This window comes from Chiloscyllium plagiosum, unplaced genomic scaffold (genome assembly GCF_037043375.1).
Source record: "Chiloscyllium plagiosum isolate Xiang-an unplaced genomic scaffold, Cpla_swu_hap1 HiC_scaffold_29, whole genome shotgun sequence".
NCBI classification, from domain to species: domain Eukaryota; kingdom Metazoa; phylum Chordata; class Chondrichthyes; order Orectolobiformes; family Hemiscylliidae; genus Chiloscyllium; species Chiloscyllium plagiosum.
This window is the reverse complement of record NW_028270167.1, coordinates 35,934,745-36,078,923: the sequence shown is the minus strand read 5'-3', so window position 1 is coordinate 36,078,923 and position 144,179 is coordinate 35,934,745. Positions and strand designations below refer to the sequence as shown.

Genomic DNA, 144,179 nt, shown 5'->3' with positions numbered 1-144,179 from the left:
TCTGTACTGGACTAAACGTGACACTAAACTTGAAACCTAAAATCTAGAGTAACAAGCCTCCGCAACGGTTTCTAAGTCTCCTAGTGTGAGAGATACATATTGGGAGATCTCACAACTACAGGGCGCTGGGGGAGGAGGCAGAAGCTGCATCACCTTGGTGAAGAAGGAAAAAAAACAAATGAAGCTCTCACTCCCATCCTGAGGAAGTATCGACTTTGTCTGAAGGCCCGAGAAGGGGGATGACATCCCTTTGACCGACTAGCACAGCATCACTTACATATTGGTTTGCATGTGAAAAATGGCCAAGTGCCGAAACTATTTGTAGAATATTTCCCAGCAAAACGCAGGAATTCAGGAGGGAGGGAGAAGGGATACATAGAATTACTATAGTACTACGGAAACTGTTAACAATTTCTTTATAAACAAGCTCATGGATCTTTTTTTCCCTGAACAGGAAGCAGAAAACCCTTCATGACAGGAAAATGAACATCAAAAATGTGGATTCACCCACACAAAAGCAAACATATGCTGAGTGGGTTACCCGGATTTAGAAGCATGAATAGTGGGGATAGCTGTATTAAGCAGCCCTCACCCAGCATAACCCCTGCTTCTTCAGGACAAAGACTTCCATGTGTTTCTGCATGAGCAAACCAGAATACAATTTTGAATTAACAATCTTGGCTGGGTTTTGCGTCAGTTTACGAATGCCTGCACCTTTCTGTCCCCTCTGCTGACCCTATCCTTGCCAACTTCTATATAAAGAACACCATGATGGAGATCTGAAAGTCATGCCTAATTGCACAGACAAAACAAATTTACTTCTGTTTTTCTTAAAGCCACTCTTGGATTTTACTCTGCTCTCTCTAATTTATAGCAAGGAACATTTTAATGCCATAGCAACAACATTCATTTTGTTAAAAATGAACCTTTTGAAGATCTGTGTTCTGATGAATGGAGGTCAGACTGACTGTCTTGTCTGTTCACTGAAAGAGCTTTCTGTCTCTAATGTTGATGCTTCTAAAGCTGTGTAACTCAGCTCAACGTGTGTGTGTGAGTGTGTGTGAGTGTGTGTGTGAGTGTGTGTGTGTGTGTGAGTGTGTGTGAGTGTGAGTGTGTGTGAGTGTGAGTGAATGCAAGTGAAAGAGAAGGATAGATTCTAGGCTGATACTATTCAAAGGACAGTGTGTGAACAAGTAATTTCTCTGCTACATCCTTCCAGCCTCTTTGAACCGTTGTAGAAGTGGGTCATCAGCCTTCAAGGCAAAAGTTAAAGTTCGCTTCTGGTAGTACTCTGGGTCGGTTTGTAGGTTCTCTATGACACTGGAAAGTAGATGTGCACGTTCCACCATGGTTCCTGGAGCATCATAGCTAACAGCAGTGAAGTGAATGTGAAGGTGATAGTAGGAGGGCTGATAATGAAAGTAAATCCTCAGTTGGCTTCCGGGAATATTATAACGCTTGGAGATGGCAACCTGGAGGATCCAAAAAAATCAGAATTATAGAACTGATTCCTTAAAGATACTTTGGTATGTAAAGTTAGATTATCCAAATTTGTATTTTTTTTTATGGGATGCGTACATCACTGGCAAGGCCAGCATTGCTGCCCATCCTTAATTTCCAATAAACTAAATGACCATTTTAGAGAAAACCTAGAAGTTAACCACGATACTGGGAGCTGATTCAGTCTTACACATAGTTTGGATTGGGTGAGGGTGGCAGATTTCTCCCCTAAAGAAAGTCAAGATTGAGTTTTGAGATTTGTAGCTCAGATTGAGGTTTTAGATGTAAGTTTGATTGGTGAGTTGGAAGGTTCATTTTCAGACATTTGTCACCACATTCGTGGTGAAGCACTGGTGTTATGTCCTGCTTTCTATTTATGTGTTCAGGTTTCCTTGGGTTGGTGATGCCATTTCCTGGGTTGGTGATGACATTTCCTGTATTGGCAATGCCATCATCTGTTCTTTTCCTCAGAGGGTGGTAGAAGGCATCCAAATCAATGTGATTGTTGATAAGAGTTCCAGTTGGATTGCCATGCTTGGAATTCTCGTGCGTGTCTCTGCTTGGCTTGGCCTAAGATGGACATGTTGTCCCAGTCAAAGTGGTATCCTTCCTCATCTATATGTAAGGATACTAGTGAGAGTGGGTCATGCCTTTTTGTGGCCAGCTGATGTCCACATATCCTGGTGGCTAGTTTTCTGCCTGTTTGTCCAATGTAGTGTTTGATACAGTTCTTGAAAGATGTTTTGTAAATGACGTCTGTTTTGTTGTTATCTGTATGGGGTCTATTAAGTTCATTCGCTGCTGTTTTAGTGTAATGGTGGGTTTGTGGGCTACCATGATGCCAAGGGGTCCGAATAGTCTGGCAGTCATTTCCGAGATGTCTTTGATGTAGGGGAGAGTAGCTAGGGTTTCTTGCTGAGAAATCAGTGAACTGTGTTCATTTGGTACCCATTCTTTTTGAATATGTTGTATAGGTGATTTTACTCTGCATTGCACTATGTGGTAACTGGTTGAAATAATGTTCTGATGCAGCTTTGTTTGTGGGTGTTGGGTTGATTGCTTCTGTAGTTCAATATTTGGTCTGTATGTGTTGTTTTTTTTCTGTAGATGGTGGTTTAAAGTTCCCCATTGACTTGGGAATTGACCAGTCAATGAGGAACATCAAAACAGCGTCTACAGGAAAACAACACATACGGACCAAATACTGAACTACAGAAGCAATCATCCCAACACCCACAAACAAAGTTGCATTCGAACATTATTTCAATGAGCCACCACACACTGCAGCACAGAGGAACTACACAGAGCAGAGGAAAATCACCTATACAATGTATTCAAAAAAGAATGGGTATCCAATGAACACAGTCCACCGATTTCTCAGTAACAAACCTAAACATGCAAACAGAACACATCCAGAAACCCTAGCCACTCTCTCCTACATCAAAGACATCTCGGAAACGACTACCAGATTACTCTGACCCCTTGGCATCATTGCAGCCCACAAACACACCAAGGCACTAAAACAGCAGCTAATGAACTTAAAAGATCCTATATAGACAATAAACAAAATGAACGTCATTTACAAAATACTTTGCGAGAACTGTATCAAACATTACTTTGATCAAACAGGCAGAAAACTAGCCACCAGGATACATGGACATCAACTAGTCACAAAAAGAAGGAAGGAGACCACCTTGACTGACAACACATCCGTCCTAGGACAAGGCAAACAGAGACACACATAAGAATTCCTAAAAGCATAGCATTCCAACTGGAAGTCCATCAACAAACATATTGATTTGGATGCCATCTACTACCCTCAAAGAAAAAAAACAGGACATGACATCACTAACACAGGAAATGACATCACCACCCCAAGAAAATGTAAACATATAAATAGAAAGCGGGACACAAAACCAATGCTTCACTGGAGGCTCTCTGATGATGTTACCCAGTATGGTGACGAAACGTCCAAAAATGAACCTTCCAGCTCAGTGAGCAAACTTACATCCAGAATGTTAAAACCTTATAGCACAGAAGCAGGTGCGAGGCCCCCATGCTTGATTTGACATAGCTGTTCATTATTTAATTAATATTTTTAATATTAATTCCCAGAGCTGCCCTTTTCCTAATCAACGAGAAGTTGCTTCTTACCCTTCAATTTACAACTGCCTCGTTCTAATGGCCCAACATAATTTGAAGAACTTTGAAATGGTAAACCGTGGGGAGAAAACGATCTCAGCTATTCTATGCGTTAACACTCTCATTTCGCATCCTCATCCTGCGACTATGACAATTTCATTAGTGTTCATGCTTCGCAGGATGGAAAAACCTGCAATACTCTTCATTTTCATTTCAAATCCTCCACATTTCACCAAAAGGTGGAGCCACAGATGAATCCGAGTTGGCTCGAAGTGTACACAGCGTCAACATGTCTGGTTGGACTTGGTCGGGGTCAGCTTTTGGATACTGTACAGGAGGAAGGGTTGGGGGCGGTTTGATTGAGTAATGGGGGATGGGCTGTGGCATGGAGTCATGTTGGTTTTGTGGGACAGTGGAGGATCGGTGTGAGTGATTGCAGGTCAGGGTCTCAGTTTTCTAGAACCCAAGAATTACAGCAGGTTATTCCTCTAACCTTCCGTGGCTAACTATTCAGCTAAGGGATTCAGCACCCTCTGAAGTCTCCAAATCTAACTCATAATCAGGGGTTCTTTATTGACAATTCCAAATATCTGATAAATGCCCACCAGGCATCCTTCTTGGCAATTTCCGTATAGTTAGAAATTTAGGCATCTAAAATCCTAATGCCTCACTTTCAGGGCATGCCTGACTTCTTTTTCAGCCAGCAGCACTGCGGCCTAACGCTCTCGAATGTATTTAATCATTTTAAAAATCAAAACAAAAACCTTGCTTTTAGCTCAAAAATGATTGTAGCTAGTCTTCCTGGATCATTCAATCGGCTTTTCAATCATAGAAGCTCCAGTGTGGAAGTAGGCCTTTCGGCCCATCAAATCCATACCAATCCTCCAAAGAGCAGCACACCCAGGCCTACTTCTCTACTCTATCCCTATAGTCCTAAATTTCCCATTGCTAAGCCACCTAACCTACACATCCCTCGACATACTGGGCAATTTAGCATGGCCAATCAATCCATATAATCCATACATTTTTGGACTTTGGAAGGAAACTACAGCAACAGGAGGAAACCCTTGCAGACAGAGGGAGAATGGTCAAACTCCACACCACTCCGCCTGAGGTGGCTTCAAATCTAGCTCCCTGGCACTGTGAGGCAGCAGTGCTAAACAGTCAGCCACCATACTGCCCATAAGCTGCAGCAAGTATATTTTTCGGAGTTGGTGTAAAATATGGTCACACGTACAAGAGTGAATTCCTCAGGGACAGGGTTAACTTATCCCCTCAGTAACATTTACAGACATGACCCATTCACAAGATTAAGCCACAACGACCGTTAAAAAGAAAGGAACAGTGGATTTTGGCTGCTTTTCCAAAACTGGCTGAGCATGAGCCAGAGCAAAATTACCAGAAATTGAACACAATATAAAGGAACGTGTTGACAGCATGGACAGTGGGATCAGTTTTTGGACTGCTCTAACCCACAGCTGTCACAGACATAACATGCATAATGACTTTGTCTGAGCTGTAAACCTCAGTAGTTTAATTCTCTACATAGATCTCATGTAGCCAGCTGCAAGCTGAAAGCTGGCTGATAAATGCTAACAGTATCAGCCATACATTGATCAGACAACATGAATTACGCAGGATATATAACACAGAAATAGTCCATTCAGCCCACTCAATCCATGTTCTACTCCAGGTTCATCCTCTTTAATAAATCCACAACTGTAGCTCTCTGCTCCCTTGTCCTTCAACTGCTGTGTAGCTTTTCTTGAAATTAATCTACACTATTCACTTCAACAACTAACTGGGTGAACAGGTTTCTTTTTATATCCCTATATATATATTCTTATATTTAAGGCCAATAAGTAACACTCTTTTCCATCTTATTAAAATAATTGTATAACTTTAAACAGTCTTACTAGGTCACCCCTCAGCCTTCTTTATTTACCCAAGAAAGCAAAATTGAGCAGTCAATCCTCTCTCATTTACAGTACCTTCACCATAATAAAATGTTTCAGAAGTGTCAGGCAATGAAGACAAGTTCATCATGGAGAAAGGGGTGAAGGAAAAACTTAAAGGAGGAAAATAAGGAAGAGAGGCAAACAGAAATAAGGAGAAAATTTTACATTAAAGTATTTTTTAAAATTCATTCATGGGATGAGGGTATTACTGGCTAGGCCAACTGCATTGCTGTGGGTCTGAAGTCATATGTAGTCCAGACCAGGTGAGGATGGCACAGATTTCCTTCCCTAAAGGACATTAGTGAACCAGATGTTTTTTTTTCCCCCACAATTGATAATGGTTTCATAGTCATCGTTAGAATCGTAATTCCACATTTTATTGAATTCAAATTCCTCCCTCTGCTGTGGCAGGATTCAAACCTGGGTCCCCGGAACATTACCTGGTTCTCTGGATTAACAGTGGAATATTTCTCTGGAATAACATCACTAGGCCGTGGCCTCCAAATAAAGCTGAAGCCACAGCCACCAGTGATGTAGGGAGTAAAATTGTGAATGCTCAATTGGGCAGAAGGCTAGAGGTGCATACAGACGTAGGAAGAAGCAAGGTCAAGATTAGATAGCCATTGGAAAACAATGCTGAGAATTTTGAAATCAAGATGTTGCTTATCTAGGAACCAATGTAGATCAGCAAACACAGAGAGGGTTGGTGACAGGGTTGATGCAAGTTAAAATATAGGCAGTCGAGTTTTCAATTACACCATGTTTGTGGAGCATCACATGTGGGAAACCAGCCAGTGGCAAATTGGAATGATTATATCTTGAAGTATCAAAGGCATGGATGAGGGTTTCAGCAATATGTAAGCTGAGGCAGGGTTGGAGTTGGGTGATGTTACTGGGGTAGACACAGCTGGTGTCAGAGACTGTACGAATGATTGAAGAAGGTCCATCCTATGATCAAATATAACAACAATACAATGGATGGTCTGGTTCAGCCTCAGACACTTTCACACTCACCTGTCCTTCCTGCAATATATTCTGCAACATTGACAGGTGTTCTCCTGTTAGGTCCCGCAGGGACTTTAGCCCACGTCGTTGGCAAATAGCAATCAGGTACAGGTCATCCACCTACAGTACACAACAGAATTGGTGAATAGATTTCATAACATGTATGGCAGACAACTACTTTAGTTATTCATCACTAACAGGCTCTCCATAAAAACTGATCATTGTCACCCTGGAATGCAGCGGTAATCCTTGGCTTTGTTTCCTTATTACCATCTGCAAGCTGACATCTTCAAACTTCTGTCCCATCCCCTCACCTTCAACAGGAAGTACAGGGATCTCCTGAAGCTCTATCACTGACATTGAGAGCTCTCTTCTATCTGAGTGGGCCAAACTTTCTCTAATATTCACCCCACTGGCCCTGAACTTGCATTCTTCTCTAGCTTCTCTCCTAACGTGCTGACGTCCTGTACAAATTCATTTGTCCATGACACCAACTTCCTGTTTCTCAACCCTAGACTCACTGAGCTCATCAGTGACCCAGCTCAATCCAACTGACCACTTAATTTCCATTTCTGACCCTATAAACCACAATATTGTAAATAGTTCTCAAGTATTGTTGCTCTTTCCTTGAAACCTTTCATCATCATCCACTCCTCAAAAAACTCACTTTTAGTCATAGGAGATTATAGCACAGGCAAAAGCGCTTCAACCCATCTAAATAAAGAACATAACTATTCTAATCTCATTTGCCAGCACTTGGCCCATAGCCTTGTGCACATTCCAAGTGCACACCTAAATACTTAAATGTTAACAGGGTTTCTGCCCCTACCAATCTTCAAGTGACAGAATTCCAGATTTCCATTTTTCTCTGGGTGACATACTTTTTTCCCTATATCCATCTAAACTCCTGGTCTGTATACTAAATCCATGCCCCAATCATTGATCTCTCCATCAAGGAGAAAGCTCCTTTCCTGTCTATCCTATCCACATATAATTTTATACGTCTCAATCACGTTGCCCCCTCAGTCTTCTTTCTCCAATCTCTCTTCACAGATAAAACAGTTCAGCCCAAGCAACATTTTAGTAAATCTCCTCTTGACACCTCTGAAATCTAAACAATAGCCTATTTCCAAACTCTCTTTCTTCACTAAAGTCCTTGAATGTGCTTTTCCCAAGTCAGTCTACATCCACGCTATAACTAGACTGCTCTTATTAAAGACATAAATGACATTCTATATGACTCGGTAATGGCAAACTATCCATTCTTTTTCTTCAGTCAGTGGCCTTTGACATCACCATCTTCTTTCAATTCCAATCCCCAACATTAAGCTGGATGGAACTCAGCTCACCCAGAGGAAATTGGCAAAGGTTTTTTTCCTGCTTCTACAAGTGTGCCAGTGGAGTCCTCTGGTTGTAAAGCCTTTCTCCTTTCACAAATTACTAGTCTTCTGGACTACCCAGCAGGCTGATCCTATACCACTGTAGTTAGATTTGTACTTAACCTTTGCTTCTGAGCTGTTCATTTCCACAACAACATCCCCCAGATCACATAAGCATTTCTTGGAATCTAATAACATCATATCATGAAACCCTCTTTCAAAATACTCTGCAGTGCACTTTGCTTTTAAAGGGACTTTACATAAAAAACTGTTTTTATTCGCTGGATATGAGTGACACTCTTTAGGTTGGCATTTATTGCCTATTTTCTAATTGTTCAGAGGGCAGCTAAGAGTCAACCAGATTTCTGTGGGACTGGAGCTACATGGAGGCAGATTTCCTTCCCTAAAGGACATCAGTGAAACAGATGAGTTTTTATAACAACCAACAGTACATGTCTGGTCACCATTAGGTCAGGTTTTAATTCCAAGTGTTTACTAAATTCAATTTCCACCATCTGCCATGTAATACATGTTTCTAAAACATTAGCCTGGGCTTCTGGATCAACAGTGACACTACCAATACATCTCCAACAGAAGTTATTCCCAGCACACGGATCTACGCAGTGGTATTTTAGAAGGGAGCCAGCAACATCTGGGCCCAGGATAAGATACAAACGTTTTTCTGCACAAACATGAGTATTTGTAGTTTACATAAAAAAAACTTCAACAGAACTTTCAGCTTTGCTGACTGTTGTTGGGAACAACAAATGCAGTAAAGTTATAGTGATACCTTATCCATTTCTCCAACTCATATCATTCCCATGAGATTTTAAATTAAAGTTACTTCTTCGCTGCTGGTTCAGGACTGCTCCATGTAAAAGTGGATGGTCATCTCCACAAGAACAAAAGTGATTCAAGAAGATGACTCTCACCTGTTCATGGTAACTAGGGCTGGACAATGAATGTGGCCTTGCCAGTTCACACATCCTAGAAGGAACAAACGGACTCCTCATACACAATCCTACCTGCTTCTGATTCCATTTTAAGTCTGGAATCAAGAGAAAACCATCTTGTGGATCTGGATTTTCATAAATTATATGGTCAGCTTCTGCCTTCTTTTCCAGAATGTTATACACCCACTGAAAGAAAGCACATAAATCAATGTGGGAGAGCTCAGGAAACCTGAAAAAGATCAACAGAAACCATTATACATTACCATGCTAGGAAAACCCCTGAATGATTAAGAAAGAGTTGGATATTATGACATGGGAGGGGAAGGAGGGAACTGTAGCTTGTTTTTGACTAAAAAACATTTACTTAACCACATCTAACTCCAGAGAATAAACCAAGTAAGTGAAAGAGATCTTTGCTCTTCAAATTGTTTTTGAATCCAAACTGTCACAATCACCAAGTAATCTACTATCAAAATTAGGGTGCTGACCTTTTGTTTACTACAATGCAAAATGAACTGCACGTGCAATATCTCTTGCATATGCAGGAGGGAGCCATTTGGCGCATCTGCAATTGCTCTTCAATTCATGCACTTCACAAGCAAGCCATTTTGCACATATCAGCATTTTAAAAGCTGCCAGCACTTTTAAAACTTAAACGGAACATCAGTTCCTTTGGTTCATGGGTTTTTGGATCACCTGAGTATTCTTAATGGAGGGAAGTCGGAAACGGTGAAGCGTGCTCAACTAATGGATCTCAATTGCATTTAAAACCAGACAGACTGCCAGGTCACATGTGTGCCACTCTTCACCAGATCTTTCTCTATTTGATGCCCCTCGAAGACTAGAAACACAAAACTAGTAGAAACATTTTCTTAAAATTAAATGCAGATGCTGGAGGTTTGAAACAAACAAAATCAGAAATTGCTGGAGAAACTCAGATCTGTAGATAGAAAACTGTTAATGTTTTGAGTCCTATGACCCTTCTTCAGAACAGGGTCTTCTGAAGCCTCCTAACCATGTCCCTGTTCCAAAAATCAATTTAATATGATCCCCAATTAAGGGATGTGTCAGATATTACACTGATAAGAAAATACTGACTGGATCTTAGCCAAAAGGTGGAGAAGCATTAATAATGTCCATCTATGCTGTAAGTATGCTATGAGCCTGATTTTATAATGATTCTGATACTACTATGCAATCATTAATACTTCACTTTTTAAAATGATTGCACAATGCTAATGATCTTCATCCTCTCTCAAACATAATAATTTAGGTTTAAAATTAGCTTCTTCATTTCCAAAAATAGCAAATGTATTCATGCTATACAGACCAGGAAGGTCAGAGCTTCAATCTCTGAACTGCAAAGGCTGTCATTGAATATTCTGCAATGATTCTCACTCATATTGACAATCCAACAACACATCCTTTTCCCCAAAAAATAAGTGTGCGTAGACTTTAAGTAAATATTGAATCAAGATGAATAGCTATTTCCCTTTAATATAAGAGGATGATGCAAGAGAAGAGGTGTGAGCAGTTGCCCATGGCCTTAAGGCAGCATGACATTGAGAACATGGCCCTCAGGAGCTGGACCAAAACCAAGGTCAACAGGGGTTAAAAGGAAATTGGCTACATTAACACTTGACACAAAATGAAGTTAGCATGATCATTAGAGGTTACCTCATGCAACATAAGGACAATAGCTGTGATGAATCACCTTCAGCTGCATTAGATCTTATCCATCATCATAAGATTTGAGAGGGTTTGATCATTAACAACTTCACCATGTTCAGCTCCAATTTTAAACCCTCTGATAATGAGGTGTCCCACTGCAATCTAAAACAAGTGTTGGACAACATCCAGACTTAAGGTGATAAAAAACAAGCAACGTAAGTATCAGGCAATCATATCCAACAGGAAATGACTGATCCATCTCACCCTATCGGACAGCAACACCTTTATCACCAGGTTCCCACACAACTTCCTTGAACCTTAAGTGAACAAACCATATCAATGTTGTGATTGAAAGGCATGAAGTGTCTCCATCAGTTAGAAGTCAACACAGTTGTGAGGGAATGTCAGCTCCTTCCCTGGATGACTGCAGTAGCTGTAAACACACAGGTCCCTCAAAAGCACTGAACACTACTCAGGACAACCTTCCGGACCAGGATCCTTGTCAATGGAGCCCACATCCATTGGCTGCAATGTTTTTGTCGAAAATAGCTCCTGGTGTTGGGATGAACTTTATCATCTCTAAACTCCCCCTTAAGTCACGTACAAACCTGATGGACAAATATTCTACTGTTCTTTCACTGAGTTAAGCACCTAGAAGGCTTCCCTACATCATACACACCTTGAGAACAGACTCTTTTTTCCAATTTCGTCACCTGGCAGTACTCAGAGGCAAGGAAACTATAGGAAAGTGTCTGTGGAGAGAAAACTAAGTTAATATTTGGGTCCAGTGACCCTTCTTCAAAAGTGAAGAATAATCACTAGACCCAAAACATTAACTCTGCTTTCCCCCCACAGATACCGCTACATCTGCTGAGTTCTTCAAGCAATTTTAATTTTTGCTTCTGATTACCAGCATTTGCAATCCTTCGGTTTTTTTTGTTTATGAATGGGAAAGAATCGTTACTTATGAAAAGCCATGGAGCGATGCTGATGCAACTGCTATTGTGTCGGTCTACATTAAAACCTTCACCTGGTACCTGGAAAGAAAATTATGGGGGAGGCAGATGACAGAATATATAATTTTTTTATTAGGTGAAGCTGCCAAAACATTATCAGCATGTGATAGACCAGCACTGGAAATCATTTACAGTCAACGTTCTGAAGGCGATTCGGTTTTAGTCTCTGCCAGGTGCTAATCTGAACTACAGTAAGATTCAGTTCTAAAGCTTGGACATTTAATCAGTAACTTCAACAAAACATATCCAACATGTAAATGCAGCACACCTACAACATGCATTCAATCTATCATAGGAAGTAGTTATGTTTCTTGACCACTGTCTCAGTCGCCTGTACTAACATTTGGGGATTTGACTTCAATCCCCATCACAGCAGCTAGCAAACTTAAACACAGCTATTCCAAAAATTCTGGAACAAAAATGTATCTAAAATGAAGGACTCAGTAATGGTGAGTGAGAGACTGTTGGGTTGTTGTAAAACATGATCTTGCACTCTAACAATTTGCATTTATCTCACACTTAGTACAGAAAAAAAATCCCTAGGTGCTCCACAAAACCAAAATGAAAAATAACTGAACATGGAAGAATGAGTTGAGGAGGGCCAATTAAAATATTCCAATGACGTGGGCTATAAGAAAGGTTTTAGAAATTCAACTCTGTGTTAAATAAGTTTAACAGCTTTCAAATAATCTGTTTTGACTTGATATAATGACTGGGTGGATAACAGAATCAATGGTAAGGTTGTGGAGTTTGTAATTAAGGCTAAGACATTAGCCTTTAATGTTTCACTTAAGGAAATTGAGGTTTACCCTAACAGCTAATGTAAGAACAAAAGTCATGGGGTAATGCTGGCTGTTGTTTAAACCACTAATTAGGTTCAGGAAGAATACTGCATCTAGCTCTGATGAAGGGTGTGATAAAGGAAGGATGTGTCTGAATTAGACAGAGTGGACAAAGGTAATGGAGTGTAATGTAGGAAAATGTGAAGTTATTTATTTTGAAAGGGAGAACAAAAGAATAGAATATTAATTAAATGGAGAGAATTGGAGAAAGCTGCAACACAAAGGGACCTGGCAGTACTTGTGCATGAAACACAGACAGCTAACACACAATTAAGCTGGAGAGGATTCACAAGAGATTAGATTACTTACAGTGCGGAAACAGGGTCTTTGGCCCAACAAGTCCACACCGACCCTCTGAAGAGCAACCCAACCAGACCCATTCCCCTACATTTACCCCTTCACCTAACACTATGGGCAATTTAGCGTGGCCAATTCACCTAACTTGCACATTTTTGGACTGTGGGAGGAAACCCACGCAGACACGGGGAGAATGTGCAAACTCCACACAGACGGTTGCTCGAGGTGGGAATTGAACCTGGGTCTCTGACACTGTGAGGTAGAATGTTTACCAGAATGTTGCGGAGTATAGAAGATTTGAGTTATAAAAAAAGGCTGGACAGGCTGGGACTTTTTTCACTGCAATCTATGAGTTTGAGAGATGACCACATAGAAGTTTATAAAGTAATGAGGGGTTTAGATAGAGTTAATGGTTGCTGTTTTGTTTTCCCTAGGATGGGGGATTACAAAACTAGGGGGCACATTTTCAAAGGTGAGAGGAGAGAGATTTTAAAACGACAATAGCGGCAATTTTTCTTTACACAGATGGTGGTTCATGTGTGCAATGAACTTTCTGAGGAAGTGGTGGATGTGACTACAATCACAATGTTTAAAAGACATTTGGATAAGTACATGAATAGGAAAGGTTTGGAGGGATATGGGCCAGGAACAGGCAGGCGGGACTAGCTTAGTTTAGGATTATGTTCAGCATGGACTCGTTGGACCAAAGGGTCTACTTCCGTGCTACATGACACTACAACAAGTACAGCACATTATCAGGAAAGCTAATGGAATATTGACCCTTATTTCAAGGAAGATGGAGCATAAGACAAGGGATGTCTTTCCACAACTATACAAGATGCTGGTGAGACCAAATCTGGAATTCTGAGAGTAGTTTAGATCCTCTTTTTTTAGGGAAATATATCACCACATTGTAAACAGTTCAGAAAAGGTTTACTAGGGTAATCCCTGATATAGACGGATTGTCTTATGTGCAAAGGTTAAACAAATTGGGAGTCAAAAAAATACAACTAATGTATCCACTATCACTAAAGCTACTCCATTTAGGATCCTAGAATGCAAGCCATCAGGGGAATTATCTAACTTTAGCCTCATTGGCCTTTAATTCAGAAAACTTAGTTTTAACCTGCATCTTATGACCCAGCATTCTCGATAAACGGGCAAAAAAAATCATATACATTAAATACCGGAAGTTTATCGTATTATCACAATTTCCACAATGTCCGTGTAGTCGGCTGAGCGTATGAGTGAGAAGCTTTCTGCCACTACATTTATTTAAGTCAAAGTTGTATTATTATTTAAATGATTTCTGCTGTAAATACAGTACAACAGTGATGTGTACACCCCCTGCATTACATTTCTATTACTTAGTGTGTGTTTTTACATTGATTATGTAGACCTCTTGATCAACTGGAACACTCCTGGTCCCATAGGTGCCAGATAATAAAAGGTTTGCTGTACTACTGCTCTAGTGATGGTGATGGCACTTAATTCCTCCTCCATATTCTGTAATGTTTGAAGTGTCTACCACTGTAAAGACTGATACAAAGTTTCTGTTTAACTCCTCTGCCATTTACTTGTTCCCCAAAACTACTTTCCAGATTCATTTTCTAAAGGGCCTATTTCACTTTTTGTCCTCTCTAATCCTTTATTTATATTTAAAGAAGCTTTTATTGTCAGCTTTTATATTGCTCACTGATTTGCCTTCATTGTTTATTTTCTCTCTTCTTATTATCTTTTATACCTCCTTTGCTGGATTCTGAAATTATCCCAGTCTTCAGGACTATCACTGACTACTGCCTCTTTAAATGCTTTTCCTTTCAAGCGTATACTCTTCTTAACTTCCTTGGTTAACCATGATTGGTTTATCCCTCTCTTAGAATCTTTTGTCCTTACTGGAATATATTGAGGCCAGACCACATAACAGCAGATTTCCTTCTCACAAGGACATTACTGAATTGGATGGGTTTTGCAACCAATAATGGTTGTCATGGTTATCATTACTGAAACTAGCTTTACATTTCAGATATGTGGGTGCAGATGCATAGTTCCTTGAAAGTGGAGTTGCAGGTGGACTGGGTGGTGAAGGTGGCATTGATCAGAGTACTGAGTACAAGAGTTGAGATGTCATGTTGTGACTGTATAGTACATTGGTGAGGCTACTTTTGGAATACTACATATAATTCTGGTCACATTTCCACAGGAAGGATGATGTTAAATGTGAGCGGGTGCTGAAAAGATTTACAAGGATTTTGCTGGGACTAGAAGGTTTGAGTTACAGGGAGAGGATGAATAGCCTGGGGCTTTCCTCCCTGTAGCATCAGAGGCTGAGGGGTGATCTTATAGAATAAAATCATAGGGGCATGGATAGGGTGAATAGTCAAGGTCTTTTCCCCAGGATAGGGGAGTCCAAAACTGCTGGACATATGTTTAAAGTGAGAGTGGAAAGATTTAAAAGGGACCTGAGGGATAACCTTTTCACACATAGGGTGGTACGTGTACAGAATGAGCTGCCAGAGGAAAAGTAATGATGACAGGTACAATTATAACATTTAAAAGGCATCTGGATGGGTATATGAGAGAAAGGGTTTAGAGGGATATGGGCCAAATACTGGCAAATGGGGCTAGTTTAGTTTACGAAATCTGGTCAATGCAGATGAGTTGGGCTGAAGGGTCTGTTTCCGTGCTGTATAACTCTTATGATCCTATTTAGTACCTGAATTTGGAAAATGTGATAAGCTACTGTGGAAGGATTTAAGCTCATTTTCCTAGTACTAGCCAGGCCTCTGGATTATGCATCTGGCTGTGTCTACTATTCCTTAAGTCCATATTTGGCAGATCACCTTCTCCTAATCCATGTTTAGTGATAGGCTCAAATCTTAAATATGTATTTCAATCATACCCTAACTACAGACAGAATGTTGGGATCTTTAAGTAGGGACATAATTTATATGTTGAGAGATATAATTCTGAGGTTATATCTGGTCTCAGTGAGACATTTAGGAGTACTGTGTAATTTTTGTCTCTTCATTTAAAAACTATTCATTTATGGGACGAAACATACATGAAGTACAACTGGATTCACTTCAGAACGAAAGAAGCATAGAGTTCAGAACAAATGGTCTACCCTGGGACATACTCCTCTGAAGATAAGTTAAAGGATGATTTAATGAAAATACTTAAGATTTTGCAAAATATGGATTTAGAGACATTATGTTTTGTGTGAACATCAGGAGTAAAGGGCAATCATTCCATATAAAGGATGACATTAAAGGAGGTTTAGGCAAAATATTCTCAGTTAAACACAGAATGATGATATGTAATAGATTGACCTGAAAGAGTTCACAAAGGATTAGATAGGTTTGTGTCAGCAAATATGAATCACTATTATCAGATTTGGAAAATGCATTAATATAAAAGCGCAAAAGCCCTTTGACCCATCCATCTGCCCCCCCCACTGACAAAAAAAACTACAATAAATCTACAGTAGCCCCACTTTCCAGCAACTGAAATTTTATGACATTACAATATTTCAAGAGCTCATCCAAGCATTTTTTCAAGGTTGAGGTTTCCTGCCTCAGCTACTTGTCCAGGCAATTCATTCCAGACTCCCGCCACCCCTGAGGTGGCAAAATGATTCCACATATCACCTCTAAACCTTCTCCCTTTCACCTTAAAATTATGTCCCCTTATTATTGATCCTGTTACTAATCGTATAAGAATCTGTTTGATCAGGCAGATGGGAGTAAATAGCTGTTGGTGCCTGAAAAAAAAAATCAGCATTGAAAGTTTATGGTATAGAAAGAAGCCAATTACAATGTGCCTGTGTCAGCTGAAAAAAAATGTTACTAATCCCACTTTCCATCACTTAGTTCATAGCCCTTTAGATTCCACGCCTTAAATGAATATCCAGTTTTTTATTAAAAAAAATGAAGGTTTCTGCCTCTACCACCACTTCCAGTTTTGACACCCACACCTGGTAAAATACTTTGCTCTTCAAATTTCCTCCAATTATTTTACCAATTACTTTAAATCTAAATCTATGCCTCTCACTTTATTTTGAGTTTGATCTCATTTGTGTTGACACTTAGGAGAGGTGTTTCAAAGCAGGAAAATTAATAAAAGGGGAAGCAATCTCAATGTTGTTTTTATATATCTCCAAATATCCTAATAAGCCATGGTGTTGGGAGATACCTAGGACAGAACTCAAGCCTGTCTGCACATTCACTTGTGACAGTATCTTAAAAAAAAAGCAAAAGGCAGAGGTAGAAATTAACTGAAATGAAAAATACCTGAATACTAAAGGATTGGGACTCAATGTATGGACTGGTGATGGTTTTGTAGTCTTCTGCTGTTTCATTAATGAGGTACATCTCTTGCTTTAGATATTTCTTGATGTGCTTCTCTGTAGCTGGATATACCACTGTAGTCTTTATCTCTGCGAAAGAATGTAGACTTCATTTTAGAACGAGAAAAATGTACTTCTTTACATTCTTTAAATCAACTGTTAGTTGCTCTTCACTTACCATGGTATGTTTGTCAGACATGACATTAAACATTAGGCTCACTTCTTAGAGCGGTATTTACTGGAAGCAACAAAGGTCACACCTATTAAGAGCTGCTAAGACCTCGAGATTTCTCTAATCAGGCACTTAACTGGCCAGCAACAGACTGCACGCAGCCAATGGGAAAGCAGCAGCAAATGCCAGGAATGCAAACAATCAAGGCCTCGGATCACTGAGGACACGGGTGAGTAATGGCAGGTTGAGGGTTGCAGGGAAAAGGGAAATAGATTTTATTTTACTTTTGGGTTGTCAAGGTATGCATTTGTTGCCTATCTTCCATTGACTTAGAACTGATTGGCTCTCCATACATTTCAAAGGGTAATTAAGATTCAAGCAAATTGTTAGAGTCACATGTCGGCCAGAACACGCAAGGACTGGCAGGAGGCTGAAAGAACACAGCAAGCCAGTCCTGAAGAAGGGTTACACCCGAAACTTCGACTTCTGCACCTCCTGCTGTTGCCTAGGTGTGTTCTTCCAGCCCTCTGCTTGTCTACTTTGGATTCCAGCATCTGCAGATTTTTTGTCAATGAACATGTGACAAACAGCAGATTTCTTTCCCTAAATCACATTAGTAAATCTGTTTTTTTTTTAAATGACAATCAAGGTAGATAGATGACTACCATCAGACCAGTTTTTAAAAATATTAATTTCATATTTTTTTCTATTGAACTCAAATTTCACCATTTGCCATGAGTGATTCGAAACTATGTCCCCAAAACATTAACATGGATTACCATCCCAATAACATGATCACGATGCCTCCCGCTTCAGGAACGTTTGCAGCAGGGTCTCAGCAGCTACTCCAAACATGACGCTATGCCCACCGCTTAGCACTGAGATTTATGAATGCGGTGTGCTATGGAGTTGAAGGTGTGAATTATACTTTAAGAGACAGTGAAAGCTGTTTTGCACTGAAAGCTTGCAGGGGCACACCCTGTGACTGACTAGCAGTCTCAGAGTGTACTAGAAAATTGAAAATCTGTAACATTTGGCTGTGAAACAAATACCTGATTTTTGGTTGCTATGCTTTCACAACAGTTCGAATTTAGCCAATCGGTTTAAACTATGCTCCAGGATACTAAAACTAAACCAAATTTGAATTTTACTGTCTTGTCAACATCAGATGTTTGAGGTATAAAGAAGCGACAGAGCGACCAACTGCCATTATCAGAGTATCTGTTAGCAAAACACTCTCTATCAAAGGTATCATTTCATGTGAAACATCTTTGTAGCAAAAGACCAAAGACGACACAGGGAGATCTACAGTCAGAGGAAGACATTCACCAGAGATGACAGCTACTATAGGGTTTTGAACATTAAGTTGATGTAATTTTAGTAGGGGTGTGTATAGGAAGAGTATATTGTTATAGAGTTGGAGGCAGATAACAAGCAGTTAGGAGAAAGGAGACTTAGAGTTGTAAATAGTTGTTGTTTAATGTTCACTTTTAGAGTTAGAGAATAAATTGATTTTTTTTCTTCAAATAGTGGAATGGGAGTTCTCTGTCACTCACACTTTAACAGATTAGGAGATGAGGTGAGTCTGGGTGTTTGGTTGAATTAGCAGAGGGGTTTACCGCCTTGTGGTAACAGGGGAGATTGCAAGTGATACCATTAGGCTTCATGTCTATGAGCTCTGATGTTAATTGAGGCAGAGGCAAGAGGATAACATCCGTCACCCTTTCATCTGATTAAATGCCTACTCCACCAAACTTGGAACTAGGGGAGGGCTTAAAATGCTAGACTTAGCCTCCAAAAAGATTATTGTTTAACTGTTAGCTTCACCTTGTCTGCATTTTATATATTCATTTTCTAACTTCAGTCATGATTGGCAAGGTTATAACACGCCCCTGACTGCTCTTGTGAAAGTGATTGTGAGCCACTTTCTTGCATAACTGTCATGTAGTGTAGGTACACCGCAGTGCTGTTAGAGAATAATTTTCACAAGTCAGGATGGTTTGTGGCTTGGAAGGCTTATAAATGGTGCTGTTCCTATCCATCTACTGCCCTTGTTGTTTTAGGTGGTGGAGGTTATGAGTTTGCAACATGCAATCGAAAAGTCTTGATGAGTTGCTACAGTCAATCTTGTAATATGGCACACACTGCAGTCACTGTGGAATGATGGTGAAAGGAGTGAATGTTTAAGATGGTGGATGGGTGCCAGTCAATAAACTCTTTTGTGTTTGATGGCATTGAATTTCTTGAGTTTTTTAGAGCTGCATATATCCAGGCAAATTTAAGAATATTTTATCACTCTCCTGATTTGTGTGTTGGAGATGGGCAACAGTTTTGTTTGAAGCTGAAAGGGGAGTTACTCGCCACAGACCTCCCAACCTCTGATGTGTCTTGCAGTCAAAATGTTTAAGAGTAATGTAACTATAGATTCAGAAATGTAAACACATTGAAAAGTATCAACTCATTATGTTTCTTAAAAAGTTTCTGATTGTAATCTAACCAAATCAGCTCACAATGAAAATTGTGGTTGGACAGATCAAGCAGCTGAAGATAAACCTGCAAGTCTGAAATGAGTAGAGAAAATGCTAGAAGTAGACAGCTCTGAGAGCATCCACAAAGATATAAAGTGGATTATGACATTCTAGTAATGTATATTCTGAGGTTACCATGAAGGTCCTGCCTTCTTAAAATTCATCCCGCACCTGATGCATGGTGACCCTCAGGTTAAACTTACCACAAGTCATCTCCCTCCAATGAGAGAGTGCCTATATGGTCCTCTGGGATGATGCCAACTTTACCTTTTTCTTCATTATTATGGATCAAGCACTAGTCTTGGATAACATAGGCTAGTAGAAATCAGTTAGAGCCTGTTTAGGTGCATAACTATTGAAATAATCATTTATAACAGAGGCCAGTATCCCATCACCAAGTCACCCTTTATTTACGTGTGTATAGTACTTGACATTGAGCAAGCTTCCTCAGGGCCACCTCTGACACTACTGTTTATTATTATTTTCTGAATCTGTTATTTTTATTTTATTAACCAGTACAAATTACAAACAGTTAACAACAACGAAGAGCAGTTTACAAGAAACAGCAATTTACAGGGAAAAGGGGAGGTAAGGCCAGACCCCAAACCCTACTGTACACGACATTCCCATTTATACCTGTCAGCCAGGGCTCTGATTGGACCAGGTGAACAGTTCCAATCAGGGAACTCATATTCTATGAGATCCACCTGGCTGACCTCGTTACAGTCACAAGTGTGTTTAACAGGACAGATTCAGCGATGCAGTGCTCGGAATCAACAAGGTACTGCAGACCACCAGCAGCACGATTCTATACCAATACAATCTTTCACTGCAAAGTCTACTTATCCTGCCTTTCACAATCATGTTAGATTATCAACACTGGTCCAATAACGAATCTACAGAGTTGCCAACCCAGTGAATTTACAACACAGGGCCAGAATGGAAACAACATACGACATCACACTATGTTATTCCACATATGGATTAAATTTGAGCTCTGCAGTCCCTCCATATCCGGTTGTGAATACTGACACATCAGTTTAAAAAAAAAACCTAGATGTGGCGGTTCCACAAACATGTCACTTTCAATTTCAGTGGAACAAGAACAAGTCTGTCCAAGGTAAACTACAATCAAAGATTAGCAGGCAGAACTGTCATCAATCAATTGTTTGTCTTTAAAAGAGAAGATAGTTTGAGAGACAATGCACAAATGGGAAAAGAAGGGAAAACAAAACCAGAGCACACTGGATGACTTTGGATTTAGAGTAAGATGAAGCAGAAAAAGGAGTCAGATGCTCAGTGCACAATTTCAGTGAGAGCCAGGAAGGATTTAGAAAGTTCAGAGCAAAATCAGAAAAGGATGGAAGTGAGGCAAAGACAGAGTTTCAGTAGAGACTGGTATTGACTATAAAAAGAAATCCAAAAATTAACTATAGTCACATAAATATTAAAAGGGTCAGAAGAATGGAATAGTTTTGGGATCAAAAAGGCAGAAAGCATAGCTAAGAACTAAATGACTACTTCCACAACTGACTTCACCAAGAGAAATGCCAAAGTCACTGGTGAAAGGGAAGGCAGTTCAGATACGAAATGAACTATAAATTTATAAAGAGGAGCTGACTACTAAGGCTGAGCTTGAAGGTTGATAAGGATAGATGATAATGAAATAGACAGATACGTAGTAGATGAAATTTAATTCAGAGAAATGTAAAGTCATACATTTTGGTAGGAAAAACATGGGAAGGCAATGTAAAACAAATAATGCAGATCTAAAGGGGGTAGAGGATCAGACAGATCTGGGCGCATTAAGTTCTTAGATTGCTAAAGTAGGAGGACAGGCTTAGAAGGTGGTTAGAAAGGCGTAAAGATTCTTAGTCTTTATAAACAGAGATATTGCATACAACAGCAAGATTATGTATTTACTAACAACATTGGTTTAACCCTCCATCAACCTCTCTTCTACCTTTGAGCCAGTTCTGTATCCAAATGGCTAGTTCTCCCTGTATTCCATGAGATCTAACCTTGCTAATCAGTCTCCCATGGGGAACCTTGTCGAACGCCTTACTGAAGTCCAAATAGATCACATCCACCGTTCTGCCCTCATTAATCCTCTTTGTTACTTCTTCAAAAAAATTAATCAAGGTTGTGAGACATGATATTTAGATTAGATTACTTACAGTGTGGAAGCAGACCCTTCGGCCCAACAAGTCCACACCGATCCGCCGAAGCGCAACCTACCCAAACCCATTCCCCTATACCTAACACTATGGGCAATTTAGCACGGCCAATTCACCTAACCTGCACATTTTTGGACTGTGGGAGGAAACTGGAGCACCCGGAGGAAACCCACGCAGACAAGGGGAGAATGTGCAAACTCCACACAGTCGCCCGAGGCGGGAATTGAACCCGGGTCTCTGGCGTTGTGAGGCAGCAGTGCTAACCACTAAGTCACCATGCCGCCCCTATTTTTAGATTAGATTAGATTATTTACAATGTGGAAACAGGCCCTTCAGCCCAACAAGTCCACACCGACCCTCCGAAGAGCAACCCACCCAGACCCATTAAAATTCCTATGCATAAAGCCATGTTGTCTTTATTTCTTTTATTCCTTTTATTTCTTCTGTACTTCAATCAATGCATTTACATTAGTCAAACATAAAAAGTCATTTCAGGTCTGTGATGGCTCTCCTGAATTAACTCAAACCTCTCCAGGTGCTTGATAATCTTTTCCACTGATTAATGTTTTCAAATTGTTACTAACCACTGCTTAAACTAACCAAACTGTAGTCACTAGGACAGACTTTATCACCCTTTCTTGAACAAGGGTGTTAAATTTACCTCTTTTCTTTATCATCTTCCCTATATCTTGGGAAGATTTTGGCAGATTCTTCTGCTACCTCAAACTCCATTTTCCTTGGCAACATGGGATCCAGACCAGGAAGCCCTTAAACACAACCAAGCTTTTCGAGTTAATCATGGCTTTGCTTAATTCTCACCCCATCCATATACTCCCACTTTTCACCGATATTTTATAACCATCTAGCACCTGAGTAAACACTGGCACGAATTACAAGTTAAATATTCTAGGATTGTCCCTTGTGCGTCCATGCATGTATCACTTTCTCTGTTCTTAACAGGCTCTATTATCTCTTACTACGTTCAAGATTCACAGAAAATTTTGGTGTTTCTTTTTATATCTATTGCTGTTCTATCCGGATGCTCTCCATTTACCAGTGTTATTTTTCTACTTACTTTCCCTTCCAAAGTTCTTAGCACAGTTCTCACTTGAAGATTTTAATTGACAGGCATAGTCTGTCCTTTTGCAGTTTCATTAAATTCTAACAACCTCGACATACATGGAGCTCTGGCTTTGGTTCCCCTGACCTTCCCTCTTGTTGGATTGTATGTTCCATCTATCAGAAACAACTCTTCCTTAAGTATCATTGATTGTTTCACCACTTTGCACCTATTAAACTTTGGTTTTATTTTACTAGATCCTCTCTATCCTTAATGTTACAAGGCTCTGGATGTAGGTTTGCGCACTGGCGGTGTAGCCCGCTTTCTATTTAATGTTTGGGTTTCCTTGTGTCGGTGACGTAATTTCCTATGGTGATGTCATTTCCTGTTCTTTTTCTCAGGGGGTGGTAAATGAAATCCAAGTCAATGTGTTTGTTGATAGAGTTCCAGTTGGAATGCCATGCATCTAGGAATTCTCGTGTGTCTCTCTGTTTGGCTTGTCCTAGGATGGATGTGTTGTCCCAGTTGAAGTGGTGTCCTTCCTCATCTGTATGTAAGGATACTAGTGAGAGTGGGTCATGTCTTTTTGTGGCTAGTTTCCTGGTGGCTAGTTTTCTGCCTGTTTATCCAAAGTAGTGTTTGTTACAGTTCTTGCAAATTATTTTGTAAATGACTTTAGTTTTGCTTGTTGTCTGTATAAGGTCTTTCAAATTCATTAGCTGCTGTTTTATTGTGTTGGTGGGTTTGTGGGCTACCATGATGCCAAGGGATCTGAGTAGTCTGGCAGTCATTTCTGAGATGTCTTTGATGTAGGGGAGAATGGCTAGGGTTTCTGGTCATGTTTTGTCTGATTGTTTGGGTTTGTTGCTGAGAAATCAGTAGACTATGTTCATTGGGTACCCATTCTTTTTGAATGCACGGTGTAAGTGATTTTCCTTGCTCTGCGTAATCCCTCTGTGCCGCAGTGTGTAGTGGCTCGTTGAAATAATATCCTAATGCAGCTTCGTTTGTGGGTGTTGGGATGAGTGCTTCTGTAGTTCAATATATATATTGAACTACAGAAGCAATCATCCCAACACCCACAAACGAAGCTGCATATGTGTTGTTTTCACGTAGACGCTGGTCTGAAGTTCCCCATTGGCTGTTCCCTCTACTGCGACATCTAGGAATGGCAGTTTGTTGTTTTTCTTCCTCTTTAGTGAATTTTATGCCAGTAAGAGTGTTATAGATGGTCTTGAAGGTTTCCTCTAATTTGTTTCATTTAGTAATGACAAAGGTATCATCCATGTAGCGGACCCAAAGTTTGGGTGGATGATTAGCAGAGCTGTTTGTTCAAGACTCTGCATTACTGCCTCTGCTAAGAACCCTGATATTAGAGATCTCACAGGTGTTTTGGATTGTCTGTAGGTTATGTTGTTGAAGGTGAAGTGTGTGGTAAGGCATAGGTCCACGAGCTTGATGATACTGTCCTTGCTGATGAAGTTGATGGTGTTTGGTATATGTGTCTTTGGTTCTTCTAATAGTGTAGTCAGTGTTTCCTTGGCCAGCTTGATGTTGATAGATGTGAACAGGGTTGTTACGTCAAAGGAGACCATTATTTCGTCCTCTTCTATCTTCGTGTCTTTGATGGTCTTCAGGGATTCTTGGGTGGAGTGGATGGAGTGGCACAAGTGTTTTAGTCTTTGGTGTAGCTCCTTGGCCAGTCTGTAAGTTGGTGTTCCAGGTAGCGAGACTATGGGTCTGAGGGGAAGCTACTGATATGTGAATTTTGGATAATCCATAGAAGCGTGTTGTGTTGGATCCGTCTGGTTTTATTTTTTGGAAGTCAGACTTACTTATTTCTCCAGATTGCTGAAGTGTTTTGAGTAGGGCTGTGATTTGGTTCTGTAGTTGTGGGGTCGGGTCTATCGCCATCAGTTGGTAAGTGTTGGTATCTGCAAGTAGTGCATTTGCTTTCTGAATGTAATCTTTTTAATTTAAAATGACTGTCAAGCGTCCTTTGTCTACAGGTAGGATAACAATGTTTTTATCTTTTTTTTAGTCTTTTTAGTGCTTTCCTTTCTTGTGTATTGAGTGTGTTTCCTTCCTATTTCCTGCTTAAGATGGTGCGACTTCCTGTCTGATGGTTTGGTGGGTTTCTTCTGTGAGTTGGTTATCTTTCAGTGTTGTTTCTAATGCTGCCAAAATAAACATTCTTGCCCACATACTGGGAGTTGTAATTTCCCATTTACCAACCCCTGAGAAAAAAACGGAAAGTACATCACTATAGGAAATGACGTCACCATAGGAAATGACATCACGAACCCAAAGAAAACCAAACGTATAAATAGAAAGCAGGCTACACCACCAGTGCTTCATCCCGAGGCTCACTGAAGGTGTTATCTATTATGATGACGAAATGTCTGAAAAACGAACATGGATTGAATTGGAACATAGCTTGTAGCACTGACTGAAAACAACGGCTTTAACCTTCCCAATGTTTAGCAGCCGGAAGACCTTACTGTGATCAATATTGATGATGTAAAGGAGAATTTAATTGGTTAGTTGTAATGAAAAAAGGAAAGCACCCTGTAGAAGTAGCACCACAGAATTTCTTCAAACCATTTTGCCCCTCTCCAAAATCTGTGTGTATTTTAACCTTTTGTAAGTTCAAAGGTCTTTATTAGGTCACTGCTTATCCCTCTGTCTTCACAAGAAACAAGATTTGTAGTTAAGAGTTGCGAATAATTTTCTTGTGCTCTTTTTAATTGAAAGATCTCATGTTACTGGGCCACAACTGCTGCTCAAACCTCATTAATATTACATGGCTGTCATGGTATTGCAGCTGTGTTTTCATTTACTTATAATCAGCATCAGTTTCAAGTGTTGTAAGTGCCAAACCAGAAGAAAAATGGAAAACACTGAATTTACTGTAAATACTCTCAGCCATTATTCTCATGTAAGCATTATTAAACAGCTTTGTGTTCACTTTGAACATAGAAGCTCATCATGATTCTATGACATCCATGTATGTACAGCAGGGGCCAATGCATAGTCATCAGGGAGAGACATGCTGCTTGGTTCTTTCAGCTGAAGTATATTAAACTCAGCACAGTCCAGCTGCTGAACCTTGGACCACCTAGGTTTTGTGAAGCTGTTAATCACGCAATGAAATCGTGATCCATTGGGGGAGTTTGTAAATTATAACACATTTATTTTATTTTTAGCAATCTTTTAATCTCTGAAATTTACATTGTTTGCCCATCTTTCTTTCGTCCTCATATAAGCCATTTAAATAAAGGCAGAAAGTCTTAAAAACTCAGTTCCCAGTATCCTGCTGGGATAATTTAAACAGCAATTCCTAGCACTGTGAAACACAGAGGGGAGTACTACAGCAATAAAAAAGGAAAGCAGAGATGATTAAAGTCAGAGGTTGGATGCAAAATTAAAGAAAATGTGTTATTAAATCTGGCACAGAATTAGGAAGGATTAAAGGAAAGAAGCCAGAGAATTCATTAGCTTTAGATCGCAATACAAAACAGTAATTTAAAACATCTGGATCAGATTGAAGATTGTGGGCAAGGTACAAACTTGGAAAGTTTAGTTTTATCAAGTCAGCAGGTACATTACTGTGTAGATCAGACTCTACTGTTGTAGTGAACTTGCTGGTTGCTCATCAAAACAGTTGATTATAATTACTTCTCCTATTATCTTCCTTAAATCAGGTCCAGCAGCCAGAATAGAAAGTGGTGAAATATCTATAATTTCATGAAATTATATGTAATCTCACCTTCCTTCTTACCTGATGTGTCATTCTGGAGTCTGAAGGGTTGTAATGTAGTTAGCAATTTCCTTTACAGACGGCAACTGCCAGATGCTTACATCACAGGTGCAGCCAAAAAAGCACCCAACATTGTGTTCACAAGCAGCAATCTCATTGCCTAACCACTTCGACAAACTCCAATCCACATCGCAGTTTGTTCCAAAACCCCTCTGGGAATTTTGAGACACTGAAAATTTTTAATAATCTCTGAACATGTCATTTGCTTCAGCTTTTAGCATTTATACTCACTTGGTAACCACAGCAAGAGTTCCTGGGCTTTCACGTTCATGTGCTTCAAGCTGCTTTTTCTATTTACATGTTTGTATTTGTATTTCAGCTTCTCTCAGCGACCTTACACTCCAAAACAGGTTACACTTACATACTGACTGTCACAACTTGAGGGTATCTTAAAGTACATTCAATGCTGTAGAAGCATTGTCACTATTATAACAGAGGAAATGCAGCAGCAAAATTATGGAGTACAAGGTTCCAAACCTCGCAAATCGGCAATGTGAATACGACCACATCATCTACTTTATTGAAATAAAACAATGAACCAAAGATGCCTGGAGATCTAAAACAAATAAGAACAGAAATTGCAGGAGAAACTCAGCAGGTCTGCCAGCACCTGTGGAGAGAAGGCAGAGTTAAAGCTTTAAGTTCACAGACATTTCATCAGAACCATAAGTAACTGGGAAATGGCGGCATTTATGCTGAAGGGAAAGTTGTTGATTGGGGGATAAATATTGCCTCAGAAAATGGGGACCATGCCCTGCTCTTTTTTGGTAAAATAGAACTATGGGATATTTTACTCCCACTTCAGACATTAGATGTAAACCCTAGTTAAGTGTCTTATTTCAAAAAATATATTTCAATAGTGCAGTGCTCTCTCAGCGCTGGATTGAACATCAGCTTGGATTATTTGCCCCAATCTCTGAAGTGGGACCATAGCCCATAAGCTGCCTGTTTAAGGTTACAGTACTACCAACTGAGCCACGACTGCTTTACACTTCAGACATCATAATTCAGAGTGGCAGGAGTAATTTCATGGTTAACAGGTCAATTCTAGATTATTTGCTATTTGTGACATATCACGGACGAACTGAAAATTTACAAGTATTGAATAGCACTACAACTATAAACAGCTGCAAACAATAACACCAGTGTTTTTTCAAAATTGAGTACCGTCCAACATACTGCGATCAACACCCTGAAAAGAAGAGAAACACTGCAGCCAAATAAAATAAATGACGCAGATCATGATGCAATGGGTTTGCAATGGTCAAAAGAAGAAAACACATTCTGCCAAATACAACTACAGAAGTTTGTGTTTGCTGAGAGTCTCTCGTATTCACCAACCTGACCTCTCATACAATCAAGACCAATGAAAATCAGAAATACCCTGGGTAGGGTGAAGAGGAAGTTCCAGTACTAAGGAATATAACTAGACGCAAGTAAACAGGTAAACCAAAAGGAGATGAAAAATCAACCGTGATCTCTCTGAACAGGGGAAAACCTTCGACAGAAACAGAAGTAGGCCATTTAGCCTAAGCTTCAAATGTGAAAGGTTCTGTTGCAGCATTACTTGTCTGGCACTGGATGTCACCAGTCTGCTGCTATGGAACTGGCATCCAGTGGTCATCACATAGGTTCAATATTTCAACAGGTTTCAAACCCAGAACTGATCATTATTTAAGTAGAACTATCCTCTGTTTAGCAATCCAAATATGTTATCATTAAAAAAAGGAAAACCTTTTTCACCCAGCGAGGTGGTAAGGGTATGGGATACCCTGATTGGGAGGGAGCTGAGGCAGGTCATCTCATTACACTTAAAATGTACTTGGATGAGCACAAAATGTCATGACATTCAAGGCTGTGGGCCTAGTGCTGGAATGTGAGACTACTATAGATTGAGCATATGTTTGGCAGTACAGACCCAATGGGCTGAAGAGCCTCTTCTATAATGATTCTATAACTCGAAACAAAAATGTGTTAAATGAAAATCACTTGCCAATAAGAAAATGTAATAGGATGGATTATGTTCCTGACCTATAATCTTTACATTAAAACCTCTTAGGATTGAGAATAATACAGTCAAAAACCCTCTTACCAACTATTAATAACAAACTCTTTCGACTTACTTCCTGCTCATTGCTTCTCACTCCAGATTCTCCTGCTTGCCATGTCCCACTCCTGATCTGCACTTCTCAAATCATACCTTAAGCCAATGACCCAGAATCCTCCATCATTACTTCTGGATACACTCTGTCCCATTGACAGGGTAGATCCACCAGCACAGTGGTATACAGTCAGGAGGCTGAGATCCTGGTGATCCTCAAATGACTCCAGATTCCATGAAATACTATAATACCTGGACAAGCGTAGTCAACGAAACCTCCTCCTGACTTCCTCCATACTGAATATTACCTGGAAGTCCCACGATGGATGGCAAAGGCACAGACTGTATTTTGGGCGAGGGGTTTCAGTACACATCACCAAAAGTGGCTCGACCGCACCATGGTGACCAAGCTGACTGAGTCCAGAAAAACATACTGTGGGTGGCACGGTGGTACAGTGGTTAGCACTGCTGCCTCGCAGCGTCAGAGACCTGGGTTCAATTCCCGCCTCAGGCGACTGTGTGGAGTTTGCACGTTCTCCCCGTGTCTGCGTGGGTTTCCTCCGGGTGCTCCGGTTTCCTCCCACAGTCACAAAGATGTGCAGGTCAGGTGAATTGGCCATGCTAAATTGCCCGTAGTGTTAGGTAAGGGGTAAATGTAGGGGTATGGGTGGGTTGCGGGTCGGTGTGGACTTGTTGGGCCGAAGGGCCTGTTTCCACACTGTAAGTAATCTAATATGTGCCTGTGTTGACCAGTGGAAGTTGGTTAGGGAACCAAAAGGAGAGAAAAACCTATTTGACTGCTCACCAACTAACGTTTCGCATATGTATCTGTCCTTTACAGTATGGTACAAGTGACCATCATACAGTCCTTTTGCAGACAATCTTCACAGTGAGGATATCCTCCAGTGTGCTGCATGGCACCACCATTGTGCAAAATGGGATAGATTTTAAACAGATCCAGCAGCTCAAAATTGAGCATTCATAAGGTGCTGTGGGGCAATCAGCAACAGAATTGTCCACCACCATCCATGACAATCTGACAAGCATGGCCTGGCAAATCTATTCTACTGTCAAACCAGGGGATCAGCCTGGGTTTCAAGGAAGAATGCTAGAAAGCAGGACAGAAACAGAAACATCTTGTGCATGTGCTCTTAGCTAAATGATCTCACAACCAATGGATGAGACTGAAGCTCCGCAATCCAACCACGTCTAATTGTGAATGGTGGTAGACAACTAAACTACTAGCCCAAACAGGGGGCTGATAAATGAAGAGAAAACATGACAAGATGTGCCAGCAGTGCAAACATCATCTTCCAAACCCTCAACACCTACCACCTAGAAGAGTAAAAACAGCTTGGTGTTATACTGCCACATAGAAAGTTGCTGGACGTCAGTTCTTTCAGCTCCTGGACATCCGTGCAGAGTTCTTCACTTAGTGTCCAAGGCCCAACCATCTTCAACTGCTTCATCGATGACCTTCCCTCCATCATAAAGTCAGAAGTGAGGATCTTTGCCAATGATTGCAGAATGTTCTGCACAACACATGACTCCTCAGATACCACAGCACTCTATATTCATATAAAACAAGGCTTGGACAATATCTGGACTTGGGCTGACAAACATTCATGCCGAGGAGATGCCAGGCAATGACCATCTCCAATAAAAGTCAATCCAACTACCTCCATCACTGAATCCCCAACTATTGACATTTTGGGAGTTACCATTGAACAGAAAATCAACTGGATTCTTCACATAAATACAGCAGCTATAAGAGAAGGTCAGAGGCTAGGGATACTGAAGCGAGTAACTCACCTCCTGACTCCCCAAAGCCTGTCCACCATCTACAAGGCACAAGTTAGGAGTAGATGGTATATACTCTACTTGCCTGGATGGGTGCAGCTCCAGGACAAAGCTTGATTAGCACCACATCCACAAGCACATCAACTCCCTCCAACACCAAAGCTCAGAAGCAGCAGTATGTACAATCCACAAGGTGCACTGCAGGAATTCAGCAAAAACCCTTCAAACACCTTCCAAACCCACAACCACTTCCACCTAGAAGAAAATGGAGCAGATACATTGGAACATACACTTTCCTTTACTGGTCAGAGTATTGAGTATAGGAGTTGGAGGTCATGCTGCAGCTGTAAAGGACAGTGATTAGGCCACTTTTGGAATATTGTGTGCAATTCTGGTCTCCTTCCTATTGGAAGGATGTTGTGAAACTTGAAAAGGTTCAGAAAAGATTTATAAAGATGTTGCCAGGGTTGGCGGATTTGAATTATATGGAGAGGTTGAATAGGCTGGGACTGTTTTCCCCTAGGCTGAGCCCTAACCTTATAGAGATTTATAAAATCATGAAGGGCATGGATAGAATAAATAGACAAAGTCTCTTCCTTGGGGTGGTGGAGTCCAGAACTAGAGGGCATAGGATTAGGGTGAGAGGGGAAAGATATAAAAGGGACCTAAGGGGCAAAGTTTTCATGCAGAGGGTGATGTGTGTATGGAATGAGTTGCCAGAAGAAGTGGTGGAGGCTAGTACAATTGCAACATTTAAAAGGCATCAGGATGGGTATATGAATAGGAAGGGTTTGGAGGGATATGGGCCTGGTGTTGGCAGGTGGGACTAGATTGGGTTGGGATATCTGGTTGGCGTGGATGAGTTGGTCCGAAAGATCTGTGTCTGTGCTGTACATCTGCTGTACATCTGTGTGACTCTATGACATGGTCTGCAGCGGTTCAAGAAGGCAGCTTACAACCACTTTCTCAAGTGCAACTCAGGACAGGCAGTAAAATGCTGGGCAGCCAGCTACGCTGATGTCTGATGAATGAATTTAAACAAAAGACCACCATCACCTGCAAGTTCCTTTCCATCCTTATGTAAAACTATATCAACATTCTTTTGCCATCCCTGGCTTAACATTTTGGAATTCCTTCTGTAATTGCACGATGGGTGTATTTAGACCACATGATTCAAGAAGGTAATTCATCACCACCTTCTCCAGGGTAATTCGGGACAGAAACAAATGTGATCTTTTCTTCACTGCTGACACCCCATGAAAGACTAAAAACATCTTCCAGGCCATTAACTCAATAATGTACTATATATAGACAAGTATTCCTCACACACAGGCCTCATAAATCAGATGAAAAGCACAGAATGTTATTGTGTGCCACTTTGAACTGTTTAACTAAAGCCAAATATGAATTCCACAGCTAGCAGGCCAAATTGTATTCTTGTTTTTATAAATTGTTGGCTTCACTATTGCTTTACACTAAAACTTATTTTTTCCCTTGCCAGTGTGGAGACACGCCACAGAATCTTGCACCATTGATCATCTGCACTGTAATTACCATTGTATTATGGCTGGCAGACACACTTGATGCCAGCAGCAACCACCCAAGTACATGTATACCACCATCTGGTGGCCATGAAGAGGTGTATATTTGACTAGATTAATACCTTCTGCCAAGGAAAAGATACTGCAGCAGTCAAGAACCATAGAATAATGTTGCATCAAAATAAATTCTTAGTCAGTTTTTTTTTCAGTCACTTTGGATGTGAGTGCAATGGAGAAAATGTAGTGTTGATTTACCGGGATGTTGTCTGGGCAAGAGGATTAAGCTAGGAAGAGAAACTAGACAGGCTGGAGTTGTTTTCCTTAGATCAGAGAAGGTGAGGGAGATCCAATTGAGAGGTACAAAGTTATAAGGGACATTGATAGGTAGACAGGGAGAAACTTTTCACATTAGTAAAAGGGATCACAGCTTTAAGGTAAGGAGTAAAATTGTTTTAGGGAGGATTTGAGGAAATGTTTTATCAATGTTGTACCTTTATTTAAGAAAGGTTGTAAGAGGAAGCCTGGGAACTATAGAGCTGTTAGCCTGACATCGGTGATGGATAAGTTGTTGGAGGCGATTCTGAAAGGATTTACATGCATTTGGAGAGGCAGGGGCTGATTAGGGATAGTCAGCATGGTTTGTGTGAGGGAAGTTGTGTCTCACAAACTTAATTGCGTTTTTTGAAGAAGTAACCAAAGAGATTGATGAGGACAGAGTGCTGGACATTATTTACATGGACTTTAGTGAAGCCTTTGACAAGGTTCCGCATGGTAGACTTATCAGTAAAGTTAGGTCATATGGGATTCAGGGAGAGCTGGCCAATTAGACACGGAATTGGACTAACCATAGAAGTCAGCGGGTGGTGGTGGAGAGTTTTCTCCCTGGACTGAAGGCCTGTGACCAACAGTGTTCCAAAGGGATCGGTAATGAGTCTCACTTTTATTTGTCATTTTTATAAACGATTTGGATGAGAATTTAGGAGGCATGGTTAGTATTTTTGAGGATGACACCAACATTGGTGGTTAGATTAGATTACTTACAGTGTGGAAACAGGCCCTTCGGCCCAACAAGTCTACACCGACCCGCCGAAGCGCAACCCACCCAGACCCATTCCCCTACATTTACCCCTGCACCTAACACTACGGGCAATTTAGCATGGCCAATTCACCTAACCTGCACATTTTTGGACTGTGGGAGGAAACCGGAGCACCCGGAGGAAACCCACGCAGACACGGGAGAATGTGCAAACTCCACACAGTCAGTCGCCTGAGGCGGGAAATGAACCGGGTCTCTGGCGCTGTGAGGCAACAGTGCTAACCACTGTGCCACCGTGCCGCCCACAGTGGTGTAGTGGACAGTGAAGAAGGTTATCTAAGATTACAAAGACATCTTAATCAAATGGGTCAGTGGCTGAGGAGTGGCAGATGGAGTTTAATTTGGATAAATGAGAGATAACAAACAAGGGCAGCACTTATACAATTAATGGTAGGGGTGTTCTACACCTGTTTAGTGGTGTAGAACAGAGAGACCTAGGGACTCAGGTACATAGTTCTTTGAAATTTGCATCATAAGTAGACAGATTGGTTAAGAGGCATTTAGCACACTTGTCTTCAATGCTCAGACCTTTGAGTATAGGAGTTGGAACATCACGTTGAGATTGTACAGGACATTGGTGAGGCCTCTTCTGGAATACTGTGTGCAGTTCTGTATGCTCTGTTATAGGAAGGATATTATTAAATTGGAGAGGGTTCAGAAAAGATTTACCAGGATATTGTCCAGAGTGGAGGGCTCAAGTTATAAGAACAGGGTAGAACCTTTTTATTGGATCGTAGGAAGATGAGGGTTTTTTCGAGGCTTATAAAGTAATGAGAGGCATGGATAAGGTGAATAGCATTGGTCTTTCCCTTGGGTGGGGGTGTTCAAAACTAGGGGGCATAGTTTTTCGGTGAGAGGAAGAAGTTCTAAACAGGACACGACTAGCAACTTTTTTTTTTACACAGAGAGTAATTCCTGTGTGAACTGCCAGAGGAAGTGTTGGATGCAGGTACAGTTACAAATTTAAAAGCTAGTTGGATAAGTACATGAATATCCGAAAAGCAAACGAGTCGACGTTTCGGGCATAAGCCCTTAATGGGGCTGAGAGATAAATTGGAGGGGTGCTGGTGGGGAGGTAGCTGAGAATGCAATAGGTAGATGAAGGTGGGGGTGCAAGTGATAGGTCAGAGAGGAGGGTGGAGCAAATAGGTGGGAAGGAAGATGGACAGGTAGGACTGTTCAAGAGGTCCTACCTATCCATCTTCCTTCCCACCTATCTGCGCCACCCTCTTCTCTGACATCACTTTCACCCCACCTTCATCTACCTATCACATTTCCAGCTACCTTCCCCCCGCCCCAACCCCCCCCTCCCATTTATCTCTCAGCCTCCTTGGCCCACATGCCTCATTCCTGATGAAGGGCCCAGGCCCGAAATGTCGACTTTCCTGCTCCTTGGATGCTGCCTGACCGGCTGTGCCATACTCTTTGTCTCTGATCTCCAGCATCTGCATTCCTCACTTTCTCCTAAGTACATTAATAGGAAAGGGGGTTTGGAGGGATATGGGCTAAATGCGGGCAAGTGGGACTCATTTAGTTTGGGATTACGGTTAGCATGGACTAGTTGGACTGTAAGGTCAGTTTCTGTGCTGTACTATTCTTTGCGTCTGCTCTGTGTTCAAGCGTAACTGATATGTTATCAAACCCATTCGCCTGCCTTCTCCACTTACCCCTTGATTCTCTTTCTACTCAAGAACCTATCCATCTCTGACTTAAATTGGCTCTACAGCCTTAGGTGGCAACGAGCACCACACATCTCACCACCCTCTGGCTGAAGAAATTCCTCATCTCAGTTCGAACAGGTCATCCCTTCACTCTAAGGCTGTGTCCTACTAGTGCAAACATCTTCTCCACATCCGCTCATCGGATTTTGTAAGATTTGATGAAATCCTCCCAAATCCTTCTAAACGCCACTGAATACAGATCTCAAGTCCTCAAACACTCCTCATATGACGATGTCCTTCAATTCCTGGGGTCATTCTCTGAAAATCCTCTGGACACCGCCAAGGCCAGCACATTCTTCCTCAGATATGGGGCATAAAACAGCTCACAGCATTCCAAATGTGGTCTGATCAGAGTCTTACACAACCTTAGCAGTCCTCTCAAAATGAATGCTAAAATTGCTTTTGCCTTCCTAATTGTCTATTGAACCTGCATATTAACCTGAAGAGAATCCTGAACCAGGAACTCCTGAATCCTTTTGTGCTTCAGATTTCCAAAGCCTTTTCCCATTTAGAAAATGGTCTACACCTCTATTCGTCCTTAAAAAAAGTGCATTATCTCACACTTTGCCCACTCTCATACTTCCATAGAGATGTACAGCACAGAAACAGACCCTTCGGTCCAACTCATCCATGCTGACCAGATATCCCATTTGCCAACACTTGGCCCATATCCCTCCAAACCCTTCCTATTCATATACCCATCCAGATCCCTTTTGAATGTTGCAATTATACATCCTCTGCAGCCTGCACCACATCCTCTGGCAGCTCATACCACGATCTGGATGAAAATGTCACCCCTTAAGTCCCTTTTATATCTTTCTCCTCTCACCCTAAACCTATGCCCTCTAGCTCTGGACTCCCCCACCACAGGGAAAAGACTTTGTCTATTTATCCTATCCATGCCCCTCATAATTCTATAAGGTCACCCCTCAGTTTCCGACGCTTCAGGGAAAACAGCCCCAGCCTGTTCAGCCTCTCCCCATTGCTCAAATCCTCCAACCCTGGCAACATCCTTGTAAATCTTTTCTGAACCCTTTCAAGTTTCACAACATCTTTCCGATAGGAAGGAGACCAGAATTGCACGCAATATTCCAACAGTGGCCTAACCAATGTCCTGTACAGCCGCAACATGACCTCCCAACTCCTGTACTCAATACTCTGACCAATAAAGGAAAGCATACTAAATAACTTCTTCACTATCCTATCTACCTGCAACTCCACTTTCAAGGAGCTATGGACCTGCACTCCAAGGTCTCTTTGTTCAGCAACATTCCCTATGACCTTACCATTAAGTGTATCAGTCCTGTTAAGATTTGTTTTTCCAAATGCAGCACCTCGCATTTATCTAAATTAAACTTCTTCTGGCACTTCTCAGCCCATTGTCCTATCTGATCAACATTCTGTTGTAATCTTAGATAACCTTCTCTGTTGGAGGAGAAAGTGAGGACTGCAGATGCTGGAGATCAGAGCTGAAAATGTGTTGCTGGAAAAGCGAAACAGGTCAGGCAGCATCCAAGGAACGGAGAATCGACGTTTCGGGCATAAGCCCTTACTAAGGGCTTATGCCCGAAACGTCGATTCCCCTGTTTCTTGGATGCTGCCTGACCTGCTGCGCTTTTCCAGCAACACATAACCTTCTCTGTTGTCCACTAGACCTCCAATTTTGGTGTAATTTGCAAACTTCCTAACTATACCTCTTATGTTCACATCTAAATCATTTATATAAATGACAAAACGTATTGGACCCAGCACCAATCCTTGTGGCACTCCACTGGTCACAGGCCTCCAGTCTGAAAAGCAATCCTCCACCACCACCCTCTGTCTTCTACCTTTGAGCCAGTTCTGTATCCAAGTGACTACTTCTCCCTGTATTCCATGAGATCTAACCTTGCTAACCAGTCTCCCATGAGGAACCTTGTCGAACACCTTACTGAGATCACGTCCACTGCTCTGCCCTCATCAATCCTCTTTGATACTTCTTCAAAAAGTTCAATCAATTTCATGAGACATGATTTCCCATGTACAAAGCCATGTTGACTATCTCTAATCAGTCCTTGCCGTTCCAAATACGCCTATTTGCTGTCCCCCACCACCGACATCAGGCTCACTGGTCTATCGTTCCCTTGCTTCACCTTACCACCTTTCTTAAATAGTTATATAACAGTTGTATTGAGTAGTTGTGGTCCCAACACTGACTCTTGTGGAACTGCACTAATCATCAGCATCCATCCTTTTGTCAGTCAGTCAATCCACTATCCATGCCAGTACCTTGCATCCAACACCATGCACTCTTACTTCATTTTGCAACACCTTGTCAAAAGCCTTCTGGAAATCCAAGTAGATCACATTCATTGGCTCTCCTTTGTCTAATTTGCTCATTACTTCCTCAAAGAATCCAAACAAATTTGTCAGGTATGTCTTACACTTGCAAAGCTGTGCTGACTCAACGCTACTTTACCATGATTTGGAGGTACCAGTGTTGGTCTGGGGTGTGTACAAAGTTAAAAAAAATCACACAACACCAGGTTATGGTCCAACAGATTTATTTGGAAGCACTAGCTTTCAGAGTGCTGCTCCTTCATTGGTGGTTCCTGATGAAGGAGCAGCACTCTGAAAGCTAGTGCTTCCAAATAACCGGTTGGATTATAGCCTGGTGTTATGTGATTTTCTACTTTACCACACTTTACCAAGTGCTCCACAATCTTATTCTAAATAAAAAACGCTAAAATTTTACCAATGTCTTGGTCCAGACTAACCAGCCTATAATTTCCCACCTTATGCCTTCCTCCCTTCTTAAATAGAGGTGTTACATTGCCTTTTTCCAGTCTTCTGGGACCCTCCTGACTCCAGTAATTCCTGAAAGATCTCCACCATTGCCTCTACAATCTTCTTAGCTATCTTGTTCCGAACTTTGGAGTGTAGGTCATCCGTCCAGTAATTTATCAGTCTTCAGATCTTTCAACTTCCTCAGCACCTTCTCCTCTGGGATGGCTACTACATTCACCTCTACTCTGATTCTCCTGAAGTTCTGGTATGCTACTGGTGTCTTCCAATGTGAAGACTGATGCAAAGTATTTCTGCATTTCCTCTGCTATTTCTTTGTTCCCCATTGCAAATTCGCCAGCTTTACTTTCCACCAATTCAATTGTCTCTCTCTTTGTTCACTTTTATATATCTAAAAAAAACTCTTGCATTCTTCTTTTGTACTGCTGGCTAGCTTACCCCCACATTTCATCTTCTTCCCCAAAAAAGTGGATTACAGAGGGTTGTTCTTTTTTGGTTGCCACAGATGTGATGTGGTGAATAGTCTCCTTTTGGGCCAAAGATTTTCTATATGTCTCTGTTCCTGAACACTCTTTAAAATTGTATCATTTAGTTTATGTTACCTCTCTTTGTACTTTTGTGCATTAATTTCAGTTGCCATATGCATTTCAACTGATGTACCAGGGCAGAAAGGAGAACAGTTATAATTTAGGCTGCAATAGAGTTACCTGAAACAGAAAGATCATTGCCTTCTGAATGGTGATTAACGCTAGTTCAGACCTGAGGCACCAGAATGGAAGCTGGCTCCAGGAGATCTCGTGACAAACAGCCAAGATTACACCCGGGAGTAATTCAGCCACAGCTACCTTTATGGACTTGCACACTGCAGCTCTAAACTTTTATCCCAGGACCCCAATGGGGGTCGTGACCCAGGATTTAGGAATCACTCATTTATTACGATTTTTGAAGAAAATAATAATCATTTTTACTGTCCCATAGGCTTCATAATCCAAGAGAAATTATTTACCTCCATACTGTGTTCAAATATTCAATTTTAGCAACTGAACTGGTTGATAGAATTTCGCTAGAATGAAATATGTTCCCTTAGTTAAATTTGGAACAGATTCAGGGAAACTCCCCACATAGATCAAACAGTATATTTTGTTGCTACCCTCCTCATTGCTTACAAACTTGATTTCAGGAGAACATAGATTGGTGCTTTAAGGTATGCTTCTATGTCAAATATATCAATGTTGTGGATCAATTAGTATAAAAAGGTAGGTGACACTGGAAAAGACAATTTCAACATTGCTGCAACACCAGTCCGAGAACCACCCAGTATCAGGCTTATGCCTGAAACATCAATTCCATAGCTCCTCGGATGCTGCCTGACTTACTGTCCTTTTCTAGCACCACACTCTCGACTCATATCTCCAACACCCGCAGTCCTCCCTTTCTCCGCGAACCACCCAGCGCCTCCCTTGCACACAATTCAGGAAGCTTGTTAATTTAAAAGCACTACAATAGAATCACCGTTGGAAAGATGCTGGAGAAGCACGGTATCAAGCTGAAACACGAGAATAAGATCAAAAAGCTGATCAGTTCCAAAGGGTATGTGCTAAGCACCAAATGTTCTCATTCAGCTGATGACATCTAACAGTAATATGATGATGACACAATAATCTGTCTTAGTGGTATTGGTTGAGGGATAACTACTCTGCTTTTGTTTGAATGATTATATGGTATCTTTTACATTCACTGACAAAACTACATTTTGACACTTTAACTAAATGATGGCACCTCCAACAATACAACACTCGAGTACAGTACTGCAGAGCCATATTGATTTTGTACTCAAATCTTGATAGAAGCTTGAAACTCAGAGATCAAATAGTACTGCCCTGTGTGCCATAACTGATTCCACTCAGTCATATAAACTAGCTAACTCAAGACGATGCAAATTGATGCTTAATTTCGGCATAGCCAGTCACAAGAAATGAACTCTTAAGATAACTTAGGTTGCATCACATGGCGCATTGAGTAGAACATATAAGGTTAAAATCCAAGTTCTCCTTAACTTGTACTCATCAGAAATTGCTGATACTCACATCTTTTTATGCTGATTTGTCATGAATCCCAGCATTATACCTTGTTAAGATTTGATAAGATTCCCCATGATAGGTTGATGGAGAAAGCGAAGACGTATGGGGTCCAGGGTGTACAAGCCAGATGGAGACAGAACTGGCTGGGCAGCAGGAGACAGGGAGTAGTATTGGAAAGGAGTTTCCCAAATCGAGAACGGTGACCAGTGGTATTCCACAGGTATCCGTGCTGGGACCACTGTTGTTTGTGAAATGCATGACTGATCTGGAGGAAGGTATAGTTGTCTGATTAGCAAGTTTGCAGATGACACTAAGATTGGTGGAGTGGCAGATAGTGAAGGGGACTGTCAGAGAATGCAGCAGAATATAGATAGATTGGAGAGTTGGGTGGAGAAATGGCAGATAGAGTTCAATCTAGGAAAATGCGAGGTGATGCACTTTTGGAAGATCCAATTCTGGAGTGAACTATATGGTAAATGGAAAGCCCTGGGAAAAACTGATGTACAGAGAGATCTGGGTGTTCAGATCTAATGTACCCTGAAGGTGATAATGCAGGTCGATAGAGTGGTCAAGAAGGCATATGGCATGCTTTCATTCATCGGACGCGGTCTTGAGTACAAGAGCTGGCAAAGTCCTATTCAATTGTATAGGATTTTAGTTCAGCCACATTTGGAATACTTTGTATAGTTCTGGTCACCACATTAACAGAAGGATGTGGTTGCTTTGGAGAGGGGCCTGTTAGAGAGAGTGCTAGCTATGAAGAGAAGTCAAGTAGATTATTTTCATTAGAAAGACGGAGGTTGAGGGGGGACCTGATTGAGGACTACAAAATCATCAGAAGTACAGACAGGGTGGATAGCAAGAAGCTTTTTCTCCAGAGTTGGGGACTCAATTACTAGGGGACACAAGTTCAAGGTGAGAGGGGAAAGGTTTAAGGGAGATATGTGTGTAAAGTTCTTTTAAGCAGAGAGTGGTGACACCTAGAACATTTTTTTAAAAATGTGTTGCTGGAAAAGTGCAGCAGGTCAGGCAGCATTCAAGGAGCAGGAGAATCGACATTTCTGGCATAAGCCCTTCTTCAAGAATGAGGAGGGTGTGCCAAGCAGGCTAAGATAAATTGTAGGGAGGAGGGACTTGGGGGAGGGGCGTTGGGAATGCGATAGGTGGAAGGAGGTTAAGGTGAGGGTGATAGGCTGGAGAGGGGGTGGGGGCGGAGAGGTCGGGAAGAAGATTGCAGATCAAGAAGGCGATGCTGAGTCTGAGGGTTGGGACTGAGATAAGGTGGGGGGAGGGGAAATGAGGAATCTGGAGAAATCTGCATTCATCCCTTGTGGTTGGAGGGTTCCTAGGCGGAAGATGAGTCACTCTTCCTCCAGGCGTCGTGTTGCCATGGTCTGGCGATGGAGGAGGCCAAGTTCCTGCATGTCCTTGGCGGAATGGGAGGGGGAGTTAAAGTGTTCAGCCACGGGGTGGTTGGTTTGTTGGTGCGGGTGTCCCAGAGGTGTTCCCTGAAACGTTCCGCAAGTAGGCGGCCTGTCTCCCCAATGTATATGAGGCCATATTGGGTGCAGCGGATGCAGTGAATGGTGTGCGTGGAGGTGCAGGTGAATTTCTGATGGATATTGAAGGATCCCTTGGGGCCTTGGAGGGAAGTGAGGAGGGAGGTGTGGATGCAAGTTTTGCATTTTTTGCTATTGCAGGGGAAGGTGCCGGGAGTGGAAGTTAGGTTGGTGGGGGGTGTGGATCTGACAAGGGAGTCGCGGAGGGAGTGGTCTTTCCAGAACGCTGATAGGGGTGGGAAGGGAAATATATCCTTGGTGGTGGGGTCCGTTCGGAGGTGGCGGAAATGACGAAGGATGATCCGATGTATCTGGAGGTTGGTGGGGTGGTAGGTGAGGACTAGTGGGGTTCTGTCCTGGTGGCGATTGGAGGGGCGGGGTTCAAGGGCGGAGGAGCGGGAAGTGGAGGAGATGCGGTGGAGAGCATTGTCAACCACATCTGGGGGGAAATTGCTGTCTTTGAAGAAGGAGGCCATCTGGGTTGTTCGGTATTGGAATTTGTCCTCCTGGGAGCAGATGCGGTGAAGGCGAAGGAATTGGGAATATGGGATGGCGTTTTTACAGGGGGCAGGGTGGGAGGAGGTGTAATCTAGGTAGCTGTGGGAGTCAGTCGACTTATAGTATACGTCCGTGTTGAGTCAGTCATCTGAGATAGAGATGGAGAGGTCTAGGAAGGGGAGGGAGGAGTCTGAGACGGTCCAGGTAAATTTGAGGTCAGGGTGGAAGGTGTTAGTAAAGTGGATGAACTGTTCAACCTCCTTGTGGGAGCACGAGGTAGCGCTGATACAGTCATCAATGTAGCGGAGGAAAAGGTGGGGGGTGGTGCCAGTGTAGCTGCGGAAGATGGACTGTTCCACATATCCAACGAAGAGGCAGGCATAGCTAGGGCCAATGCGGGTGCCCATGGCTACTTCTTTGGTTTAGAGGAAGTGGGAGGATTGGAAGGAGAAGTTGTTAAGAGTGAGGACCAGTTCAGTCAGTCAAAGGAGAGTGTCAGTGGAAGGGTACTGGTTGGTTTGGCGGGAAAGGAAGAAGCGGAGGGCTTTGAGGCATTCGTGATGGCGGATGGAAGTGTATAGGGACTGGATGTCCATGGTGAAGATAAGGTGTTGGGGGCCGGGGAAGCGAAAATCATGGAGGAGGTGGAGGGTGTCGGTGGTGTCCCGAACGTAGGTGGGAAGTTCTTGGACTAAGGCGGACAGGACCGTGTCAAGGTATGCAGAAATGAGTTCGGTGGGGCAGGATGGGCAGGGTGCAAAGGGATACTGATCCTTGGAAAATAGGTGACAGGTTTAGATAGAGGATCTGGATTGGTGCAGGCTTGGAGGGCTGATGGGCCTGTTCCTGTGCTATAATTTTCTTTGTTCTTGTATGCCAACCAGTTCTGTACTCCAATATTATACAGAAATGTGCCTACTTTCCTTTTATTCACTTGTGGGACATGGCTGGGCTAGTATTTATTAACCATCACTAGTTGCCCGTGAGAAGATGGCGGTGAGATGCCTTCCTGAACCACTAAAGTCCATGTGCTGCAGGTAGATCTCAGTGGCCTTCAGGAAGGAATTTAGGATTTTGACCCAGCAATAGTGAAGGAATGGTGACATATTTCCAAATCAGAATGGTCAGTAGCTTGGAGGGGAACGTGCAGGTGGTGGTATTCCTCGGTATCTATTGATCTTGTCCTTCTCGGGTCATAATGATCATGCGTTTGGAAGGTGTTGTCTAAGGATCTTTAGTGAATTTCTGCAGTGCATCTTGTAGATGATACACTTCACTGCTACGGAGCATCAGTAGTGGAACCAGTGGATGCCAATCAACAGGCTGTTTTGTCCTGGATGGTGTCAAGTTTCTTTAGAGTTGTTGGAGCTACACTTATCTAGGTTAAGTGCGGACATTCCACCTCAGTCCTGGCTTAAGCCTCGTAGTTGGTGGAGATGCTTTCAGAAACCAATGATAACATTAGCTCCCGAATCCTTCCTCTCCCTGGCAATTGTTGGAGATGAAGCCAGTCTAATCCACCCCAGCTCTGTAAACGGTTTTAGGCCCACAATCCTCAATGTTATGTGATCCTTCAATTCTGCCTTCTTGGACAATCCCAATTTTAATTGCTCCAACACTGGTGACAATGTGTTCAGTTGCCGAGAATCTGGAATTTTGTTTCTACATCTACGATTAGGGTGCCTGAACAGCACTTGCAAAATAGGGCATAGAATAAACCAGGAAAGAATGATGTCTTGTGCGAAGGGCACAATGGTAATTACGGATGATTTTAACATGTACATTAACTGGATTAATCAACTTGGCAAATGTAGCCTCAAGGAAACGTTCATGGAGTATTTGAGGGATTGTTTCTGACAGCAACCAGAGAACTGGCTACTTTAGTCTGGTATTATGCAACGAGGAAGAATTGATATGTGGTCTTGTAGTTAAGGATGCTCTTGGAAGGAGTGATTACAATATACTAGAGTTTCAAATTCAGATTTAAATAGTGAATACAGCGTCACATACAACAGTATTGGTGTTGGGAAAAGGTAATTTTACAGGCCTCAGGAAGGAGTTGGGCCCAATGGATCGGGCAAAAATATTAAAGGACCGGACAGTTGGAGAACGGTGGCAAATGCTTATGGAGATGCTAAATACTTCTCAATTAAAGTACATTGCTGAGAGGAACAGGAAATGTAAATAAGTGAAAAATCATCCATGCCTTAACAAGGAAGTCAAGGATAACATAAAGGCAAAAGTTAGGGCTTATCATGCTGCAAATGTGGCGCTCTAGAGGATTGGAAGAACTTTAAACGTCAGTAAAGGGCCACTAAAAACAAAATCAAAAGATCTAAGATGAATTACAACAGAAAACTAGCAGAAAACATAATCACTGCTGCCAAAAGCTTCCATAAGTATATAAAAACAAAGAGAATACCAAGGTAATAATAGGAAACTCAGAAATGGCAGAGGCAGTAAACCAATATTTTGGCTCTTTTTCACCATGGAAGATAAAACTGCAGTTATGACAAAGGAACTTGGTGAAATTACTATAGCTGGAAAGAAAGTATCAAGTAAACTAATGGGATTAAGGGCAGATAAGTCCCGGGGCCTGATGGCCTGCATCCTAGGGATTGAAGCAAGTGGTACCAGAGATAGTTGATATTCCAAAATTCCCCATATTTTGGCAAGATACCAGTGGATTAGAAACATGTTAGTTAGACAGCCTTAGTCAAAAAATGGAAATATGCACAAAGTGAGAAACTACAGATCAGTTAGTTTGACCTCTGTCAATCATAAAGAATGAGAAACACTTGGAAAAAACAAAGCCCAATTCACCAGAGTCAGCACAGCTTCATGAAGGGAGAGGAGTGCTTCACAAATTTGCTGGACGTCTTTGAGGATGTAACCAGCAAGAAATAATGGGGATCCAGTTGATGTGGTATACCTAGACTTCCAGAGGACATTTGATAAGACGCCGCATAAAAGACTGATCCAGGAGATTAGAGCCCAGAGGGTTAAGGGTAGAGTCTTGGCTTGGATAAAGGATTGACTAACTGATAGGAAGCAGAGGGTTGGGATAAATGTGTCTTCCTCTGGATGGTGAACTGTAACTGGTTGGGTGCCACAGGGTTCAGTTCTTGCATCTCAACTATTTACAACTTACATTAATAATCAGGAAGCAGGGTCAGAATGTAATATAGCAAATTCGCTGATGATAGTAAAATAAGTGGGAAAGCAGGTAGTGATGAGGAGATAACGTGTTTACAGATAAATATTGATAGGCTATGAGAATAGGCCAGAATCTGGCAGATGAAGTTTAATGTGGATAAGCTTGAGGTTGCCCATTTTGGCCAAAAAATGAAAAAGTCACATTATTCTGGATGTTAGTTTGATCACTGAGCTGGAAGGTTCATTTTTAGACATTTCATCACCATGCTATGTAACATTATCAGTGAGCCTCCGGTGAAGCAGTGTTGTTATAGCTCACTTTCTGTTTATGTGTTTTGGTTTCCTTGGGTTGGTGATATCATTTCTCATGGTGATATCATTTCCTTTTTCTCAGAGGGTGGTAGATCGGATCCAAATCGATTGTTTGTTGATGGAGTTACTTTTGGAATGCAATACTTCTAGGAATTATTGTGCGTGTCTCTGTTTGGCTTGACTGTGTTGTACCAGTCGAAGTGGTGTCCTTCCTTATCTGTATGTAAGGATACTAGTGAGAGTGGGTCATGTCTTCTTGAGGCCAACTGATGTTCATGTATCCTGGTTGCTAATTTTCTGCCTGTTTGTCCAATGTAGTGTTTGTTACAGTTTTTGCAAAGTATTTTGTAAATGACTTTCATTTTGCTTGTTGTCTGTATAGGATCTTTCAAGTTCATTAGCTGCTGTTTTAGTGTGTTGGTGGGTTTGTGGGCTACCATGATGCAAAGAGGTCTGAGTAGTCTAGCAGACATTTCAGAGTCTTTGATGTAGAGGAAAATGGCTAGGGTTTCTGGGCACATTTTGTCTGCTTATTTGGGTTTGTTACTGAGAAATCGGCAGACTGTGCTCATTGGATATCCGTTCTTTTTGAATACGCTGTATGGGTGATTTTCTTCTGCTCTGCGTAGTTCCTTTGTGCTGCAGCTCGTTGAAATAATGTTCTAATGCAGCTTCGTTTGTAGATGTTGGGATGATTGCTTCTATAGTTCAGTATGTGGTCCGTACGCGTTGTTTTCCTGTAGATGCTAGTTTGTTGGAATATTAAAGAAGCATTGTTACAAATTTATAAGGCGTTAGTAAGACCATATCTGGAGTATTATGTCCAATTTGGTCTCCTTATTTGAGGAAGAATGTGCTGGCACTGGAGGCAGTTTCAGAGGAGATTCACTAGATTGATTCCAGGGATGAAAGGGCTGATGTACAAGGAACGGTTGAAAAGCTTGAGCTTGTACTCAGTGGAGTTCAGAAGAATGAGAGGTATATAAAATGCTAAAGGGGAATGATAAGGTGGATACTGAAAGATGTTTCCCCTTATAGAACAGTCTCAAACAAGATGCCATTGATGTAGAGCGAGAGGAGGTCGGTTCAAAACTGAGCTGAAGAGAAACTATTTCTCTCAGAGGGTTGTGAATCGGTGGAACTCACTGCCCCAGAGTGCAGTAGATGCAGAATCAATCAACAGATTCAGGAAGAAATAGATATGTTTCTGTCGAAAAACAGGATAAAGGGCGATGGGGAGCAGTGCAGGAAAGTGGAACTGAGACCAAGATAAGATCAGCCATGATCATGTTAAATGGCAGCGTGGACTCAAAGGGCTGAATTGTTTTCTTCTGCTCCTAATTCCAATGCTCCTATCACTTTCTTCTTTATATACCCCTCTTAAAAATTGCCTCATTGACTAAGCTTTTGGTCATTTGTCCTAATATCTCCTTCGGTGTTGTCATGCTCTGCTTTAAAATACTATGATGCACCTTTGGTTGTTTAACTACATTACAAGTATGATAAAAATGTATTTTAAGCTGAGGTTTTCTGCAAATGTTTCCAAGAAGATTTACTGCATTTCTGACATTTTCACTTAAATATGAAAGTTTCTCACCCTCATTAATTCAGCTAAGTACTAAGGATACAACTGCATTGAGAAACCACTCAAATTTTAACCAATACTTGTAATTAACCCACAGCCCAACCCTGTTTAACGTGGACAGCAGGGTTGGGTTGGCTGGACTGCACCGTACCATTGAAAGCTGGAAGGGGATGGAGGTGGTGTGTGCTGTAAATGTCATTCCTGAATTGAAGACGGAGATCTGCATCCTTGTTGAGAAGATGCGGCAAGGTTTCCTCAGAGAAAGGCGTCTTCTCTAAAATGATCACAGCATCCCGTGCTTCTCCGTTGTTCTGTCCAACCTGTGGTATTAAAAAAGACTTGCTTACCACAACTAACAAAGTCTTCAGCCCCAACCAGAACAAGAAGCATGTCTGCTCTAACAAATGCTATCTAAACCTAACTGGTCAAATGGAAATCTTTACTGGTTAATCACTACATTGGAAAAAATATAAGTTACTGCAGACACTGCAGTAACAGAAAATGCTGTAAATTCTCTGCAGGTCCATGGAAAGAGAAATAGTTAATACTTTTCGGCAAAGCTGGAAAAAGTTCGAAATGTAGCTGGTTTTAAACAAACGAAAGGGAGTGGGATGATGTGAAAAAGAACAAAAGGAAAAATCTGTTAAAGGATGGGAGACATGAGAAATTAAATTTTAAAAAAAAGAGTTGGAGATTGAGGGCCAAAGGCAGTGGGAATGGAACAAACAGAGAAACTAAAGATATGGCTAGAGGAGACATGAATGCCAACATCACGAACAGATGCTGTCCAGAAGCACAACCAGGAGAAAAACAGGAGTAAAACCAAAATCTGCAAATGGGTAAACAAAATGGAGTCAGAGATGATGGTCTGAAAGAAACTAAATGCTGAATATGGAACGACATGGTGCTGCCTCTTGAGATTACATTGAGCTTCATTTGGACATTCCAGCAAGCTGAAAACAGAGTTGTGACCCACAATCACCTTCGGCAGGCAGTCAGAATTTTGACCCAGTGACGCTGGAAGAATAGGGATATATTTCCAAGTCAGGATGGCGAGTGGTTTGGAGGGGAACATGCAGGGATTGGTGATTCCATGTACCTGCTGCCCTTGTGATATTAAGGTGGAGATTTAAGATTAAATACGATCAGAAGATGAGGTGTTTGAAAAGCGGTTGTCTAATCTGCGTTTGGTCTCCCTAGTATTGAGCAGATCACATTGTGAGCAGCCAATGTGGTATATACGAAGGAATGTTTGGTGCCTTGGATAGCAAGAGAAGAAGAGATGAAAGGGCAGATGTTGCAGCAGATGATTGAGGTGTAGTTCAGGGTAACAATTTAGAACATTCCCTTCAGAATGCAGAAAGTGAGGAGATTGGAATGGTGGCCATGTTGGTGGTGGCTGAAGTTGCAGGGAATGATCCATAGAAAATTGAGGCTTGTGGCGCCCTCTAGTTGCCAGGTTTCTTCGACCCAAATTGAAGCTATTAAGTATAAACTGCTCTCAAAGAAAAAAGATTTAATAAAAGGCTGACCAGCCTTTCCAGAAAAACTGTTCATAAACAAGCTGAGGTTGAACTAGAAGTATTCATGTTTGCGATACGTCTTGCGATATTATTGATTCATCACGCTGAACTTCTTCCACTAGTTATTAAGGATTAAAGTTACTCCTTTCTTTTGTGAAACCAGTCTTGGGCAAATAAGCAGATAGTCCAGTGTATCAGACATTATTCTAAATATGCTGTGGGATTTGCAATTACTAGGGTGCAACTCAGGTTATATGGGCCCTCTGAATCACATATTTGGTATAAAATATCTAACCCCAAAAACTACACATTGTGTAACAAGAAATGAAAAGGCTCAATTTATTGCGTGATGCAAAGTGAGGGCATTGAGGGGGCAGAAGAGGGAGACTGCACTATAGGGACAGTGGGAGCTGGAAAGAGGGGTGTGAAAAAGAGAGGACAGGTTGCTGAAAAAGCGGGGGGTGTGATTGCGAGAGGAGGTGGTGTGGACGCGGGAGGTGGTAGGGTGGACGTGGGAGGAGTGGGGGTGTGTAAGAGAAAAGGGGGAGATGAAGACCGGGGGGGGGGAAGGTGGAAGAGAGAGGAGGGGGGGAAGGAAGAGAGAGGAGGGGGGATGGAAGAGAGGAGGGGGGATAGGAAGGGGGATGAAAGAGAGAGGGGGGGAACGGAAGAGAGAGAAGGTGGGACAGAAGAGGGAGAAAGGGGGTGAAAGAGAGAGGAAGTTAGAAAAGAGAGCCTGAGGAGCAAAGAGAGAGGCAGGAAGTGAGGAAAGGAGTAGTGGAGAGAGAGTCCCACCAGTTACTGTTACCACACTCACATTTGGAAATAATGGCCAGGAATTTCCTCCACGTTTGTGCCCACAATATGGTCACAAGTGGACAACATATCTTAGAAGACCATGTTCATCTGAAATTACAATACAACAACAAAGCTTCTGGAACCGATGAAATCCTAGCTGAAGTTCTCAAATATACTTCAGATAGGAATATTCATCATGGCTTTGTGCATGGGAAATCATGTCTCACAAACTTGATTGAGTTTTTTTGAAGAAGTAACAAAAAAGATTGATCAGGGCAGAGCAGTAGATGTGATCTATATGGACTTCATTAAGGCGTTCGACAAGGTTCCCCATGGGAGACTGGTTAGCGAGGTTAGACCTCATGAAATAAAGGAAGAACTAGCCATTTGGATACAGAACTGGCTCAAAGGTAGAAGACAGAGGGTGGAGGTGGAGGGTTGTTTTTCAGACTGGAGGCCTGTGACCAGTGGAGTGCCACAAGGATCGGTGCTGGGTCCTCTACTTTTTGTCATTTATGTAAATGATTTGGATGGGAGCATAAGTGGTATAGTTAGTAAGTTTTCAGATGCCATCAAAATTGGAGATGTAGTGGACAGCGAAAAAGGTTACCTCAGATTACAACGTGATCTTATTCGGATGGGCCAATGGGCAGATGGAGTGTAATTTAGATAAACGCGAGGTGCAGCATTTTGGGGAAGCAAATCTTAGCAGGACTTATACACTTAATGGTAAAGTCCTAGGGAGCATTGCTGAACAAAGAGACCTTAGAGTGCAGGCACATATCTCCTTCAAGGTGGAGTCACAGGTAGATAGGATAGTGAAGGCAGTGTTTGGTATGCTTTCCTTTACTGGTCAGAGTGTTGAGTACAGGAGTCAGGAGGATGTTGTGAAACTTGAAAGGGTTCAAAAAACATTTACAAGGATGTTGCCAGGGTTGGAGGATTTGAGCTATAGGGAGAGGTTGAATAGGCTGGGGCTGTTTTCCTTGGAGCATTGGAGGCTAAGAAGTGACCTTATAGAAGTTTATAAAATCATGAGGGGCATGGATAAGATAAATAGACAAAGTCTCTTCCTTAGGGTGGGGAGTCCCGAACTAGAGGGCATAGGTTTAGGGTGAGAGGGGAAAGATATAAAAGAGACCTAAGGGGCAACTTTTTCATACAGAGGGTGGTACGTGTATGGAATGAGCTGCCAGAGGCAGTGGTGGAGGCTAGTACTTCTGCAATATTTAAAAAGGCATTTGGATGGGTATATGAATAGGAAGGGTTTGGAGGGATATGGGCCGGGTGCTGGCAGGAGGGACTAGATTGGGTTGGACTGAAGTGTATGTTCCGTGCTGCACATCTCTATGACTCTACATTCCTGGCATGGAGTTATTGCAAGGGGTCCTTCGGTGACATTCGTCTTGACCTTATTCAAGAAAGGAGACAAATTCTATTGCAATAACTATAGAGATGTCTTTCCACTACCTTCAAAAGGGAACTTCATGTAAGGATCCTCCTAACTGTCAAAGAGCTCCTTCCTGAATGGCAGTGCCATTAAGAGTACTACAGACATGATCTTCATTGCGGCAAATCCAAAAAGAATGCATGGTACAACCTGGATCCCTGCACATAGACTTTTCCCACTTCAAGAGTGCACTTGACCCTGTCAAATGGAATATTTTTCTTGATTGCTAAAGGATGGAGTTTAAAAACAGGGAAGTTATGCTGCAGCTGCAGAAAGTACTGAAGCCACACCTCAAGTACTGTGTACAGTAGCACTGAGGGGATGCAGTGGAGATTCACGAGTTTGACTCCAGAGTTGAGGGGTATGGTTTATGAGGAGAGGTTGAATAGACTGGGAGACTCATGAGGGGAGGTTGAGTAGACTCATTGGGATTTAGAAGAATGAGGGGGAATTTACAGAAACATATAAAATTATAAAGGGAATAGATAAGGTAGAGGCAGAGAGGTTGTTTCCACTAACGGGTGAAACTAGAACTACGGGGCATAACCTCAAAATAAGGCAAATCAGATTTAGGACTGAGTCGAGGAGCAACATCTTCACCCAAAGGGCTGTGAATCTGTGGAATTCTCCTTAAATACTGATTGCCCTGACTGAATCAGTCACTATCTTCCAAGATATCCTGCTGTTCATGCATAGTTATTTTCTGAGTGAAGACTGGGGATCAAAAAGGGCTCTGTCTTTACATTAACCCTCTTTGTCATCTTCCTTGTGAAAAGACTATATCTAATCTCCAGAAAATATTTCACAGGAACTCTATAGAACATTCAGAAACTATTCAACCCATGCTGCCTTCAATACAACACCAGAAACCACTTCAACATCAGTCAATGAGTTTCAATAAAAAGATGCCTGGTGTCTACACACACACACTTAGAAACTGAGCTCTATGTCACTGTTAGGAGAAACTGAGGACTACGGAGGCAGGAGATCAGAGTCAAAAAGTGTACCACTGGAAAAGCACAGCCAGTCAGACAGCATCCGAGGAGCAGGAGAGTCGACATTTCAGGCATAAGCTCTTCATCAGGAATGTGGGGGGGGGGGTTCCAAGGGGGCTGAGAGATTAATGGGAGGTGGTGATGGGGCTGGGGAAGGCCCACCTTGGTGTCCTGTCTTCCCAATGTCAGAACAGTTCAGGGAACATCTCCAGGACACACCCACCCAAAAACCCCACTGCCTTATGGCTGACCACTTCAAATAATTCTATTTGCCAAAGCTATCTCATGTCCGCGTTTTGCCCTCCTGATTTCCCTCTTAAGTATACTCCAACTTCCTTTATACTCTTCTAAGAATTCACTCGATCTATCCTGTTTATACCTGACATATGCTTCCATCATTTTCTGAACCAAACCCTCAATTTCTTTAGTCAGCCACTTCCCACTCTGCCAAGGACATGCAAGTCCTGGGCCTCCTCCACCACCAAATACATGCCACCCGATGCCTGGAAGAAGAATGCCACATCTTCCACCTTGGGGCACTCCAACCACACAGCATCTCCCTGGGGTGGGGGAATCTAGAATTAGAGGGTCTGGGGGAGTTGAGGAAAGACATAAAAGAGACCTAAGGAGCAATTTTTAAATGCAGAAGATGGTACATGTACGGAATGAGCTGCCAGAGGAAGGAGGCGAGTACAATTGCAACATTTAAAAGGCATCTGGATGCGTATATGAATAAGAAGGGTTTGGAGGGATATGGGCCGGGTGCTGGCAGGTGGGACTAGATTGGGTTGGGATATCTGGTCGGCATGGACGGGTTGGACCGAAGGGTCTGTTTCCATGCTGTATATCCCTATGAAATGGACCGCAGTGATTCAAGGCAGCAGCTTACAACCACCTTCCCTCCATCCCCACCCCTCAGTGACCCACCCCCTCCACACTGACCCCGCCCCCTGTCGTAATGCCCACCCCCTCCACACTGACCCCGCCCCCTGCTGTAACGCCCACCCCTTCTACACTGACCCCGCCCCCTGCTGTAACGCCCACCCCCTCCACACTGACCCCGCCCCCTGCTGTAACGCCCACCCCCTCCACACTGACCCCGCCCCCTGCTGTAACGCCCACCCCTTCTACACTGACCCCGCCCCCTGCTGTAACGCCCACCCCTTCTACACTGACCCCGCCCCCTGCCGTAACGCCCACCCCTCCACGCTGACCCCGCCCCTCCACCGCGAACACACAGGCCCCGCCCTCCCGGTGACCCTCGCCCCCTCTCACCTTGCCGTGAATGAAGACTAGTTTGTCCCGCGCGCTCTCCCGTAGGATTTTCTCCAAACGGAAACTCTCCAGGTTGAAGTCACTTCTTTCGGAGCCCGGGGAGTCCGCCGCCTCGGGCCCGCTTTGGCAGAGTTTCCGCTTCTTCTCATCGGGAGCCGGCGCCAGCTCGCTCTGCTGTTCTGCCATTTTCAAACCCGCACTCGGTCCACCAATCAGCGGGAGCCTTAACGGAGTAGGTGAATAGGGGATAGCTTTACTCAGCCCCAGCCAATCAGCAGGGAGCTTATTGAAACCAAGTACTCGTTGCTGAAAGATGGACTACAGGCACCAACTCTCAACTCTTCCTGGACGCTGCCCCCTGATGGCTGGAGGTCGGTACAATTGTTTCCTGGCTGTGCTTTACTAATGGAAGGGCCCTGATGAGATATAGTAGGCTTACCCTGATTCTGCCAGTTCCCTTTATACAACTGAAAATGGTGTAAAGTCAATGCACGTACTGCAGCGATGGCAATGAGCTCAGCCAGATGGACATCACAGAGTAGGGGTTCCCTGATTGGGGCTGTTAACCTGGTCCAATCAGGGAGCCCTCGCTGACATACAAACCAGAGTGACCCTGTTCCACGGTTACGTTAGAGCCCGGGTGTCCCTGGAGAAGGAGCACGCGCTGTCCACCAACACCCTGCAGTGGTTCAGGGAGAGGTGGGCAATGCAGGGAGTAGAGTGCATTATTTCTCCCTCCAACTCTATTTTGATTTAATCCCTGCCCTCCCCTTCACTGTTTGATCACACAGCATTGCCCTTCGATGTGAAGGGCACTGCTTGTGACTGGCCACTCGGGTGTTTTCCTATCTTCCTGGTGGTGGAAATCGAATAAAGATTCGTACACCTTGTGTCTCTCACCTGCACACACACACCATGGGTGCTGGGGAACAAAAAAAAAGCACTACCGCAGTTAGGTGGTAGTGTGGAAAAGAATTAAAAAGGATTCTCCCCTTCACTGTTTGATCACACAGCATTGCCCTTAAAAAAAAGAAAAAAATAAAACCAGAAAAAATAACCGGAGTAACCCTCTTCCGCGGTTACGTTAGAGCCCGGGTGTCCTTGGAGAAGGAGCACGCGGTCTCCACCAACACCCTGGAGTTGTTCAGGGAGAGGTGGGCACCGCAGGGAGTGGAGGGTATTTTTTCCCCCAAATTACATTTTGATTTAATCCCTGCCCTCTCCTTCACTGTTTGATCACACAGCATTGCCCTTTGATGAGAAGGGCACTGCTTGTTACTGGCCACTCGGGTGTTTCCTTTCTTCCTAGTGGTGGAAATTGAATAAAGATTTGCGCACCTTGTGTCTTTCACTGTATCTCACACCTACACACACACCCAACATGGGTGCTGGGCGAAGAAATAAGCACTACCACAGTTAGGCGAAAAAAAAGTAAACAGGAGTGATCCTAGCTTCAGGAGAACAAAGTAACGACTGAAGTATTGCTGGCGCATGAGTTTGTACAGCAGTGGATCTGTACATTATAAAATGTCATGAAGATAATATACACCATTCTTCACACAAGAATGGGCCAAGCTACAAAAGGTATAGATATAATAGTCCCAGATGTAACCACCACCTTTCTTTCACAATTTGTTAAGTTTTCTCAAGTTACTAAATGATATGAAAAGTAAAAAAACCCAGGAGTGTCAGGTTCTGTTCACTGTGAGCTGGATCAGGGTCAAGGACTCTCCATGTGGAAATAAAAGGTGACTTGGTGACAAGACTCAGACCTCTCTGGAGTTATTTGACATTACCTCTAAAAACCATTGAGGAAATTGGTGCAGATCCAGAAGCTGTCCCCATCACTAATTGGATACCAATACCAGATTCTATACCAACCTTCAATGTAGACTAATTATACAGCAGGAGAGAGGACTCCCTCAAACTTCTCTCCCATTCCTGGACCTCTCCATCACCATCTCTGGCAAACGACTAACCACAGACATATACTACAAGCCCACTGACTCCCACAGCTACCTAGACTACACCTCCTTCCACCTTACCTCCTGTAAAAATGCCATCCCTTATTCCCGATTCCTCCACCTCCACCGCATCTGTTCCCAAGGTGACAAATTCCACCTCAAAGATGGCCTCCTCCTTCCATGATCGGAACTTCCCTTCCCATGTGGTTGATGTTGCCCTCCAGCGCATCTCCTCCACGCACCACCGATCTTGAACCCCACCCCTCCCAACGCAACAAAAACAGAACCCCCTTGGTCCTCACCTTCCACCCGACCATCCTTCGCATACAACGCATCATCCTCTGCCACTTCCTCCACCTCCAAATGAACCCCACCACCAGAGACGTAATCCCCTTCCCACCCCTATCAGAGTTCCGGACAGACCATTCCATTTGTGACTCCCTCGTCAGGCCCACACCCCATTCCTGGGGTGCCACCACAGGAAGTTCAAAACCTGCGCCCACACCACTCCCCTCACCTCTGTAAAAGGCCCCAAGGGATCCTTCCACATCCATCAGAAATTTACCTGCACCTATACCAGTGTCATCTACTGCATCCGTCGTACCCAGTGTGGTCTCCTCTACATCAGGGAGACAGGATGCCTTCTTGCAGATCATTTCAGAGAACATCTCTGGGACACCCGCACCCACCAACCTCACCTCCCACTCCGTCAAGGACAAGGAGGTTCTGGGCCTCCTCCACTGCCAAAATGTTACCACCCGACGCCTGAAGGAAGAACACCTCATATTCTGCCTTGGGACTCTGCAATCACACGGGATAAATGTGGATTTCAACAGCTTCCTCATTCCCCTCCCCTCATTATCCCAGTCCCAAGCCTCCAACTCGGCACCGCCTTCTGGACTTGCCCATCACTCCCACCTCTGACCCATCACCTTCTCCCTCACCTTCATCTACCTATCACTTCCCCAGCTACTTTCCCCCGAACCCCACCTCCTCCCGCTTATCTTTCAGCCCCGACCCACAAGCCTCATTCCTGATGAAGGGCTTATGCCAGAAATGTTGATTCTCCTGCTCCTCAGATGCTGCCTGACCTGCTGCACTTTTCCAGTACTACTCTCGACTCTAATTATATAGTAGGCCAGACATGTCCTCGAGCCAGTTCTGCCATTTAATGAGCTAATGGCCGAGATATTTACATAAAAATAATCAAGAAATCAATTCAGTTTCCAATTCAATCCTACAAGACTGATCCCTGATTTAATAATATCAGATTGATCGCCTACTTCAACTCCATTTCCCTACCTGACCTTCTTGACGGAGTATTCACAGCTCTCTGAAGGTGCAGAGTTCAAACAGATTCTGAACTCTGAGAAAGTATCTTGTGCCAGCAGTCCTAACTGATCTGTTAATATTAAGACTGTGGTCCTTGGTGCTAAATGTCAAGCTTTCTTAGTATCTCATATGATGCAAAAAGGTCTCTTCTCATTCCTCTAAACCTGAGACTACTCTAATCAATCTCTCCACATGGTGCAATCCTCCCATGCCAGGAATCAATCTTCTCAATGTCTGCTATACTATCTCTGACACAAGTACACCTGTACCTAGATATAGAGACCAAGACTGCTCCAGCTGTGATCTGACAATGACTCCTGATAGTTATAGCAAAACATGGCACCCCTTTACTCTGCAAATATATCCTCTAGTCTTAGAGGGGAAACATCCTCTCAGTATTTACCTAGTCAAGCCCCTTAAGAATCTTATATGTTTCAATGAGATCATCTCATTCTTCTAAATTTCAGTGTGTAGAGTAGAAACCTGTTCAGTCTTTGCTCATAAAGCAATCCCAGTGAGCCTTCTCTGAACTGCCTCTCCTTAAATAACCTGCTCACAATAGCAAATACTGAAAGCATTTGGAGGTCATCTGTAAAACCATACTGTTTTATTTGATGACAGTAGTGGAGAGTTCTCAGGAAAACAGGATATCAGAATCCAAGTCAGCAAAAACCAAAGTGTATTTATGAAGCAACGTAGACTGATGAAAAGACTTAATATTACATACACAGCACTCAGGTGTGGTAGTGAAAACAGATGGTATACAGCGTCTTCAAAACAAAAGGCCAACATGCTTCACAGAAATTTGACACTGAGCCAGAGTGTGAAATATTAGGGACATGCAATGGAAAGTTAGCACATTTAAGGACAAGATGAAAAGGAGCAGAGAAATATACACAAAGATGGTAAGGAGGGACTAAGAGAGCTTAATGCACAGCTACCAATTGGACAAAGTAAAAAACGGAATGCGTAACACGACATAATTGCTGTGCCATCTTGAATGGTTGTAGGTCTGGAGCTGGTTAGACAGAAAGGGAGCAGTGAGATCAGTGGAAAGATTTGAAACCAAGGATTCTGAATGGGAAAAACAATGAATGTCAGTGAACACAATGATCAATTAACTGCAGTTGATCCAATTAAGGAGACAAGAGATTTAGTGGAAGTCAAACTTACAGATCGTGTATTGGCCAAAACAGCATTAGAAAAGTTGAGGTGGCAAGCAACTAAAGCGTGACTGAGAAGTTCTGTAGATGGGCAGATAAATGACCAATTTCTTTTCCAGATGCTGGTTGAGAAATGAATGTTAGATACCTCTTGGAATGTTAACGTCCAGTGTAGGTTGGGTCTTACATTGGGTTACACAATAAATTTGAACTTAAGTACCAAAATGAAGCTAAAAGTAGACTGGTAGGATGGAGAAAGGCAATGAAGAGAAATTCAACACAGACAAAATAATTCATTTATTTTTCCAACAAATGCTGACAGGTATGCAGTGTGTTTTCATCTCCAGGTTTCAGCAAATTCAGTCCAAGACCAGAGTTCAGGTACATTGGAAGCATTCAATGGCAAAGACAAAAGTCTACCTCTTTGGCTAACCATCTGAAAGCAGAGTGTTGAGAAAAATGGGTCTTTTTCTAGTTGGCAAAATGTAACTAGTGGGGTGCCATAGGGTTCACTCCTTGAGCCTCAACTATTTATAATCCATGATAATGACTTGGATACAGGGATAGAAAGTACAATATCCAAATTTGCAGATGACACTAAAATAGATGAAAAAGTTCATTGCAATGAAGTAGTAAGAAATTTGCAAGTGGATTTGGAATACGTTCAGTGAGTGGGCCAAAATGTGGCAGATGAAGTTTAACGTGGGTAAATGTGAAATGATCCATTTTGGTTAGAGGAGTAGAAAAGCAACTGATTATTGAGACAGAGGGATCAGGGTGTCTTCATGCATGAATATGCAGTTAGAGCAGGTAATAAGAAAGGCAAGTGGAAATTTTGGTATTTATTGGTAAAGGAAGAGATGGGCTGAAAAGGCAAGTGCAGCTGCAACCATACAAGCCATGAGGTGAAACTATAACTGGAGCAAAGCCTATGATTTTCATTCCCTTACTTGAGCAGGGATGCAGTTTCATTGGAGACAATTCATGGGAGGTTCATTAGATTGATTTCAAAGATAAAAGGTTCGTATTATGAAAACAATGATCAATTTAGATTTATACTCTCTGGAGTTTAGAAGAATGAGAGGAAACCTAAATGAAGTTTATGAGATATTAAAGAGGATTGTCAAAGGAGACATGTTGGGCAATCTACAATGAGAGAACATAGTTTTAGGATAAGTGGGAAGCAGATTTAAAACAGAGATGAGGAGAAATTACTTCTCTCAAAGGTCAATAATCTTTGGGATTCACTACCCCAGAATGTGGTGGATACTAGGATGTTGAGTAAATTTAAGGAGATAGACAGATTTTTCATCAATAACATGTCAAAGGGTCATGGAGAGCAGGGGGAAAGTGGAATTGAGGCAGAGATAAGATCAGCCAGTTCTTTTGGTTTTCCAATCTATTTGTTCAGACATCAGAGAGCAGGGAAGTAGAATATTTTACACAAATGTAATATGGTGGCGCTTTTCATACACAGGGACTGAGAATAGGTCAGAGTAAACCTCATTTTGTCCCCAGTCAGTGCTCAGACATTCTGTTCCAGCACAGACAATTGTTCTGACAACTGTTTATTCCCAGAACAGTACAGCACAGAACAGGCCCTTCAGCTCCTCATGTAAGGTAAACCTAATGTACGAACCCTCAAATTTCTGTGACCATATGCATGTCCAGCAGTCTCTTAAATATCCCCAATGACCTCACTTCCACAACTGCTGCTGGCAACGCATTCCACGCTCTCATAACTCTCTGCTTAAAGAATCCGCCTCTGACATCCCCTCTATACTTTCCACCAAACAGCTTAAAACTATGAACCCTCGTGTTAACAATTTCTGCCCTGGGAAAAAGTCTCTGGCTATCAATTCTATCTATGCCTCTCATTATCTCAGTTAGGTCCCCTCTCTTCCTTCTTTTTTCCAATGAAAAAAGTCCGAGCTCAGTCAACCTCTCTTCGTAAAATAAGCCCTTCATTCCAGGCAGCATGTTGGTAAACCTCCTCTGAACCCCCTCTCCAAAGCATCCACATCTTTCCTATAATAGGGCGACCAGAACTGGACACAGTATTCCAAGTGCGATCTAACCAAAGTTTTGTAGAGCTGCAACAAGATCTCAGGGCTCTTAAACTCAATCCTCCTGTTAATGAAAGCCAAAACACCATATGCTTTCTTAACAAACCTGTCCACTTGGGTGGCCATTTTAAGGGATCTATGTACCTGCACACCAAGATCCCTCTGTTCCTCCACACTGCCAAGAATCCTATCCTTAATCCTGTACTCAACTTTCAAGTTCGACCTTCCAAAATGCATCACTTCGCATTTATCCATGTTGAACTCCATCTGCCACCTCTCAGCCCATCTCTGCATCCTGTCAATGTCACGCTGCAGCCTACAACAGTCCTCTATACTGTCAATGACACCTCCAACCTTTGTGTCGTCTGCAAACCTGCTAACCCATCCTTCAATCTCCTCATCCAAGTCATTAATAAAAATTACAAAGAGTAGAGGCCCAAGAACAGAGCCCTGTGGAACACCACTCACCTCCATGCAGAATACTTTCCTTCCACTACCACTCGCTGTCTTTTGTCGACAAGCCAATTCTGTATCCAGACAGCTAAATGTCCCTGTATCCCATTCCTCCTTACCTTCTGAACGGGCCTACCATGGGGAACCTTATCAAATGCCTTGTTGAAGTCCATATACACCACATCCACCACTCGACCCTCATCAACTTGTCTAGTAACATCCTCAAAGAACTCAATAAGATTTGTGAGGCATGACCTGCCCCTCACAAAGCTGTGCTGACTGCATTTAAATCAAGCCATGCTCTTCCAGATGGTCATAAATTCTATCGCTCAGAATCCTAACACCTTGCAGATGACAGACATGAGACTGACTGGTCTGTAATTGCCAGGGATTTCCCTATTTCCTTTCTTCAAGCGAGGAATTACATTTGCCTCCCTCCAGTCCTCAGGTACGACTCCGGTGGACAGCGAGGATGCAAAGATCTTTGCAAGCAGCGAAGCAATCACATTTCTCGCTTTCCAAAGCAGCCGAGGACAAATCTGGTCTGGCCCTGGCGACTTGTCAATCTTAATGTTTGTCAAAATTTTCAGCATATCAGCTTCCTCAATCTCTATCCAGCATGCTTACCTGCTCAATGGTTTCATTCACTACAAGGTCCTTTTCTTTAGTAATGAAAGAGACAAAAAACTCATTTAGAGCTTCCCCCACCTCCTCAGACTCTATACACAAGTTCCCTATGCTATCCCTGATCGGCCCTACTCTTTCTTTGATCATTCTCTTATTCCTCACATACGTGTAAAATGCCTTTGGATTCTCCCTAATCCTTCCTGCCAAACCTTTTCGTGCCCCCTCCTGGCTCTCCTCAGACCATTTTTGAGCTCCTTCCTTGCCTGCCTGTAATCCTCTAGAGCTGAGCAAGACCCTTGCTTCCTCCACCTTACGTAAGCTGCCATCTTTCTTTTGACGAGAAGCTCCTTCGCTCTCGTCATCCAAGGTTCCTTTATCTTACCCCTTCTTGCCTGTCTCAGAGGAACACATTTATGCATCACTCGCAACAAATTATAAAGACTCGCCATCATATTCTCCCATCAGTGCCAACTACAAGGAAAAGCTCACCACAACACATTGCAATAACCCCCATCTCCTAGGTTCACCACTGTTAATTACCTGAACTCAATGCCACTTAGAGCCAAACCTCAGCAGTAAGCCAAGCATTGAACCATGTCAGTTTAATGTCAGTTTTCATCCCTCGACTGGGAATAGATTTCCACCACCGGGAAAGTAAAAGGGGAAACAACACTGCAAACTCACACATCACACCAATTACAGATAAAGACAGAGACGCACATGTAAGAACAAAAACAGACAGTTACGTAAACCCTTACATAAACAAACAGTTTTCAAGCTCGCCCCCCAAGTATTGGAAAAATTAAAAATAACTCCATTTTCAATATCCCATCTCCTTGATAGCAGACTTCAGCAAGCATTGTCCTTTAGTCACTCAACAATTCCCACTTGAGTCCAGTGTTTCACTGGCAGTGTCCATGTTGAACTCTGGGTCGTCCTGTGAACTGGGAATGTACTCACTCTCCTTCCTACTGAGTTCCTCGAGATCTGGAAGCATAAAGAGACAGAAATCAGTTTCCATGTTGTGTTTGAGGTAACCATGGCCTGCTGGCTGGTAGAATTCATGGCAGGTAAAATACTGCCTACATTAGGTTGCTGGAACACAAGTATAATGTTACACCTGAAATTCAGGTGTGTGGGCTCTCTGCATCTAGTTTTATAACCTGCCTTTGGTTCAACATGACAAGGTGCTTCAGAGATGAACTACAGAGCAATTAGGAGAGTTGATGCAAAGCTTGGTTGAAAGCTGAAGGTTTCGAAGGGTTGATGCAGTGGGTAAAGAGTTGACCGACAATACTGCTACCTACTGAAACTAAAATGCTTCAGGGGATTAGAGTTGGAGGGCATGGACATGTGGCCAAAGACCAAAAAAAAAAACAGGTTTGGAATTCAATTGCAATGTGAAAGTCAGCAAAGGCTGGGTAGAAGAGGCTCTTACAGCTGGGACTCAGGGGAAATAGATAGACCTTCTTGTAGCATCACTTGGTCAAGACAGGATTTAGAAGAATAACAATCACAGAATTTCTGCAACGCAGAAGGAGAGCATTTGGTCAATCGTGCCTGCACTAGTTCTTCATAGGAGCATCATTACCTCCAAGAACAGAAGATACAGGAGTAGAATTAGGCTATTCGGGCCATTGAGTCTGCTCTGCCATTTGATCATGGCTGATAGAGCAAAATGGGGTTGAGAAACCTATCTCTCCATAGCCTTTGATCCCCTGACCAATCAAGAACCTATTTATGTTTTGAATACACTGAATGACATGACCTCCACAGCCTTATGTGGCAATAAGTTCCACAGAATCACCATCCTCTAGCTGAAGAGATTGCTCCTCATCTAAGTTCTAAAATGCTGTCCCTTCACTCTCAGGCTGTACCCTTGGGTCCTAGACTCTCCTATTAGTGGAAACATCTTCTCCATGTCCACTCTATCCAGCCTCTCAGTATTTTGTAAGTTTCAATGAGGTTCCCCCTCATCCTTCTACACTCCATTGAATACAGACCCAGAGTCCTCAACCGGTTTGGGGCGGCATGATGGCTCAGTGGTTAGCACTGCTGCCTCAGTGCCAGGGACAGTTTCAATTCCAGCCTTGGGTGACTTTCTGTGTAGAGTTTGCACATTCTCCCCATGGAGAAAGTGAGGACTGCAGATGCTGGAGATCAGAGCTGAAAAATGTGTTGCTGGAAAATCGCAGGTCAGGCAGCACCCAAGGAGCAGGAGAATCAACGTTTTGGGCATAAGCCTGATGAAGGGCTTATGCCCGAAACGTCGATTCTCCTGCTCCTTGGATGCTGCCTGACCTGCTGCGTTTTTCCAGCAACACATTTTTCAGCACATTCTCCCCATGTCTACATGGGTTTCCTTCCACAGTCCAAAGATGTGCAGGTCAGGTGAATTGGCTATGCAAATTTGCTCCTAGTGTTAGGTGCATTAGTCAGAGGGAAATGGGTCTGGGTGGGTTACTCTTCGGTGGGTCAGTGTGGACTTGTTGGGCCGAAGGGCATATTTCCACACTGTAGGGAATCTAATCTAATCACTCCTCTTTTGATAAATCCTTCTTCTCTGGGATTATTCTTGTAAGTCTCCACTGGACTCCCCTCAACATCAACACATCCTTCCTTAGATAATGGGGTCTAAAACTGCTCACAATATTCCAAATGTGGTCTGACCAGAACCTTATACAGCCTCAGCAGTACATCTCTGCTCTTGTATTTTAGCCCTCTTGAAATGAATGCTAACGTTGCATTTGCCTTCCTAACTGCCAACTGAACCTGCATGTTAACCTTGAGAACTCTGAACTAGGACTCCCAAGTCCCTTTGTACTTCAGATTTCTGAAGTATTTCTCTGTTTATAAAATAGTTTATGCCTCTATTCTTCTTACCAAAGTGCATAACCCTACACCTTTTCACATTGTATTCCAGCTGCCACTTCTTTGCCCACTCTCCCAGCTTATCCAAGTTGTTCTGCAGCCTCCCTGCTTTCTTAACATCTTTCACTGTGCAATCGGCAAACTTAGCAACAATGCCGTCAGTTCCTTTGTCCAGATCGTTAATGTATAACTGGAACAGTTGTGGTCCCAACACTGACTCCAGCTGACCTCCATGATCACTAGATGCCATCCTGAAAAAGACCCCTTTATCCCTAGTCTCTGCCTTCTGTTAGTCAGCCAACCCTCTAACCATGGCAGTACCTTGCCCCCAACACCGTCGGCTTTTATCTTATTTAGCAACCTCCTGTGCAGCACTTGGTCAACGGCCTTCTGGAAATCTAAACAGATCATGTCATTGGCTGTCCCTGTCTAACTTGCTCAACACCAAGGAATTCTAACAGATTTGTCAGCCGTGATTTCCCCTTGATGAAACGGTGCTGACTCAGCCATATTTTATCATACAATTCCAAAGCACATTGCAAACTCATCAATATTAACGGACTCTAAAAATCTTATCAATGACCAAGGTCAGGCGAACTGCCCTAAGATTTCCTATCTCTTGCTTCCCTCCCTTCTTAAACTGGGGTGTTACATTAGCCATTTTCCAGTCCTCTGTGATCCTCCCCAACTCCAGTGATTCTTGAAAGATCACCTCCAATGCCTAGTGCCAACCTCCTACATTTTCCGCCATACACTTACACTTTCTATCCAAATAGTCATTCAATGGTCTCTTGAATGCCTTGACTGAATCTGCAGCCACCATATTTCCAGGCAGTGCATTCCATTACACTTGCTTCTTTTACACATCACTTTAAATCAATACCTTCTTGTTTTTGTTCCTTTCACCAGTGAAACATTATCTTCCTGCAGAATGATACATTGTTCTGCGCACTGATCGTGAGTCATGGGGTATCCTGGGATCTTACGTATACATGCCAATAACAATATAATTCATATCATAATTCATATCATATCAGCTTTTCTGTTACACTTACAATAAGCACAGAATCTGGTGCATCACCTTAAAACTGTAGTTTCCCATTTTGACATTATTGTGGTGAATTCACATTGTTCTCAAAGATCTTTTCACAATGGGATGCAGAATATTGTATACAAAGCTCTGTTTGTAGCTACTCCCATTAGATCTGTCATGATATGCCACACTTGTGTCTCTTGCTCCATCTGCAATCATATACTGGAGCTCGTCTGTAACCTTTCAGTGACATTGTCAGCCAGTCGTGCTTAGGTTAACTACTCCTTCCGCTCTCCTCTACATTGCTCATCAGATCTATAGAGCTCGTCATCTCTGATCAATTGGCCACCTATTATGCCCATGGCTATCAAAGATCTGATTACACTAATCCCATTTTCTCAGGTCATAGCCCACAACCCTGGAGTCTATGTCAAAGCAAGTTAGTACTTAAATACTGCTTAAATGTTAAAAGAGTTTTTGACTCAACCACCCTTTTCAGGCAGTGAATTCCAGACTCTCACCACCTCTGCTGAAAAACTTTTCAGCTCTCCTCTCAGCCTTCTGTCACCTACCTTACAAATGTATGCTCCCTGGTTAATGACCCCCTTTACTAATGGAAAAGGCGCTGTCCTATCCAGCCTGTCTCTCTCAATATTATATGTTTCTGTCAGGCTCCCTCTCAAACTTTGCTGCCCCAAGGAAAACAGCTCCAGCCTATCCAATCTTTCCTCATAGCTCAGGGGGCATCCTGATAAATTGTGCTGCACACTAGTGCAATCACATCCTTCCTATAACATGGTGAACAGAACTGCATCTAGTAACACAGTTGTGGTAAACCACTGTTGTAATCCAGTTGCAGAATAACCTCCCTGCTCTTGTATTCTATACCTCGATTAATAAAGGCAAGTATCCCAAATGCCTTCTTGACTACCTTATCTACCTGCCCTGCTACCTTCAAGGATTTGCGGATATGTGCACCAAGGTGCCTTTCCAGTGTCCTACCATTTACCCCTTCTTTACCCAGCTGACCAGTCTGTTAATATCCTCCTGCGATTTTCAGCTATGGCCCTGTACATTTACGACCCTAGCAATTTTCATGCTATCCGTGAACTTCTTGAACACACTCCAGGCCATAAGACACAGGAGCAGAATTAGGCCATTCAACTCATCGCTTCTGCTCCACCTTTCATATTCCTTATAGTCAAGTCCAAATCTTTGATTTGCATCACAAACAGCACTGAGCCCTGGGGAACCTAGTAGAAACAGACTGTGTTACAGAAGCATCCTTCTACCATCATACCCTGCTTCCTGTCTCTTGGCCAATTTTGATTTCAATGTGCCAATTGCCTTGGATCCTGTGGGCTCTTATTTTCTTGACCAGTACGTGGTCATTAGGGGCCTCATGAAAAACCTTGCCAAACTTCATCCAGATGATATTTTAAAGAAGAATCCCTACAGTGTGGAAACAGGACCTTCGGCCCAACAAGTCCACGCCAACCCACCCAAATCCATTCCCCTACATTCACACTTAACACATCCCTGAACACGATGGACAACTTAGCATGGCCAATTCACCAAACGTGCACATCTTTGGATTGTGGAAAGAAACTGGAGCACCCGGAGGAAACCCATGCAGACACGGGGAGAATGTGCAAACTCCACACAGTCACCCGAGGCTGGAATTGAACCCGGGTCCCTGGCGCTGAGGCAGCAATGCTAACCACTGAGCCACCATGGTGCCCATATACAGGCTTTACCCTCAGCAAAACAGTCAAACATGATATTCCCTTAACAAATCCATGGTGACCATCCCTGATTAATCAGTGTGTTTCCGAATGCAGATATATCGGTCACTCAATTGTTTATAATGTCTCCATCACTGGATGAGACAGGCCTGTAATTTCCTGGTCTATCCTTTCTTTTTTAATAATGGAACAACATTAGTCGTTCTCCAGTCTTATGGCACCTCACTGTGGCCAGAGAGGATTTGGAAATTACTGCCCAGACCTCTGCCTTCCTCAACAGCCTGACATAAAACTCATCCAGGCCTGCGGACTTATCCACTTTTAAGGGTTGCTAAACTCCATTTCACCCTTACCTCACCCTTCTGTTACTTTAGTCTAGTATTTCACAGTCATCCATCCTCCTGCATCATCCTTTACTACTATCAAGACCAACTCAAAAGTATTTGTTGAGGACTGTACCCACATTTTCCAGGTCCACAGACACTAACTCTATGGGGTCTATTATAACCAATGATATTCTCTTGATCTTTATATATTTAAACACTATTCTACACACCAATGCAATCTCATCCATGCTCTTAGTTTTCCTAATTTTAAGTATCCCCCACAACACTTTCAATACTCTTCTACCATACCGAACCCATGGTATCTACAATAAACTTCTCTTTTACCTTTATCCCAAATGTTTGTGCTCCTCGATATCCTGGTTCTCCAGCCTTGGTCCCTTTATGGGGAGATATTTGCCCTAAACATTTCTTTCGCCCCCTTTTAATTCCTCCCCCTGTTCTGACAGTTTATCTGCAAGTAGCTGCTCCCAGTCCATTTGCTCCCGGTTGTATTTTATCTTAGTAGAGTTATCCTTTAATCAGTTTAAAAGCTTTTATTCCAAACCCATCCTTATCCTTTTCCATAACTACCCTAAATCTAAATCTCGGAAATGCTCCATTATTGACATGCTTTTCACGCACCTGGGCTCACTTCCAAAATATTAGGTCCAGATCTCTCCCTTGTTGGGCTTTCTCCATACTGCTGAAAAGCTTCTCATAAATGCAATTTAAGAGCTTTGATCCCTCTTTTCCTGGCACACAAATTCTTCCAAGTAATATTTGGCAAGCTAAAATCTTCTCTTACCGCCCTTTTAATATTTCACTTCTCTGAAATGTAATCTTTGATCTTTCCATGACAATTTTGGACCTATAAGTACACCCCAAATAGCATTTCATTTTGTAAACTTACACCCAGAAAGCCCCATTTGTTGATCCTCCAACAAATCATCTCTTTGCACTGCTGTAATGGATTCCTTGATCAATAATGCAACTCTCACCCCCACCTTCTAGTCCCCTCACTCTCCCTTGAATATCCTATAACCAGGAATGCTGAGCTGCCAAACCTATCCAATTTTCAGCCAAGTCTTGTCGTAGGTTCATGATAAAGTGTGATTCCAGAGCGGTATTCCATAGTGAGAGTCTGTTATCACAGTTTGTCAGGATCCATGACTGTGTTGCAATTGAATCAGGAACAGGGAGTCAGATCAGGCTGAGCAGGGATTTGGAAGAAGTCATGAGAACTCTGTGTTGCAAGCGAGTTCATGTTACATTAATCCACATTAAGTTTCATTGTGTAATTATTTCCAACATCTATGGCCTGGCCAATGGTATAAATATTTAATCACTAATTACCTGTAATGTTTAACTGGTCTCAATTGTACATCATTTGCATCTGAAAGTACTTACAATGCATTATAGCACACTTGATCTTTTGGAATCCATTTTCTTTGTCCTGCCTGACATCAATACCAAACATAAAGCGAAGCTCCTGGGGGTAATCCTTCCGTTCCAGTTGCTTGCGGACAGGAATAATCCGTCCATTAGCCATTGGCGATTCAGACAGTGCCTGTTGCATCTGGTACCTGCACCATGGGTCCTTAAGAAAGCTGGGTGTGATGACCAACACCCAGCAATGGCTCTCCCTGACAGCTTGGCAAAGTTCAGTGCAGACAGCACCCCCTGGAGTTGCGTCCCTGAACTGCAGGAAGCAGCGCAGACTGTGAGGATGCAATTCAAAGAAAGACACGAGGTCCTGTACGTACATTATATCATCCTCAGTGTGACAGACACACACGTCATACTCTTTACTCCATCGGGCACTGCTGTCAAGTTTCCATGATGACAAGGTGGTTGTGGACAGTGAGGTGCTGCAGGATCTTAGATCTCCACAGGGACTTTTTGTCCTGTCACTCGTCTGGGGGCTGGAACATGGATTCAACCTGGAGTTCGGACTTGAGTTCCTGTTCCTCTTAAAGTCTACGAGCCATCTGAAGAAGCCTGTGAAGTTTTTTTTTAAGAAACAAGACAATAAAATTAGTTAGTGATTTTCTTTTTTCTCCTTGTTTGCTCATCTCTCCATTCCTCAAATTACAGGTTCTGGCAGGGACAGAATTCCTTGCCTCCCAGTCTCACCAAGTAGCCAATCAGACAAGAGCTTGGACAGAGACTGCGTAATGGCCATTCGTCAGAAGCTGCACATTGGGTCTGATCAGATTCACAGCTTCCGTACGTGTATACACAAATGTATGGAATCCAAGATTGCTGGAGAATTCTAGCTGAATTTGCCACTTGACTTCTCGAAAAGTACCAAGAGAAATTGTATAACAGTTATTCGATAGCAGCTGGCTCCACATACACAAGTTCATTTTTCTCAATTTGCAAATCAGTTCAGGTGGCACAGCAGCCTACATTGCTTGACAAATCATTTGTTTCAATTATTTTCCTGCATAGCCTTCCACTTATCCTGCTCAAGGAGGGACCAGACTGGAGCTCAGTGGTAGCACTTCCCAAATCAGAAGGTTGATGTTTTAAGACCATCTCCAGAACGTTAGTCCAAAATCCAGGTTAACAGTCCTGTATAGTATTGAGGGAGTGCTGCACTGTCTGAAGTATTGTTTTTCAGGTGGAACACATGGGCTACTCAGTCTGGTGGACATACAGCATTATAACTTAAATGGCTACAGCGTACCTTGGAACATCTTAAAACTGAAAGGCACAAGTTTTTTTTGTTTGTAACTGTCCTGAGGCCAGCAACTTGCTGCAAAGATTCAGATTGGGATCCAATCACCTGGTAAGGAAAGATCGCGAAGGTCTTCCTGCCAAAGTATAACAAGGTCCAATCTGTTCCCAGATCCCCTCTGCCTCAAAATGAGTGTAAATAGTTTCCTGCAAATGGAGTAGAAAATGTCTGTTTTGCAACAGCTGGGAAACTCCGAGGAAGTCAACTTCTAACGTATTGTTTCAGTTTTCTCAATAAAGACTGTACAGAACTGTTTAGGTCCTCTTGCATACAGCTCCTATCCTAAAGGTTGATGTGTAGCTCAGCCCACCCTTAGCATTGTTGGATTCTAATGGATAGTTCAATCTATTTGCATATTTTACCAAGATTCACTTACGAGCCATCTGGTGATGACTGGAGCACTCTCTCTCTGCCACGACATTAAAATGCAGCAGCCAGTTTAATCCTCAAGGCAGACTGGGACATTTCCTGTGTTTGACGCCTTAGTTCTGGTCAGAAGATCCACTCTCCAAACATGGTCATGTCTGTAATGAAGAACCACAGAAGCTTTGACTAAAAGATTATTGACTGACAACTTCACACCAGTCCTCTTGTTTTCAGGCTGATTTCCACTGGACATAAGTCCAGAGTGCAAAACTCGCTTTAAATTTGATGCTTACACACCAAGAGGCTTCAGGAGTGCTCGATGGGAGAAAGAACATCTTCAACATTGAGAGGATATTGATGCGATAGAATATAGAGCACTTTATTAGGTACTAAAGGAGAGCTGTACTAGCGCTAGGATTCTTTGATGTGATCAGTACAATGGGAAACTTACAACAGATCAAATCGCTGTTGTGTGTCCTAGAAGCATTTGATGGAACAGTTAAGCAGATTTACACCATACCACGGTACGGTGGCACAGTGGTTAGCACTGCTGCCTCACAGCGCCGGAGACCCGGGTTCAATTCCCGCCTCAGGTGACACATCCTCCCAGTGTCTGCGTGGGTTTCCTCCCACAATCCAAAAATGTGCAGGTTAGATAAACTGGCCATGCTAAATTGCCCATAGTGTTAGGTGAAGGGGTAAATCTAGGGGAATGGGTCTGGGTGGGTTGCGCTTCGGCGGGTCGGTGTGGACTTGTTGGGCTGAAGGGCCTGTTTCCACACTAAGTAATCTAATCTAATCTAATCCAATGCTGGACCTGCCCTGGGAGTATATCCCTTCCATCAATTGCAGTATTTTGAATACTACAGGGGCACAAATGGATACTATCAAGCCATAAGTAAGTATTCACGTTAGTCATTTGATGTTCAAGAAACTGAATGAGATGTACCAACAATATGCTGACCTGCAGCTGCAATGAAATCCACTGAATTTCCCCAAATTGTTGGTTATTTGGGCCATGATTGATTTGGACACCTAATGCACTGGAGTCTCACTTTTGCGTCTAACTTTGTGGTAAGGGAAACTTAGCAACCCTCCAGAAAAGCTCATCGTGAGTAACCGTTCAGTAGCTATTTATAACTCTCAGCTATCCAACAAGCAGCTGACAAAGAGGCATCTGTTTCTCAATTGTGCTGAGTCACCGTCTTGGACAAGTAGAGTTTCTCAGTTATCGAAATCCTTATAATTTTTGACATCTATTAATTCTTCCTTATGTATCTCTGCTTTGAGGATAAAAATCTCATCTTATTCAGTCTTTCCAAGTCACTGAAATACCTCAGCTATAAACATCAAATCGTCCAACGCAAAAGCAAAGCCAGTCAGCACTGGCTCTTCTATCCAATTGTTCTACACATTTTTCTACTGCCTTTTACACAGCCTATACTGTATTAAGTGGTTCAGAACAGGGAGCTATCCACTTCCTGTTGGTATAAGATAGTCTCTATTCCAGCTTTATAACCGTATAACGTGAAGGTTGCATGCACAGTGGGTAACATCCCTGCCTATGAGCCAGAGGCTCTGGGTTCAAGTCACAGGTCAGGACCAAATAAAATAGATTTTATCAAGTATCCAAGCTGGTGAACATCAATCTGCAAATCCTTTGAACACCCACCAGAAATAGGTAGTAAGAGAGGATTGATCCCTGGTCGGTTGAGACACAGAAAGTAATTACTGTCTGTACCATCACTATGCCTAGCTCCAGTCTACATGGAAAGGTGCATGTTCCCATAATATCGCAGACTCCCTGAGTGAACCACCAGAGCTTTCTGATGCATCATATACAAATATGCTGGGCAGCAAGAGTTGTCAAAACTTTGCTTGGCTCTGACACCAGCCCCTAGATGCTGCACTCTGACAACTTTTTTTTAAAACTCATTCATGGGATGACAGCATCACTGGATAACCAGCATTTATTGCCCATATCAGCAGGCAGTTAAGAGTCAACCACATCGCTGTGGGTATGGAGTCACATGTAGGCCAGATCAGGTAAAGACAGCAGTTTCCTTCCCTAAAGGACATTATGGAACCAGATGGGTTTTTCCAACAATCGACAATGGATTCCTGGTCATCACCGGCTCCTGATTCCAGATCTTCATTGAATTCAAATTCCCTGTGGCAGGATTTGAACCCGGGTCCCCAGAACATTACCTGGGTCTCTGGATTAAGAGTCCAGTGATTATACCACGAGGCCATTGCCTCCCCTCTTATTGTCCTGCCCTCAGTGCTTTCTACGATGGCAGGAAAGGAATGACAATTTCTGTATTGGACTTAGCTTAGTGTGCGCTCTGAAGCCACAACCAATACACTGACTGCAGCCAGACCTCAAAAACCTTCAGCAGTGCTACTGCACGAGTCTAACCCTGTGTGTGAAGGTCACAGAAGTCCTTGTGTTTCAGAATAGAGGCAAAATTAAGACACCAGACTCTACTCTTGCACTGTTCTCTCAGAACGTCTCAAACAAAAAGTACTAGGTCGTCATCACCATAACTCATCACTCACACCACATTTTAAATTCAAAACCTGGTATTTTCAAAACTTTCAGATTTACCTGATATTCTTGTTCCCACTCTTTCAACCTTAGCTTCAACCAGTGCCTTTCACTGAACAGTTTGACTTGGATGTTTTAGTCAAATTAAGAAATCAGGAGGCTAGAATAGCTCCAATCGATTGAGAATGAGCACAAAGTAGTTTTAACTTTTGCAGAAGTGAATGTTCAGTGACCTCTTTTTGAATGTCACAATCAAATATGTGTCTATGTGCAAGGGTAAATAAAGGAATTCCACTGGCCTGGAACATGACAAATCTTGCTGATTTACTACACAGCACACATGAAGTTAAAGTACACTCAGCTGCTCAGCACATCCTTCCTGCTTACCCACACCTACTAATGGTTTTGGCAAGTACTGAAAACGAATCAAAGTTCTATTTGGCACCAGTAGCTGCCACTATTTACCAAAAAGAGAAACACTGATCAAAATCTTGACTGGGGCAGAGATCATGCAATAAAGCAGGTAAGATCATCTGAGGGAATTCCCCAAAATATTTTGTCCTGTTGGCTCCTAGTTTCTTGACTTGTCTTTTACACTCAGGAGATAATGTGGTAGATGATGGAAGAAAACATTTAATCATGAGAGTTATTGACCTTTCAGACATGCCAGTTTCGCAAGTCTGTGTAGTTCAGCTTATAACAGCTGAGTGGCATTTCCGTTTGATCGTCAGTTGCACTAGAGGACATATGTTACAGTCCCCATGGGCTGGCAATGTAGGACACCCCATCTGAGACTTGCTGCCTGATCCAGATAAGATAGCGGTAATCGACAGAGGATCTAATCGATGCAGAGGCTTTGCAACTTAGTGCCTGCAGCTGAGCCACGGATCTGTCTGTAACAGAGTACTACTGCATAGAGATGGGCCCCATCAACATCCCTTTACCCCAATCATTCCCTATTTTTTAATACACCTATTTTTGAAGCATTTAAGGTTCTTTGGAAAGCAGAATAAAATTTTCACAATTTAAAGAGGGTGTGGATTATCTAGGTTTATGGAACCACAATATTACAACACATTGTTAGGTTGTTTAAACCATTGTATTTCATTATTATTCATGCTCATCGCAACATCTGACTTTAGCAGATCATGTTGGATTCTGCTAAACCCGAGTCAACTCTTGAGGGGTCACGCGTCGGAACATTGTCAGAATGTTCCAAGATTTCAGTAAAACCCAGTGTGATATTTCATTGCAGATCCCACTGTCAAAAGTGCTAACTTTTGGATGAGGCCCTGTCTGTCTATTCAGATGGATTTTAAAAGATCCTGTGCCACAATTGGAAGAGAGTAAAGAGTGCTTCCTCAATCAGTACAACCAAAATCAAATGAACTGGCTATGTATCTACCTCTTTCACTGATTATGGGACCTTATTGTGCCCAAGTTGCTGCCATATTGCCAACAAAATGCACTTCATTGACCCCTGAGACACAAATTGTCCCAAGGTTGTAAAAGGCTCTCTCTATACAAACAGAAGTATAATTTTCTTTCTTGGAAACAGTCACCCATTTAACGTTCGATCCTTCGAGTCTTGTGACAGTATCTGACCAGAAAACGGCAGGGAGATACGCTGGGGCTGTTTTCCCTGGAGCGTCGGAGGCTGAGGGGTGACCTTATAGAGGTTTATAAAATCATGAGAGGCATGGATAGGATAAATAGACAAAGTCTCTTCCCTGGGGTCGGGGAGTCCAGAACTAGAGGGCATAGGTTTAGGGTGAGAGGGGAAAGATATAAAAGGGACCTAAGGGGCAACGTTTTCACGCAGACGGTGGTGTGTGTATGGAATGAGCTGCCAGAGGAAGTGGTGGAGTCTAGTACAATTGCAACATTTAAAAGGTATCAGGATGGGTATATGAATAGAACGGGTTTGGAGGGATATGGGCCGGATGTTGGCAGGTGGCATTAGATTAGGTTGGGATATCTGGTCGGCATGGACGAGTTGGACCGAAGGGTCTGTTTCCATGCTATACATCTCTATGACTCTAATTAAACATTCAGCATAAATAGTTTCGGAACAAAAACAAGCAAAAAAAAAAGGAAGAAATATTCGAAAGCTAAATATTGAAGTGCTCTGGCTGTGTCTGCATTTTCCCCTCGGCTTCATATGGATTCAAGAGAGACCACAGCAGAGAGAGAAATGAAATTGCATAATATAAAACAGCAGTGTCCCTACCTCTGGGCCAGCACTCAAGTCCCACCTGCTCCAGAAGGTGATTTTTATGTCTCTGAACATGTTGATTGAAATGAAAATTTAAAAAAAGGAAATAGGATTTGTTTTAGTGGTCTTATTAGTCACCTCGGTCAAACAGAAGTTCATACTCTATTTCTGAGAATGAAACATCCAATTTTTAAAAAATTCATTCACCAGCTGGGCTAGCATTTATTATCCATCTCTGGTTTATAAGCCTGTTCTTGTGAAATATGTTCAGATTGGTGACACAAAAGCAGTCTGCTATTAATCTCCTTGATTTTTCTCTCTCCCTATGAGATGTTTTGCAAGCAGCGTATGTTTCAAAGTGTGAATCAGGCACAGAACACCATTCAACCTTGTCATGGGAGAAGTTGCAAGACGTGTCAGACTGTCAACATGGATTACGCATGGGGACACCTCCTGCCGTGTATGTGGCAGGTACTCATGTGCCTCTGCCAATGTTGTCTATCTCATACGCTGCTGGCAAAGATGCCCCGAGGCATGGTACATTGGCGAGACCAAGCAGAAGCTATGGCAACGGATGAATGGACACTGCACAACAAATCAACAGACAGGAGTGTTCCCTCCCAGTCGGAGAACACTCCAGCTGTCCAGGACTTCAGACCGTTGGGTGACCGTCCCAAAGTGGACTTTGGGACAGCCAACAACAAAAAGTGGCCAAGAGGCTGATAGCCAAGTTCAGTACCCATGGAGATGGCCTCAGACAGGACGTTGGGTTCATGTCACACTACAGGCGACCCCACTACACTATACAGACACTCGTACAGATCCTCTCCCATTCGCTCACCACATACACTCTCACACTCACACATAACACCCGCCAACTCCCCCCCCCCCCCCCCCCGCAAACACCACCTCCCCTTACATGCACACATTCACAAATTTGTGGTGTGAATTTGTACTTGCAGAATTACATTTTATTTTGCTCAAAAACTGCATGAATCCAAGATTCTATAAATCCGTGTTTTACATTAGAATCAGTCTGACCATTGTGGCACAGACAGCCTCACACAGAGCACCTCACACCATCAATGCATTATCTGGGCTGACATGACACCAATTTTAAAAATTCACTTGAGAATGTAATTTTTTTTAAAAAAGTTCAGATTTACTTATGAAAGAACTGAAACCAACATAGTCATTCTAAAAGGTGGAGAGACTTAAACAACCCAGGTCTTTTTCAATATATAATTTCAGTTACATCACACTGTAAACATTTGCTGTAAATTCTGTGTCTTACAATCTTATACTACACAACCACATGAAGGATCAGCATTCCAAAAGCTAGTGCTTCCAAATAAACCTGTTGGATTTTAGCCTGGTATTGTGTGATTTTTAACTCTTCCAGCACCACTCTTCAACTCTGATCTCCAGGATTAACAGTCCTGTGATAAAATCACTAGACTATCATTAAACCTTAAAAATTGGAATAACTGAAATCTTCTGAACATGTATCATCCAATGCAGCAACTGGGTCATGATCCATTATGTAATGGTGACTAAGATTAGGTATGTAAAAATAAACTGAAAATAGGAAGTTAGTTATAAAAAGCTGTTGCAGACATCGCGCGTCTGAGTGGCGCTTTGATTGACAAAACGGAGCCTCACGATATGTCTGAATGTTAGCTTGTTCACAGCTCAGCTACAACCGTGGACAGATGAACAACGTTATCTGGTACTGGACACTCACCTCTGTACAAGAGGAACTCTCAGGCACGATCACTGCCTGAATCAGAGACAATGTTGGAAACTCCCAAGACTCTCCATTTCACCTTTGAAAGAAAAGTTTGCTCTGTTTGTCTCACAGCACAAGTTTAACACATTTAAAGCGTAGGGCAAGCAATGCAGGGCTGTAAATTTTGGCCCAATCTTCATCCGGAATGTACAATTTGCTATCTTGATTCCGGAATGAATTACAAACAAAGTGAAGCAGAGCCGGAGGGGAGGGGGGAGAGAGACAGCCACCCGATCGGCCTCAGGGAGGTGGGGAGCGAGGATGGGCTTTCAGACCGAGCCCCAGAGACTGGGGTGCAGTGTTGGGAGTCGCGACTCTCGCCTAGCGACCCGTACCTCACCTGGACCCCGCTCAGGCTGGCAAATGGCCACTAAGTTATTTCACAACTTGGTGACGCGTGTGGTACAGCCCATCAACACTGACCAGGGGTGGGGAGGGAGAGAGAGAGAGGGGTGATCAAAGTTACAACAACTTAGAGGCAATCTCGTCAACAACACCAGAGTTGTGGGCGTTTATTTCATATGCAGCTGTGCCGAACCCAACTGCTTTTGTGCAGGTGAATATGAATAAAGTAAATACTTGAAATAAACAGAAACAAACTCGCCTAAAAAAAAGATCGCGAACCCCTCCCACGCCCAACAATCCATGCTGCTTTACCTGCTCCGTGCGAATTCCTTTAATCTCAGGCCAACCTGAAAACAGGAAGATGTGCCACTGAGATACGTTCAATACAAACTGCGTCAAGGACGTTTCCTCAACCAATGAATTTCTTCTGAAATGCTCACGTTAGAGAGAAGCTGTTCAACTAACCGCTGTGTGTCTGGTGGTTACGCAGAATAGAAACCCGGCTGTGATTTACACACTTGTTAAAAACAATCATAAACAATAGAACCCTGGGTGTGGAAGGAGGCCATTCGGCCCGTTGAGTCCACGCCGACCCCAAACAGCATTTCACCCAGACCCACTCCCCTACCATAGCCCTGTAACCCTGCGTTTCCCATGGCCAATCCACCTAGTCTGCATATCCCTCTGCACTATGGGCAAATTCCCATGGCCAATCCATCTCACCTGCACATCTTTGGGTTGTGGGAGGAAACTGGAGCACCCAGAGGAAACCCACACAGAATGTATAGGTTACACACAGACAGTCACCCTGAGGGTGGCATCAAATCTAGATCTCTGCCAATGTGAATCAGCGTGGCTAACCACTGAACTATTGTGCCACCCTCGGGCAGAGAATATCAGCTTACAAAGGGTATGCCAGTATTGTAGGGCAGCTATTTGGATAATGATATTCAGAGTGGAACAGAGTAGAGTCATAGAGATGTACAGCATGGAAACAGACCCTTCAGTCCATGCCGACCAGATATCCGAACCCAACCTAATGCCGGTGTTGGACTGTGGTGTACAAAGTTAAACATCACATTAGGTTATAGCCCAACAGGTTGAATTGGAAGCACTAGCTTTCGGAGTGCTGCTCCTTCATCAGTTGGTCATCACAACCACCTGAAGGAGCAGCGCTCTGAAAGCTAGTGCTTCCAATTAAACCTGTTGGACTATAACCTGGTGACTATTAAAAATCACACAACTAATCCCACCTGCCAGCACCTGGCCCAGATCTCTCCAAACCCTTCCTATTCATAGACCCATCCAAATGCCTTTTAAATGTTGCAATTGTATCAGCCTCCACCACTTCCTCTGGCAGCTCATTCCATACAATTACATTCCCTCAGTGAAAAAGTTGCCCCTTAGGTCTCTTTTATATCTTTCCCCTCTCACCCTAAACCTATGCCCTCTAGTAGGGGACTAAATGGTAAAAGGGCAAAGTTAATGGCCAAAATAAAACAAGGAACTGCAGCTGCTGGAAATCTGAAACAAAAACAGAAATTCATAGAGAAACCCAGCAGGACTGGCAGCGTGTACACAGAAAAACAGTCAATATTTCAAAACTAGTGTCTCCTCATCAGAACGCAAAACTTAAAGACTTTTTACTTGAATGTGCATAGTATTTGGAACAAAATAGATAAATTAACTTCACAAATACAGGGTATGATCTTACAGCTATTACAGAGACATTGTTACAAGGAGATTGAAGTCAGGAATTAAATATTCAGAGATATGTGACTTTTTGAGAGAACAAGCAGGAAGGAAAGGATGGTTGGGGTAGCATTGTTGGAATGGGTGAAATGATCTTGAATCGAAAGATGCAAAATCCATATGGGTGAAGAAAATAAAGAGAGATGACACTGGTAGCAGTCTATAGGCCCCCAACAGTAACAATGCAGCGAAACAGAGTAAATCAGGAGATAATGAAGACATAGAGGAAAAACAGCACATTAATCCTGAGTGACTTTAATCTTCATGTAGATTGAGATACTTAGATTGGTAGAGGTAGCCATGAGGAAGAATTCAAAATGTATTTGGGACCGTTTCTGAGCACATTATGCTGTGGATGCAACCTGTGATCAAGCTGTTTGAATAAACATCAAAGTAAATATCCCCTCGGACACAGTGACCATAACATGGTGGGATTTAGCATTCAGTTTGAGGAGCAGCAGTTTGGGTTGGAAACAACCACATTTAAATATGGGTAACAGTAAAAGAATAACAAGATAGCTGTTTAGAGTGAACTGGGGAAGGAGCTTTGCAGCAAAGATGGTTAAGGAACAATGGTAGGTAATTTAGAAAACAGTTCATGGCTCATAGCAAAGACATATTTCAGTGAGGAAGGACAACCAAAAAATGGGACAAAATAAACTGAGGGTAAACTTGTAAATAATATCAAGACGGATAGTATAGGGCTTCTTCAAATATATAAAAAGAGAGAAGCCAAAGTGAGCATTGGCCTCTTAGACAATAAGGCTAGGGAAATAATAATGAGAAGCCAGGAAATGGCAGAGGAATTGAATAAATACAAAATCAGTCTTCACTGGAGAAGATACAAATAGCAACCCAAAATTACTTAGTCAAGGGGCAAAAAGAGGAGAGGAACTAAATGCAATAACCATTACTAGAGAAAAATGTGCCAGGAAAACTACTAAGGCAAATGACCAGTACATCTTCAGAACCTGATGGGACACAGCCTAGGATATTAAAAGGAAGTATTTGTGGTTGTACTGGTCACAATCTTTTAGAAATTCTTAGTTTCTTGAAAAGTTTCAGATGTTTGGAAAACTGCCAATATAATACCTAAAAAGGAAAGGAGACAAAAAAGTAATTATAAGCCAGCTAGCTAAATGTCGATTGTTGAGAAAATGTTACAGGATGGAATAGCAGAGCATTTAAAGAATGATATGATGACATGTGTCAGCATGGCTTCAAGGAGAAATCATGCATGACAAACTTAAGGGAATGTTTGAGAAGCTAATAAGCAATATAGATAAACGAGAACCTTTGGATTTTCAGAAGGCTCTTAACAAGATCCCACACATTAGGCTACTTAAGATAACAGCCCATAGCATTGGAGGTAGTATACCAGCATTGTCAGAGGATTGGCTAACTCACAGGACAGACACCAGTTGGAATAAGGGGGACATTTTCAGAATGGCAACTTGTAACAATTGGTGTGCCGCAGGGATCAATGCTGAAGCCATAATTATTTACAATGTATGTCAATGAATGGGATGAGGAAAGTGAATAGACTGTAGCAAAGTCTGTGGATGACATAACAGGTGGGAAGGCAAGTGGTGAAGATGACAGAGTCTACAGAGCGAAACCAACAGGTTGAGTGGCAGATGGAATATATCGTAGGAAAGTGTGAGGTTATGCACCTTGGCAGGAAGAATAAAGCTGACTATTTATGGAGAAACATTGTAGAAAGTGACAGAACGAAGGGATTTGAGAATATTCGTCCATGAATCACAAAAATCTAGCATCCAAGTTCAGTGGGTGAGAGTGTGGTGCTGGAAAAGCATAGTAGGTCAGGCAGCATCCAAGGAACAGGATTCCCCTGCTCCTCAGACACTGCTTGACCTGCTGTGCTTTTCCAGCACCACACTCAACTTTGATCTTTAGCATCTGCAGTCCTCACTTTCTCAGTGGGTAATAAGGAAGGCAAATGGAATGCTGTCCTTTATTTCAAAGAAAATGGAGTCTCAAGATTGGGAGGTTTAGCTAAAACCGTACAAGGTACTAGGCAGACCATAGCCGCACAATTGTGAGCAGTTTAGGTTCCTTGTCTTAGGAAAGACATGACATTGGAGGCAGTCCAGAGAAGGTTAACTAGATTGCAGTAGGTAGTAAGTATTGAAGGGACTGTCTTAGGAGGAGAGCTTGAGTAGATTGAGCCTGTACCCACTGAAATATAGAAGAATGAGAGGTGACCATATTGAAACATACAAGATACTTAAATGATTTGACAAGGTAAATATGGCATATTTTTGCCCCTTATGGGAGAGTTTAGGACTAAAGGACTGCCACAAACACTATGTAGGACAAACAGGAATAAAGTTAGCCACCAGGATACAAGAACACCAGCTAGCCACAAAAGGACACGACCCTCTCTCCCTTGTAGCTCTATACACGGAGGAAAAAAAACACCATTTCTACTGGGACAACACATCTATCCTGGGACAGGCTAAGCAAAGACATGCCAGAGAATTCCTAGAGGCCTGGCACTCCAACCACAACGCCATAAACAAACACATATATCCAGATACCATCTATCAACCCCTCAGAAAATGAACAGGAAATTACATCACCACAAGCCCCTGGAACCACATCCAGTACAAACATAAATAGAAAGCAGGAGACAACAGCTTTGCTTCACTTGGAGATCGCCACTGATGATGTTACCTAGCCAGGTAATGAAACGTCTGGATATCAAACCTACAGCTCAGCGAGCAAACCTACACCCTAAACCAAAGGCATAATTTCAAAGTAGGGTATTGCACATTTAAGACAGAGATGAGGAATTTCTCCTCCATGGGTTGTTACTCTGTGGAATTCTGTACCAAAGCGTTGTTGAGGCTGGGTCTCTGATTGGCAGATGTTTAATCTGAAAGGTAATCAATGATTGTGGGGAAAATTGAGCAAAGGGAGTTGAGGATTACAAAGTCAACCAAGATCTCAGTAAAAGACGGAGTAGACTATATGGAATCTAATCTAAAAAAAATCTAATCTCGACTCGATGGGCTGAAGAGCCTATTTCTGTTTCCATGATCTTTTGACACTGTGGAATTGTGTTCAAATGACAACCAAAATCAGTGAGTGGCGAAAAAATCCTCTTTTATTCAGGAATCATAGCACAGGTACCAGGCAGCAATAGAATCCTGAAATATAGCTCTAATAAGAGCACCTTTATAGACAGCTCTTACATATATTACAATTCCATTACTATGGTGTGACATCGTTTTATGTATAGTACACAAAGGTTTGAAGGGCATCTGTCCTGGGAGACAGGAGCTGGGTTAAAACGTGCTAAATGCTGACTGCTACTTCTGATGGGATTGTTTGCATTAAGATGTGTTAGTCCTTTTGTATTTTAAGTTAGTAAATGTTAGTAAACATACTGTGCCTATATGACTGCCCCAATCAACCTATAGTCTCGGCCTGCTCTGCCCCACCAAACCCATTTCTACATACCTTGGCACCGTCCTAACCTCCTAGTCCAGGAACTCCCCACCTATGTTCAGGACACCACCCATGCCCTCCACCTCATCCATGACTTTCGTTTCCATGGCCCCCAATGCCTCATCTACACCGTGGACATCCAGTCCCTATACACAGATATCTGACATGACCAGGGCCTCCAAGCCCCCTGTTTCTTCCTCTCCAGTCGTCCCCACCAGTACCCCTCCATTGACACACATTCGTTTGGCTGAACTGGTCCTCACCCTCCAATAATTTCTCCATTGAATCCTCCCATCATCTCCAGACCAAAGGGGTAGCCGTGGGCCCCAGCTATGCCTGCCCTCTTGGTTGGGTACATGGACTGGCATCAATCCCCACTCTTTCCTTTGTTACATCGATGACTGCATTGGCGCCACCTCATGCTCCCATGAGGAAGTTGAACTGATCACCAACTTCACTAACACATACCTCCCTGACCTGAAGTTCACCTGGACCATCTCAGACAACTCCCTCCCCTTCCTGGACCTCTCCATCTCCATTAACGGTGACCGACTTAACAGTCATCTAGAACCCACCGACTCCCACAGTTACCTGGACTACACCTCCTCCCACCCTGCCTTCCGTAAAAATGCTAACCCTTACTTCCAATTCCTCCACCTCTGGCACAGGCAGATGGGACTCGACTGGGTTGGGATATCTGGTCAGAATGGACGAGTTGGACTGAAGGATCTGTTTCCGTGCTGTACATCTCTATGACTCTATCTGCTCCTAGGAGGACCAATTCTACCACAGAATACACCTGATGGCCTCCTTCTTCAAAGACTGCAATTTCCCCTCCAACATGGTCAATGATGCCCTCCAATGCATCTCATCCACTTCCCACACCTCCGACCTCGAACCACACCCCTCCACCCACAAGGATAGAACACCCCAGTCCGCACCTTCCACCCCACCAACCTCCTGATACATTGCATTATCCGCCACCATTTCTGCTAGCTATAAACAGACCTCACCACCAGGGATATATTTCCCTCCCCATCCCTATCTGCTTTCCACAAAGACCATTCCCTCTGTGACTCCCTTGTTAAACCCACATCTCCCAACAAACCCCCACCCTCCCCTCCCGGCACCTTGCCCTGCCACCGCAAGAATTGCGAAACCTGCGCCTACCCCTCACGCCTTACCTCTAGCCAAGGTCCCAAAGCAGCCTTCCACATCCATCAGAGATTTACCTGCACTTCAACACACATCACCGACTGGATCCATTGCTCCTGATGTGATCTCTCTACACTGGGGAGGCAGGATGCGACCTGCGGAATGCTTCCGAGAACATGTCTGGGAGACACTCAAAACAACCCCGCCAATCTGTGGCTGAACACTTTAACTCCCCCTCCCACTCCACCAAGGACACGGACCCTTACCACCCGTGCCTGGAGGAAGAATGCCTCATCTTCCACCTTAGGACCCTCCAACCCCACGGGATTAATGTGGATTTTACCAGTTTCCTCACTTCTCTTCCCTAAACCTTATCCCAGATCCAACCCTCCAACTCAGCACTGCCCTCTTGACCCGTCCATCTTCCTTCCCACCTCTCAGGTCAGAGAAGGTGGACTAATCACCTTCACCCCTACCTTCATTTACCTATCGTATCCTCAGCTACCTTTACCCCACCCCTGCACCACAGAACACTGGTTCCAGATCGGTTCAGGTGGAGACCGGCCCAACAGTACAGATTGCCCCGGTTCCAAAACTGATGCCAATGTCCCACGAATTGGAATGCCTCTCTCCTACAACAATCCCTTAGCCATGTGTTTACTTCCTTAATTTCTTTTCCCAATGCCAATTAGCATGTGGCTCGGACAGTAATCCGGAGATTACGACCCTTGAGGACCTGTACTTCAATTTCCTTCCTAGTGCTTGATACTCCCCAAACAGGCCCTTCACCCTAGCCTTGCCTATGCTGTTAGCCCCAACGTGGACCACAATGACTGGATCCTCCCCTTCCTGTTCCAATATCCTTTCAAGCCAGTCAGAAATGTCCTGTACCCTGGCACCGGGCAGGCAACACACCATGTGTGACTCCCGATCCAGCTTGCAAAGGATACTATCTATCCCCTAATTATAGAATCCCCAATAACAACAACTTGTGTTTTTGTTCCGCCCTCTTGAATGGCCTTCTGCACCATGGTGCTGTGGTCAGCTGGCTCATCTTCCTGTTAAAATGTGTCAGCCCTTTCCCTTATCCGTACAGAGAGCAAGAATCTCACCTGTTTCTGGATTAGTGGTGCTGGAAGAGCACAGCAGTTCAGGCAGCATCCGAGCAGCAGTAAAATTGACGTTTCGGGCAAAAGCCCTTCATCAGGAATAAAGGCAGAGAGCCTCTCATACCTGTTGGACAAGGTCAAGGGCTGAGGCTCCTGCACTCAGAATCCCCCTACCTGCCTCACTTGCAGTCACATCCTGTTGCTCCTGATCACTAAGAGAATTCAAATTACTTAATCTACTGGGTGTGACTGCCTCCTGAAACAAAGTGTCCAGGTAATTCTCCACCCCCCCCCCCCCCCCCCCCAGGAAGAACACTTGTATCTGCAACAGTACAGATGAGGTGCTCATTTCACAGAGCACAGTGCTCCACTGAGAAGTGCCAAGTTGTGACCAAGACTCAATCCTGAGTCATAATGGAGTGTTACTCAGCTCACCCTTGAGTAAAACCCCTATCATAGCATCACATCAAACACGAGAAGACATAATTCAGCCCATCAGGAACATACAGGCTTGCCATGGTGGAATACAGTCAGCGACCCTTCTCTAACTTGTTGCCCTGCAAGTTTATTTTCTTCAAATTCCTGCGCAACATCCTTTTAAAATTTGTCAAATGTACAATAGCAACTTGAAACAATATTGAATATTGTACTTTAATAAATAAACCATTGCAAGGCCATTCCCTCTGCGACTCTGTTGTTAGGTCCACATCCCCCACAAAACCACACAACTCCTGGCACATCCTCTTGCCGCAAGAGATGTAAAACCAGTGCCCACACCTCCCCCCTCACCTCCGTCCAAGGCCCCAGAGGATCCTTCCATATCTGGCAGAGATTTTCCTGCATGTCTAAGCACCTCATCTACTCTGTCTGTTGCTCTTGATGTGGTCTCCTCTACATTGGGTAGACAGGACACTAACTCACGGAATGCTTCATGGAACACCTCTGGGACACGCACCAAACAGTCCCATCGCTCTGTGGCTGACCACTTCAACTCCTCCTCCTCCTCCTCCCGCCAAGGACATGCAAGTCCTGGGCCGCCTCCACCACCAAATCCAAGGCACCTGATGCCTGGAGGAAGAACACATCTTCTGCCTTGGGGCCCTCCAACCACGTGACATCAACGGTGACTTCACTAGTTTCATCTCCCCTCACACTACCCAGATCCAACCCACCAACTCATCACCGTCCTCTTGAATTGTTCTTCCTGCCCATCTTTCTTCCCACCTATCTGCTTCACCCTCTCCTCTTAACTATCACCATCATCCCCTCTACCTGCACCTACCTTCTCAGTTGCCATCCCCCACCCCCACCATATTTATGTCTCAACCCCTTGCTCCCCATCTCTCCCCACCCCAGCTCACATTCCTGAAGAGCTTATACCCAAAATGTTGATTTTCCTGCTCCTCAGACCATGCCTGACCTGCTTGGCTTTTCCAGCACCACACTTTTCGACTCTGATCTCCAGCATCTGCAGTCTTCACTTTCTCTCAAACCACTGCAAGAGGTTTCAAAGAAGCTGAACATCAATTAGTCTTCACAGAATCAGAAAGTACAGAGGCCCTTTGGTTCACAAAGTCTACAATGACCTATGACAACTTTAAATCCACACTAGTCTCACCTTCCAGCCCTAGGCGCATTGTTTTGAATGTTTACCATTTCAAATGCTCATCAAGAACTTTTGAAAAGGTTGTGAAGTTCCCCACCTCAACTACCCTCCCAAGCAATGCATTACAAATTCCTACCCTCAGTGAAGATTAATTCTCCTCAAACTGCCTTTAAACTTCAAATTATGTCCATTGTTTTTGGTCCTACAAGGGCAATAGCTTTCTATTCACTCTTATAAACCTTAATTGATTTCCCTCTCAATCTTGTCTGCAATAAAGAGTACAACCCAGCTTAACCAGCTTCTCTTCACAGCTAAACTTATCCAACAGAGGAAGCATGCTGGTGAATTTCCTTTGCACCCCCTCCAATGCAACCATATCCTTCCGATAGTCTGGTGATTCGAACTGTGCACAATACTCTAGCTGTGGCTAAGCAAAAAAGTTTGTACAGCTTTCAGATAACATCCCAGCACTAATCTGTGTCATGAATGATAAACATATTGTGGAGGTGCCAGTGTTGGAGTGGGTTGGACAAGATCAAAAATCACATGATACCAACAGGTTTATTCGAAAACATGAGCTTTCGGAGCTCTGCTCCATCCTTCGGCGTAGTTTGAGAGGGGGAAGGAATACTGATAAAATTTATTAGCAGAAAGGTAGCTACCCTAAAACTGGCACCTCCTGTTGAATTTTTAATCAGTTAGAAAAGGGACAACTTTTTATTGGTTGAAATGCAAAATCCAGATTTATTTCAACTCATTGTCCCAAGATAATAAAAGATTATATCAGCGTATGTAAAAGGTGACATCTCTGGTCAGACAATGCATTCTAAGTGTGAGGCCATGCTTAGACTCAGAGTACATTTTAAGCTGGAATCAAGCTGGTTTTATTTGTTTCGAACAAAAATATAATGCATCTGCCACTACACAAACATCTTGGATGAAATAATTCACCCCACAGATTTGTGGGTATTGTTGTGCAGGCGAACTTGAGAGAAAGTGGAGGGAGTGTATGCATGCGCGAGGAGAGAAAGGGACGGGGGAGGGAGAGAGAGAAAGCAAGAGAGAGAGAGAGTGCGAGAGGGTTAATCGTGCAAGAGCGAGCGAGTGTGTTAATTTGGGTGATAGGGTGACCTGTAGTGCGACAAGAACCCAAGATCACAATTGAGGCCGTGCTCATGGGTACAGAACTTGGCTATCAGCCACTGCTCAGTGATTTTGTGCTGTTGTGAATCTCAAAGTCTGCCTCTCAGGATGCTTACTCAAACTCAGACGACAGTCTGCTTCTGTGCTGTACGACTCTTTGGTCCGACATGTCCATACCAACCAGATATCCTCAATAAATCTTGTTTCATTTGCTAGCACTTGGCCCATATCCCTCTAAACCCTTCTTCCTATTCATATACCCATCCAGATGCCTTTTAAAATGCTGTCATTGTACTATCCTCCACCACTTCCTCTGGCAGCTTATTCCATACATGCATCACCTTCTTGTGAAGAAGTTGCCCCTTAGGTCCCTTTTTAAATATTTCCCCTCTCAGCTTCAACCTATACCGTCTAATTTTTGACTCCCCAAACCAGGGAAAAAGATCTGGTCTATTGACCCCATCCATGCCCCTCATGATTTTATAAACCTCCAATACTGCAAGCAAAATAGCCTCAGCCTATTCAGCCTCACTCTATCACTCAAACCGTCCAACCCCAGCAACACCTTTATAAATTATTCCAAACCCTCTCAGGTTTTAGAGCTTCTTTTCAATAGCAGGGAGACGAGATTTGCATGCAGTATTCAAAAGTGGCCGAACAAATGTCCCGTACAACTGCAACATGATCTCCCAACTCCTGTACTCAATATTCTGACCAAGGAATGCAAACTAAACGCCTTCTTCACTACCCTATCTACCTGTGACTCTACTTTCAAGGAACCATGAACCCGCACTCCAAAGTTTCTCTATTCACCAACACTCCTCAGGACCTTACCATTAAATGTATAAGTCCTGTCCTGATTTGCCTTTCCAAAATACAGCACCTCACATTTATCTAAATTAAACTCTAGCCCTCAGCCCATTGGCCCATCTGATCAAGATCCTGTCGTCATCGGAGGTAACCTTCTTTACTGTCCACTACACCTCCAATTTTGATGTCATCTCCAAACTTACTAACCATACTTCTTATGTTCACATACAAAGCTTTTATATAAATGATGAAAAGCAGTGGACCCAGTGCCTATCCTGGTCACAGGTCTCCAGTTTAAAAGCAACCCTCCACTACCGTTCTGTCTTCTGCCTTCAAGCCAGTTCTGTATACAAATGGCTAGTTCTCCCCCTATTCCGTGATCTCATGTATCAGCCTTGCACTTCACCCTAACAGGGACATACTATCCCTGGACTCTCATTTTTGAAGGCTTCCCATTTTCCAGCCGTGTGAATATTTAACCTGTGAATATCAGCCCCCAATTAACTTTTGAAAGTTCTTGCCTAACATCGTCAAAATTGGCCGTCCTCCAATTTTGAACTTTAAGTTTTAGATCCAGTCTGTCCCTTTCCATCACTGTTTTAAAACTTAGAATTATGGTCACTGGCCCAAAATGCACTCCCACTGACACCTCAGTTACCTGGCCTGCCTTATTTCCCAAAAGGAGGTCAAGTTTTGCACATTCTCTATTAGGATAAAGTGTGGCACTGGAAAAAGCACAGGTCAGGCAGCATCTCAGAAGCAACAGTTCTGAAGTCCTGAAGAAAGGTCCTACCCGAAACATCAATTCTTTGCTCCTCGGATGTTGCCTGACTAATGCACTTTTCCCAACGCCAGGCTTCATCAACTCTGACTCTCCAGCATCTGAAGTCCTTGCTTTCTCCTACCACCTCCATTAGGTACATCCACATTCTGAATCAGAAGATTTTCTTGTTCACACTTAAATTCCTCTCTACCTAAGCCCTTAATACTAAGACAGAATCTAGGTTTGGAAAGTTAAAATCCCCGACCACAACCACTCCATTATTCTTACAAATAACTGCAAGCTCCTTACAAATTTCCTTCTCAATTTCCTGCTGACTATCTATGGGTCTATACTACAATCCCAAAAAGGGGATTATCCCTTTCTTATTTCTCAGTTCCACCCAAATAACGTCGCCAGATACGTTCCTAGGAATATCCTCCCTAAATACAGCCGTGATGTGAATCAAAAATGCTACACTCCCTCCTCTCTTGCCCTCCTTTCTATCTTTCTTATAGCATCTGGAATATACCCTGGAACATTAAGCTGTTAGTCCTGTTCATCCCTGAACCACATCTCTAACAGTTATGATGCTCCTGTCCAATGTTCCCAACTATGCCCTGAGTTCATCTGCCTTACCTTTTAGGCCTCTTGCATTGAAATAACTGCAGTTTAATTTATCAGTTCTTGTTAACTGCATTCGTTCCTGCCTGTCCGATTTACTCCTTTTCCCAACTCTACCAGTCTCAAACTGATCTCTTTCTTCACAATCAATTGCTTGCTGTACTCCCCCGTTACATTAGAACCAGCCTTGGTACCACAAACCTGGCTGTCAGTGCTACATTCGCATAGCCACAGGAGACTCCTGTACTACCTGCTTCCCTCTCCTACCCTTCCGGGTGGTCACCCATCTACCTGAGTGTGTCTTTGGTTTATCTCTCTCCCTGCAACTCCATCCATCACATCCCTTGACTCCTGTAAATTCCTCATTGCCTTTAACTGCCACTCCAGCTGATCAGTTAGGATTCACAACCAACACACTTCCTGCAGACAATCAAAAACACGGAAACTCTCCCTAATCTTCCACATCCAACAGGAAAACGACACTACTCTACTAAAGGCCATCTTCGCACCTTAACAATGAACAGATCCAGAAAATAGGACAGACTTACTGCTCTAAAAACACTATTCCAGTCTAGCTTAGTATTTTTTTATTTTTAAAAAATTTAATCAAGAGTCAGATCTCAATAAAAACAATCAAAAAACCCAATTCTACTCAGCATACATATGGATTTACCAAAAAACCCAGTAAGCTGACACTTTAAAAGGAGCCACTTAACTGCTCCCCGACACAGGTTTCTCCAAGGTCAGCTCTGAACTTCACTGTTTGTTTATTTTCCTTAGAATGAACTCTGATGTCCAGAGATACTTGAAACCAAAGAACAAGGCAGCAGCTGTGCAAGTTACTGCCGGGTCAGACGGCAGTGCAGGTTTCTTCATTTGAATCACTTCCCATATGGTCACTACCTATGTTCTCTTCCTCCTTCTTAAAGTGCCTTTTTTGATTTTCCTCCCAAAGTTGTAAAACAATACAACAGCTTATAATACAGTAATTACTGTTCCTAGAATTTGAGGAGAGCAGCTCCAACACTGAAAATCTCAATTTGTTTAGAAAGGAGCTCTTACAACCAAAATTTTCTCCTATCCTCCATCTTGGATTACCCAGAATCCACTTCCATGCATTCAGAGGATGATTCACAGGACAATGGCCTGGTCACATGAAACAGTCTAATATAAGACTAACCAACTTCTCACTAAGTTAAAAATCATACAACACCAGGTTATAGTCCAACAGGTTCTCACTAGGTATGGTAGACATCATAGTCGCTACATTCTTCAATGCTACAGTGACATGAATATCACTGAAACAAGACAAAGTGGCAATTGCCTGCAGGTAGCTCAGTTGTGGACTGGCTTCATGTTCAGGACTAAATGACCAATGAAACCAACAGTAGTGTACCACTTTTCAAATCGACCCACAATGCAGACTTAATACATTTATCCAGCTAACTGGCGCAACAACTTGCTTTGTATTTACGACACTTTCATTTGGTTTAATATCCAAAAGCACATAACCACATAACATTTCTCTTTTTGACAAAATTTGAAGTGCTTGCTTATGGTCCTGGTCCTGTTTTGTTTATCATTAATATAAATGATTTGGATGAGAATACAGAAGGCATAGTAAGTAAGTTGCGGATTACACCAAAATTAGTGGCAGAGGAGACAGTGAAGAAGGTTTTCTACGATTACAAAGGGGTCTTGATCAAATGGGTCAACGGGCTGAAAAATGGCAGATGGGGTTCAATCGTGATAAATGCAAGGTATTGCAACAAACAAGGCTCATACAATTAATGGTCAGGCCTTTGGTATTATTGTAGAAGAGAGACCTAATAATGCAGGTACACAATTCCCTGAAGTTTGCGTCACCACCACCTTCTCAAGGGCAAATAGGGATGGGCAATCAATGCTAGCCAGCCAGCGACACCCAAGTCCCACAAATGAATTAAAAAAAACCACAGACAGGGTGGTTAAAAGGTGTTTAGCATGATTGCCTTCATTGCTCACTCTTTTGAATGCAGGAGTTTGGAAGTCATGTTGAGGTTGAAGTCATTATTAAGCTGGAGAGGGTTCAAAAGAAATTTACTAGGAGGTTGCCAAGTATGGACGGTCTGAGTTATAAAAAAAGATTGGCTAGGTTGGGACATTTTTCACTGCAGTGTAAGAGGATGAGAGGTGACCTGATAGTTTATTAAATAACGAGGGGTATAGATAGAGATAATGGTAGTTGTCTTTTTCCTAGGATGGTGGATTTCAAGACTAGGAGGCTCATTAAGGTGAAAGGAGAGAGATTTCAAAAAGATGTTAAGGAATTTTTTTTTACTCAGGGTGGTTCGCATGTGGAATGGACTTCCTGAGGAAGTGGTGAATGTAGGTACAGTTATAGAAAAAGGTTTGGAGGGATATGGGCTAGAAGCAGACAGGTAGGACCAGTTTAGTTTGGGATTATGTTTAGCATCGAAGGATCTGTTTCTGTGCTCAATGATTCTCTATGTCTAAGGGATCCAAAATTCAATTTGGTAAAACACTAATCACTATTTGGAACAACAAATTCCAAAAATACTTAAGGTCAGCACAAGCCAAAAACTCTATAGACATCTCATGTCACTCCTCTTCAGATATAAAAAAGCTAGTGGCATTGGGGCCAAACCAAAGAAACTTGACATTCACCACAGCAACATTTTGTCTTTAAAAAACTATTATACCCAACATCAGAAGTCAGAAATTATGGAGATGAAGCAGAGAAAGATTTATTTTCCAATTCAGGAATAGGGACCATGTCACAACAGAGACTCTCAGAACCAAGCCTAATTTCCTTCTATAACTTTCAGGCAAACAAGTTGGTGGGCTCAAGTCTCATTTAGAGATTGGAGCACAAAATCTCAGCTGACACTCCGATGTGATACTGAGTGGCGTGCAGCATTCTTTGAGATATTATTTTCAAGGCCCTAGGTATTCCCAGAGAATGACATGAAAGATCCTACCTCATTATCCAAAAAGAAAGATGCTTCTAGTGAACCAAATAAACAATTATTCCTCAAAACAGGGTTAGATTTTGATGTGCAGACTCAGACTGGATGTTTTTACTTGTGGGAAAGTACAAAAGTACTCATCCATGCTGACCAGATGTGCTAAATTATTCTAATCCCATTTGCCAGCATTTGGCCAATATCCCTCTAAACCCCTCCTATTCATATACACATGCAGATGTCTTTTTAAACAGTATCATTGTACCAGCCACCACCACTTCTTTTGGCAGTTCATTCTATACATGCACCACCTCTGCTTGAAAAAACGTTACCCCTTGCAAAATGATCTCCCACCTCCTAAACTCAATGCACTGCCAGTAAAGACAAGCATACCAAACACCTTCTTCACTATCCTGTCTACCTTTCAAGGAACTATGAACTTGCACTCCAAGGTCTCTTTGTTCAGCAACTCTCCCCAAGATCTTACCATTAAATGTATAAGTCCTGCCCTGATTTGCCCTACCAAAAATGTAGCACCTCACATTTATCGAGATTAAACTCCATCTGCTACTGCTCAGCCCAGTGGCCCATCTGATCAAGTTCCCATTGTACTTGGAGGTAATCTTCTTCACTGTCCACTACGCATCACCACTTCCCACTTGGACAGTTTTCCTCCCTTACCCCATCACCCTTCAAGGGATTGACAGCCAAGAAATACAATCTTCTTTGATCTATTGATCAGAAGTTGTCCTGTATTGAGAGAAACACAGTGAATACAATGCAATGATTTTTTTCTTCTTCTTCGAAGCTAAGTTTATGGTCATGGGATGCATGGCACTGAAAAGCCACTGCAGAAAAATCAATCAAGAAGGTTAAGGTGATCTTATGGGTTTTTCATATAGCTTGGGAAACCAAAGTTTTAAAAGGAGAAAAAGTAGGAAATTGGAACAAATAAAATTTTTAATTATTGCACCATGGCAGAGTAAATATCAAATAAAAGTGCAGATATAGAAATGTTGATTGTAAATGTTGCTAAAGGTCTCGATTTTTTAAAAACCGAATGCTAGATCACACTGCAATAATTCATGAAAGAGCACAGGTCCATCATTTAGTCTGCAATCTGCCAAGGATCAGTCTGGGAAGACAAATTGCAGGAGATTCAAACTGCTTTTAAAAATTCAGTTCAAAGGTATCCAACATCTACATATCGAAGGACCAGGATTTGCCACGATTACGTCTTGTGAAGTAGAGACGAATTGTAACTGTCAATCAAAAATAATACCTCTGATGTCTTTTAGGATATCTGATCACAACAGGTTTGCAGGATTTCACACTATGTTATTTTCCAGTACTTTGGTTCCTTTGAAGAATCGGATAAAGTCAAATGCACTTAGGTCAAGTGTTTTGAACTTTCCATCAAGAATGAGTTCAGCAATAGCTCTGCCCACAGCAGGAGAGTGTTGTATGCCATGCCCACTGAAGCCGGTTGCAAAATACATGTTGGCAACCAATGGATGAGTGCCGATGATTGCATTCTGGTCGAAGGTGTTGTAATCATAGTAACCTGCCCAAGCACTTTTCAACTGAAGATAGAAATACATGAGATTAAAACAATGGCAACAATTTTCCTATTGCATTTCTCTCTAAAAACCCATAAATGCCTCTAGACATACCCTGAAATTACACAAATATCTCAGAGATCCCCTGTGAATGCACACATCCATAGAGACCCTTGCATATGCTCAATGATACCTCAGATTCCTCAGCAAATATGCACCCCCACCTCTCAGACACTTCTTGTAACTATGCACGCAGGTCACACCCCCACCCTAACTCCCACAGAAAACACCTGCAAAAGTGGAATCACACACCCACTGAGACTTCCAGGTGAGATTCGAAGAAGCAACCAACATTTTAATAAAAGTGTTATTTTTAAGGAAGGCTTTATAGGAAAATGCAAAGTTGTATGTGGAGCAAATTTCACAGCTTTAGGCTTCATTGAGTGAAGGCACAACTGCCCATGGTCAGGTCAAACGACTGGGAAGGCATTAGAGGCTAGAAAGGGAGATCAACAGAAATAGTAACCGAGAGTTAGCTGGACCTAGCATTAAGTGGCTGGAGTTTACTCTTCTCACTCTTCAGTTTGGAATCCAATGGACATGCCCACCACAGTAGGAAGCTTCAACTAAAACCAAATCAATGTTAGCTTCCCCACTTAACACTGACCACAAAACAGATTTCAGGCCAAAAAAGGTCTGTGACTCAAGTTGCAGTACATACTGAATTAATTGATATTGGTTGGGTGGTAATGTACACGCTTAACGTTTCCAAACACCCTTATTCTCCATAATTTATTTCTTCTTAACAGCCATTCCCGATTCCCAACCAGTGACTTCAGCTTGTAGAACACAAGCTAAGTTTAAGGTAGGATCAAGCTCAGAAACAATGTCCTTTCACAGATAAGCAAACTGCTGATTGTGAGAGATTTGTGGGCTCCCACAAGTAAAACAGCCAGGTAAGTGAAGGACTGAGGATAGATAGAGTCTTACTTCAGTCACCAAGAAAACAAGACAATATTCAGGAACAGTCGCCAATATCCATGAAGGTATTAAAGTGTCTCACAAGCTTACCTTCAAACACTCAAAGGCAGGCACTCTCTGAGCCAGTGTGGGCCAAACTGAGTTATGGAAGTATTCATAATCCACCTCCAGATCACTGATATCTGGTTCCTCCTCCTATAAAAGCCAGGAATTGGAGTTATTAATGGAATTAGTGTGTCAATTCTGTTTTATTCAGAGCAAAACAGACGACCACATTCCCATTTATTACAACTTTTTTTGTGGATGGCCTATTTGAGATGACGAACATTAGAAATTGAAAAACAGAGAAAGCACCATCTAACATTCCCAGGCAAAGTACAGTATAGCTCAGCCCAATCACGCACTCCCAGATCTCAGTGCAATTGGATTAAGATTGAATTAAATTCATGCCACAGTATTTGGTTCATGGCTGGGGCTTTCAATTCAACAACTTCAAGTAGATTAATATCCTGATGTTTAATCTTAAGGCTAGAGAATAGATTATCCCATAAAAGATGATGGAAGAACATTCAAAAAGAAATTGGAAAACTTCTTTGAAAAATAACACCAACACCAGGCATAATGGACCAAATGCCTCCATTGCTGAGTGTCATACTCCCTGCCAAAGAGAATGGAACTAAACTTGGGATTTGGTGAGATTGACTGACTGTTTTCGCCATCCAATGAGAATAAAAACAGGCAGCCAAGCACAGACAGTATATAACCAATGTGATGGCCTTGCCATCCCACATCACAAGCTTGTAACCAAAAAAGAGAAATGAAAAACACAGCTTAGATAGGCCTGACTGTGCTTACCTCGGTTGGAGAAAGTCCTCCCAAGTAGTTTCCTCCTAAACCGTCTCGACGGCAGTAAACTCCCTTGTGGTCAACAATTAATGGGCATTCCAACCCTGGACCATTTGGGCAGTGGAAGACATACACATATCTGACAGAATAAGGAAAAAAATATATATATTTGAATCAAGCCTCATTGCTCTATATGACAATGACAACCTGAAATAAGCACAGACTCATAAGGTCCTAGCATGGACCCAGAGTTTGCTGAGCTACCTAGTCTTGACAGAGGTAGTGGTGGAAACAATACAATTAATTTTACCAACTTTTGGCTGGCAGGGAGATAAAAGCCAGGGATCCTGCTTGCAATCATTAACATTCTCAGTTGGCACACCACTCAATCACAAAGTTCTGGATGGCCTATTTGAGGTGACGAACATTAGAAATTGAAAAACAGAGAAAGCACTATCTAACACTCCCAGGCAAAGTGTTCACTCCAGGACCAGAATGTAAAAATCAAGCTGACATTCCAATCCAGTGTTGATTGAGTATTATACTGTTTGAAGTGCAGTGTTGCAAATAAAATGTTAAACCAATAATCAATTTGTTCACTCAGGTGGGGGCAAAAGATCACAGTAACCCCTGGCACCAACCAGAAAAGCATCTGAAAAGCAAAAGGGTCTGTAGTTGCTGGAAATTGCACAAATGTTCCTGATGGCATTCCAGTTGAAGTTTTCAAACTTTCCTTATTAGTGTCATAATGCCTCAAAATGAAGACCAAGGTACCAATTCCTGAGAGTGACAGGAGAAAATGCCTCAAAGTAACAGGACTGCCTGCAACAATAACAAAGAATGTGTCAGCCTAGAACACTGCAAAATGGAATAAACTGTAGCTACCACAGAACTGTGCCTTAACTAACTTGGCCAAAGTTTCTTCTTCAAAGCAGCAGGGGGCAGACGTTTGAACAGTTTGATCAATCCATCAGTTGTGAAGATGCCTCCCAAGTCAGAAATGCTTTGTGGAACAAGTTCATGTCCAGCCCAGTTAGCTCAGTTCATAGTTAGTCTTAATTCCAGGAGCAAGGTCTCGAGTTCCACACTGGAGGTAACGATCTATTGTTTAATATTCTATTTAAGGAGTTAAAATATTGGACACTAATAAAAAGGAGCAAAAAGCATAAAAACAACAGGTAATCTGGTCATTGTCACTTTGTTGTATGTGGGAGTTTATTATGTGCAAATGAACTGCTGTCAAACAACTATACTCCAAAATTATTTAATTAACTGTAAAGCACAAATATTAGCTGGTTACAGCTATATAAATGCAAGTGCCTTTTTTGGACTTTGTGAACACAGGATTCACAAAGTTCAGTATCTTTGTTGGCATGTTCTGCCTTGGCTGATACTTGAAGGACAGATACCTCTGAACAAACTAAACCTACCACAGTAACAGTCACTAATCCAAGGGGAGGGAATATACAAATGGTTAAAAATTACATATGTGTTTCAATAAGAAAGAATTGACATTTTATATCTCCTATGTAAAACTCAATCAGGTTAATACATTTGCAGAGGTTATGGTGGGTGCAGTAAGCATAGATTCTCAGAATATTCCGATTCAAATCACCAGTCCAAAAAGTTAAACAAAATCTTTAGCTGTCATTATTTGTTCGGACTGCTTTGAGATTGTTACCAAAAGCTTGGTCAAGTGACAGGCCATAGTTTGCTAACCCTCTCCCCTTGTAACCATTCTACAATTCTACCAAACAAGGAGGCCGTGCAGGCTTGTGCATCCCTGCCAGCCCTCTCCAAGAGCAACTCTGCTAGTTTACTCTTCCCTGGAGTCAACAAAATGTTTTCTCTTCAGGTCATAACCAAATTTTTGTTGCGAGAACCACGACTGGATCTGCCTGCATCAGACACTGCATTCCAGCTCAAAGTTCAACACAATACTCCAGTTGAGGCCAAACCAAAGGTGTGCTTCATAAAGGCTCACCATACTTTAAATTGATTTTATATTCTACATTTCCATTTAAAAACCCAGAATTCCACATGCCCCAGCGATTCCTTTCTCAACCTGCCCTTGCCTATTTCAACTTGACCAGGGTTTTGGTAATGATCTCAGAGCAGTCCAAACAAATAATAAAGTTAAAAATCACACAATGCCAGGTTATAATCCAACAGGTTTAATTGGAGGCACACTAGCTTTCGGAGCGACGCTCCTTCATCAGGTGGTAGTGGAGGGCTCAATCCTAACACTAGCCATTTATCCACAGCCCTCCACTACCACCTGATGAAGGAGCGTTGCTCCGAAAGCTAGTGTGCTTCCAATTAAACCTGCTGGACTATAACCTGGTGTTGTGATTTTTAACCCCAGTCCAACACTGGCATCTCCAAATCGAACAAATAATGGCAGCTAAAGATTTTGTTAAATATTCCAGACTGGTGATTTGCATCGGAATATTCTGAGAATCTGTGCTTACTGCACCCCCCCCACACCCCCAGTTCTTCTGCATAACCCTGGGTTAACATCTTTCTGCTTTCCCTTTACAATTGTATGCTACATTTTATACTGCCCCTCCCTAATCTTCTGACAAAAAAGTAACAAACCCATATTTCTTTACATGAAATTTCAGTGTCATTTGTCTGTCCATTCTACCAACATACTTCTCTTCTCTTGGGATAAGTCAGTATCTTCTCCACGATTCCCAAAATCTAGTTTCAAATTTGGAAGTAACAGAAATTGTGCTCTGCACACCCAAGTCGAGATTATTTAGATGAGTAGGAAAGCATCAGTCCTAATATCAATCCTAGAGAACTCCACTTTGTAAATCCTTTCAATACAAAAAAAAAAGCAACATTGCTCAGTACTGGTCTTTGCTGTCATTCAACTCCAATCCACAGCATTTGCCCCCTTGGGCTTCAAATGCAGTACAAAATTACACTAGATCACTTTTGTACCTGATATTTCAATCAGGAAGCCCCACTGGGAGAAAAAATCACAAGCAGGAACACATTCAACACTATGCATCCCGACTGCTCTTTCCCAGCAAACCTCAGATGGTGCCTGCTTCGATTCCTTAATCATGTCATGTTAGAGCACGTGTGAACTTTCAGTGGAGTGGCCGATATACCAGATGATCACAAATGAAAATTCAACTAAGCTTGCAATCCCATATTCTGGTGAAAAACTCTGGGCGGGGGGAGGGGGGGGAGGCGGAGAAGAATAGGGATGTCTTTTGTTCTTGCTGCAGATTCTGTAGGGCTCATAATGCAGCCTAGCCTGTTCTGTATTTTGCAGAAAGATGCTTCATTTGCTCACCTTTTTCTGGGTTCTACTGGGAGTTTTATGCCCTCCAAGGTGCCTTCAGGTCCATTACCAATGCCAATCATCTCTGCCACATTTCCTGACCATGCTCCAGCCACATTGACTATGATTGCACACTCCACTGGTTGGTACTCTATGCTATTTGGCATCCGCACCTGTAATGTAGAAGACACAGCAAGGGTCACTATGAGATCCCAATCAGACATTTATGAAGGGAATCTCTTGATTGGTATCCATTTGTGTTGTGTTAGCCAACAACTTGTGAATATTGCAGGGACATAGTGTTCCACCTCTAGTCACCATTTAACCTTGTCTGGGGTCGGGGAGTCCAGAACTAGAGGGTATAGGTTTAGGGTGAGAGGGGAAAGATATAAAAGAGATCTACGGGGCAACTTTTTCACACAGAGGGTGGTACGTGTATGGATGAGCTGCCAGAGGCTGGTACAATTTCAACATTTAAAAGGCATCTGGATGGGTATATGAATAGTAAGGGTTTGGAGGGATATGGACCAGGTGCTGGCAGATGGGACTAGATTGGGTTGGACTTAAGGGTCTGTTTCCATGCTGTACAACTCTAGGACTCTGACTCTATAACAGCTGAGAGACATTCAGAGAACTTGTAAAGTCATTTCAAAAATTGATGAACAGCAGTTCAAGAATCAGTTAGTTTTAGCAGTCAAAGCTTTCTGCACACTGCTGACCTATCAAGAAAGGAGCTGAAAATGTGTTGCTGGAAAAGTGCAGGTCAGGCAGCATCCAGGGAACAGGAGAATCGACGTTTCGGGCATAAGCCCTTCTTCAGGAATGCCCGAAACGTCGATTCTCCTGTTCCCTGGATGCTGCCTGACCTGCTGCGCTTTTCCAGCAACACATTTTCAGCTCTGATCTCCAGCATCTGCAGACCTCACTTTCTATCAAGAAAGAAGCATGGAAAGAGGCTTCAAAATGAAAAATGTTCTTCTATATCACAGTCAGATGATTATCATACTTAAAAGCTATGGGTGATGGTAGGTGTGACCAAAGGTGGGCTTTTGAGGTCATAGGGTGGACAGTGAGAGCCGTGTTCCTTGGATGGTGATGGCGGGCACAAGATGACATAGCTTTAAATTGAGGGGCATTATGAAAGATTAGAAGTGTACTGTACCTTTAAGAGAATTAAAAGCTAGCAGAACTACTTAACAGCACCAAGTGTTCTGAACAAGACATAATGGAACCTTTTTGTCCAGCAGCTAGAGCAGCTGGTTGCCTGGAGAGCAAAAAAAATCAAATTAGGCCAATCAGTTTAAATTATACCCCAGAAAACACGAAATTCCAATCATGTTTGAATTTAGTATACTGACAATATTGAAAGCCATGACACAATCTGGTGCTTTGGGGTATAAGACCGGGGAAAATTGAACAGCTGAGGGAGAACTGCCAAGCCACCAACACAAGTAGACTGCCCGGAGAATAGCTCTCTTAAAAAAAGGTACCTTTATCAATCAGTAACCTGTGAAACAGAAATCCCTAAGAAGAAAAGACGACAAAGGAAGATATAAAGAGGAGATTCGATAGCTGGCTGGTTTTAAAATTTAAATTTTTGGTAAATCTTAATTGGGGATTTTATCGGATTAGTATTGTAGAGGGGAAAAGTAAAAGATAGGTTAGAGAAAAGGAGTTGTAAATAGTTGTTACTTAATTATTCTGTTACACTTTAAGAAATAAAGTTGTTAATTTTTACTTGAAATAGTGACCTTTGGGATAGTACTTTGCCTCTTGAATTTTCACAGAATACTGCACGGATAAATCTTTTCCGTGTTGCTGGTTTAAATTAAGCAGGAAGGTTACCCATATTGTAACAGGGATGATAGATATAGGACAGATGTCAGAGGTAGTTTTACTCTGAGAATAGTAAGGCATAGAAGGCCCTGCCTGCAACAGCAGTAGACTCGCCAACTTTGAGGGCATTTAAATGGTCATTGGATAAACATGGATGAAAATGGAATAATGTAGGTTAGAAGGGCTTCATATTGGTTTCACAGGTCGGTGCAACATTGAGAGCAGAAAGGCCTGTACTGCGCTGTAATGTTCTATGTTCTAAAGGCTCTGGGAACTGCTCAGAGCAGTTGGAAGAAAATTGTTGGGAACGATGGTTTCATACAGCTGAAAATGGGGTGAAGGATACCTAGAGCAGTATTTGTTTGAAGCTAACAAATATTGAAGCTGGGATAAACCCAAGGAGTGGTGTCAGCTTTGTATTCGAGCTATCTGCATAGATCTGGAATTGTATCAATGAGTAGGTGCTGGAATGCAGTCTCAAAAGTTGAGTGAAATGCAGTTTTAGGGGAGGAGTTAAACGACCAACATGCGAGCAGTTGCATAAACAGCCAACGTTTAAAAGAACTTCAAAGTTTGGTCTTCAAAAGTGAATTGGAATACCTTGTGAAGGAGATAAATTTTCAATCAATTTGGTGATCCACAGTATCACTAATATTTGGGGGGGTTTCTAGGAGATCTGTCAGCTTTACCTTGACCATTTTTTAATTTTATAGACTTGATGGGGTGGTTCATGATATTTTGTCTCTCATATTTTACTTATGAATTCTAGGTGTTAAAAAATAGGTGCAGGACTAGGCCATTCGGCCCTTTCAAGATTGCACCACCATTCAGTGCGATCATGAAATTTCAGTATCCTATTCCCACCTTCTCCCTACACCCCATGATTCCTCTAGCCAAAGGACCACGTCCAACTTATTGAATTTACCTAATGGCCCGGCCCCAACAGCTTTCTGTGGGAGAGAATTCCACAGGTTCACAACTGGGAGTGAAAACATTCTTCCTCATATGAGTTCTGAATGGTTTACCTTCTACTCCTAGACTGTCACCCCTTGTTCTGGACTTTGCCCAATATTGGGGCAGCGTGGTGGCTCAGTGGTTAGCACTGATGCCTCACAGCACCAGGGTCCCAGGTTAGATTCCAGCCTCAGGCGATTGTCTGTGCAGAGTTTGCACATTCTGCTAGTGTCTGCGTGGATTTCCTCTCACAGTCCAAAGATGTGCAGACCAGGTGAACTGGCCATGCTGAATTGCCCATAGTGTTATGTGCATTAGTCAGAGGGAAATGGGTCTGGGTGGATTACTCTTCAGAGAGTCAGTGTGGACTTGTTGGGCCGAAGGGCCTGTTTCCACACTGTAGGAAATCTAATCTAATTGGGAACATTCTTCCTGCTTACATTCTTCCTGCTTTTAACCTGTTCAGACCCATCAGGATTTTGTATGTTTCTGAGAGATCCCCCTTCTTTCTTCTAAATTCCAGCAAATACAAGCCCAGTCGATCCAGTCTTTCCTTACATGTCAGTCCTGCTATACTGGGAATCAGTCTGGTGAACCGTCATTGGACTCCCACAATAGCAAAAATGCCCTAGGAGACCAAAATCACACATTATACTCAAGCTGTGACCTCACCAAGGCCCTCTATAAGCGCAAGATATCCTTATTCTGATACTCAAATCCTCTAGCTACAAATCCTAAAGGCAGTAAATTAAATGCAGGGAAGGTGGTTTCAGTGAGAGGGGAATCATTGACTTAAAAGGCAAAGGCAGCACTGCAGGAAAGCTCTTTAGATAATGATACCCAGAGTGGAACAGGGATGGACAGAGTCTATAACCATACAAGACAGCAACAAGCAAATAGGGTCAATGATAGGAACTGGGGATTAGTAAAGGGACAAATTAATGGCTCTTCACCAAAATACATATAGTTTTCAGAACAAAATAAATGAATTAATGGCACAAATCTGAAGGGACTGGATATGATCGTATAGCCAGAGACACAGCTACAAGGAAATCAAAGCTGAAAACTAAATATTCAGGGGTATAGTTTTGTTTTTAAAAAGAAGGCAAGGCAAGAAGGAAAGAGGAGGTGTATACCTTTGGTTTTAAAAATCATGGGATGCCAAAACAAAAAAAGGAAAAATAAAACTGACGATGAACTAGCATGTAAAAATGGAATGTAAGCTTGGTTAAATATATTTTCAAAAAGGAGGAACAAGACCAAAGCAGAAAGAGGCTGGGAAGATAATGAGGAACCAGAAAATGGCAGAAGCGTTGATACATACTTTACACCTATGCTCTCTTCATTTGGGAGATGGAGTGTGTATCCTGTGTTTTTGTCTCCTGGACATGAACAGTTATACTCTAGGATCTTAAAATAAGTCATTCCAGAGATAGTGGAGAGACTGGTCGTAACCTTTCAAAAACAAAATATCCTTAGATTCTGGAAAAATCCCAGAGAATTAGAAAACTGCCAATGCAATATGCTTTTTCAAAAAGAATAGGAGATAAAAACAGGCAACTAGTTAGCTCAACATCTGTAACTGCGAAAACGTTAAGAGTCTATGATAAAGGTAACACCTTTCAGAGTACTTAATGTTACAGCGCATGGTGTTGGGGGAAGCAAATTAAAATGGATAGAGGATTGGTCAACTCAGAAATTAGATTTGCGACAAAGTGGGTATTTCGAAGATAGCAACCCAGAATCATAGAATCCTTACAGTGTGGAAACAGGCCCTTCAGCCCTACCAGCCCACACCGTCCCCCTGAAGAGTATCCCACCCAGACCCTTCCTCTACCCTATTACATTTTCCCCTGACTAATGCATCGAACCTACACATCTCTGAACACTATGGACAATTTAGTATGGCCAATTCATCTAACCTGCACATCTTTGGTCTTTGGGAGGAAACCAGAGCACCAGGTGGAAATCCACACAGACACTGGGAGAATGTGCAAACTCCACACAGTCGCCGGAGGCTGGAATCGAACCCTGATCCCTGGCACTGTGAGGCAGCAGTGCGAACCATAGAGCCCCCCGTGGGCTGTGCCACAGGATCAGTGCTGGTGCCACAATTATTCACTATGTATATGAATGAATTGGATGATGGAAGAGAATGTATTATTGGTAACTTTGTAAATGGCATATCAAAAAGAAAGTTGAGGAGGCAAGTGGTAAGAATGATACACCACTAAGTCTACAGAAGGATATAGACAGGTTAAGTGAGTCTACATTAAACAAAAATGCTATTTTGTCCTGGCCAGAACAAAACAAAGTTCAAAGTCTCTTCAGGAATCATAACAATTTGGGGGCTTATTAGGAATCACAACACAGAGTTTTGTGAGATCCACAGCAGTGCATGCAGGGACTGGGGGAGTTGGATAGTCAGTTGCAGCAGTACATAAAGAGGGAGACACAGTCGGCAAAAGTAGCATTTGGGGTTGAGATAATCAGCCAAAACTACAGATGAGGTGGGGTGGGGGCAGTGTTTGCGAGAGCGTGCAAGAAGCGAATGAGAGCATGCGAGCAAGCGAAACTAGCTAGGGCAGCATTTATTGCCAATCATTAATTGCCATTGATGAGTCACTGGTGAGCTGCCTTCCTGCACTGCTGACACTCGATGTGTTGATATATCCAGAGTTGTTAGGGAGTTGCAGCATTTTGACTCAGCGATAGAGAGAAAACAGCAAATCACAGTATATAGTTTCTGTGGAGTCAGGAAGGGCCCCAAAGGAGTGGAAAGTGGGAAGACAAGAGAGAGACAGACAGACAGGAAATTATAGGCTGGTTAGTTTGACCTTGCTTGTTGCTAAGATTTTACAGTCCATTATTAAGAATGACTTATGGAGTACTCGTAGGCGCATGGTAAAATAGGGCTGAGCTAGCACGGCCTTGTCAAGGGCAGGTCAAATCTGACATCTGTTAGAATTCTTTGAGAAGGTATTGAGCAAGTTAGACAAAGGAGAGCCAATGCACATGATGTATTTTGGATCTCCAGAAGACCTTTGACAAGGTGCTGCACGGAAAGCTACTAAACAAGGTATTAGAAGCAAGGAGAAAGTGAGGACTGCAGGTGTGGAGATCAGAGTCACGAACATGGTGCTGAAAAAGCACAGGTCAGGAAGCATCCAAGGAGCAGAAGAACTGACGTTTTGGGCATAAGCCCTTGACCTGCTGTGCTTTTCCAGCACCATACTCTCTACAATTAGGGACAAGGCACTGGCCTGGAGAGAGGATTGGCTGACTGGTAGAAGACAAGTAGTGTGTATAAAAGGTTCTTTTTCAGGATGGCAGCCAGTGACTAGTGGAGTTCCACTTCAGTGTTGGGTCACAACTATTCACGTTATACATTAACAATCTGGACGAAGGACCAGGCAGCATTGTTGCTAGGTTTAGTAGATGACACACAGATAGGAGTAGCAGCTTTCAATGAAGAGTCAATGGACTAACAACATTAATGCTGCTTTCTCTCTATAGATGCTGCCAGACCTGCTGAGTTTCTATTTTGGATGATCTCCAACATCCAATATTCTTGGTTTTATCCTAGTGCAGATTTAATGTAGCTCTGGTGGTACAGAGATGATAAAGAGCCTCTTCTGAATAGTGTCAGTCTATGCAATAGAAACCCTTTCCTTATGGGAGCATACAGAACCAAGAGTTATAACCCTAAAATTAAAGCCACACATTCAGGGGTGAGATCAACAGAAATTAAAGGAAGTTTAACTGACAAGGGTATTTTACACAGCCAAATAAATGGAATGAAGATGGAAATCAGCCATTATCTAATTGAGTGTAAAGGGCTCAAAAAACTCAATGACCTTCTATTAAGAGACTGAAATAAATTACCACTAGTCCCGTACATTGACATGGTGAATTCTTTTCAGTGAGACACTCGTACCATCATCTGTCTTCATCTCTCTGGTTGATGACTGAAAACCTGCCGGAACACAGAATTTTTTTTTTTTTTTAAAAGATCTTACTGAGCAACCTGGAGATTAGTAATACTGCAACAATACTGCTATGCATATTGTCCTTCTATCAACCTCCCATCTAATGCAGCAAACATTGCACAAGTTCAGTGGTGTAGATAGAGAGCTCAACACTTCTCATTGCTTGGACAGAAGTGCTGAACCAGCTGAAAGCTCTGATGTTGAATCAGGTTTACGCGAAGAGTGAGCTGCAAGAAATAATGGGTTATGAGTAAGCGCAAGTGCAATCACCAGATATCCTCAAGCTTCTTTGCTAAAATCAAACTTCTATTTTTGATAAATAGTTTGGTTAGTCTTGTTAAAGTCACGTCAGTATCACTCCTTCATTCCTGTTTAGGTACTAAACAAAATAGCAGAACAATGAGATGGGATTTTATGCTAATGTCACCACCCAATATATTTTGTTCAGCTTAATGTCACAGTTTACAAGATCGATGAAGATTGGAAGCATTATTTCATCATTTTAGTGAATAAATGCCAAACTAATCTACATTCTTTCCAACATCACTCAACTTCTGAGATACGGTGCACCATGCAAAGTCAGTATTATGCATGTACCTAGTTGTCTGGAGAACAGTAAGAATCAATCATATAACAAGACTGAAGACATATGTACAACACATACATGTGAACAAGTTGGGTTTTGACACCTGCTCTAGTGGTGATTTAGGTGCAACAACTACAACCACTGTCATCATCCAAATGAACAACAGGCTGAGTGTTAGCAAGAGGGAATGCCAGTGGCCCATATAACTTAAGATTATAAGATGATGTACAATGAGTTGAATGATTAATACACGTAAAGAGAATTTTGAATGGTTAGATATTCAGTAAAATGGAAAAATCATTACGTACAGAGTGATTCAGCAGGGAGTTTAAAAATTTAGTACAGTGTAAGTTAGTAATGGAAGTTAGTATTAATATAGCATGAAATGAAAATGTAAGTGCAGTACAGGCTAATGCACAGTTTACGTTATTAGAATTATACCAGTGAAAGCCAATTATGACATTGTAAATTTTTGGATAATTCAAGAAGAAAGCAGGTTTTACTATACGATCAGAGCAAAGAATTGTGTACAGTCTATTTGTCTAATATGTCAAATGTATTTATTTATGAGATGCAAGCTCTCCGTGCCGCCACTTGACATCAGCAGTGTCACCAAGACAGCTATGTTGTCATCCAAACAACGACTCAAACTTTCAGGAACATCTATTAACTGAACTTGACAGCAGGCTTAGAGACACCATCTAGCCACCGACAAGGCTATTGCTCAATTCGACGACTTTGCACATGAAATAGACATATATCCTGAAAAGAATGTGTCTGTTTATAATTATGGGGGGCTATTTTGAACAAGTATAATTAAAATTCAAAATTTGGAGATCCCAGTTGGAGTTCTCATATGGGAGAAGCCAAATTGTAGAAATGATGATCTCTGATGCACATTTGGTAAAAGTTGGTTGGAAACTTTATTACAAAATCTGGCACATTATGTAATCATGCTGCAGTTTTCTATTTCTTTAATGTTCCAGATTTTCTTTCATCCATTACCCTCTCGTTCACTGATCTGTTCGCCAGACTGATCTTGTGTTCCCTTAACAGATTAAGTTTTATTTATATATTTAACTTTCCCTACATGAAATGATTGCTCTTATATTTTGCAGACTTGCTGATAAAGTACTACAGTGTAAAAATTAACGTGTGAACTAGTTAGTTTCTGAAACTGAACTGTGGAGTTAATAGTACATCCAGAATGAACCTCCCTCCATCATAAGTTCAGAAATAAGAATGTTTGTTGGTGACTGCACAGTGATCAGCACCATTTCTGATTCCTCATTCAGAAGCAGTCCATGTCTAAATGCAACAAAACCTGGACAATATTCAAACTTGAGCTGAAAAATGGCATATAACATTGCTGTCACACAAATGGCAGGGAACGACCATTGCCAATAAGTGACTATCTAACCACCGCCCAATGATATTCAATGGAATTACTTAACAACCATTGACCAGAAACTAACTGGGCTTGCCATATAAATACAGTAGCCTTTGATCTAGTCTTGTAGCAAATAACTCTCAACCTGATTTCCCAAAGCTTGTCCACCATTTATAAGTACAAATCATGAATGCAATAGAATTGTCCATATTTGCCTGGATAAGTGCAGCTTCAAAAACACAAGAATTTGACACCATTCAGAATAAAGCAGCCAGCTTGATTGTTTGTGGATGTGATGCCAGTCATTTTACCATCAACATTTTGCACATTCCAAATCTTCAAAAACTACCATCTAGACAGAGGAGGCAGCAGAAACATTTGAACATCACCACCTGCAAATTGCTTTCCAAGCCTCTCACCATCCTGACTTGGAAATATATCACCAGTCAAAATCCTGGAATTCTCTCCCTCTAATGACATAATGGGTCAACCTACAGCACATGGACTGCACAGTTCAAGAAGGCAGCCCACCGCAACCTTCTCAAGACAAACAGGGCCAGGTAGTAAATACTAGCCCAACCAGCAACACCCACAGATGAATAAAACAAAAGGCTTCACTAAATTTAATTGTAATCTTTTCGTGATACCCATCAACTGATGGAAACAGCCAGACAGATCGCTAAGTTTTAGAATCACCCCCAGTTAGTCCCAGCAGCTGATCTCAGCAGGAATAACAGCAGAGGTGCTACAACTAGCCCCATGACCAGAGGTAGGAAGGAGGAAGTTATTATTCAGGGTCCTGTCCGCAATTCAATGAGCACAGTTGAAAGTAAATGTAAATGAATGTCGGACAAGTTCAATTAGGTTTGCCTAAGATTGCCATGAAGCGGAGCAGACTAGAAGGGTCAAGCAGGAGAAAGTGAGGACTGTAGGCCCTATTTCTGCTTTGTAATAACCTGCCAATATTCTGTCTTAGTGTAAATGAAGAATTACAGAAATCTTGGGGACAATTGCCAGTTATGAAATTTGAGAGAGAGCAAGAAATAATCAACTTGAAATATTCCTGTGAGACCACAGAGATCGGGTATACGCACTGGGGTGCGAATTATAGTTGAGTGACTCTCCATTCTGAATCCGGAAACAACTGGCCTTGGATCAGTATTGACAAATACTGCATGATCGTGATGTGCAACGGTTGCTACTGTTCATATTTTTAGTGCAAAAATGCTGAAAATAAGTCACAAATCAAGGCGACTGATGAAAACGATCAGCCGTCCTCATGGATATCCAATATTTTCTGGTGCAACTAACACTATCACTGCTTCCTTCAACCAAATCTACCAACAGTCCAAATCATCTCAGAGAGGCAAAAAAGATTGAAAAACCATTGGATAATTTTGGCTAACTATACAACACCTTTATATAATAGTGTTGTGGAACAAAATTTGATACTCAATGAAACTTAGGCCTGGAAACCAAAGGTTCGGAACTCACCCAATTTCTTCTCAAACACTTGCAATGAATCGTGTACTCATTACACAAACTCAACAACTTGGTAAAATGGTGAATAATAATGTGCAAAATACAGGTAGCTGATATGTAACGTAGCTCAATGCTTACAATAATTGAGGCGCCCTAGGCTCTCCTTGACAAACCTAGTTCATTAACCTTTCAGCAAGGACAAAATTTAATTGTTTTATTATTTTAAAGACCCCCATCAAATTTCCTTTTAAAAAAGCAAATCATCGAGTGCGGAACACCAGATCTTTGTGTAGAGAAGACCAGCCAAACTCTTGACTGTCAGCTGATTTGCATCAGAACTCTTGGTTCCATAACACGTTATACTCTGGTCTACAAAATTTTTGCTTTGCAATTTATCAACTGATTGGGTGATAAGTTCCTTTATTGAATGAAGCATAAAATAAAAAATAAAAAAGACAGGGATAATTTGCTGGAATTGTTTAAAGTATTACTTATTCCACAGTTGGAATTTTGCACATAGTTCTAATCACATTACAGGAAGGACATCATTTCTCTCTCTCAGCTATGAGGCTGAGCTTGTCTTAACTGAGGTGCATAAAATTATATGAGGGCCCTGGGCAGAGTAGACAAGACAGTCCTATTTCCTCTATTAGCGAATTCGGTTACCAAAGGGGCACAGATTTAAGGTAACTGGTAGAAAGGGACAGAAGGAAAACTTTTAGGTGGTTGTCCAGAATTTGCTGCATGGTTTGGTGATAGAGGCAGAAACCTTCAACTCATTTAAAACATTGCCTGGAACTGCACCTGTAACCTGCAAGGCTAGGACCAGGTGTTGGAAGGTGGGATTAGAACAGCTAGCTTTTTCAAAACTCTTTTCCAGGTGGTGCAAACATATTTGGTTGAATGGCCTCTTCTTGTGCCATAACTTGGCTACGCAAGATCAGTATCTCACCAGCAGTACTCACATCCTTATGGGGAATTAAGCTTTTCTTAAAATCACGCTCGGTGATATCTTGCCCCTGGTCTGATTATATTACTGCCAAAGTAGAAGGTGATTGCTGCTTAGTATTCCAGGTCCTGAGCCCTTGCATGCTTATCCCTCTGATCATAGCAAACAGATGAAGCAGAACTGAGGGATTCTGCTGAGCAAATGTTAATGGAGAATCACCAAAAATCCCCTCACCTCAGAATTTGAAGAGAAAGAGACTGAATTTTTGGAAATTGACGTTTTGGTTTATTTCTAGAAGAACTTCAAGGAACTAAAATATGAAAAAAGTTTAAAATACAAATAGAACAGGAATAGTTGTGTTTGGAATAGTGCTTCTTTGTCTTTTGTCAATAAAACACTAATTCTTTAAAAGAAATGATCGTGTTGCATGGCCTTTTCAGTTAATAGTGGTGAATTCAAGTTTACATTTTGCAAGCCTCTACAGAGATTGTAACATTAGCTCTAAATTTAAGGCCATGATTCAATTTGGAGAGACACAAGGTGATCTGGTCAATGTCTATGTCAGTCAACAAACAACATTCAATCATTTATTTTGCTGCTGCATGTCTGATCTTGTGCACAATTTAGTTGACAGTTTAAACTTTGATGATATTTCAAACAATACTTAACTGCTCGTGAAGTGTTGTGCAACATCACCGGGTTATAAAAGCAACGATATGAACAACAAACTGGACCAATGCTGGTAGTGGTTTAATGTACCAATGACCCATTTAAACCAATTCTTGAACTAAAGACAGTTGAATGCTCTCCACCTCTTTAAAAGAGGACCATACCATTGAAATGATTGCATTTAAACTGCTCACCTATCACCTCTCCATAACATGGAAACACGCCCATTGATATTGCCTTCCTTCGGAAAGCATTCAGCAGCAGCCAGGGGTCAAACCAACCTTCGTTCTCTAGACCTGCAACAGAGTTCAACAATCAATAGGCAAAATCAGGCCATTTCTATTAAAATAAAACGAAGAACTGTGGATGCTGAAGATCAGAAACAAAAGTAGAAACTGCTGGCGAAATCAGCAGATCTGGCAGCATCTGTGTAAAGAAAGCAAAGTTGGTGGATTGTAATATCTATTCATACTCTGATGAAAGATGATCCATCCCACATTAATTTGCCTCACCATTGGAATTCTGCCTTTAATCCCGGATGCAATTTTAAAGTATAAATTAAATGATGATAATCTATAATCTACGTCAGATGTACAACAAATTGTTACAAAAACGATGGGAATCGTTGACACACGATACTCTTGAGTTAAGATGTTAAAGCAAAATTCAAGATGAAGTGCAACATTGCAACTTAAAACTGCTTGTGGACAAATTCCTGTAAGTCAAAGCTCCTTGATATGTGTTTGAGGATCTGAAAGTGAGCAATATTCATCAGCACATAGAAATGGAAATGAAATTCCTGACAAAATCTAAAATATGTAATAACGGGGGATTAAATTCCAGGGAAGAAACTTACAAGTTGAGTTATGCAAAACAGTTTTGTTTGTTTTTTTGTGGGGGAACGAGGAGATGGCGGCTAAAGCCATCAAGTGTTAAAATTTTGCCCATTTCGGGGAGTACGGATCTTTTATTCGGCAAGTCAAACAAACAATCTTGTGTTTGAGTGGCTATGTTCTTTTTGTCACAACACAAAATGGACTTTTATTTCAGCACAGTAGCCACTCACATCACAGAAGGCCAAATGCCGGCTGATGCAGTGAATGACAATGTGGTGCACAAGGGCTTTACATTGAAGATTGAGCTGTCAAATAGTTTGAACTTGTACTTTGTACCTAACCTGGATGTGATTAATTTAACATTTGAGCCTGATATCACTGTTACTCAGCAGTAACGCCTTCCACTTTGGTAAATACATGAGAATCACTAATTGTTCTAAATAATTCAAGTTTTTTCTCAAAATTCAGACTTTTTCATGATACACTCACCATATGAAGCTATAGCAACCCCATCTGTGTTCATCCATGGGAATTTCCTTTGTAATTGCTGGGGTGAGAGCAGAGTGACTGCTGCTCCTTCAGCTCTAGAGATAGAAACATTGCATTAAAGTTCTAACTTGGAAATGAACTACTCTCTTTTCCATCAGTAATCACCATGCAACTGCTCCCCACAATTTGATGTCCTCTGCACGATAGATTGTACAAGCAAATATTGGTGACTTCTTGAGGAGATTGGCTTTTGAGTGTTTCTCTTCCTGTCAGCAATGGAAAACTTGACATTCAATTTGCACTTTCCCACAATGGTTTATCTCAGGTTGAAAATCTCAGCAAACAAAATAAAGAAGACCTACATCCACCTGAGTTTGTTCAAAGTGGGTCAGATATGAACCAAAAAACTGTTTGTTGAGCTGGTGCAGCTCCCCGTACACCCACTCCCAGTCCTGAAGATGGGTTACACTTGAAACATTGACTTCTCCACCTCCTGATGCTGTCCGGCGTGCTGTGTTCTTCTGGCCTCCTGATCTTGTCGCACAGGAGTTGTACAATGTGCTATACCATTCATGAAGCTCTCTCTTCACTAAAACCTCTAGAGGGTGGAACAAACGAGCAGTTTTCCATTCAGCTGAGCATGAGATTATGGAACCTGACTTTTCTTGCTATCTATTAACAGTTAAGTCAGAGTGAGTCTGTTTAATACTGTTTCATTTCAATGTCAGTTACTGGGGCCTGAGTTCTTTAGAGTTGAAAGATTTGGTTTTCAATAGTTTTGTATTGGTTTGGCCAGGGGTTCTTATATGTGAAACACAAAAAGCTCGCACCCAGGCGCAGGTGATCAAGGCGGCTAATGGAATATTGGCCCCAATTTCAAGGAGATTGCAGTATAAGAGTAGGAAATCTGTATAAGTTGCTGGTGAGACCATATCTGGTGTACTAAGTGCAGTTTTGGTCCCCTTATAAAGGAGGTATTATTTCATTGGAGGCAGTTCAGAGAAGTTTCACATGGATGACGCCTGGTACGGAGAGATAGTCAAAAACTATTCACTGGAGTTCAGAAGTAAGAGGGGATCTCATATAGGATGTTATAGGGGCTTTTGAGTAAATACCAAGAGGATGTTTCCCCCTCGTGGGAGAAACTAGCATTGAGCATCTAGAACAATTTAAGAATGAGACCAGGAGAAACTTCTTTCAGAAGGTTAAGAAAGATTGGACAGAGTTGTGGGGGCAGGGTTGTTGTGTAGATTTAGGGCTGACATAGATAAACTCTTTATCAGTAGGAAAATTAAGGATAATGGGGAAAGGCTGAGATAGACAATCTGTAGATCAGTAGGAGAATTAAGAGTAATGGGAAAGTGGACGTGAGCATGTCAGAACCCAACCTTAGCTTTCAAACCACTTTTTACAGAAATTTGTTTCAAGTCCCTTCATTTAAAATAATGATTTGATTTATTGTCATATGTATTCATTAGAAATACAGTGAAAAGTGTTGTTTAGTGTTTGCAATTTTAAGTGAAAAACTACTGCCTAGTTCCCAAGTACAAACATCAAATGTACATGAGATAAGGCTCAGTTGTGTCTCGAGAGCTAATATCTCACTATTACGTATTTTGTAGGCTCATTCAAGAATAAATAGGTGGGAGAGGCACTCGAGAAGCTGGAGCACAACAAAAAAGTAGGTAAAAACAAGGACTGCAGATGCTGGAAATCAGATTCTAGATTAGAGAGGTGCTGGAAAAGCACAGCAGTTCAGGCAGCATCCGAGGAGCAGGAAAATCGACGTTTCGGGCAAAAGCCCTTCATCAGGAATACAGGCAGAGAGCCTGAAGGGTGGAGATAAATGAGAGGGGGGTGGGGGTGGGGAGAAAGTAGCTTTTGCCCGAAACATCGATTTTCCTGCTCCTTGGATACTGCCTGAACTGCTGTGCTTGTCCAGCACAACACTAATCCACAAAAAACTTAAAGACCATACCTTCATTGGCTACTAGGCGATACTAGACCATGCAAAAAAAAAAAAGTGAGGATTGCAGATGCTGGAAATTAGAGTAGAGTGTGTGGTGCTGGAAAAGCACGGCAGCTCAGGCAGCATCCAAGGAGCAGGAAAATCGACGTTTTGGACAAAAACCGTTACTCAGGAATGATGCTGGGAACCTTGGGGGTAAAGAGATAAATGGGAGGGGGTGGGGCTAGGGAGAAAGTAGCTGAGAGTACAATGATAGAGGGTAACGGTGATAGGTCGGAGAAGAGGGTGAAATGGATAGGTGGAAAGGAAAAGGGAATGTGGGACAGGTCATGAAGGCGGTGCTGAGTTTGAAGGTTGGAAGTGGGAGAAGGTGGGGGAAGGGCAAATGAGGAAACTGGTGAAATCCACATTGATGCCGTGGGGTTGGAGGGTCTAGAGGCAGAAGATGAGGCGTTCTTCCTCCAGCCGTCGGGTGGTGAGGGAGTGGCAATGGAGGCGGCCCAGGACCTGTAGGTCCTCAACGGATGGGAGGTGGTTGACGTGTTCGGTCACGGGGTGGTGGGGTTGGTTGATACGGGTGTCCCAGAGATGTTCTCTGAAGCGCTCTGCGAGTTGGCGTCCAGTCTCCCCAATGTAGAAGAGGCCACATCCTGAGCAATGGATACAATAAATGACGTGTGGAAGTGCAGGTGAAACTTTGATGGATGTGGAAGTCTCCTTTGGGGCCTTAGACGGAGGTGAGGAGGGAGGTGTGGGCCCAGGTTTTGCAATTCCTGTGACAGCAGGGAAAGGTGCCAGGAGGGGAGGGTGGGTTGTTGGGGGGCATGGACCTGACAAGGTAGTTGCAGAGGGAACTACAGAAGGAGGATAAGGAGGAGTCTTTAATGCAGTCTTTAATGAAGGTGGCCATCTGGTGTGTTCATATGTGGAACTGGTCCTCCTGGGAGCAGATGTGATGGAGGCAGAGGAATTGGGAATAAGGAATAGCATTTTTGCAGGAGGCAGGGTGGGAGGAGGTGTAATCCAGGAGTCGGTGGGTTTGTAAAAAATGTCAGTGCTGAGTCAGTCACCGTTAATAGAGATGGAGAGGTCCAGTAAGGGGAGGGAGGTGTCAGAGATAGTCCAAGTCAATTTATGGTCAGAAGGAATGTGTTGGTGAAGTTGATGAACTGTTCAACCTCCTCATGGGAGCAAGAGGTGGTGTCGATGCGGTCAATGTAGGAAGAAAAGGTGGGGAGTGATGGCGATGTAACTGCAGAAGGTAGACTGTTCTACGTAGCCGACAAAGAGACAGGCATAACTGGGGCCCATGGCTACCCCTTTCATCTGGAGGAAGTGGGAGGATTTGAAGGAGAAATTTTTAAGGGTAAGGACTAGTTCAGCCAAACAAATTAGAGTGTCAGTGGAAGGGTACTGGTAGGGACTTTGGGAGGGGAAGAAACAGAGGGCTTGGAGGCCCTAGTCATGGCAGATGGAGGTGTATAGGGACTGGATGTCCATAGTGAAGATGATGCGTTGGGGGCCAGGGAAAAGGAAGTATTGGAGGAGGTGGAGGGCAAGGGTGCCACCCCCCGCCCCCGTACGTATGTGATGAGTTCCTGGACCAGGGGGGATAGGACAGTATTGAGGAATGTGGAGATGAATTCAGTTAGCAGGCTGTGACGACAGACCATGGCCTAGTCTGTGGGGAGCAGTTGGAATGCAGAGCAGCAGCTGCACGGAGTACCAAACCCACTGAGCTCGGCCTGGTCAGCAGGCAATGGTTGGAAGGCAGAGCAGCACGGAGTGAGTATAAAACTCACTGAGCTCAGGGTGTGCGGCCTAACCGTACGTTGTGATTGCGAAAGATACTGGAGTGATATCACAGGGAAGCTGTGACGTGTTTTAGATTAGATTCTCAACAGTATGGAAACATTTGGCCCAACAAGTCCACACCGACCCAATGCCCTATATTTACCCCTGACTAATGCACCTAACACTATGGACAATTTAGCATGGCCAATTCACCTGACCTGCACATCTTTGGCTCGTGGGAGAAAACCGGAGGACCCGAAGGAAACCCACACAGACATGGGGAGAATGCGCAAACGCCAGACAGATGGTTGCCCAAGGTGAGAATCGAACCCAGGTCCCTGTCGCTGGGAGGCAGCAGTGCTAACCACTGAGCCATCATGCTGCCCACACCAACTTGATTGGCTATTAGGAAATCTGTAGCAAGTTTGAAAAACAGCATCGGAAAGAAGTATCACAAATGAATTAACTTATACATTTATATAAATTAATAAAGTAACTAAGTCGAGATGGCTGGGCAGGTGATGTGCTGTAGCTGTATGGTACGGAAGCTGCCTGATTCCATTATGAACAGCAGCCACCCTATCTGCAGCATGTGCTCGTTGCTGGAGGAACTCCGGCTCAGAATTATCGAGCTGGAATCTGAGCTTCAAACACTGACACATTCGGGAGGGGGAAAGAGTTACCTGGATTTTTTTTTTTCAGGAGGCAGTCACACCCAGTAGATTAAGTAATTCAAATTCAGTCAGTGATCAGGGACAACAGGGTGTGATTGCAAGTGAGGCAGGTAGAGGGATCCTGAGTTCAGGAACGGAACAGCCTCCGTTCTGGACCTTGTCCAATAGGTATGAGATGTTTGCTCTGCATGTGGATGAGGAAAAGGCCTGCGGGGAGAATGAGGCAGCTGACCACGGCATTGTGGTGCAAAAGACAATAGGTGCAGGAGTAGGCCAGTCTGCCCTTCGAGCCTGCACCACCATTCAATATGATCATGACTGATCATCCTTAATCAGTATAATGTACCAATCAAGAGGGAGGAGCAAAGAGACAAGTGATAGTTACAGCGGATTCTATAATTAGGGGGATGGATTGTATCCTTTGCAAGCCGGATCAGGAGTCCTGCATGGTGCCAGGACACAGGAAGGATATTGGAGTGGGAGGGGGAGGATCCAGGTGTTGTGGCCCATGCTGGGACAAACAACATAGGCAAGGCTAGGAACAAGGACCTGTTTGAGGATGATCAAGCACGAGGAACAAAATTAAGGAACAGGTCCTTGAGGATTTTAATCTCTGGAGCCACATTCGAATTGGTTTGGGGGAATCAGAAAATTCAGGAGTTAAACATCTGGCTAAGGGAGTGGTATGGAAGAGAGGGGTTCCATTTCATGGGGCATTGGTATCAGTTTTGGAACAGAAGGGATCTGTACCGATGGGACAGTCTCCACCTGAACCAATCTGGAACGAGGGTTCTAGGGAAAAGGATAAATCGGGTGATCACTAGGAGTTTAAACTAGTGAGTCGGGGAGAAGGGTAAAGGACTGAAAGTATGATGGAAAGTAAAAAGGTAAGCAGCAGGGTAGCATGTATGCAGGAGGGTTTAACTACAAAGAGGACTATGAAAGAAGTAAAAAAGAAAGATAACTCAGAAGATATTGAGAGATGTTGGAAATCATGAGGGTATCAAAATGAGCATAAAGGCACTTTACTGAATGATTGTAGCATTTGTAACAAGGTCGATGACTGAATGGCATAAATCACTGATCGAGTATGATTTAGTAGCCATTATGGAGACATGCTTACAGGATAGTCACAACTGGGAGTTAAATATCCATGGGTATCAGACTATTCGGAAACAGACAGGAAGATAAGGGAGGTGGTGTGGTTCTGATATGAAGGATGACTTCAGGGCAGGGCTGAGAGATGATTTAGGTTCTATGGAGAATAAGGTTGACCATTTGGGTGGAAATTAGAAATTCTAAGAAGACAAAGTCACTGTTGGACGTGGGGCGGGCAATAAAAAAACAAACTAATGCTTGTAAAAATGGTTTGGCAATCATCATGGGGGATTTTTGATCTACGTGTCAACTGGTTGAACCAGCTCAGTCAGGTTAGCCTTGAGGTGGAGGTCATTGAGTGTATCCACAATAGTTTTTTTGACCAGCATATAATGGAACTGATGAGAGAGCAAGTTATCCTAGATCTGGTCCTGCGTAATGAGACAGGAATAATTAATGACCTCATGGTTAAGGATTCTCTCAGAAGGAGTGATTACAGTATGGCTGAATTTAGAATACAGATGGACAGTGTGAAGATAAAATCCAATACCAGGGTCCTGTGCTTAAACAAGGGAGACCACAACAGGATGAGGGAGGAGTTGGCTAAAGTAGACTGGAAACAAAGATTTTATGGTGGAACAGTTGGAAATCAGTGGTGGACTTTCAAAGCAATTTTTCCAAAGTGGTCAGCAAAAGTATATTCCAGTGAAAAGGAAGGACTGTAAGAAAAGGGGTAATCTGCCATGGCTGTCTAAGGAAATAAGGCAGGCTATCAAATTGAAAGAGAAGGCATACAAAGTGGCCAAGAATAGCAGGAAACTAGAAGATTGGAAAAACTTAAAAGGTCAACAGAAAGCCACTAAAAGAGCTATAAAGAAAAGTAAGATAGAACATGAGAAAAACTAGCACCAAATATAAAGACAGATAGCAAAAGTTTCTATCAATATATAAAACAAAAAAAAGAGGCTAAAGTAAACACTGGTCCTTTAGAGGATGAAAAGAGACATTTAGTTATGGGAGATGATGAAATGGCCGAGGCACTGAACACGTATTTTGTGCCAATTTTAACAGTGGAGGACACTAATAACATGCCAGTAATTGACAAGGAGACAAAGGTAGGTGAGAATCTGGAAACAATCATTATTATGGAAGAGGTAGCGTTGGGCAAGCTAGTGGAGCTAAGGATAGACAAGTCTCCTGGCCCTGATGGAATGCATCTCAGGGTACTAAAAGATGGCAGGATAAATAGCAAGTGCACTTGTGGTAATTTTCCAAAATTCGCCAGACTCAGATAGTTCCAGCAGATTGGAAAATACAAATGTCTTGCCACTGTTTAAAAAGGGCAGCAGACCAAAGATGGGAAATTTTAGGCTGGTCAGCTTAACTTTTGTACAGGGGAAGATGCTCGAGTCTATTATCAAGGAAGAAATAGCAAGGCATCTAGATAGAAATTGGCCGTTGGGCAGATGCAGGATGGTTTCACGAAGGGCAGGTCATGCTTAACTAATGTTATAGAATTCTATGAAGATATTATGAACATGGTGGACAACGGGGACCCAGTGGATGCGGTGTACTTAGATTTCCAAAAGGCCTTTGACAAGGTGCCACACAAGGGACTGCTAAATAAGGTAAAGCTGCAGAGTGTCACGTGTAAAGTATTGGCAGGGATAGAGGGTTGGTTGACTAATAGGAAGCAAAGAGTGGGGATAAATGAGTGCTTTTCTGGTTGGCAATCAGTAACTAGTGGTGTGCCTCAGGAAAGAGTGTTGGGACCAGAATGATTCATAATTTACATAGATGGAAATGTGTTGCTGGTAAAGCGCAGCAGGTCAGGCAGCATCTAGGGAACAGGAGAATCGACGTTTCGGGCATTAGCCCTTCTTCGGCTAATGCCCGAAACGTCGATTCTCCTGTTCCCGAGATGCTGCCTGACCTGCTGCGCTTTTCCAGCAACACATTTCCATCTCTGATCTCCAGCATCTGCAGACCTCACTTTCTCCTCATAATTTACATAATTGATTTGGAGTTGGTGTCCACATGTAGCGTGTCAAAGTTGGCAGATGACACGAAGATGAGTAGCAGAGGAAAGTATGCAGTGGACTGTGAAACTTTGTACAGCAACATAGATACATTGAGTGTGTGAACAAAGGTCTGGCAGATGGAATACAATGTTAATAAATGTGAAGTCATCAGTTTTGATAGGAGTAACAGTAAAAAGGATTATTACTTGAATGGTAAAAAGCTGCAGCATGCTGCTATGCAGTGGGACCTGGATGTCCTTGTGCATGAATCACAGAAGGCTGGTCTGCAGATACAACAGGTAATTAGGAAGGCAAATGGAATTTTGTCCTTCACTGCTAAAGGGATTGAGGTATATTGCAGCTGTATAGGTTGCTGGTGAGGCCACACCTGGAGTACTGCACACAGTTTTGGTCTCCTTACTCAAGGAAGGATGTACTGCCACTAGAGAAGGTGCAGAGGGGGTTGGTTTATGAAGAGAGACTGTGTAAAGTGGGATTATATTCATTGGAATTTAGAAGAATGGGGGGGGAAGCGGGAAAAGGAGGGGATCTTATAGAAACATATAAAATGAAGAAGAAAATAGATAAGATAGACAGAGAGAATGGCAGGTGAAACTAGGACAAGGAGGCATAGCTTCAAAATTAGGGGGGAAAAGCAGATTTAGTACTGAATAGAGAAGCAAGTTCTTCACCCAGAAGGTGGTGAATTTATGGAATTCCCTGCCTAGTGAAATAGTTGATGCTACTTCAGTAAGTGTTTTTAGAGCCAAGATAGATTTTTTTAAACAACAAAGGAATTAAGAGTTATGGTGAGAGGGCGGGTGAGTGGACCTGAGACCATTAAAAGATTAATCATGATCTTATCAAATAGCGGAGCAGGCTCAAAGGGCCAGGTAGCCTCCTTGTAGTTTTTACATTCAAAAAAAAATTCAGATGAATAAAACTTTTTAAAAAATTATTAAAGCCTTGACTTTCAAACATCTCACCTTTGAATTTGATAGTTTTCTTCCAAAATTGCACTCTGCTCCTGTCCAGCCAGAAAGAGATAGCCTGTAGGGTTGAACTGGATATCCACAGGTTCCTCATTCACCACATTTAAGTGCTCCTGTATTCAGGAAGGAAATTTACTATCAGAAATAATGGGCTGCTCCACTGACTCATTGGCTACATTATTGAAACTCAAAAATGCAATAGAATAAATGTACACAGTTGCTGGTACATTTTATTCAAGTGCGATTTTGTAGAATCCATAAAGTGGAGAAAGAGAGGCCATTTGGTCCATCAAGTCTGCACCCACCCATTGTAGAGCATCTCACCCAGACCAAGCCTTCCACCCTATCCCCATAAGCTCTCAATCACCATGGCTAATCCACCTCGCCTGCACATTCCTGGACATTACAGACAATTTAGCATGGCCAACCCACCTAATCTACGCATCTTTGGACTATGGGAAGAAACCAGAGCAACTAGTGGAAACCAAGGCAGACATAGGGAAAACATTCAAACTCCACACAGATGGTCACCCAATGCTTGAATTGAACCCGGGTACTTGGTGCGGTAAGGCAATGAGTGCTAACCACTAAGCTACTGTACCACCCTTATTTTCACTGGATTTGTTATCTTCAGTATTGCAGACAGCAATAATTTTTTGAAAAATTTGTTTTAATAGCACATTAGATGATTTATTCCTGTCTATTGTACAAGCCGATCATTTGTCAACGTTGAGTGCTTTTAATTCTTGATCAAACCTTGAATTTACCTCAAGAGCTAAGCTTCTCACTGGAAGATCTAGCAGAATTATTCCCAGTTCACAGAACATCAGTGGCTCAGATAGTATCCAAAAAGAACTGGGTCTATTTACATCAGAGCAGCACAGAATTTAAGGCAGTCTGAGGAGTTAATTTTCCTAGCCTCCTGATAACATGGCTGATGATATGGTGGCTGCTGACTCTCGAACATCAAGGGAAGTGGGTGAAGCAATTTCATTTTTGAGACAGGATTGTATTTTATGTGGATTCACAGATATGGAAACATACAACCAAAGTGATCTCCTGGATGAATTTTGAGGGACTCAAAGGAATTTTCCAGTGTCCTTTTCCCCTTTCGTGCTTTTTTTAAAAACATAACAGCATGCCAACTATGAGCACAGGTAATCTCTTGGATCCTCTAGCCTGCTCTGCCATTCAAAATGTTGTGGTTAATTGGTTAGTATTGGAACCTACACACTTCCAATAACCTTTCACCCTTTACTTATCAAGAATCTCTGCCTCAAATGTATTCAAAGATCATGCTTCCATGCCTTTCAAGGGAGAGAGTTTCAAAGATTACCCTCTTAGATTAGAATTTTTTCTTTATATCTGAAATGTGTGATCATTGATTTTTAAACAGTGACCCCTGGATTCTCTAACAAGAGGAAACACCCTTTTCACTTGCACCCTGTCAAGGTTCTGCAGAATCTTGTATGTTTCAATCAAGCCACTTCTTACTCATTTAAACTCCAAGCCTGTGTAAATTTTTCCTCTTAAGATAAATCACGTTTGCCAAGAGTTGTCTAGTAAACCTATGAAACCTATGAACTGCTTCTAATACATCTTTCTTTAAATAAGGAGATCTATGGTATACACAGTACTCCAGATATTATCTCAACAATGGCCTAATTGAAGCATAATCTCCTTTTGTTTTCAATTCACTTTGTAATAAAGAATAATATTCAATTGGTTCTCAAGTAATTTCCCTCGAATCAAAAATATATCTGTTCACAACTACTCTATGCTTCCAATCTTTTGGTCAACTACAAAGCCAAATTACATGTAATCCCTCATATTTCCACTTTCCTTTCTATGAATTTGTATTTATACATTTGTATTTATTCTTACATTAACCATTGTGAAATAGAAAAGCTTTCAAATTATAACAACAGCGAAGAATGTCTGCGCTTGTTTCTCTCATCAATGTTTGTGCATAAATGACTAACTTCAGATGGAGGGTTTGAGCTAAAGGGAGAGACTGAACAGGCTGGGGCTACTTTCCCTGGAGCGATGGAGGCCGGGGTGACAAATTGAACCGAAGAGTCTGTTTCTGTGCTGTACAACTTGATGACTCCATGACACTGTTATCAGGATGCCTATGTTTAAATTGTAAGATAAATTGTGTTATGATATGTTAAGTGCCACTTCGATGTAAGCTGCAAATTAATGACAGTGACAAAAGACTTTCACTGCAATGTTCAGATTCACCTTCAGTGTAATGACTGTGCTCCAAGTTTCTGGAGCCATAACTGCAGAAATTAAACTTCCATCTTTTATCCATGTTTAATCATTTATTGTTGGTCCTGCAAGTTTGCAATTTAACGGAAGAGTTTATGCTGACTGCTCAGTGGAGAAAATACATATTTAAATAACTAATATATCTGAATGCCTACATGTTGAACAATTTACACTCAGTCATAGAGAAGTACAGCACGGAAACAGACCCTTTGGTCCAATTCATCCATGCCAACCAGATATCCCAACCTAATCTAGTCCCACCTGCTCGCATCCACCTCATATCCCTCCAAACCCTTCTATTCATATATCCATCCAAATGTCTCTCAATGTTGCAATTGTACCAGCCTCCACCACGTCCTCTGGCTACCCGTTCCAGACATGCACCACCCTCTGTGTGAAAACGTTGCCCCGTAGGTCTCTTTTATATCTTTCTCCTCTCACTCTAAACCTATGCCCTCTAGTTCTGGACTCCCCCACCTCAGGGAAAAGACTTTCCCCATTTACCCTATCCATGCCCTCATGATTTTAAAAACCTCTATAAGGTCACTCCTCAGTCTCCAACGCTCCAGGGAAAACAGCCCTAACCTGTTCAGCCTCTCCCGATAGCTCAAATCCTCCAACCCTGGCAACATCCTGGCTCAGTGTTAGTACTGCTGCTTTACAGTGCCAGGGGCCTTGGTTCAATTCCAGCCTGTGGATTTGTTGGGCTGAATGGCCTGTTTCCACACTGTAGGGATTGTACAATACTAACCTGTTAGGGGCGGCATGGTGGCTAGCACTGCTGCCTCACAACACCAGAGACCCGGGTTCAATTCCCGCCTCGGGCAACTGTCTGTGTGGAGTTTGCACATTCTCCCTGTGTCTGCATGGGTTTCCTCTGCATGCTCCAGTTTCCTCCCAAAGTCAAAAATGTGCAGGTTAGGCGAATTGGCCATGCTAAATTGCCCGTAGTGTTAGGTGAAGGGGTAAATGTAGGGGAATGGGTCTGGTTGGGTTGCTCTTCGGAGAGTTGGTGTGGACTGGTTGGGTCGAAGGGCCTGTTTCCACACTAAGTAATCTAATCTAATCCTTGTAAATCGTTTTTGAACCCTTTCAAATTTCACAACAACCTTCCGATAGGAAGGAGACCAGAACTGCATGCAATATTCCAACAGTGGCCTAACCAATGTCCTGTCCTCAACACTGACCAATAAAGGAAAGCATACCAAACGCCTTCTTCACTATTGTATCTACCTGCGACTCCACTTTCAAGGAGGTATGAACCTGCACTCCAAGGTCTCTTTGTTCAGTAACACTCCCTAGGACCTTATCATTAAGTGTATAAGATCTCCTAAGACTTGCTTTCCCAAAATGCAGCACCTCACATTTATCTAAATTAAACTCCATCTGCCACTCCTCAGCCCATTGGCCCATCTGATTAAGATCCCATTGTAATCAGAGGTAACCTTTTTTTTGCTGGCCACTATGCCTCCAATTTTGGTATCGTCTGCATTGTAAGAATACTAATTATACCTCTTATATAAATGATTTGGGTGTGAGCATAAATGATGAAAAGTAGAGGATGCAACACCGATCCTTGTGGCACTCCACTGGTCACAGGCCTCCAGTCTGAAAAACAACCCTCCACCACCAGCCTCTGTCTTCTACCTTGCAGCCAGTTCTGTATTCAAATGGCTAACTCTCCCTGTATTCCGTGAGATTTAACCTTGCTAACCCAATCTCCCATGGGGAACTTTGTATAATGTCTTTAATGTAATAACAATGCTATGAACCACCTTGAAATGTTTTATTTTAAAAAATGACAGTGGACCATACAAATACATATGACAACTGGCCAAAAGATCTGAGTGTAGTGATCAGAACCAAAGTGACCTTGTTGACAAGGTCGTTGATTGGCCTAGCGTAACAAGTCTAATCAGGAAAGGAGAAAGTGAGGTCTGCAGATGCTGGAGATCAGGAAAACCTTGGCAGACGACTGTAAACAGGAGATTAGATCTCTTCCGTTCAGGTGACTGACTTAGAGTTGACTGGCCACAACAAGTTTACAACAAGGGCCTGAGACTATCAAAGGGTCCAAAGCCACTTTACATGTCGACCAGGCAGCAATTCTGAGATTTTGCAATGCCCACCCAGTGCCATTTGCTTTGTGGGCAAAAGCAGAGGTGGAAATCAGGAGACTGGAGAGCGAAGGAATCATCAAACCAGCGCAATTTACTGAGTGTGCCTTCATACAGACTGTGAAGCTCAGTTTGCCTTTGGGGGGATTTTTAAGCGAACAGTAAACCACTTCTTGCAGCTGGATAAACAAAGAGGACCTGTACAAAAAGTCGGTGTGGGGTGGGGGGGTCAGGGCAATATCCATTGCAAAGCTGGATGTAAGTCATCCCACCTGCAAATGCAGCTAACCTGAAGTGTCTAACCACGATGTTCCAGCCACTAAAGTACAGAACTGCCTTAAAATGAATCAGTTAGTAATTTTCTACCTGACATTTCCATGTTTGCATGGATTAACTTTACCAGCTAGAATTAATCCTCAACTACTTGTTATTTTGATACTGCTTAAATTTTCGAGAGTTAATTATCAAAGGTGCAGATCAATCTTGATTTGGAGCAGGAGGAAAAAGGTACAAGGCAAAAGGACAGTATTCCTCATCTCAAACACAGCTGGTGCCAAACTGTAAACCTAAATCCCTTGTTGGATCTAGTTCTAAAGCAAGAGCCAAAAGCAAATACCATTGTCTGACAAGATTTCTGTTAGATTTGCTCTGACACAGTTACCATAATAAGCCACTTTGAGCTGTATACTCCTTTTCCAGTCTGTCACGATGCGATCAAGGACAGATAATATTTTGGGTCATAATTTGTAAGCTTTGTGTGCTTTTATAGAGTTTGTGTGCCTGCTACAGTCAAATAGCAGTTTTCCAAGTGTTCAGTACTTGGAACCCTGACCAACCTACCTTCTATCTTAACCAGGAAATCCACTAATATAATCAGATTAAGGACAACATATTGTAGATCACAATTTTAAGGATTGAATTTTTCATAGAGATTGTATACTGCCAGATTGATACTGAGTCATACTGATTTGGAACATCCAGCTTCTAACTCTTGCCTGTGCTAATCTCACAGGTAGCTGTTGTACACAATTTATAACAGGAGCAAATAGGCAGAAATCAGCCAAAGTTTCGATGGGAAACCTTCAGGCTTAATTCCCACAGGGTTGAATATTCTTTCGATACTCATTGCACAGACTTGGGAAAGCTTGTGGGCAAGGTACTGAAAGGCTGCCAACACCTGTAAAATTGTACCCCTGAATAAATCACCAAGTATGAGAGAAAATAGATGGGCAAAGCGGTCTTAGCATTTTTTTATTAATATAAATGTCTACAAGGCTGGAAGTTGCCAATAGACCTTTAACCCCTGTAAGAAACCATTCAGCAAAGTCAAAACGTCCAAGCAACAGCCAGCTATATGCTACAGCCAACCTACTGGTACCTGGATATTGCGAAGGAAGTGAGCAGATTCAATGGACAGGTGGATATTTTCTGGCAGAGAGAACTGCTGGCGAATGCCTCCTACAGACAAGACTGTGGAGGCTTTGGCATACTGTGTACAAGAGAAAACAAATTAGCAACTGTAGCCAGAGACACTCAGTAAAACAAAACTTTACTTGACCAATATGTTGAATTACACTAACAGATGCTACATTTTGCCTTTGTTATGCTGTTGTGTTGTCAGTTTTATTTTATTGATAAGTGGGACAATACAAGATTTTCATTATTATATACACGAAGATTGAAAACATGCAGAAAATAAAATAAAACAAAACAAACTTCCAGTTTATTTACAAGATCACAGTGGCATTATAACTTACTTAAAACAGCTTAGTACTTGGCTGTGTTTAACTCGTGCTTTCAGTAAAGTTGAGGCAACAGGTCTCCTTACCACTGGTTAGGTTTGGGCAATTTCAATTGACACTTTAGGCAGTATTTGATTTACTTACATGCATTCTCAGTTACAAATGACAGAGCAAGTTGTTGCCAAAGAAAAGATGAGAGAAAGTGGTTTTCTCAAGGAAAAGCTTTTAAATTGTTTCCAGCAGGGAAGCTGGCCATTATATAAAAAAATACTTTGAGCTTCCAACAATCATTTCTGTAGTTGCCCCAAAGTTGGAAAGTTCCTCAAAAAAATTATAGAAATAATTCTCAGTTACCTTCCCTCAATTGAACACTCATCTTTTGCATTTCAAATGCTCAACCTATCAAACTCAGGAGCTCATGGTGTTTGTCCCCCAATGAAAACCATTAATCTCAAATAACGTTTGAATATTCCAACAATACGTTTTTCAACCCAAGGCATAGCTGCTAGTTTGGTGCAATTTCATTTGAATAAATAAGAGTATCATTCTGTCAGTGATCCCTCCTGGTTTCTCAAGCTAACTTTGGCACATGCAAACCATTCCTTTGACTAGATATATTATAAATAGTGGCAAATCTAAAATAGAAACAGAAAATGCTGGAAAGAGACTAGTAGACAAAAAGGAATATTGGACTCAATGTTAATTCCATTTCTCTCCCCAGATGTCACCAGATGCTCTGTGTCTCCAGCATGTTGTGTTTCAGAGCTCTGCTTTATGCTTTTCTACAGTTTGAGTTCCCAACCAAAATACAAAGTGAACAATTTTGTTCATATTTTCTCAGTACCAGTTCTTATTTTTTAAGTGTATTTTCCTTTGATTTCTGACTGATGAGCAGTTTCTTAAACAGGCTGCAAGCGAACCAAATGACGTTTTATTCCCAAACTGTATTCCATCCTCTAAAATGGTGTGTTGGAACAAGAGAGACAAGAAAACAAACTGATATATAAGCTAGGATTACTGAAATGGTATCAGGGATATTGGCCCAGAAAATTATGCAGAGAGATTAAGCTGGACCAGTTTATCTTAGAAAAAGGTGATAAACCTGAAAAAGCATTGCACATTGGTGTTGGAAGAATGAATGGTGACCTTACTGAAGACTAGATAGCATAGATGCTGGGAGGATGTCTCCCTACATGAGGGAATCTGGAACCACAGGGCAGAGTTTAAAAATGACATGACTCCAATTTAAGATGGAGAACAAGAAGAGCAATTTGTTCTTTCTGAACATGTCTTTGGAATGTTCTTTTACACTGCCAGCAAAGTCAGGAATTGTGGACACAGGCAAAAAAGAGGAGTTATGGTCACTGTAAATTTACCTAATGACACAGCAGGTTCAATGCACCAGATGGACTCGTGTCTTAGAGCTTTATAAAGTCATGACGGGCATAGATAAAGGTAAATAGGGAAGGTCTTTTTCATAGGATGGAGGAGTTCAAAACAAATGAGCATAATTTTTAAGCTAAGAAGAGAAATCTTTGAGGACGAGGGGCAAATCCTCACCAGTACAGACACTGTAGCCTACTGTCTGAAATGTCGGAATTAAAACTCAAAGATCATAATTGATTATAATAAAGAAAGAGCAAAATTCAGTTCAAGTGAAATGCAAAACTGGAGAGAACAAAGGAAAGAAACGGACCATCAGGAGTAGTATCTGCAGAGTGCTGACATTTTGTTATATGCTTTTGTAGAATAGGCTTATAATTCAGAGCAAAGGCTATTTAAATTTTGTTTACTGTAAAATTAGTTTTAGTACCACTGTATCTGATTGAGACATGAAATAGTCATTATCCTTCTATTGATTTACTCACAGATGGGTCTCTCTCTACGACCACCACTCGGACCCCTTCCCGAATTGCCTCTTTTTTCTTCAACCAGTAAGCAGTGGACCAGCCAACTACCCCTCCTCCCACAATGACAATATCGGCCCACTCAGGAGGCAGTCCAGGAGTCTGGTGCAATGGACTCCAATCACTGCCAGGAAGTACTTCCTTTGCTTTCTGCCTGAATTTGACAAACTCCTTTTCTAGATCTGGAACAAAGAAGAGCATTGAGGATAGATGATAACTACCACAAGCAAATAAAGTGCAAATATATTACTGTCAAATCTTCTTCAATCATGATCCAACATTCAAGCATATTTGTGCAACAAGTGATGGGAACCCTAAGAGATTTTCCCGTCAAACTAAGATGCCTAAAGGGCAAACATAGCACCACTATTATTTCCATGACTAAAGGAAACTCAGTTAGGTGTAAAATCCTAAATGGATCTAATTTATTTTGTCCAGTATTATACTGAGTAATACAATTAACAATTGAACTATCAGCTGATTCTTTTTCTAAATCACTAAGAGTTCTAAGTCTGAATATGGTTGCTTACTTCAAAAGGTTATTGTTAATTAGCTTGGAGAACTATTATTTGTTTTGATGTATAGGGAATTAATGTCATTCAGTCATTTACAGCACAGGAGGTAATTCAGCCTATTAAGTTCATGCTGGCTCAGTTAAACAATCCAGCCAATCCCACTTCTCCATTGGTTTCTTGAAGCCCTGTATTATGACAAGGGGTAACCCTCCCACTAATATAAACCAGCAACACGGAAAAGATTCATCCTGTGCTACAATCTATTAAAATTCAAGAGACAAAGAACTATTCCCAAAAGTCACTAAAGTAAAAATTAAAACCTTCATTTTTTAAAATAAAATCTAAAAATAATTAAGTAACAACTATTTACAACACTTATCTCTAACCTATCTTTTACTCCCCCCTCTACACTACTTGTCCGACAAAAACCCTGATTAGGGTTTACCAAAACATTCACATTTCAAAACCAGCCAGCTGTCGAATCTTCTCTTTGTATCGTCCTCTGTCTTCTTTTCCTCTTCTTAGGGTTTTTGTTTCACAGGTCGTTGCTAGATAAGAGACCTTTAAGAGAACTATTCTACAGACAGTCTGCATATGTTAGTTCAACTTTTCAATTTGTTTAATATTTATACCCCAAAGCATTGGATCATTTTTTTTTCAAGAGAACAAATGTCTTCCCTACATGGGATCGTTTCATTGGTCTTAATATTGTCAAAATACCAAATTAAAATTTGGTTGGAGTATAGTAGCTTGAGGCATGACTTTGGCTGAATTTGAATTTGTTTTTTTGTCCCATAGCAACCCAGGTACTGCGAGCTGCTGGAGCAAATGTTACAGTGTAAATTCTCCAGCACTGTGCGCTTGCTAATTCCTTCAACTCTCGAAAGGTACAGTACACCTCTACACCTTCATAACGCCTACAAGTTTATTTTCTCCAATACCCATTCAATTGTTTAGGTATTTATCAAACATTCAATGTCAACTTTCATTTTATATTGTACTTTTAATGTAATAAAAAATCTCAGAAAGCTTCATAAGTGTTATAGAACAACATTTGCCAATAAACCACAATGGGATTATCAGGAAAAACGTGATGAAAGAGTATCTTTTGAATATCTCAACAAGGTAGAGATATTTTGAGAGGGAATGCCAAAGTAAAAGGTCCCCAGCAGCTGAACATACAACCACCAATGAAGATCAAGAGCGTTCAGGTGGCCAGAGATTTGGGAGAACTGGAAAATTGCATGAAGTTACAGAAACTGGAAAAGGTTCAGAAGAGATTTACTAGGATGTTGCCAGGTATAGAAGGTGTGAATTATAAAGAAAGGCTGAATAGACTGGGACTTTATTCACTGGAGTGCAAGAGGTTGACAGCCAACCTGATATGCCTATAAAATAATGAGTGTAAATAGAGTTAATGGTAATTGTCTTTTCCCTAGTATGGGGAATTTGAAGACTTGCAGGCACATTTTTAAAGCCAGAGGGATTTAAGACAGACACAAGGTGACCTTTCAAAAAAAAAAGAGGGTGGTTCATATGTGGAACGAACGAACTTCTGAGCAAGTGGTGGATGTGGGTACAATTACAACATTTAAATGGCATTTGGATAAGTACATGAATAGGAAAGGTTTGGAGGGATATGGGCCAGTAGCAGGCAGATGGGACTAGTTTAGTTTGAGATTATGTTTGACATGGGACTGGTTAGGCCAAAGGAGATAGTTTCCGTGCTGTATGACTCTTAATAGGGAAGGGGAGGCCACAGAATGTGGAAAAATGTAAAATAGGCATGAAGAAAAGTATTGGCACAATTATTGCAATATATGTATTAACTGGTACATACTGGGAACAGGTATGGCTGGCTAATAGAATTGTCTACGTGTCACTTATTCACTACTTTATTTTCAACTGTGGTACTTCAAGGGGATGCTTCCCCACAAGTGGAAGGTGCTCTTTGATATTGCCCAAAATTAATGGCCAGGGTTGAGCCCATTTAAACTGAAAATGATCTCCAGCTTCTGAGAAGTCACAGAATGTTTTGCCAATGTAATGCATCTAACTTTGAGTTGGAAATGCTTCTTTTTCTTTTAGTTAGAACAGCAATAAACACTTGACTTTATTAATAAACAGTGCATAAAAGCTCATAGTTAAACTAGAAATTCAAAAAGAACAATTAGGCCTCAGAGAGGATTCACTGAAATGAGAGCAGGGATGAGGGATTTCAGTTTTAGGGTGGGACTAGAAAAGCTGAACCGAGGTTCGGAGGAGATCTGATGGAGACTTTCAAAATCCAAGTGATTTCGATAGTGAAAATAAGGTTAAACCATCCAATGCTTGAAGGATAAATAAACAGAGCTCACAGATTTACAATGATTGGCTAAAGAACCAGAGGTGACATGAAAACAAGGATGTAGTAAGCACTTATGGTCAGGTGTGCAGTGCCTGAGAGTTTGGCAGAAGGAAATTTGAAATGGGAATCAGCAAAATACCTATTCAGGCTGCGGGTGTTTTTTTGGATGAAATGTTGAACCAAAGACCTGCTACTGTGAGGTAGCTACAAACGATTCAATGATCTTATTTGAACAAGTAGCTTTCCTGGTATCCCCTGGCCAGCTTTATTCTTTCTCAAACAGTTTGTTTAATCACATTTATCATTGTTGTTTGTTGAACCATGCTGTACCATTTGTGAATTTGTCCTTAATCTTAAGTGTGATGACTGATGTTGATAGGAAAATAGAAGTAGACCATACAGTTGCTTAAGCCTGCTATGGCATTCAACATAATCATGACTGAATTTCTGCCTCAACTTCACTTTTCTATACTTCCCAAATCACTGCCAACTGAGGGTGTCAAAAAGGACATGAACATGACACATCTATAAGAAAACAAACAAGCTGCTCAAGAAATAAATCACACTTGCAAACCACCCAAATGAAGGTACCTTAAGACTAGTGAATTTAAAGGCCAGCTAGGGATTCACACATGAAAAATTCAAGTCTTAGCCTTGTTATCCAAGATTTACTCTTCACATTACAGCAAAAAAAAAGACTGAAATAAATTATAAAAGAAAAAAAGTATTTTATCTGTCCATTTTGATGTCCCCCTTGATACTTTATTGATTCTGAATTGTTCACCTTGATGGCCCATGTTTTGCAGCTCATTAACATGTTTCTTTAAACATACCTTCATGAGTGGATTCTGTCAGTTTCAAAATGACTCTTTATTTCCTTAACAAAATTACTTGTCTCTCCAAATCTCTTGCATATTAAGCCTCTCTTTATACTTATTGTGCATGGCTTGCAACATAGCCTGAATAAAATTTTGACAGGCAAGGTGAAATTTGCTCTGAAACATATACAGCACATGTACTACTCCAGTCCAACTTTGACTGGGCCTGCAGTAGTATAGAACAATACTGAATTAAATGAAATTTGTGGTACTCTATGTTCACTTTGTTTCTTAGCTATTTCTTTAGCTGGTCCTGGTAACAATCTGGCTTGTATAGACAATGTAAACCCAGAAGTGTCAAAAATTGAAAGCTCAAGAGAGTAAACAATAAAAGATTGTATTTACCTATTGTAAATCATTGACACAAGTAAAATCCAAGAACCTATTTGCTTGCTAAATTCTTTCTCAATAACTGCTGCCACTTACAAAGATCTAACAATCCCTCTAACAATCCTTGTTCCACAGAACACTGGTATACATATCTATCCATCCCTTAAGGTAGAACAGGTAAGTGAAGTGGTTAAGGAGGCATATGGAATACTTGTCTTTATAAACTAAGGGACAAAGTTTAAGAGCAAGGTGGTCATGCTGAAACAGTATAAAATATCAGTTAGATCCCAGCTAGTGTTGTGTTTAGTTCTGGAACCCACACTATGAGAGGAATGTGATTTCACTGGAGAGAGTACAGAGGAGATTTACTGGGATGTTGCCTGAAGGGAAGCTTGAGTAATAAAGAGATTGAATACAATGGACATGATTTAGACGTATAAAATTATGACAGAATAGACTGGGTGGATGGGAAGAAGCTTTTCCCCCTTGATCAAAGACCATTGGGCATGGATTTGAGATAAGGGGCAAAGAGGTTTAGAGAGGATGTAAGGAAACTGATTTTCCCTGCAGACGGTACTAGGAATCTAGAACTCACTATAAGGGCAGTGCAGACACACAAAGGTTCGTAACGTTGAAGTTGTACTAAATGTTCAGTTACGATTCCAGGGCATACAGAGCTCTGTGCTGGAACACAGGATTAGAATAGGTAAGTACTAGCTTTTGGTCGGTGCAGACTCGATGTCATTTATGCGGTGAGACAAAAGGAGCTCCTTTCACGAGAGTAATATATCTTCCGAGTTCTCATGAAAGGTCGCAAAAAACGAAATGCGTTCCTCTCCCTCCAAATAGGCTTTTAACTCTACGATTGAACTGTAAAAGTGTGAGGAAGGGTCTATGCGTCAGCTGTTGGGGACGCTGGCGGTCATGTTGCCACAGACAGCTGCCTTCCGTCGGGCTAACGCCAGACCCCCCTCCCCCCCTTACCTTTCACAAAGTCGCTTCGCCTCTGTGCACTGGCGCTGACGGCACGCCGGCCTTGCCCTCGGCAGGGTGAACGGAGGCAGAGGCAGCGGTGCGGGGAGCCCAGAGGCCGGCACGTGCGGACAACTCGGCACAACATCACAGCAACTGCTGGCGGTGGGAGGGTGTGAAGCAGTGCGCGCAAGCGCAAAGCGCTGAGGAAGGCGGGGCACCCACGACCCAGGCACGCGCTGACGTATTCGCCGTTGGCCTACGCCATTACGCCAGAACGCCTACCCATCACGTGATATCCCCCTCGACCATTAAAGCGGGAATTTTAAACAAAAAGACCTGACCTCACTGTAAGCATGGTGCCTTCGCCCTTTCCCGCAGAGGTATGGAGCCGCTGTACTCGCACCATTTCACCTTCACTCGTTTTTCTGGTTCGCAGTCCGCATGAAATGATCCATGGAGGCCGCTGTCCCGTCACCAACTCAACTTTAATTGACATATGATCCATCGAGTCCACCAACCCCAAGGGGTTGGATGTAGTGAAATCACTGAGGACAGAACATGGAACGGGGGGGGAACCATTGTCATAAAATTAGGGCTGAGATATTTGGGAATAAAGTCAGCCTCGGACAAAAGGTCATGGTGTGAGAAACAAAGCTCACACACTTCAATAATTGCAGTCCGAGATAAAATCTGAATCAGTACTGTCCTTTATTTTATTCTTGCAAGAGGGTGTGATGTCCAGTGTCTACAAGGCAAGGGACACACACACACACACCAAATTCAATTAATACACAATATTTATATAATTTGGTTTCCTTTTTTTTCATTACTCCTCCCCCGTTTACATCTTCCACTTCCCTAAGACCGGCACCCATTACGCCTGCTTATCTCTTGCCTTATCCGGCCTTGTCTGTGACAAAATGCTTATTTCTGGCCTCACAAGGCCGTTTGACCTCATCTTGCTGTCGGTCATTGTTAGGCATATTCTTTCTTCACCATTACCTTCCCCTACCATACTGATCCTTATGACCCTTTTAATTGGGGTTTGTTCCTGTGTTTCTGTAAAAGTGGGAAACAGCCTGGCTTTGCTGCTCCTCTCCCTTGTAAAATTGCTGTCTCTTGTATGTAGCTGTAAATGTAACTGTTTGTTGTAAACTGTTTTTGTAATTTGTTTAATAAAATTAAAAAAAATAAAAGTGGGAAACAGATGTTTATACCTACTGTTTGTACAGGTGTATCTAGCTTAACTTCCTCCCCTCACAGCATCTTATCTATTCGCCTGTAATATCTACCATTGTTTTGCAGTCACGTTACTTTCTTGCATACAATTTTAGCTGATACAAAAACAATTATGTATTTCCTCCACATAGCTTCCATTCTTGTTGACTCAGCTCTTGGCTAAAACAATTACACACTGGTGTGAGTTCATTTACTTTGTATAAGTAATTAGAATTGCAGAAGTAACACTATTTTTCCTACATCCCACAATGGAAGTTTGGAACTCTTTCTGTCAATAGAATCCTTACAGTGTGCATGCAGACCATTTAGCCCATCAAGTCCCCCTCACCAGAGGCAATCCCCTACCTGATCTCTATAATCCTGCATTTCCACATGGTTAACCCGCCTAATGCACATACCACGTGCCATCGAGCATAGCAAATCTGCATACCCGAATAACTGCATATTTTTGAACTGAGGAAAGAAACCAGAGCACTTCAGGGAAACCCACACAGACATGCGGAGAACGTGCAAACTCTACACAGTCACCTGAAGGCAAAACCAAATCTGGTGTCCCTGGTGCTGTGAGGCAGCAGTGCTAACGACTAAGCCACTGGGATTCTACTGTCTATAAGGTAAATGGCATGTCAAGTCATGCTTCTCGGCCTTTTGGCTAAGATCAAGTGTCTGTTCTTATCAGGAAGGGGGTCGAGTTGTGAGTCATCAGAGCTAGTGGAGATCATTGCTGGATCGTAATTGGATGTTCGAGGATCGTTTGGTTGTGCTGACCTACTATTGGAGGATTGTTTGGTTGTGCTGACCTGCTATTGGTGGATCTTCATGCCTAACGCCAATTCAGGGACCAGCCAACCTCAGAGCTATGGCCTCAACAGCTGCCCGCAGCCCTGGGCAGGGGGGTTCGAAACACCGTCCGGGTGACTGTGAAGAAGATAGAGGATCGTACACCGCTTGACCGCATGCTGTTCATCAAGAAAGTGCTGCTAGGATGCTGTGGGTTCGCTGCAGCGGACGTATACTGCCTGCAGGATTTCCCTGGATGTGACCTTCAGGAGTGTGAAGCAGTGCGAACAGCTCCTGAAGGTCTTCAAGGAGAAGGAAGGGGAGCCGCTGTTCTCCATCTTGTCGGCAACCCCATTGTGTGTGCTTCCTGCACAGAGGAATCGGGTTGTTACAATCCATATGTACAACCCCTATGTTCCAGCAGCTGATGTCCTGACCTTCCTGGGAAGGTACGTCCAAGTTGAGGGAGAAGCCACTGATGTGATCGACCCCTTTGGGATCTGGACCAGTAAGCGGCAGGTCAGGGTGACTCTGAGGGTCGATGGCAATGGGAACATTCTTCACCCACCCTCGAGCTTCGCAATTGGAGGGAACAGGGGCTACCTGACATATGCAGGGCAGCCGAAAGTGTGCCAAACATGCGGGAAGCCGGGACACGTGGCGGTGGACTGCAAGGTGACCATCTGCAGGAACTGCAAACAGGAGGGTCACCTGACTAAGGACTGTCAGGAAACAAAGAGCTGCAACCTGTGCGGAGAGGCGGGCCACATGTACAAGACCTGCCCAAGACGGGGGGGGCCCCACTTACGCACAGATGGCTGGAGGTAGCAATGTGAACCGTGGACCCCCAAAGACCAGTAAGGTGCACCCAGACAGCAGAGAAACGGAGTCTGGTGGCACCCAGAAAGAAGAACAGGCTGGAGTAGAGGAGGCGGCAGACAGCAGCTGATCCTAGCTCTAGCTGGGCAGATGGAAGCAATGGAGGAGAAGGTAATCGAGCAGGCAGAGGAGTGGATACCTGTTAAAAACAGGAAGAGAAAATCCAGCCAGGCCCCCAAAGCCTCTCAGCAAAGGGGGAAAAGACAGCTGCATGAGGGAGGGACGGCCAGCTCTTCGGATGGTGAAGACGGGCACAAAGAATGTCATCACCACCAGAAGAAGAGACAGGGTGCCGTAGATAAAGAGGAGGGCATTTCCTCCCAACCAGGAAACAACGGATCCCCTGATGTCCACCCTCCACCCAGTGAGAACCAGGGGGTACCCACTGCCCCACAACTACAGACAACTGAGAGCTGCGATCCTCTGACAGTCCCATTGTCAGACACAGAACTGGACGGTGCGGACCCTTGCCTTGGCTCAATGACTCCAGAGCAGGTAAATGATCCCAGTGAGAGCCTGGATAGCTACCTCAGCCCAGCGAGGGTCCAGCAGCCCCGCTGTCAGATATAGAAGCAGATAGCGTGGACCCTGGCTGCGGCCCAATGACACCGGAGCGGGCAAATGGACTGAGTGAGGAGCTGGACAGCTACCTCAGCCCTGCGAGGGTCCAGCAGTTAGTGTTCTGCATGGAGATGCAGACAGCTACCCCAAAGGGACAGGACCAGCGGCAATCGGACACGGGTAACCTCACAACTTGTTAAAAAAAAGGATAAAAATTGCAAGTATTAATGTGCGCAGCATAAAATCTGCTGCGCAATGTGTTTTAACGCTGGCCTTCCTGGCCAATGTCAAAGCCGATGTCCTGTTTCTGCAGGAGTGTGGGATACCGCACCTCAGCAGTTACAGGAGATGGTCGAGCTTGTGGGCCCATGGGCCGTCAGTGTGGTCGGGGGGCAACGATAACCGCTCCTCAGGCCTGGGTATCCTGTTGCGGGGAGGCAACTTCACCATCTCCGAGGTTAAGGAGGTGGTGGGCGGGCGCCTCCTCGTTGCGGATCTTACATGCAGAAACGCTCCCGTGAGACTCATCAACGTGTACACCCCTGCGGGTAAGAGTGAACGGTTGGGCGTCCTGCAACAGCTTCCACTGTTGCTAGCTATGTACAGGCCGGTCATTCTGGCCGGAGACTTCAACTGTATCATGGATGCAGATGGACGATCCAGCTGGGGGGGACAGGGCTCTGATGGAAACGGTCAAAGATGCCAAGCTGCACGACGTCTTCAGCACCCCTGCAGACGGAGTGCAGCATAGATACACCTGGTCATGGGCAGACGGGTCTATCTGCTCAAGGATAGATTACCTGTTTGTGTCCCGAACGCTCTCGGTCAGAACCACCGACGGCAAGCCGGTGTTCTTCTCTGACCAATGCCTCCTGCTGGCCGACTGTCACCTACAGGACGAGCAGCGGGCTGATAAGGGAACGTGGAAACTGAACACTAAGCTATTGCCCCCGGGAAACATCGAGGAGCTCAAGAGGGATTACACAGGTTGGAGAACCGTGAAGCCCCTCTTTGAGTCTCCAGCGGACTGGTGGGAAACAGTAAAAGGGAAAATCAAGAGGTTCTTCATCCTCAAAGGTGTTCAGGAGGTAAGAGAGGGGCGGGGAAAACTGTCCCAACTCCAGCAAAGTATGCAGAACCTGCTCCTGCTGCAGACATTGGGGGTCGATGTCACGGAGGACCTCCAGGAGGTGAATGGCCAGCAAGCCTCGCTCTTTGCCTCGGAGGCCTCCAAGATAATCTTCCAGTCCATGGAGCAGGACGAGACGTGCTCACGTTTCTTCTTCCAGAAGGTGCACAAAGAGAGCTCCGTGCTCAGCAGCCTGAAGGAAGAAGATGGCTCGGTAACGTCATCTCAGGCTGACATCATGAGGATCAGCAAATCCTTCTATGCCAGTCTGTATGACGCGAAGCCGACCGACAGCACGGCCTCCCAGTCGTTCCTGTCCTCTATCACAGAGGTCCTAGACAACGGAACACAAGAGAGGCTGGACCAGCCGCTATCTCTGGATGAGCTGATCAAGGCCCTCGAGTCCTTCGAAAAGAATAAAACTCCCGGAAGCGATGGCTTACCGGTCGAGATCTATTCTGCTCTTTGGGACTTGATTGGCCGGGACCTGCTGGAGGTGAATGTCAGTATGCTTCAGGCAGGTACCATGAGTGAATCCATGAGGAAAGGCATCATCACCCTCATCTACATGCAGAAGGGGGAGAGGGAGGAAATTAGAAATTGGAGGCCAATCTCACTGTTAAACGCAGACTATAAAATCTTGTCAAAGGTCATCGCCAACCGGGTCAGGTCTGCTCTGGGGTCGGTGACTCACCCTGACCAAACCTGTGCTGTACCGGGCAGGAAGATCGCTGAGAGTCTCGCACGCCTCAGAGATACGATTGCCTACATGCAGGACAAGGGGTTAGACATCAGCCTGGACCAGGAGAAAGCCTTTGACAGGATATCGCATACATATATGAGGGATGTCCTCTCCAAAATGGGCTTCGGGGAGGGAATCGGTAATTGGATCAGACTGCTCTACACCAACATTGTCAGTGCAGTCTCAATCAATGGGTGGGAATCAGATAGCTTCCCAGTCAGATCTGGAGTCAGACAGGGCTGCCCTCTCTCTTCTGCCTTGCTTGTGTGCTGCATAGAGCCATTTGCCGAGTCCATCAGGAAGGATGCGAGCCTGAGAGGGTGACTATTCCTGGCAGCGGGGTCCTGCAGGTTAAGGCCTCCCTGTACATGGATGACGTCGCCGTTTTCTGCTTGGATCCGCTGTCCGTGCACAGACTCATGTGCATCTGTGACCAGTTCGAACGGGTCTCGGGGGCCAAGGTAAACCGAGGCAAGAGCGAGGCCATGCTCTTCAGGAACTGGGCCGACCAATCCTCTATCCCCTTCACCGTCAGGACTGACCACCTGAAGGTGCTGGGTATTTGGTTCGGGGGGGGTTGGGGCGTGTGCCAAGACCTGGGAGGAGCGGATCAGGAAGATGAGACAGAAACTAGGCAGATGGGAGCAACGGTCGCTCTCTATCGCCGGGAAAAACCTGGTCATCAGGTGTGAGGTACTCTCCGTATTGTTATATGTGGCACAGGTCTGGCCTATCCCCAGAACCTGTGCTGCCGCAGTCACCCGGGCCATCTTCCACTTCATGTGGAGATCAAAGATGGACCGGGTCCAAAGAGACACAATGTACAAAGACCGGTGCAATGGGGGAAAAAACACGCCCAATGCCACCCTCACCCTGATGGCCACCTTTATGTGTGGCTGCATCAAGCTGTGCGTGGATCCCCGGTACGCAAACACCAAGTGTCACTACGTACTGAGGTTCTGTCTCTGGTGTTGCGAAGGATGGGCCTGGCCTCGCTGCCGTGGAATGCTCCGAGTAGTTGGACCGCTCCGTACCACTTGTCCTTCGTGGAGAAATTTATGAAGAAAAACATCTTTGACCACAAGTCCATCAGGAAGTGGTTAGCACGTAGTGTCCTTGAGACCCTTCGGGAAAAGGAGAGGGCGGATCCTGTCGAGCAGTTCCCTGAGCAGACTGTCAAAGTCATTTGGCAGAATGCCTCATCGCCAGAACTTTCCAACAAGCATCAAGACATGGTTTGGCTGGTGGTGAGAAGGGCTCTGCCTGTGAGATCCTTTATGCACGCCCGGACTCTCTGCCGCAACGCACACTGCCCTCGAAGCGGCTGCGGGGGGGTACAAGACTGTCATACACCTCCTTCTGGAATGTGCCTATGCAGAGGAAGTCTGGAGAGGAATGCAATGGTGTTTGTTGAGGTTCGTCCCGAGCAGCGCTGCGACACGGGACTCCGTGCTCTACGGTCTGTTCCCCGGGACGCACACCGAGACGAACATCAACTGCGCCTGGAGGATCATCAACTCGGTGAAGGACGCCCACTGGGTGGTCCGAAACCTATTGATCTTCCAGCTGAAGGAGTTGACCCCGACTGAGTGTTGCAGACTGGCACATTCCAAGGTCCAGGACTACGTGTTGAGGGACAAGCTGAAGCTTGGGGCAGCTGCCGCCAAGGCGCGATGGGGAAAGACCACCGTGTAACATCTGCCTGCCTAAGAAGAACAGGGGGCCCACGCAGTCATTTGAGCTCTGCTGGCCCTCAGCTCAAAATGTAATCGTACCAACCTGTAAATAGGAATGATTACTCTGTTTTGATATGCAAAGAAATGGAATGTTTACATATGTATGGCATGTCCAATTGTATAGATCAAAGTATTTATGAATAAAGCATATTTTTGAAATAAAAAAAAAATTGTCAAGTCATGCAGAATTGTGGAACTGCTTCCTAGTCAACATGCAATGTGGCCTTAACACCTTTGATACTCCTAAACCTTCCTGAAAATCATCCAAGTATTTAATTAGAACTTAATTCAGGAAGCTATTTTCTATTTGAAAAATGCTGAGCTAATCTAGATGAATCTTTCTCAACTAATTTTGTCACATCAAGCTTGGGCCCGAGACTTCACTACAATTAGTGGTAACTGAACCAGCTGCTCAGAAGAGACCACAACTGAAGTTGTACCTTTAATCTGCAAAGGTATAGGTGCTCAATCTAGCTGAGCTCTTGTGCAAATTTAAGTGTTGGAGATGAGAGCCAATTTTATTAAAGACTGGTTCTATTTTCTTCTTTTTTTTATTTATTTCTTTATTTCTTTTCTTTTTTTTACCTGAGTGGCCAGTGACAAGCACTGCCCTTCACATCAAAGGGCAGTGCTGTGTGATCAAAACAGTGAAGGAGAGGGTATGGATTAAAAAGACTGGTTCTACTATCTAATTCCTTTTTTTTCTTTTTTTTTAGTGCGGTAGTGCTTATTTTTTTCCCCAGCCCCCATGGTGTGTGTGTGTGTGCAGGTGTGAGACACAGTGAAAGACACAAAGTGCACGAATCTTTATTCAAATTCCACCATCAGGAAGATAGGAAAATACCCAGGTGGCCAGTGACAAACACTGCCCTTCACATCAAAGGGCAGTGCTGTGTGATCAAAACAGTGAAGGGGAGGGGAGGGTAGGGACTAAATCAAAATAGAGTTGGAGGGAGAAATGATGCACTCCACTCCCTGCGGCGCCCACCTCTCCCTGAACTCCTCCAGGGTGTTGGTGGACACCGCGTGCTCCTTCTCCAAGGACACCCGGGCCCTAACGTAACCGCGGAAGAGGGGCAGGCAGTCGGCCCTAACAACCCCCTCCACGGCCCGTTGCCTGGACCTGTTAATGGCCAGTTTGGCCAGGCCCAGGAGCAGACCCACGAGGAGGTCTTCAGACCTGCCCTACCTCCTCCGTACTGGGTGCCCAAAGATCAGGAGCGTGGGACTGAAGTACAACCAAAAGCAGAGGAGGAGGTTTTTCAGGAAATCAAAAAGGGGGTTGTACTATCTTTTTTTTTTCCGCTGCCTGGACCTGTTAATATCTCCTGTTTTTTTAAATTATTTATTTATTTATTTTTCCTTTTCTTTTTCTTTTTTTTAAATTTTATTTTAACCCCCACACTACCGCCTAAGTGCGGTAGTGCTTATTTTATCCCCAGCACCCATGGTGTGTGTGTGCAGGTGTGAGACACAGTGAAAGACACAAAGTGCACCAATCTTTATTCAATTTCCACCACCAGGAAGATAGGAAAACACCCGGGTGGCCAGTGACAAACACTGCCCTTCACATCAAGGGACAGTGCTGTGTGATCAAAACAGTGAAGGGGAGGGTAGGGACTAAATCAAAATAGAGTTGGAGGGAGAAATGATGCACTCCACTCCCTGCGGCGCCCACCTCTCCCTGAACAACTCCAGGGTGTTGGTGGACACCGCGTGCTCCTTCTCCAAGGACACCCGGGCCCTAACGTAACCGCGGAAGAGGGGCAGGCAGTCGGCCCTAACAACCCCCTCCACGGCCCGTTGCCTGGACCTGTTAATGGCCAGTTTGGCCAGGCCCAGGAGCAGACCCACGAGGAGGTCTTCAGACCTGCCCTACCTCCTCCGTACTGGGTGCCCAAAGATCAGGAGCGTGGGACTGAAGTACAACCAAAAGCAGAGGAGGAGGTTTTTCAGGAAATCAAAAAGGGGGTTCTATTTTTTTTTTTTTTCACTACCACCTAAGTGCGGTAGTGCTTATTTTTTCCCCAGCACCCATGGTGTGTGTGCGCAGGTGTGAGACACAGTGGAAGACACAAAGTGCACGAATCTTTATTCAATTTCCACCACCAGGAAGATAGGAAAACACCCGGGTGGCCAGTGACAAGCACTGCCCTTCGCATCAAAGGGCAGTGCTGTGTGATCAAAACAGTGAAGGGGTGGGTAGGGACTAAATCAAAATAGAGTTGGAGGGAGAAATGATGCACTCCACTCCCTGCGGCGCCCACCTCTCCCTGAACAACTCCAGGGTGTTGGTGGACACCGCGTGCTCCTTCTCCAAGGACACCCGGGCTCTAACATAACCGCGGAAGAGGGGCAGGCAGTCGGCCCTAACGACCCCCTCCACGGCCCGTTGCCTGGACCTGTTAATGGCCAGTTTGGCCAGGCCCAGGAGCAGACCCACGAGGAGGTCTTCAGACCTGCCCTACCTCCTCCGTACTGGGTGCCCAAAGATCAGGAGCGTGGGACTGAAGTACAACCAAAAGCAGAGGAGGAGGTTTTTCAGGAAATCAAAAAGGGGGTTCTACTATCTATTCCAACATCAACCTCCATTAAAATCAGGTGACTATTTAACCGGATATGTATTTTGATTGGTTCAGATTTGGGTGTTGCTAAGTAATTTAACTGTTCCAAGCCAGGTATACATGGACTTCTGAGGATTTGCACTCTCATGGATACTCCCCTGAGATCACTGACTCAGTTTAGGTCGAGGGGGACTCTTGCCGTCTCTTACCTGCTGGCCCAGATCCTGAATAAAATTATAATTGTTTGGTTGAGGCTTGGCGTTGTGTGGGGTTTCGCTGTGTATCTAGAGGAGCTCTGCTTAGGATATGTCCTGTGTGAGGCAATGTAATTGCCTTCACTTAAAATGGTGTTCCCCAAGCTCAGTTGGGCTAGTGAGGGTGTCCACTTCCATTTGAATACCCTATAATTAATTTGCTCCACTTGCCATTTCTTTTTTAATTGATAAAGTCAGTTGTGCAGTCCAGTTGGGTTTCAGCTAGTAAATGTTTTTTGCATGATTACATCATTAAAATACATATCTAATGGTTTCTCAGCATTTCACTCAGGGTTAAACTAAAGTCACATGCCTTTGCCAGTGATCTTAACCTGGTCAAAAATCCCAATGCAGATTCCTGCATTCTCAAGTTGCCAAGTTAAAAATTATAGCATCTCAGAATTAGGAGGCTTGGCATTGCAATTTTCCTTTACTAAATCTGTCAACTCTTGAAAGGTTTTAGTATCTGGTGCCTCAAATTAGGTTCCTAATAGCCAAAAAAGCTTCCCAAATAAAAGCATGATGCCAGAAATGCTTACCTCATCTTAAAGACAACTGTTCCAAGTGAATTTCATCAGGAGTGTACTTTTTGCTTGTTGCCATGGAAATAACTCCACAAAAGCCAGTATCCCAGCACTAAGTTATGCTCTATTTATACATCCTCGACTCTGTT

General features: G+C 42.8%; 3 protein-coding genes and 1 non-coding gene across 6 annotated transcripts in view; all 4 read right to left on the bottom strand.

Annotated features, from left to right (window-relative positions):
• The window catches only part of dcps (decapping enzyme, scavenger), a 54,652-nt gene extending 1,308 nt beyond the window's left edge, over positions 1 to 53,344 (bottom strand). The window contains exons 1-6 of the mRNA XM_043676904.2: positions 53,144 to 53,344; positions 47,254 to 47,422; positions 17,056 to 17,201; positions 9,010 to 9,123; positions 6,615 to 6,725; positions 1 to 1,472 (exon numbers count right to left, since the gene is read on the bottom strand). The exon at positions 1 to 1,472 is cut by the window's left edge and continues 1,308 nt beyond it. Of these exons, the coding sequence (XP_043532839.1) occupies positions 1,206 to 1,472; positions 6,615 to 6,725; positions 9,010 to 9,123; positions 17,056 to 17,201; positions 47,254 to 47,422; positions 53,144 to 53,329 (993 nt within the window). The 5' untranslated portion in view covers positions 53,330 to 53,344 and the 3' untranslated portion in view covers positions 1 to 1,205. The remainder of the gene's footprint in view (positions 1,473 to 6,614; positions 6,726 to 9,009; positions 9,124 to 17,055; positions 17,202 to 47,253; positions 47,423 to 53,143) is intronic.
• On the bottom strand, positions 9,879 to 10,065 carry LOC122540795 (U2 spliceosomal RNA). Its single transcript, XR_006309413.1, has one exon. It is a non-coding gene; the product is annotated as a U2 spliceosomal RNA (small nuclear RNA).
• Positions 53,345 to 57,880: 4,536 nt separating the features above from the next.
• Positions 57,881 to 77,283, bottom strand: tirap (toll-interleukin 1 receptor (TIR) domain containing adaptor protein). Of its 3 annotated transcripts, XM_087976488.1 has the most exons (6): positions 77,039 to 77,283; positions 76,337 to 76,418; positions 74,608 to 74,659; positions 69,840 to 69,987; positions 68,131 to 68,721; positions 57,881 to 61,735 (listed from the first exon to the last, which is right to left on the bottom strand). In XM_087976488.1, exons 4-6 carry the CDS (start codon positions 69,844 to 69,846, stop codon positions 61,623 to 61,625), a joined length of 711 nt encoding a protein of 236 aa, XP_087832614.1. In that variant the 5' UTR covers positions 69,847 to 69,987; positions 74,608 to 74,659; positions 76,337 to 76,418; positions 77,039 to 77,283; the 3' UTR covers positions 57,881 to 61,622. The 3 variants fall into 3 exon arrangements, with proteins under 3 accessions (XP_087832614.1, XP_043532835.1, XP_043532837.1); XM_043676900.2 differs by lacking the exon at positions 74,608 to 74,659; XM_043676902.2 differs by lacking the exons at positions 74,608 to 74,659; positions 76,337 to 76,418.
• An 8,321-nt stretch (positions 77,284 to 85,604) lies between these two features.
• foxred1 (FAD-dependent oxidoreductase domain containing 1) lies at positions 85,605 to 133,790 on the bottom strand. The gene is made up of 11 exons (XM_043676899.2): positions 133,632 to 133,790; positions 128,539 to 128,759; positions 126,307 to 126,417; positions 120,532 to 120,650; positions 111,990 to 112,084; positions 110,859 to 110,960; positions 105,499 to 105,575; positions 98,822 to 98,982; positions 95,521 to 95,650; positions 94,756 to 94,860; positions 85,605 to 93,708 (listed from the first exon to the last, which is right to left on the bottom strand). The coding sequence occupies exons 1-11, from the start codon at positions 133,765 to 133,767 to the stop codon at positions 93,454 to 93,456; spliced, it is 1,512 nt and encodes a 503-aa protein (XP_043532834.2). The 5' UTR covers positions 133,768 to 133,790; the 3' UTR covers positions 85,605 to 93,453.
• Between the last annotated feature and the right edge of the window lie 10,389 nt (positions 133,791 to 144,179).

Coding starts and splice junctions, on each gene's coding strand:
- foxred1 (XM_043676899.2), bottom strand. CDS start 133,767: ATGTTGTGCCGAGTTGTCCGCACGTGCCGGCCTCTGGGCTCCCCGCAC. Junction 98,983..105,498: donor AAAGAATTCACCATGTCAAT/GTACGGGACTAG, acceptor TCTACATTACAG/GTGCGGATGCCAAATAGCAT. Junction 95,651..98,821: donor CCAGTAGAACCCAGAAAAAG/GTGAGCAAATGA, acceptor TTATTCTGTCAG/ATATGTGTATGTCTTCCACT.
- tirap (XM_087976488.1), bottom strand. Junction 61,736..68,130: donor CAAGTGTGCTATAATGCATT/GTAAGTACTTTC, acceptor TTATGCTTCCAG/ATCTCGAGGAACTCAGTAGG.